General features: G+C 40.7%; 2 protein-coding genes across 7 annotated transcripts; one reads left to right on the plus strand and one right to left on the minus strand.

Annotated features, from left to right (window-relative positions):
• The first annotated feature begins 1,661 nt into the window (after window positions 1-1,661).
• Window positions 1,662-46,025, plus strand: arhgap10 (Rho GTPase activating protein 10). Of its 5 annotated transcripts, XM_029433525.1 has the most exons (24): window positions 1,663-2,036; window positions 2,129-2,284; window positions 14,261-14,356; window positions 14,658-14,719; window positions 16,065-16,136; window positions 16,374-16,475; window positions 17,802-17,912; window positions 18,097-18,201; window positions 18,684-18,813; window positions 19,524-19,630; window positions 19,768-19,862; window positions 20,523-20,604; window positions 20,795-20,834; window positions 20,947-21,015; window positions 21,685-21,759; window positions 24,782-24,866; window positions 26,603-26,661; window positions 28,312-28,417; window positions 30,487-30,646; window positions 33,044-33,185; window positions 35,636-35,795; window positions 40,498-40,599; window positions 42,109-42,200; window positions 44,525-46,025. In XM_029433525.1, the coding sequence occupies exons 2-24, from the start codon at window positions 2,131-2,133 to the stop codon at window positions 44,611-44,613; spliced, it is 2,295 nt and encodes a 764-aa protein (XP_029289385.1). In that variant the 5' UTR covers window positions 1,663-2,036; window positions 2,129-2,130; the 3' UTR covers window positions 44,614-46,025. The 5 variants fall into 5 exon arrangements, with proteins under 5 accessions (XP_029289403.1, XP_029289385.1, XP_029289376.1 ...); XM_029433543.1 differs by having other exon boundaries at window positions 1,662-2,284; window positions 16,065-16,130; XM_029433516.1 differs by having other exon boundaries at window positions 1,663-2,284.
• A 2,034-nt stretch (window positions 46,026-48,059) lies between these two features.
• nr3c2 (nuclear receptor subfamily 3, group C, member 2) lies at window positions 48,060-114,362 on the minus strand. 2 transcript variants are annotated; one of them, XM_029436734.1, is made up of 10 exons: window positions 113,919-114,362; window positions 111,068-112,425; window positions 110,599-110,968; window positions 77,874-78,001; window positions 70,375-70,491; window positions 67,145-67,489; window positions 65,339-65,483; window positions 60,979-61,109; window positions 53,917-54,074; window positions 48,060-53,291 (listed from the first exon to the last, which is right to left on the minus strand). In XM_029436734.1, exons 2-10 carry the CDS (start codon window positions 112,404-112,406, stop codon window positions 53,136-53,138), a joined length of 2,889 nt encoding a protein of 962 aa, XP_029292594.1. In that variant the 5' UTR covers window positions 112,407-112,425; window positions 113,919-114,362; the 3' UTR covers window positions 48,060-53,135. The 2 variants fall into 2 exon arrangements, with proteins under 2 accessions (XP_029292594.1, XP_029292566.1); XM_029436706.1 differs by having other exon boundaries at window positions 110,599-112,425.
• Between the last annotated feature and the right edge of the window lie 26,283 nt (window positions 114,363-140,645).

The following is a 140,645-nucleotide window of genomic DNA, read 5'->3' on the forward strand; positions in this document are numbered from 1 at the left end:
TTACAGACTGTACAGGTTACGACATCCTCTGTCCTTAGACCCTCGCATCACACAAGGAAAAACTTTCTAAAAGAAACCCCATAATTAAAGGGGGAAAATGGAAGAAACCTCAGGGAGAGCAACTGAGGAGGGATCCCTCTCCCAGGACGGACAGACGTGCAATAAATGTCGTGTGTACATTATAAACATAGTACAAATACAATATTTGACAGAGAATGATGTTGTGTTGAAAAAGAGAAAGTTTGGATGAATCCAGGAAAATGTCAATAAGGCTTCCTGGTGTCCAGCAGGACCAGGTCAGCAGGCGCAGCCACGATTCATGATCCTGACGTAAACATTATCAGTGGCAACCTGCCACATGAGAGACAGACACTCCGGGCTGATACCCCGGATGATGAGTTAGTAACATACATTTACATAAATGCATACAGATAGAGAGGGAGAGGAGGGGAGAGGGAGGGGAGGAGAGAGGAAGAGAAGGAAGAGAGCAGGGAGGTGTCCCCCGGCAGTCTAAGCCTATAGCAGCATAACTAGGGCCTGATCCAGGGCAAACCTGAGCCAGCCCTAACTATAAGCTTTATCAAAAAGGAAAGTCTTTAGCCTGCTCTTAAATGTGGAGAGTGTGTCTGCCTCCCGAACACAAACTGGAAGCTGGTTCCACCTGGAGAGGAGCTTGATAGCTGAAGGCTCTGGCTCCCATTGTACTCTTAGAGACTCTAGGAACCACAAGTAACCCTGCAGTCTGGGAGCGTAATGCTCTAGTTGGTTTATAAGGTACTATGAGATCTTTAAGATATGCTGGAGCCTGACCATTAATTCATTTCAATTTAATTAAATCCCCACCATGCCAGTTATCCCCAGTTTCTGCCTCTCATATATTATCAGAGTCAGTGTGTAATGACAATATACAAGGGACACACACTTGGGCTACATGCAATAAGCATTGACGTGAAAGTGTTTAGATAAATTGTCACTCCCTGTGTTTTAATGTTGAGTCCTGCTTCTCAATAAAGTCATTTAAATCTTGCTGAAGCAACTATATGTGTAACATACTGTAGACCTCAACAAACTTTAAAGCTACATTTAGCTTTAGCATAGCTTTCTAGAAGAGGTGAAAATTAACTATGCTCATTTACATTTACTCAATTACTGTACTTAAATGGAAATTTAAGGTACTTTTACTTATTTTTTTCAGCCAGGAATTGAGCGAAACAAGCAAGTAAACTAAGGAAACCCCTGCCCTAGAATATATTTTTGCGCAGTGCAGCCTAGCACTTTATTTTTAAACAGTAAACATAATACATATTTTTGAATACTATCAAAAAAATATTTTTAATGTCATTTTTTATTTTCTTTCTTTATGTTTCTTGTTTATGCACCCAAGCAAATTCCTTGTATGTGAAAACCTACCTGGCAATAAACTTAAACTTAAAATTAATTTATCTGCCTATGACCTACTTTTTTTACTTTGTTTACTGAAATACTATTTTGAATGTAAGACTTCAAATTGTAATGGAGTATTTTTGTCAGTCTGTCATTGTTACTTATACCTGAGTAAAAGATTCAAATACTTCTTCCACCACTGCATCTTTCGTGCTGCAAATAACCAAATCCGTGCTTTCTCCGGCAGCGAAGCAAAGGCGGAAGTAGACAAGACGAAACCATCTTGCAGAAGATACATAGTCTTTGTAGAAGTTTTGCTACACGCACACAGATGTCAGCAGAGTTTCTCAATCTGTCACTTTGCTAGGTGGAGTACGTTTGATGGAGGAAGGGAAAACTGGATACAGCTACCATGACTTACTGACAACTCCTGTGACCCGACTTCATCCGCTTAGCGTATTGTTTCCACCTTTTGACCGTCATACCTGTTAGCTGCTCTTTTCGTTACTTGACAACTGTGGAACAACACCCATGCGCGTGTGTCAGAAGTTACCATGCTAACCACCGTTAGCTGCTGCTGCTACTTCACGTAGCTATGTTTTCTCTGCTAGACTTGAAACCGTCTGCCAGCTGAAAGAGCGGCTAATTTAATTGTAAGGCTACTTTTTTTTTTAAACTTACAAAGTCAGCGTCATTTTTGACCAGTTTCTCCTTCTTTGAAAACGAAGCTATCAATCTGTCACAGAAATGGGACTACACCCGCTGGAGTTCAGTGAGTGCTATCTGGACAGCCCCAGCTTCAGGGAGAAAATAAAGTCCCACGAAGCAGAGCTGGACAAAACTAACAGGTTTATCAAAGAGCTGTACAAAGATGGGAAGAACCTCATCAATGCAACAAAGCGTGAGTTGTTTTTTTAAACACTTTTTAAACGTTGTACTGTAAGAAAAGTCCTGTGTTCAGTCTTGCACTTGCCTTGAGAGTTCTTGGGTCTTCATGTTTCCACTATTGTAACTTTAACAGCCTCTTCTTCAGTTTGCCAATGATTGTCTTTTCCATTTGTTCATGTTATGAGTGAGGGGAAACGGCCTGCAGAGTTGCAGAATAAATGAAGTGATGATGTGAGGGACAGTCATGATTACCAGATCAAGGCGTTGCCTTTCTTATGTTTAACTGCTGTCTTTTTATTTAGTTTTTTTTTGAGGACAGTTTTTAATCCTGAACCAAAAGGCCCTGAGTTCTTGTAATAACCCCCCATGCTCAGTTTGCTCTCAGCCACACAGTGTCTACTGGGTTAAAAAATGATTACATTGTTATCTCTTTGAACTCAAAGTCTGTGGGCGGGGCTTGTTTGTAAGGTAGCCCAGGTGACTTCAACACACAGTCATCAAAAAATGGACTGCTGACAGTATGTGTTGTTTTAGAGAATCTCCCAGTATAATGTTTCATAATAAATCTAAATGCTGTGAAGATCCCCCCCCCCCCCCCCAGTTGCTGAAAGATGCATTGCAGTACTTAATCTAACAATAATTAGTCTTTTAAAAGTATTTTTAAAACGACCAAAGAATTTTATTTGTGTGTGTGAATGTTATTTTTGACACCAATATCCTTCCTTACACATAATTATGTATACCGTATATCAATTGTGCAGTGTTGACAGATAGGATGTTCGAGCTACACTTGCTTTAGTGATTTGGACGGTCACACATGTTCTTTTTACTGTAAAACCTTCAGCCGGCTTACTCCATGTTTGTTTCAATGCTGCATGTTAGTCTCACAGTCTTTCGTTTTCACTTTAGGACAGCCCTACAATTCATTAAGATTCAGCAAGATGTTGTCAAACCTGAACAGCAATCTAAGAAATCATTATCTAACCCCCTCCACCCCCCCACCACCACCACCCACCACCACCACCACCTTGGAAGTTGGTGAATTTGTGCCAAAAATCCTTACTCTGCCTAAACAATTTAATATTGTCATTTATTATTGCGCATTTTGAGTTATCACCTAATAAGATTGTGTCCAAATGGAGGATTTTGAGCAATTAAAACTAATTTTAAGAGTTTAAGAGGTTTTACAATGTGATGGTGAGTTCAAAACTAGTCCTCAGCCTGAGGCATATTCATGCAGGCTGCAGCTTCTTCCTGGAGTTGTTTTGTTAGTAAGGTTGAGCTCTGAGGACGTTGTTGGTTGGTCAGTCCAGCAGGTGCTCCATGTTTTGGTGGAAAGTATACACTTGACACATAGTCAAAAGGTCATGAAGGGATTCTCCTGGTTAATGTTTTAGTGTGTGTGGTGGTAGTTAAATGAAGTAGCTGTGGTATGTAGGTGCCTCGTGTGTGTGCGCCAAGGAAGCTTCAGCACTGTTGACACGAGGCGTGATGGATCTGTGGATTCAAGCTGTCTGTTCATGTCACAAGAGAAGCCTCTGCTCTGTCACCTCTTCTATAGATTCAGTCTTGCTCTTATAGTAGATAACATGATAGGAACCCAGCATGGCCTAATGCTGCTGTAGCTCCTTCTGCTGCACACCGTCTTCTTGTACTGTTGTGCTAAGAGTTTATGTGCATATTTATGTGCATACTCGTGGTCTATTGTCTAGGGATGTCACGATACCAGAAAAGTAGTTGTCGATACCTATGCCAGTGAAATTCCATGATTCTTGAACTTCGATACTGTGGTAAAAACTAAAAGAAAACAATAAAACCTGTTTACTTCAACAAACACTCCTTTATTACTGTTTGCATACTGGTTTTTGATAGGAAGCTAAACACGTCATTCACTCTCTAATATCTATTTTGTATCGCTGGGAAAACTGTAAAACCTCTTTTTTAAAGTTTACCTTAAAAGAAGTTAACTTTTTTTATACAATCAGAACAATTTGATCTACATTTGCATTTATTGCAGTCCCTGTAACATCATAGTACTACTTTTTGTGTAAGCTGAACCACGTATGTTTGCATTTTAAACTATTAATTAAAATGTTCTACTGTGTTTTTGAGAATCGCTACAGTATACCAAAACATAATATTATGATAGTTTCTTACACCTCTATATTGCATACACTTTAGATCTATTAATTTGTGTACACATCTCAGGAGGGCAGTTATTTTTAAGCTAATTAATCACACCATGGGTTCAGCATTCAATAACACATCTTTGTGTCACTTTCTTCAGCCTCAGTTACCAGGCAAACGTCCTCAGAGCACCACGGTGAACTCTGGTATTCACTGTCGCTCACAGATGAGTTGATATTAATGCTCTGCTATGTTTGTGTAGACTGACACTCTGTATCATGTCTCAGGAGGACATGTCACGTCTTGTATTTCATGCCCTATATGACTAAAGGCTAAACTATTCGTCACTTTTTAAAAATGTTGATTTTAAGTGTGTGCAACATAGGGACGCATATCATGCCATGTATCAAGTGTGTTAACCCTCATTAGGTCCGCGTTGACTTCTTTCTTTTCTTACAAGGAATAAGGAACCCTGGTCACAGACTCCCACTGGGAGTAATGCAAAGTCAGTTGAAAGTTCAGGAAGGAACTGATGGTCATGTTCTTATGTAGCAACATTAATGCAGCGCTCTCTTCACTCTGTGGAGACCATTTTTGAAAATGTGGCTCGTCCCTTCCTCCCTCCTTTTTGTCAAATGACTGTTTTTGACATTCTTTGATAACTGTAATCATGAGGTGTTTACTCTCCTTAGCAAGGAGAGTAAACACCTAGTAGAGCGACTTAAACATTATCCAACTGCCACAGCACAATATTAATGCACATGCAATATTAATGCACATGGTTAGGCGTATAAAACAATACTCTACTATTAACAAATGGTGTGTCCTGACTTGATATTTAATTTTAGGGCGAGGCGGATTCATCCAAACTGAGTAGCTGTCAAGTGTATGCGTTTCAATGATGACACTCATGTTGCAGGTAGAGCGCAAACAATTAGTCAATCACTAGAAACTTAATCTGCATCAACTTATCATCAATAATTGCTTAATCGTTTAAGTAACATTTTAAGGAAGAATGCCCAAAATATGCTGGTTCTCGCCTCACAAATTTGAACATTTCCGGATTGACTTAGTCTTAAATGGAAGGAAACTTAATATGTTTGAAATGTTGTCGTTAGAACAAGAGGAAGTCGTCTTTGGCTCGGGAAACTTGTGACCAAACAATTGATAATGAAGATAATCGTTACTTAACTTAGCTAATTGTGTAACTTGTGTGGTCCCACATGTTGTGCTCCCAGTGTCCAGAAACAAATATTGCACCTTTCACTTTGATTAATGTACAGTGGAAGGGATTGAAGTTTGTTTTCATAATCAAATCCTTGCACCAGGTTCATACCTCACACATTAGAGGCTATTTCTGCAGACCGACTGTCACCCCTGTTGTCAGACTCTTGTCTAAGCCCAGTGGTATTATGTAGTTCGCAGTAGTTTTAGCTATAGCTCAAGTTAAGTTATAAAGTAACAGCGTTTCTCTGGGTGGAGCTCAGCTTCTGCATTGCTCTTAATACCGGAACATTACTCTCACAATCTCGTCTCTTGAGAATGTGACCCTTTGGTTCTCCTCTTCATAGAGATCATACAAAATAGCCCATCAGTTTCTTTCCTTCTAAATCGGCCTTGTTTGTGCTTTGCAGCTTTGAAGCTCAGACAGTTGTTTTTGATGAGTGAAGTTGATTTGGGGGAGGCTAAGCTGTTAAATCCTCTCCGTATATGATGGTCACACCATGAGATCTAACACTCGGCAGGCTTGTAAAAAATGGTTTATCTAGCATTCTGTAGGAAACCTTGACATATTTAGTCTTGATAACTACTTATAATTAACGGTGTGGATTAAACACATGTATTATAAAATGATCTAGTTTATGTTTGGCTTCAGAATGAATGAGTGAATCCCAATCTGGCCTCCTCAAAATCCCATTCTGAAGGAAGTATGGTGGTGCAGCAGGTATGTCTCGGCCTACAAATCATATTCAACAGACTTTGTGTGGTACTGATGAGAAAATCACACTATGATCATTTCAATGTTTTACAATGAACGTGAGAATAATGACGCAAATATGATAATTCCCGTTCAGCCCTGGTTTGGACTGTACAAAAGGGCAATTGTTGATCTCCATATCCCATTCCCCTCTCAGCCTTTCAGTGACAGGGAGGATGTTCCACTACGGAAAGTCCTTGGTTCTGAGAGGAAACCTCATAGCGGGGCCCTGAGCCAGAGAGCCTTGACATGGAAGTGCCCACTAGTGGAGCAACATGCAGATGTGCTTCTGTTTCAGAGGGTTTCCCCCACAGGAACTGTGTCCCGTCTGTACCCTCTCAACCACCGCTCACTGTTGATCTTAGCAAACACATTGATTTCTCGTTTGTAGAAGAACATATGAACATATCTACCCTTCTGAATGTCTTCAGTTTTATTGGTTTCATAGTGTTTCTTTTCTTGCATGTCCTGTTATTGCTGCAATCATCTGAAAAGTGAAGTTGGACAGAGTTGCAGTGGGGTCAATCATAGTCATTTCCACAGCTGGACTTCCTATGATGAATTAATCGTTTGGCTCATAAGGCAAAATCATTTATATATTTCCCCCCCGCCCTCACTTTCAGTTCCACATACCCAGCCATGTGAAGGTCTTATTCTCATTGGCAGACAGGTTTAAGAGTAGCCGGCCATGGTGTGCTTTGGCTCACTGCTGCTCTCAGTAATCACATTACTGATGCTGCCAAAGAGCCACATCACAATCTTTCATTAAAATCGCATTAGTCCAAGACGTGAAGTCATGTGGGAGGAACGCTTTTTCATCTCTCACTCCAGAGAGAACAAGACCTACTATGAAAATGAGGCTTGATAGCTCCACTATGCTTTTGGGGCTCTTTTTCTTTGGTGTAAGTAAAAGTGTTGAGAACTATTTGAAGCACCTTTTTGATAGCATGAAGTACTGTGACTTTTTTGGATATGTGCTAACAGAAGACCCAGATGCTGATATATCTTCCATTAGCCAATTGGTCATTATTGACAGGATACTGCTCGGCGCAGCCTCTCCCTACATACTTGTTTTGAGGATCAGGAAGTCATGAATGAAGTAATGCTTTATGGGCAGGGAGTTGGGGGGAGAGAGAGGTTGTGGGAGGGGATGGGTGGGCAGGCTCTGTCGAGGGCAAAGGTGGGAGGCGAGTGTGGAGCAGGGATTTGGACTGGAAAAGATGGGAGAGTGGAACAGGAAGGACTGTGGAAAGGCCGCTGTTGGAGAGCCTGGACCAGGCAAGCTTTGACCTAAGTGGCACATCTGATGAGACTGTAGAAATCATAACAAACATCAGTGCAACAGGCGCCAATGAATACACAGTGGACATCTTCAGCAGCTGAACTTTGACACATGCATACCTTTTCTGGTTTGTTTTGGGGAAACATTTTACAGCCAGAACTATTACATTTCCTGCTTTAAGGCATAGTGTTAGTAGAAAACAAGTTTGGATAATTAATGTTAATTATCTTAGGCACACTAACCTTTGTGATATTTTATACTGAAATGTGCTGCTAGTGATGTTTTGCAGCATGACTGTAATTAAGGAAACGTGGTGATAAGGTTTGAAGAGATGGATGAAATAAACATGAAGCCCCATGTCACAGAAGCCTGAGGTGTTAGCATAGAAAAGGATTGACTGTAAAAAGTTGAATACAGTTTGGATATTTTTACCAATTGTTAAATGTTAATTGTAAAATGTTAATAAAATGATCAGTCATAATCATGACCTTGTCCAACAAGATCCTTACCTGACTGTTGAATTTACATGATATTTTGAGCTAGAAGTTCATCACTGACCTTGGGAACACAGTACGCATTACATAATGATCTTAACTCTAAAGTGCACCAACTAGCTTTTAAAAAGGTAAAACTAAAAGTTAGGAAGTGGGTGTCTGAGTTAGTATTATTTGGTCACACTTGTGATTTTTGAATATTGTTGCTGTCTCGTTGTGACAGTGGCGACCTCTGCTTTGGTCTGTGGTGCTCCATAATAACCAGTGCCCTGTGATTCAGCACCCTCTTTGTTTTTCTTCCCACCTCCTCTGAACACAGGCACCAATGTTTGTCACAGAGCTAGGCTTTTTTTTCCATGTTTTTCCTATTACAATTGGGCCTGTAATATCATATATGTATGGTGAGGACTGTATGACTTGCACGCTGAAGCTAGTAGACCGGGGTCTCTGGCTTTGTGCAGAGAAACTAGCCAAGTTTGACAGTTCCCAGGTTTGCTCTCAAATGCCTTGCTTTAAAAGGCAAAAAGCAAGAGAAGCCTTTGCCTTGGACTTGTGTGCCCTAGTGTGTGTGTGTGTGGTATTTCTATCTTGTGATAGTTCTTTCCTCTACGGCAGCAGCTATCATTTCAATCTGTTATGCAGACCTCTCATCTGACACTTGTGTTTATTGCTCCACTGATTGTATCCAGTTGATCTCTGCTGTTTTAACTTCAATTGACACTGCACAGGAACACAAATGCTGTCGCTATTTCTTCCTCCTCTGAATGCGGCCTGCAGTCGATTTTTAACTGTGGAGCTTCATGTAACCGGATAACAGTCATTCCTCATGTTTTATGTAATGAAGTCCACACAGCTTGGCCTCATATATTCTCATATTAACTGTCCACCCTGCAGTGAGTGCAACATGCATGCAGCCTGTGTAATCAGATTGTGGATGGGTGTGATCTGTGCACCACGCTCACATATGGCTCCAATAAAGAGCTTGCAAATCTATCCCTTGACATCACTGTTCTTGGAGTACACACTAATTGCCCACAGTGACCTGAGCCCCAGCGCTGTCTTTGCTGAGATAAAGGATACTCTTAATATTCTAATAAAGTGCAACAGTAAAAATGTGCACGACCCCAATTCGCTTAAGATATATCTCTGGATCATAAATAAAGAGTTTAATTAAAATAAAACAAGTAGGAATTGGTATGCACATTATGAAAGAGATGGCAAAGCAATGAAAGATTCAACAACCCTATTAAATTCCTCAATTTGTTATGTTCTGCAGTGAGGCAGGAAACAATTGTAGGACTCTTATCACACCTTGAAGAATGCTTGAATGACATAAATGTTACTGTCATAATACCATCAGTTCTTCATTATCTTTTACCACAGTGATGCTGGATACTGCCCTGACTCTTCGCCACATATAGTGTGTGTCGTATATTTAGGTGTGTCAAGGTTCAGTGTAATGTTGTCAAAACATGTTTTTACTATGTGGAGCTCGACTTTCCACTCGACATTCGTGTGTGTTTTGGGATCACTTGAACACTTTGTTGACCAAATATTGACCAACAATGACTCCATAAGGGTCACTGATTACCCATCAATACTCAATTTAACAATAAAACTCATTAAAGAACTTCACATGCTACTGCTACTACCGCTTGTACTAACAACAACATATTATAACATGTACTTTTTAGTTAAAACATAAACGCATGCTGTAGCTGACGCTTCTTTCTTGGCTGGCAAGCAGGTGGAAAATATGTAAAAATAAACATTGCTAACAAAGCCATACAAGAGCAAAACCAAAAGCACTAGAAAAGACATGAGTGGTAGAGACGAAGTATGAGCATAAAATAATACAATATACAACCTCCTAAATTGCTTTTCTATAAAAGGTTTGAAACGGGGATTTAAAAGATGACGGACTCATCTTCCCCACCTGCCTCTGGCAGATCGCTTCAAAGCACAGACAGCCGCAGCCTTGAGAAACTTGGTCACTCTTAGTTTCAAGCCTAGATATAAAGATCATTAGAAGGGCCAACAAAGACTCTTTGAGTTTTAGCAATTACAGTAAATGTTATGTTTTGAAAATGATGTCACTAAGATGGGGTATAGTGATGACAAACAGCAAGATGCCTAAGATCATGCCTTGGGTTAAAACATAATTGAAAGGCAGAAGAAGAAATGTTAAAAATGGGGCTTTTGGAACTACCTGTAAAAGCAATAATGACGTTATTGTCAACCGAATACAGTTGTTATGTTCCATGTGAAACATTAGCCTAACTACACACCCAACAGACACTATTTACTTGTTTTTCTGGCCACCCACCAAATTGAAGTCAAATAGACACCCTTCTTTTAGCTCTGTTTTGAGCAACAACTTATTTAAGTCTCTTTAGTGCTTAAATTCTCAAATATGTTCACCAGTTTCCTGCTGCGATTGGAAACAATACCCATGAGTTAACATAAGTTAACCAAAACAATGTGCTGAAAGATGCTAAAATGTTCCATAGAGCTGAGGGGAGCTGGTGATAATTATCTGTGAGTTAGTCACTATAAGGGATTCCCACGTTATTTTATTTATTTCCATTGATTCAGTTTTTTTCACAGGGACATATTAATAAACATTACTGTAAATATGCCATAATAAGCCAGGACTCTGGTTTTCATCTGTAGTCCCTGGCCCTGGTGTGAAGTTGGCAGCCTGCATAAAAGCAAGAAATAAGTTCAAACAATAACCATGATGTAAGGCATATGAGTAAAAGTGAAAGACAGACTGACATAAGCAGAACACAAAAAATGGATCGTCTGTCAAAAGAAAGTATAGCACTAAACAGGAGAAGAAAAACATAAGTGAAACTCGAGTTCATGGCAAGATGGTGCTTCATTGGTGGCGAGTGGTGTGGTGAGTGTTAACCACTTTCTTTCCACTCAATGGCTGTATGTTACAATAGTCTTATTACATTGTGTTTGACAAGTGGACAATAAAAGCATGAGCAGTGTTGAAATATGATCATAGTGGTGCAGTCAGTGCTAGAGGCCTGAAGTCATGCATCTATGAATAAAGCCTAGCAGTTTATATCTAGTATAAGAGGCTAGATCCAATGAAACGTATGTCTTGTCTCTATCCTAGACTATAACAATATATAATTGTTTGTGCTCTCTGCAGTCAATCCATGTGCTGCAAATGAAAGCGTATTGCCTACACAAGAGTGACCAGAATCACCTTTTATGGACTTGTACTCCCGGGTCTGGATTTTAGCCATCTGTGTGGTTTAGATTCCATCTAGATTTTAAAGTCACTTCAAAGAAAATTGCTATGTTCAGCATAGCAAGTGTTTGCTTCCAAAATAATGACCTTACAGGCTTATATTTGCCATACCTTTTATTTTGAAAATAATACCCGTAACCCGTACTTAAATACTCCCACATAGCAGTTCATCAGGTTGTGTTTACACCAGATGGAAGTCACCTCTGTCACAGAAACATGTTGGCCAAAAAGTGAAAAGCTTGTAGTGTATTAGGTAATATGAGCTCCAAAATGATTTGGTGTGGTTGACGCAAGTTGATAATATAACTTTTTCTACTCTAAACTAATGCCTAATGAATTCTTGGAGCAACTCTCATCGTATTATAAGATGACAATAATAAGGCATCCCATAAAACCCCTCCCTCCTCTGACCTCACCAAAATACTGTTGTTAAAGAGGTGCCTGAGACAAAGAACTTCACTTATCAGTCTCTTAAATGTGCTTGTGCAGTCGCCTTTTTTTTGTTTACCATGTCTCTGTGGTATCTTAGGGAAGGACTAATGTAGACCCTCTCCAGTTTTGATTAATGATCTAAAGTTAGGTCTGTGCAGTGTCTTGCAGAAGTTCACGAGCCAAGAAATAAGCTATTAGCAGACGTAAACAAGTTATGAATCCTTTTGTTTTGCTTGCTGTCATAATAGTATATTTGCTACATTCATGTGGATAAAAAAAGCTGTATCTAATTTTTAATACTGAGCTTGCTTTATATGTGCTCACCCTCACCCACAAGTAAAGAAAGAACGTTTCCTTCAAGTGCTATATTAAGACATACTTAAAGAACAAACAGTTGTAAAGACTGTAATGCACAAGCTGTCCCATTGTCTGAATCCCTCAGTTTCCTGTCGTTCGATGATTTACACAAATTGACCAAAGGAATCAACCACAGGTGTTTGTTTGCCCGTTTTCCTTGTGTGCTTGGGATTGTAATGATTTGGGATTGAGTTGAAGAGCAACGGGCAGTGGATTTGAAACCGTTTGAAATAAATTATTGAGGCAGAAGCTATGCCCTTTGTGCCAGGCTCAGGCAGACATCGTCCAACAACACCTCTCACATGTTTGGGCTTTGTGCCCCGTTATAGATTTAATCCATAGCATGTGTACACACACTGCTCAGAGAACCTGGAGTGTGCAAGCAGCAGGATAGACATGGATAGATATTAACAAGACAGCTAAAATAAATTAATAAAATATTATTTTTGCTGGATTGTTCTATATTTTATTTGTTATTATATTTTAATTTTTTTACTATTATTATGACATTTTATTATTATTATCCATATACAACAAAAAATGCATTTGCAAAGGGATTTTGTTAATTAAGATTTGTAACGTCCGGGGCTTTTCCTTCAGAGAATATTGGATGACCTCTGCTGTCTTTAGAGACCTTTTGTTTGTGAACAGCAAAACAATGACTGAAAACCATCACTTTTCTTGGTCAGACATAATAATGATCAAATTTTAAAAATCACTATTTGGGAGAATGATGGTTATTTCTCATTATTATTATCATTAGCAATTTTTAGACTAAAAAACAAATTTAGAATAATTTCTGAAATGACTCTGTTATAAAATATAATCTCATAAGTAGCTCTACACTCCAGTCAGACGTCGACTGCTTTTGTAGCAGTTACAGATGCTCAGCAGAGTCAGAACTCTATTCAATAGAGTAGCTCAGTTACTTGTTACCAATAGAGTCCCAGCTATCTGCCAAATCTAATGACACTGCTCCTCCAGTATACTGCTCACAGCTCGAGTCTTAAAATACCCCTGCCGCATTCTGTCATGCTTCCCTAGGGGACTGCCATGGGTCAGAGATCCCACCTCGGGGATTCTCTTCACTGTTTGGAAATAGATTTGGTTTGCTGTGCACACTGGTTTGCAAGGACGGGGAACTTAAACAGCATTTATCTCTCAAAATCTGAAATTGTTTTTAATGCAGATCCAAGAGCATTTATACAGGGTTGGTTTCCAGGGTTTAGTGCACGTCTCAGAGAGTAGTCACCCATGTTAGGGCTTGCCAGAGGCTTGGCTAGCCTGAGGTTAGGCATGACATTTACATCTATATATCCTGTAGTTTTTGGTCTGTTGTTTTGATATCAGCCAAGTCTCATAACAGCACTTGCAACAGCATGATGAGCTTTTCAGGAGAGATATTGGTTGTTGCCTTTGTTTGGTTTTAGGGTATGTGGGCTGGGCAATACATTTTAATATGAGGTTTACTGATACTAAGTTTGCAATTGCTTTTTGTGTATGTCATCAGTGCTATAGATGTACATTTACACACTGTAAATGACATATTGCACAGGCAATACGAAGGAGTTTACAATATTTACTTTGCTTATATTGAACAACTCGAGGGTATACTTTCAACTTATTTCTGTGGCTATCCAGCATTTGGGTCATACATTGGTAGCATCGTACTATTTATTTTCTCTTTATTGGCGTTGGCTATGACTGGCACACAGAAGATTAAATATACTTAGCTCTTTCTTTTGGCATGTGCTAACCTGTGGCACCTGTCCTCCTGGTACATTAGAGTTTGATGTGCAACAGGATGTAGCAGACTGTAGACAAACAGGATGTTTGCAAAGTGCAAAAAAAAAAATGGCAAACTCTGAATGATGCATTACACCTACTTTTTATAAGGGCTTATGTTGCGGTACATTTTTCTTTTGTTTCCTCAGAACAGGACAATGAAACTTGTAGATCTGTAGTACATTCTGTATAATAATTTAAAGCATTGCGTCTCCTTTTAAATGCAATGCTTGTAATGGTTTTAATATTTGAATTTTTTCTTGCAGAGCTTGGGATGGCGCAGCGAAAGTTCGCACAGTGCCTGGGAGAGTTTCAGTTTGAGTACATCGGCGATGCAAAGACAGATGATGAGAAATGTATCGGTAAGTGTTCAGTAGGTGCCTCAACACAAGGAGGAAACTATCCACTGGTGTTGTTACCACCACACAGACTTGCACTGTAAATTTATATTAACAGTTCTTTCTCTACCTGCAAATTTAACACAGTTTTTGATGTGCACCTATGGTGGGAACAGCTGTTAACTATAATGTATTTTAAGGTGTGTGTGTGTGTGTGTGTGTGTGTGTGTGTGTGTGTGTGTGTGTGTGAGTGTGTGTGTGAGAGAGAGAGAGGCAGAATGATTGCATCTATTACTGTGTTTGATTTATTTATTTTTTTCTTCAGATGAATCTTTGCAAGAGTTCTCCTCATTCCTCAAGAACCTCGAAGACCAAAGAGAGCTGATGGTGAGAGCAACCAGTTCAAACTTGCTCGAAAGCCAGGGGAAATGTCTGTCTGTCTGTCTGTCTGTGGTATATTGCACATGAATTGTTTAACCGTGCCCACTTGCACTGTGTGCATTTCCAACCAGCCTACACCTGTTACTGCCCATATTTGGGACTTGCATCTATTAATGTCTGGCTCTGTCATCCGCCAGAGATCCAGACAGACACTCATAATATAATTTCCTCCAGCGTATAGTACAGCCACAGCATCCAGCAGGCACTGCAGGTCCCGTTCCCTAGTGGGTGTATGAGTATAATTGATAGTGTTCAAACAGTTCCTCCCCATGTGCCTGTCTAAGGGTCATTGTCACACAGCACTTGCCTGGGAGTGGCTGCAGAGAGGACAGGATCCACTTTATGACAGCCAAGCTTTAAATACCAAGACAGATTCCCGGAAGCTACTACCAGCGACAAGGTCCGCAACAATGCAGCCCATTACGACACACCACCATAAAACTAGCTTCTGCTACAGGCAGTTGGTAAAGTTGCTAATTTATAAACTACAGAACTCACTCAACCAGTATGCAGGAAGGATACCTGATTGTAATGGTAGCAGTGGGTTATAAACTGCGACCTTGAAGTGTTATAAGTGTCACTAGGTACTGTACTGTGATATAAAAGATGATGCTTGTCTTGTGATTTATTTGTGACCGCTGTAGATGTTGTGTAATAGATATTCTTGTAAAAGCTCCTCATTTTAAGATTCCTTTTAATTTAGGAAATAGTTTTATGCCCAGCGATTGTATAAAAAAAATACTTTCAAAATCTTCTTTGGGCAGATGTTTGAGACTTGCTATGAACAGTCCTTCTGTTGTAATGTCTGTCTGTAGTGTCTGAGGTTAGGGAGAGGGCCCATCATCAGTAGCTGACTGAGATGATTGTTTTAACGCCTGGCTCAGACCATAATGCTAAACACTCTGCTCAGCACTGCTCAGCACTGCTCAGCACAGTGGGATGACATCACAGTGCAAAGTAAGGAAAAGTAGGAGAGGCATACAGGCACAGACATGTCCTGCAGCCGGCATAGCAGAAATGGAATGAGGGAAAATACATGCCAACGATAGTATAGAATACTTATTCGTCATTAGGGGGTGTCACAATTCCACGTTTGGATTTGACTTTCAATTCTATACAATTTCCAATCTAAATTGTGACACCCCTAATATTTGGAAAAAAAATTGTTATGTAATTAAGTCATTAGAGTCAACACACACTAACAATATTGTTGTGTCATGTTGTATTAAACATCATTGGGGTTTTTCATTGCGTTGAGCGATAATGCAGGCTTTGTCCGTCTCTTGTCTAGATGAGAAACATCACAGAAACCTTAATGAAACCTCTGGAGAAGTTCAGGAAAGACCATCTTGGTACAGTAAGGGTAATGTATGATGGTTTCTCTTCCCAACATGTGTTGCATGTCTTTAGTTGATCTGTTTGTGTGCTCCGTGATTGTTTTAATGATTGTTAAAAAACAAATCCATAGTTTACAATTGGATGCTAACAGCATATGAGTTGTACCACAAACACAGTTCTGAATCCTTTTGTCCTCAAGAATAATCTAGTATTTTTTTGTTTTCCTTTTCTATGTTTCCTTTCCTTCCACTACCTTCTTAAGGCGGAAAGAAAGAAGTATGAGAAAGAAACGGAGAAGTACTACAGCTCTCTGGAAAAGCTTCTGAATATGTCAGCAAAAAAGAAAGAGCCACAGCTACAAGAGGTATTTATCCTTGCTTAAACTCTCCGACAGACATGTAACATGCAGAATAGAAATTCATTATGAAAGCAAAACGGATAGAAAACCAGATTTTGTTTAGTTTCAGAATCCCTGTTTTGGTTTTTGCCTTTAGTGACGAGGGGGGGGGAGAGCCTCGCTGCAAAGCCTGTTGGACCATGTGGGTTTCCAATGACGTGCCTTGCAGCAACACTTTTCCTGGCTTGTTTGGAAAGGAAATGTGTGCTCACTTGTGCTGTGCTCCCAAGGTCAAACCTGGTTGCTGTAGCTTAGGGAACAATTCATACCATGACATAAATGTTTTTTTAAATTGTGGAGAATTCAGCAACCTCGCACTAAACAATGTTTTTGCCTTCTGGTCTTTGCCAAGCCATGTAGCCATTTAAGGCGTACTCATATGTTGTATACACCAACCGGTGAGGGCACTTGAAGATGTTGACATTATGACTGCAGGCTGTTCTGGTTCTGTCCAGTTTTTAAGGCAACTCAATGACCAGTAGCACATATTATGTAAATCAATATGTGAACCTAATGCGTTATTGATGTACCGTATGATGTATGGACATGACCTCGATCGTTTTTGCTGAGCTCGATATTGACTGTTGTGTTTGTTTGTAAGTATGTCACCAACATTTTAGCAAACATGATACCGAAATGAAGTGAGCATTGCGCAGACATTACACATTTTTGGTAACGTTGTATTATATCGTTCCATTGTATTTATTTATTGTTTTGGTTTTGTGGTTTTATTTAATATATGTTTTATTAATTTAGGCAATCCAATTCTAATGTTTGAATATCTTTGATATTTAATAGTTCTTTGCTCTTTGAAAGGGTGTACTTGCATTATCATATCAGTGGCATAAAAAGGTCTTAAAATGACAACATTAGTTATCGTGAAATGGCCTTTGTGACCTTAGATTTTACTCATTTCAAAGTGAATTAAAAGTGTTAATTATCAGTAGTTGACATTTAGTTGGTAATGACATCAGCCAGCAATCTTGCTGTAGTACGAAGGTACATCACATATTAAAATTGCTTTATTTATTTAATATATTATATATATTGTGTGTTTGTGTGTGTGTGTGTATGTATAATAATAATAATAATAATAATAATAATAATAAATATTATTATTTTAAGGATTTCACTGAAAGATTTCCGAGCAATCACATTGACGATTGAACAAACAATATAATGCCAAAAACAAAACCTAAAATTCTACTGAGTCACAAAGATCATAATGTTTCTTCTTTGCTTCGATGCTACCGTCTCTATAATCATCACGGTGTGTGTTCTCCACCTCCACAGGCAGACGTCCAGGTGGAAACCATGAGGCAGCACTTTCAGGAGGAGTCACTGGACTATGTGTGCAAACTGCAGGAGATTCAAGAGAGAAAGAAGTTTGAGTGTGTGGAGCCGGTGAGTGACTCACCTCAGTGGTTTGTCAGCACTTGTTTTTCACTTTAATAAAAGCAAGGGGAAATCTAGGATATGTCACATGGGGTGAAGTTATGCGTTATTTTTTGATGAGTTTCTCTTTCACTTGCTGACTCTTTATATTAACATCTCTTATCTGTTTGTCCCTGTGTTGTGATCTCTTTAGATGCTGGCCTTCTTTCAGACTGTCTTCACCTTTTATCACCAGGGCTTTGAGCTCGCCAAGGACTTTGACCATTATAAAAGAGCACTTCAGATCAATATTCAGAATGTAAGGAATATTAATGTTTTATTACTATATCTGTCTATCTCAAGGTCAGAAAGGCCCGTGGAACAAAACCTTTTATAAGGGTTTATCAAGTTCCTATGGCTAACCTACAAAATAATTTCCTACTTACCACTAAGCTAAAAACAGAGCATCATGGGCCGTTAGAGTCGCTGTCTGTCAGATACAAGTCCAATATTTGACCACCAACTCCTGAGAAAAAATTCTGAACATGAATCATATCTATCATCGAAGTTTCACTGCAGTGCCATTAGAGCCTTATCTCACTTTCATTCTTAGTTTTAGGTTATTACCAACTACTCAACTGATTTCAGGAAGATAAAGGAGTTTCCAAGGGAAGCTCATAAGTTTGGATTCGCAGTGACCTCTCATTAGTAAGGTTGCCCTACGTAACCGCTGAGCATCAGGAAGTGACTTCCTGGAGCGTGTGTTTGCTTCCTCTCCCCCCCCCCCCCCCCCCCCTCCAGACAAGGAGTCGATTTGAGGGCGCGCGGTCAGAGGTGTACGAGCTGATGAAGAGGATTAGGGATGCACCTCAAGAATACAGACAGACCAGCCCTATCAGCTTTGAAGGCTACCTCTATGTACAGGAAAAACGTAAGACCTTTATATAGTTCAGTGTTTTAATGTGTCGTATTACACCCATTCATAGACACTGCTCGGAGGAAATGTAGTCAAGGCAAGAACACATGACAAACTGTCCTATATCAGGGATTGCGCCGTATTAAAACTGTAGTTTGTGTGTGACATTATCTAAAGTGTTGTGACAGGAAAGTTTGGACAGACTAGTAATTATCTTTTGTTCCTATTATGTAGAAAACATGGAGGTTCAAACTCACTGTCTAACCAGCAGTGATTCAGAGTGATACACCTGCAAAATGCTGCTGAAATACACACAAAGTGAACTATTATTATTTTTATTTTTAAGTGGCTCCACTGGCTGACACACATTGTCATTGCAGATGTCTTTCTAAATACTGCTGCAATAGGCAAAACTGATTGTTATGATCCAAATAGTGTTGAATGTGGAGCAGCAACTAATGATTATTTTCATTATCGGTAAGTTTCTTGACTAACTGTTTGGTCTATAAAATGTCAGAAAATAGCGTGTCAGTCAATCCCAGTTTTTCAAAGTCCAAGGTGATGTATTTAAATGTCTTGTTCTGTCCAAAACCCAAAAAACCATTCAGTTAAATATGATATAAAACCGATAAAAGCAGGAAATCTATATTTGAGAAGCTGAAAACGGTATATTCTGCCATTTATGCATGAAGATTTACGTCTGCGTTGCATCATTGTTTCTGCAGGACCACCTCCTTTTGGCTCAAGTTGGGTCAAGCGCTACAGCACATTTGTCAAAGAGCAGAAGATCCTGCACATGGTGACCTTCGACCACAGATCTGGTGGCAAGATCGTGAGTAGTCACAGAACACATAGAACAGTGCGTTATCGATAGCACACCGTTTTAACGATATCTCAACACTTGTGCAATCTTTCACTTTTCAGAACGACATGCTGTTTTTTTGTGAGCTTGTTTTCTTTTATTTTCAGGGTGAGACGGAGTCTGTCACTCTCAAATCCTGTCTCCGCAAAACGACAGACATGTTGGACAGAAGGTTCTGCTTAGAACTCGACATAACAGATCGGTACATCTTCACCTAACGCTGTTTCTCTAACGCACTGTAATGATATCGTGCTGGTCGTTGCAGGTCTCATTTTACGTCACTTTGTTCAACAATGTATGCTTATGTAAATATTCTCATGTGCTTCGTCCACAGAGCACATAGATTATCTGCTGTGATATTCCACACGAACACTTTTGAATATCTCGGCTCCACACACTTGCTGATTGTGCTTTAGCTTGCTGCTTTGTGTGTTTTCGATTGTAGAGGGCAGGACAGCAGGATTTGTGTTTGAGGACTGGCCTCACACACTTAGCTGGGAGTATTTGTCACACCCTGCTGCGCCGTCCTGTTATAGATGCCTAATGTGTCACTTAACTTAACTCTGCCCTGCCCTGCAGTATTAATAGAAGAGCAAGATTTAGTATGGAAATTCGAGTCCACACATCCACTCTGATTGGGATGAGTAACTTGATATCCACCTGGTCCCAAGTGATTGTAGGTCCCATCAACCAGCTGGGATGACTAATAGGGATCACATTTGTAGTTACTGCACATCCAAGGTGCAAGTGCCCTTGGCAGTGGGTGTTTGATGTTTTATATTGACACTGACATCCACTACTGCCTTTCTGCCCTGTACATCTAGACTTTGCCTAATGCTGATGTGGTATGGCTCTCTTTCAGACCAGGCACGGTGCTAACAGTACAGGCTCTGTCAGAGGATGACCACAAGTTTTGGATGGAGGCCATGGGTGGGAAGGAACCTGTGAGTCAGCTGCCTGCACTATGTCATCATCTACCACTCACGCTTGAGTCATGTAGCCCCACTGTATTCTGTAACTGCCATCGTTTTAGTTCAATATAACTGCACTCATATACTGCTTAACACAAGGCTTAAGTATACTTGATGAGCTTTAATAAAGCCATAAAGATGTTTATTTGTTTTTTTTTAACAGTTTGGACACTATCTTGGGAGGACTTGTAAAGAACGAGGAAGTAAGTAACCTAGCTCCACCAGACTTTGTAACTGTAAAAGAATGTCAATAAGATTGATGAGCGCATTGCTCCGCCACAATTAAAGATTGTTGTTCTTTTCTTCCACCTGCAGTTGATGCCCAGCTGGATGAAGTGGGTTTGACTTTGATGAAGAACTCAATCAGCGCCATAGAGACGAGAGGTGAGCTTCACATATGTAAATGCAGAAAAGCTCACTTGAGAGAAATACAAAGTGATTTATTTGGGGGGAAATGTATCATGAGAATGGTGGATAGTAACATGGGTGCAGTGTCTCTATATGTACACTAGGGGGCAGACTTGCTCCAATATTGAAACAAAAGCGTGACTGGCAGGTACTGCAAGCAGTGTCTACTGCAGATAATACTAATGCATTTCATTGCGTAGCACTAGAGTTCTTAATAATTTGTTTCAGTCTTAACATGCTTATCCGACCTTTTCAAGTATCAAAAAACAAAAAGGTTTTGATGTAGCCCCTCAACATTTCTTCATGAAAATGGTTGTCTTACTGAACTTGCTTAAATTGCAATGACATATTAATTTATTTGATCTATAGTTTCCAAAAACGCATACAGGGTGCATAGTTGTGTGTGTGTGTGTGTGTGTGTGTGTGTGTGTGTGTGTGTGTGTGTGTGTGTGTGTGTGTGTGTGTGTGTGTGTGTGTGTGTGTGTGTGTGTGTGTGTGTGTGTGTGTGTGTGTGTGTGTGTGTGTGTGTGTAATATTTTTAGGATTTCATTGTTTGTTTTTCTTTGCCTTTTCATGTGTTGTTTGCTTTTCTTTATTAAGATCAGTGCTATACAAATAAGTTTCATTATTTGTATTACCTATCAGGTATTAATGACCAAGGCCTGTACAGAGTTGTTGGGGTAAGCTCCAAGGTCCAGAAGCTCCTGTCCTTAATGATTGGTAAGTTAAAGCCAAGTCTTTTCTTTCTGCTTTGGAAATGTAGAGAGCTGAATGAAGTTAAATGTTTTAATTTATATGCTATTCTGCACTCTGTGATATTAGGTTGCCCCCAGTTAGTTGAATGTGCTGACGTCATGGACGTGTCTTTCGGGGCGATATTAAAAAGATAGTTCCTGACAATCAGCCCATGACTCAGCCGATCAGAACCATGTCTCTTTAAAGTGCAACAAGTGCCTGTATCTTTGTCTCACTTCATTTCAGTTGAATATCCCCCAGACAAGCCAGACAGGCTCCCTCCCATCCACATTCATGCACTTTTTTGGCTTTTGCTTCATTAACACAGCACTAAAAGCGCCTCTCGCGCTCGTGGCTGGTTTAGTCTCTATCAGTCGCCTTTCTCGGTTTCCTTTATGCCTCTCGCTTGTCTTGAAATCCTTTCACTCAACTCCTTTTCGATCGAGCTTGTCCTCTGTCCGTTCTATTGCTCCATGTCTGCTCTCTGGTTTCCTGTCGTCTCCAGCAGACACCAGCTCACTTTCAGCTCTGTGTTCAGAATGACAACAAACTCAGGCAGCCTGTCTCAGCTTCCTCTCCCAGACCTTCCAGCTGCACAACGTGCCGACTCATGCTGTGGAGTCCATTAACACTCTGCTGCGGCACTCTAAAGTTTTTATAAAACCTGAATATAGTGGGCTTGACATTCCACATATTATTGTAAGTGGAACATGGAGATATTACTTGCACTTTAAATGTTTGCAAATGTTGTTTCACTGTCTATGTAGACTAATCGGACGGCGTATCTTCATGAAGCTTATATTTTATCCCTGAAATGACAGAGTTGGTACTACTTTTACACAAACCAACACAGTCACAAACCTTCATCCAAACAACAATTCACAGTGAGTGGGTGAAGCGAGCTTTAAACCCTTAAGACTTTGGATCCTCCCACTCCTCCTTCTTTTTATCTCTCACCCACCGACATGGCCAGGGTCCAATCAGAGAGGACAGAGTGATAGAAAACGAGTCTCCCAGTCAGTCAAATTTGAGGAATGCTCTGAAATGTTTCGGAAGAACTACTCGACACGTTCCACAGTTTCATGGTTTAAGGCGGAAATGACTATTAATCGATTTTATTGCAGAGAGCTGACTGGAGGCTTAAAAGGCTCCCTTCTTTTGTTTAATAATTTAAGTTTAAAAACAAAATCTTGATGACTTTAAACATAGTTTTCCACTGTGACGCCCCTCGCACTGTGGCCGGTGGGCTCGTCTCCCTCTGTTCAGTTCAGACGGGATCTGCCTGGGACGTCTAAGCCGGTGGTTTCGCCCTTCGAGTCCAGACTCCCACTAGAGGTTGCGAGGCAAATCAGGTTATGCTCGAAAATAACTACTTTGTCCAACGTTTTGTCAATCAAATGCAGTCGTTCTGACAAGCCACACTTGGCGAGTTAAAGCTGTACATTTCCAGGAAGTCTCTTCTTGAAGACATTCAGAGTGTTGCACTTAGTTGTTCACATAAAAAGTTGCGGAAATAGCTGCATAAAAAAAGAGAGCTAGGGAAAGAACAACCCTGACTCCTTTCTCACCTTCTGTTCGACAACAGAATTGTGATTGTTAGACAATCACGACTTGATGTGGGTGTGAATTTCGCAAAGGTAATGCTTGGAAACAGCCCCCCCCCCCCCCCTCATCCGATGTTGGAAGCGTACAGGCAGCTTAATGGGTCACGAGATGATTAAAAAGATGGGAAAGAAAAACAAAACAATACATACAACATAACATACAGGAAGCCATCAGGGATCACACGCCTGTCGAAGCAGACACGTTTGCTTACTCTCTCTTTCTTTTACCCGTTGGCTTCCACTCTGTATCTTATGTTTACCATTCAACAAGTCTACAGCACACGTGTCGCACATCAATGCGTTACTCTGATTGATGACACCCATTATTTATTTTGGTTAAGGTCAATACATGATATTTGGTGACGTTTATATCGGACTTAATTTCACATTTTCTCATTGGACTCCTTTGTTTGTAAATCCGCCTCTCCTTAGTTTGGAAAATGTTCGACGGCCAGGACATTTTCTTCTAGTTTAACACACCTTTCCTGCAGAATGGATTTGTATGGCAAAATGCTTTTCTGCATCTAAGTGTATCACGGGAGCTGCAGTCCTACCGTTAGCTGCTACAGCCACCACACAGTGAGGTAATGTCCCAAAGGGCTTAATGTCGATAACGAAGGTAAAATAACAAAGAATTATATATTTGGACTTCCTAATCAATGCTTCTCCATCTGCTACTGTCAAACGTTTGTTTTGTTGTCTTCTTGACCTTAACCAAGTCCCCAAGCCTGTTTGTGCACAAGCAGACCACAGAGCCTGTGCACAACCCATCAATCTCAACACGTACACATTTGCAGACGCACGTTGGCTTCAAACACTTTTCAAAAACATTTGCTTTCAGAAGTTGGTATTGGGCAAGCCATTTTGTGGACAGAGCGTGTGGAGAAACGCACCGTCCTCCTGGCTGCAGAGCTTAGAATTATAGGTAACACTACTACCACCCACTAAGCCAAAGTCTGCGTGGTGACCTGAGCCCTGTAGGGTGCAAGTGTCTCACTCACTGACCCATTACACTTCCACATCCTCTGTAATTCTTTCGAGGTTACTTAAGGTGTGACTAAAGCCCCCTGAATGTTCAGCACAACACAGCCCTTGAGTCTCTGTGGAGCCAGTGAAGTAGGGAGGGATTAATTAAACTTGTAATGAGTATAGAAACAGCAGCCCCGTACAGAAGCTGTAACTTTCTTCCATATCCACTGAGGTTAGACTTGACCCCCCAAGGCTAGTAGCACTGCTTTTATCCTCATATGGCTAATTACAAGTTACATATTTATATTACATATTTTGACTTTCTAGGCTGCCCACAGAATCTCTGGCTGCTTAGTGTGAAAACAATAGTTGGCTGGAGCTTTGTGTTGTTACCCCCCAGTCAATTAATCTTTTTATGATTGTGAATCATTCAGATGAGACGAGCAACGAGGTGGATCTGTCTACCAGCGAGGACTGGGACGTTAAGACGGTAACGAGTGCACTGAAGCTCTATCTCAGGTAAGGATCACGCTCATAATCATACGCACATAATCAAATGTAAACCAGCTTGAATAATCAATTAGTCGATTGACAGAAAATTCATTAATTAATTCATTAATTTGTTATTTGTTAATATCAAATATTCACTGATGTCTGCTGATTTTGATGTGATTGCAAACTGAATATCTTCGGGGTTCGCACTGTTTGCTAAACAAAAACAAACAATCTCGGACTGCTTTGAATGAGAACTGACATTTTCAATAAAATGTTAATCGTCATTTAAAACAAAACTATTTGGTTGAACTTGTACCTTCTGAGTAATGTGACCCCTGAACACATTTTGAGATTGAAGTTAAATTGAGTCATTCTTTTTGTCCTTGTATTGATGCATTCAAACAGATGTTGTGACCACTGCAGAGACACTGGAAAGTTTAAAGCAAATCCACTTCTGACCTAAGTCAACCCCAGTGGTTAATGGAACGTTTTCTTTGTGTATCTCTCTTTTGATGAATATGATGGAGGCTCTGGACTTGAATATGAAACATTTAATCCATTGTCGTCTCTGTCTTTTTGTAAAATGAGTTAATTATGCAAAGAGCCTTTGCATAATTAACTCATTGAGAGGTCACGTTGCTTACTGAATGCCTGTTCGGCATTCACCAACTCCTTCTTGGTTGATGGATGTGGATGTGGGTGAAGTTCAAAGATTAAAAATGTAGTATGGTGTCAAGCTCAGGCAGTTTTCTTTTTAAATGCCAGTTTGTTTTTGTAAACATGTGCGGTTAGCAACAAATTGAGTTGGTTTTGCTTATTTAAATAAAAGCAAAGTTGTGTTTTCTGAGTGAGAATTTGCCAGAAGCTGATTTATAGTATTTAAACAATTAAGCTTTTAGGCCTATCATCAATCAGACAATTGTGTCCAATGACCTGTTTTGATTGATCTGCTGTTTAACTTGCACGATTAAATCATGTTCAGTTTGCTGAAAATTAACCGATTTTCAATGTCATATTGAGAAGCAAAATATTAATTATGATTAAACTATTGTCAGTTATTGGTAGCAATTTAATAGACTGTGCTAAAACTAAATAATCATCACATTTTAAGAGTAACAACATCAAGGCTGTTGATGGTCTTCTTTTCACTACTGTTCACTAAGTGCGATCATGAAATCGTAATAGCGTGTCTTCATTATATTTCAAGTGACTGTTGTAGTGAGCAGTATGTAAATGAGGTTAACGTTGTGTTGTGATTGGCTGGTTGTGAAGCTTTGAGGAGCAGTTTGCAGGCTGTGGGACTCAGTCACACTCAGTCTTCTTTTGTTTCAACTCCCAAGAGCGTCACTGTGTTTACCCGTGCAATACTCACTGCAACCTTTTTTTTAAACAATGTTTGAGCTAACATAGCATATCCATATTGTTATGTTATATTAAACCACAATGAGTGTTGTTCAGATATGGCCTGCTGGGATAAAGAAAGGGTCAATCTCCTTAGTTTCCTCTGAGGCTAAGTATCTTTGGCCACTGGCCAGCTGCAGTGTGAAAGTACCTTCAGATGAACTTGGTTATCTCAACGTGTGCACCATCTAATTCCATCCCCTGGCCCGGCCACATTAATCATTGCAGTGTGCAGACCCTATAAAATAGTGTGCCGGCTATTTTTGTCCCCCCTCGCTTACTTCAACTCTCACTTCTCTATCTAACCCCCCTCCCCCCCACCCACGCCCTTCTGTCTTTCTCTCTCTATCTCTATGAAGGAGCCTTCCTGAGCCATTGATGACCTATGGACTTTACAAAGAGTTTATTAGCCTTGCAAGTAAGTTTGACCACCTCTTATACCATCACTGACTGTATAAGAACAGTGTACATCAGGGCTCTGCAATACAATGTTCTTATACCATCACTGACTGTATAAGAACAGTGTACATCAGGGCTCTGCAATACAATGTTTGCTTCAGTGAGTTATTGAAAACATGCAGTCAAGTGAAAAACTGTTCAATTACTTTTTATGAACTTTTTGTAAGCTTTTTTTTTTTTTTTTTACCAATTCTTTAAGTGGGTAATTGTGGTCAATCCTCTTAAGTAAAGGATTCTTAGTCTGAAAGCTATTGGTCTGTGTGTGTTGAATGCTGATGAGGGTCTATCCACAGTTGTCCTCAGTGTTAGACTTTAAACACTCGACAGCGGTCCGTAAAAAGTGTAACGTTTAATGCTATACCTTTATGTCTTCTTACTTGGTTTCAGAAATCTGCACTACCAACATCTGAGGACACTCTTTTTTTAAATGAGAAATGTGAATATATTTGTTGTTGACTTCGAATGAATACAGATTATCCAATCTGGTTGACCAAAAAGCCTTTTAGCTGATTTTGGCCCAGACATAAAACTTTGACGTTTCAGACTGTTTTACAACACTGTGTTTCTGACATTTATTAGCAATTCAAGAATCCCATGTGAGCTTACTGCCCATCTTCATCTAATTTCCACCTGTTTTAACTTGCTACTAAAAATGTGTGGCCAAATAGGCCATTAAAGGTTATAGCTAAAAGGTTTAGAATGATAAATATGGTGTAATTTGCATGCCCTCGAATGGTCCAGTGAGTGACCTTGAACAGCAAAAAGACACTTTTTTTTCTCCCCGCCCACATAACATCATTTATGTGGGAAATGTTTTTAAAGCACGCCAAACTTGAATCTTATTACAACAAGTGCTATAATTGGATCAGGTTGACATTTTTATCAGGCGCTCGCAATGCCCTCATAACGAGGGGGAAAAAATGGATTAGCAATGAATATTTTTTTGATGGATGACAGCATCCATAAGCAGCTTTTTCCATGTTTTAAATCCTTGTCGTTCCCATAGTAATGATGTTTTGTGTGTGTGTGTGTGTGTGTGTGTTTGTGTGTGGGCGGTCAGATGCCCATGTGTGAGGAAATGTTTAAGAGATGATCTTGGGGGTTTTAACACAACCCTTTTATACCGTAGCGACAGTAACGTAAAGCTATCTCCTTCGCCAGCATAGTGGTCCCTGCTGCCAAATTCAGGGAGGCTTCAGACCATATATCACTTTCACACCTCTTCTTCACTTATTTAAACTGGAATGTATCATCTTCCTTTCCTAATACCGCAGGGTGATAGCCTCTGATCATTGTGTCCTTAAAGGTCTGCTAACTTTTGCTCAATTCTTTTAGTTTTCCAGAATGTGTCCACATAGTTTTTTGGACTCAGGAAGTAGTAGAGGGGTAATTTTCTTATTTTTATTCGCTGTGTCTGTACCTTAAACTCTGCTTTTTGAAATGCTCAAATCAACAATGTATGTTGTGTATCATCATCCCTTTTAAATCCGCTGTTTGCTAAGATTGTACAGTATTCGATCGCAGCTGTGTTGGCTCTTTGCCACCTGAGGAGCACAGTGAAATCCTTGTAGTTTAATGCCAGTGCATGGCTGCTTCTGCGTTTGAACAGAGGGCGGTAGTCCAGAGACTCGCATCCAAGCCGTCCACTGCCTGGTCCACAAACTACCGGAAAGGAATCGACAAGTCCTCGGGCTACTTATGAAGCATCTGGCCAAGTGAGTGTTCATACTTCCTTGGTCATAGTTCACCCAATCTCCGCCCCCTCTCTCTCTCAGTTCTCTCTTTCCGCTCTTCCTGTCTGTCTCCTCATTCTCACTCCACATGCTTTTTCTCTCTCTCTCCCTCACTCCCACTCTCTTCACTCCCCCTTCCCTGCTGTCACTCCATCTCCTCTCTGTCTGCTCAGTGACTGCTGGGTAAGAGAATTAATGCCGCTAGCATCTTAACATTCTTCCTTTTTTTCTTTTTTTGCCTTTTCTTAGGTCGTTTTAAATTATTAAAAGTTGTTGAGGGAGGATTGTGTTGCCTATCGTACCTGCTCGGCATGCCGTAGTGCAGCCCGCAGTGACGTGAAATGAAATGGACCTCTCAAATTAAGTCCTCTCTTGAGATTACTCTACACACCCCCCTGGATAGACCACTATTGTGCATCACTCCATTTGTGAGATTAGATATGAAGAAAGATTTAAGAAATAATGTTAGCTAACATTACAAGGTTTTACCTCGGCAAGCTTTTTATAAACTAAATATGAGCAAATTGAAGATAAGTAAATAATCCCTCTTCCCTGAGGCAGTGAAAGTCTGGTGGATCTTATTTCATAGAAACCCGCTGCAGAATCAGGCTCTGGTAAAAAGGCAGCGCTATTGAAATTGAATTTGGATTATCCAGCGTGAAATTCTCCAGACTGGAGAGACTCGAATATTTTTCTGAAGTTGGCGTGTGTGCATGTCCTGCAGGGGAAAGAAGCAAAGCCAGAATTTCACACTCCTATCTGAAATGGTTTCAGAGATGTTATAAATGTGAGTTGTCACCAATGTTTTTGTCTTCAAAGGCATCCTTTGAAGCTATTTAAACTGTCTCTGCTGCTCCACTGCATATCATCATATGTTGAGTGTGAAATCTCTTCACCTGTCCGTATAACTTCTTCTTCAAATTCAGGTTTTATTTGTCCTCCTAAGATAAAGTTTCATCTACTGAAGGTGTTCCAATTTGAAAACTGATCATTTAATAGAACTTATCATTCCTCCATGTCATATTTCATGACCGTGTTGTTGAAATAATCAGAATAGCCAGTGCCAGAATTATTCATATGTTGTTGGAATTGATACGGGACAGCCTTATGTTTGTGTGTAACTTCAGAAAGTCTTTTTGATTTAATGTTATATTCAGGGTAGGGACCGATGAACTTAATGTAGATTTTAAGAGCATTTGCTCGACTTTGCTTCAGCTTACATTTAGAAATGTCATAAGATGTGCTAAAATTACAAGAAAACTTAAGAAGTAATAAACACAATCAAAGATCAAGAGAAGGTTCAAAGTAATCCCTAATGATAGCAACATCTCACTGTATTCTTCTGAGCCATTTTGAACTTTTAAAATGCTTTCTCATTGTGAAATGATGCTTTTATAGGAAGAAACGATGCATTCTTTAGGGTCTCGCAGTGTTTCTTTTTAGCAGAACTGAGCCGCCTTGCCCAAAAGAATGACCCCCTATCTGTCAACATCATAAAAACTATTAAAATTGTATGAAATGAAACATTGACCTTTTTTAGGGGGGGAAAAGAGCAGAGGAGCAATTTCCCCACAGCACATGCCTTGTATGTAATGAGTGAGGCTGTCATCTAATAACTAAACTGAATATGAGATGAGCTGCTGCAAGACCTGCTGGCTGTTTGCACGGAAAGAACCTGTGCTGTATGTCGGGGGTTGTATTTGAGGAAGCAGCAAAAGCCATAGTTGATATTTGCCACTATGTTTATGCTATATACATATTTATATAAATGATACATTTTTCAATTCATTTCCTTTGTTCACCATTTAAATAGCAATACATTACATTCACTGGACTGTAGAGTTTTTCTTTGTTCGTATTTAATCTATCCCCTTTTCTGTCTAGTGTTCAGTGGTCCCTTGTTAAATCTTAACATCAAAAATGCGGCAGAAACTGAGGTTATTGTTTCTCTCTCAAGTACAGTTTTACTACCTAAAAAGAATCCCTTCCGTGAAGTCGAGGTTGTACGTTGGGAGTAAAATGTGTATGATGTGAGTTGTTCTCTCCCTCAGTGTGGCGGCTCACAGTAAACAGAATCTGATGACCGTGGCCAACCTGGGCGTGGTGTTTGGCCCCACATTAATGAGGCCACAGGAGGACACTGTCGCTGCCATCATGGATCTTAAGTTCCAAAACATTGTGGTGGAGATCCTCATCGAACAAAATGAAAAGGTAACACTCAAGACTGGGATCTGCCAGGCAACGCAGTGCAGTATCGACCGCTTCACAAAGTTATACAGTTGAAACTTAACACTCCCTGAAAACGGGGAAGTGTCTACACATAGAAGTGTAACTTCCACTGGAAGTTATTTGCACCATGCCTATAAGAATAGAGAGAAAGTCTTTTTATTGCCATATGTTCTATTTTCTCTAAAGCACCGTCTTTGAGTGGTCAAATCTTTACTGCAACTTTTTCTGCATAATTGTGTTTCCACTTGCCATCCAGAAGTATATTTAACTAAAAGCTCGACACTCCAGGCAACACGAGGTACAGAGATAACACAAAATCAAATCTGAATCCGGTGACACACACAATGTTTATCTACCTGGGTGGCGTGTAATTGCTTGAAGGATAATGCATGTAAAAGTGCAAGCAAGGCAAAAGATCTTACGTTTGAAAGTGCTGGTTTCTGTGCACTGAGTGCTTTCTTACTGTTGTTTAGAAGTTTTGTATTTTCTTTTTCTTACGTTTTGATTTGGCAGTTTCTCTTGGCAGAGAAGTGCACATACTGTACCTGATGCCAGCATTTCATTTGGGCAGAGTAAGAGTATCAATTAGGGTACATGTGTAGCTCGTCTTTTCTGTAGGTGTGTGTGTGTGTGTGCGCATAGAAATCCTACCTAATCCACCTTAAATTCAGCTTCTTTGAGTAAATCCTCTAGCAATGAAAGTGCATCATATTGGGTACATAGTGGTCTGTTTGGATATATGCGTATTGTATTTATTGCTTGCTCTTCAAAATAATGAGCAGCAATATAGTTTTCAGATAATGAGATGTGTACCACATTTAACTAAAAGCTTCGGGACATCATACCCTTCACCCAGTTATTAAGGTACCGAGGAGTTAGACAGCAGTTTAATATCCAGAATCTTGTATATGGCCAATAGGGGGAGCCCCAAGTGCTCATACCAGGATTACACATATTATATCAGTTTACTTTCAGTAGGTTGATTATTCTGTAGATTAACATATACATTTGATTATATTTGTAAGGTCCTTTGCCTGCCTAAATAGATTTATTTTGCTTATGAGTTGTTTCATAACCTGCAGTTCATGGGATCATTTCATCTCCCCAGAATGTCATTTATCGGTGTCAATCCTCAAAGCGGGATAATTGTCTGTGTCAAAAGAGTGAAAGGTTTGAGATTAGTTTCCTAATCTGTTTGGAGCAGCACTGCACTCTGGGTTGCATCAGATGAAACTATCAGATTTTAGAGTGGGGGGGTTTACAGCTTCATTAAATGTAAGATGATGTGTGTTGTGAAAAAAATAGCTCCACCCATCTGACAAATCTAAAATGGGCTGCGAGAGAATACAGAGGCCTAGTGAAAAACCTACAAGGTATAAAAAATGTGCTAAAACAGCACCAGCAACACAGTGTGTGCTGCTCGTCTCTGAGCCTGCCCAGAGGTATCCAACACCGTCCCGCTGATAAAGGATGTAATGTTAGAATGCAGCAAGAGCATTTTGGAAAGTACAACGTGTAAGAGCAGGGGGGAAGTTGAGCAGACAGACAGACAGGCATTAACTTCGCTCAAAGCTTAGTCCCACTCCAGACTGTTGATACCCCCAGATACCAACAGTAGACTCTGTTTTACATTCACCTCCATCTGCAGAGAGAGGAGAGAGGGAGGCAGCAGAAACTCTCAGCCATATCAGATTTCTCACTTTTTCTATCTGCCTTTTCTCCTACAAACTTTCTCTCTCATGCCCCCTCCTCCGTGTCTGCCTCTCCCGTTCACACTCTTTCTCGCTTTCTCTGCCACTTTCTCTCTCTCTCACCCCCCTCCCCCCCCTCCTCTCCTCGTCTGTGATCCTTTCTGAGGCTCTGCTGAGACTTCCTCTCCTCTGCAGCCCTATTCTCTTTTAACTCCACATCTGAAGTTTATATGTAAACACGGCCCGGTGTAAACAGGCTGCGCCAGTTGGCCGGCCCTCCTCGAGTCCAAACCCTGTTTATTTTACTCTCCACTCTTTCAGAGAGTGGGTCAATTTCTCTGAGGAGAAATGTCACCTTAACTTAGACCCAGAGTTCTGGATGGGATGTGATTGCGTTACATGTGGAGCAGCTCTTGTTTATTTTGGCACAAACAAAATCTTCTCGCATGCGGTTTTTTAGGGTCCAATCAATGACCTGCTCGGCTCTCCCTAGGAGCACATGCTGTGGCTGCAAATGGCCTTTTCCATTCATCTACCACTACATAAAGCCTGTGAGTTTCAAAACTCGTTCACTAAGTGAGGTCGGTCGAGGACATCCTGCTGCTGCCGCTGCTCAACACTCTGCATTGTATCTGCATTGTTCTTTTAGTCTTGGTAAAGACTTATTGTATTCATGTTGTGTATTCAGATATTTGCAGATGCTCCAGAGTCATGCCCTCTTTCACCTGCTGGCCCAGTATTCTCTGCTCCCACAAGGCAGTCCAAGAAGCTGAGTCGACAGAGTCGGCCCCTGGCTGTCTACAACCCACAAGCCCTAGACATTCAGAATGGTAAGAGACGTACACATGTGCACCTGTTCATTTTCACAACATTTATTGAAGGAACTGGGTTGGGCAAAAAGATTTCAAAGATTCAATTGAATGTGCTCTAGAAGTAACATTGATCCTCCCTTTCAGTGATCCAGAGATATGCAATGCACATATTCATTCACTTACAGAGCCCAACAGTTAGCAGAGGTACATTTCTATGACTATTTGTGTGTGCTAACTTATAATTCATACTCTTAAACGAATAACTTGAAACTCAAACTAGTAATATCTGTTCTTGAAATACTAGTGCGCACAAATAAACGGAACATGAAGAAATATCGAAGACAAGATTGTATGTTGTATATGTATATCTGCATTAATTGCCATTTTGTTTTTTCACCATTAATTCAACCTGACATTGTGCTGCTGTTTGCAGATTCTTGTTGAAAGGGGAGGTGTTTTGTTTGGCCCTAAGCAATCAGTTGCAAGTGACATATCCATCCCACATATGGAGCTTTTTTACTATCTTTATTCAAGAGCGTGTTTTTCTATTGCGAGAGCATGCCTCCTTGATTTTTACGTTCAGATTTTGTAATGCTTTTACCCCACAACCATGCCCTCACACTCACATAGTCCCTGCTTGTGCTTAGATTAGCTCTGCCTCTCCTCAAACTGCATGCTTGCACTCAGATATATTGTTGCTTGCACACATTTCCTGCGCTCCAGCTCCAGCCCTTCTCCTTCACACTCTGGCTGTTTCTGTGCGCGCGTGAAACGTCTGCTCTCGGCTTTCTCCTCTGCTCTTGGATTCTTTGTGCAATAGACCTGTTGAAATTCCCCAACCAATAGAATGCCAGGTGTAGTGTTGACCAATGAAATGATCCCTTTCTCGTTGTGGGTGCGTTTGCTTTACTTTTAGAGCGTCCCAGACGGGCGGTTATTCTTTAACCAGGTTCATTCATCCCCTTCCGCCTCCAAGGCTTTATTATTATTATTATTATTATTATTATTATTATTATTTATTTATTTATTTGACGACTTTTGGAATGTGCTGATCACATGACCTGATGACCCAAACAATCTAACGCCATTCATTTCTGATTCAGGGCCATTCAAATCCCTTCCCCGCCATACAAAGGGAATCTAAATCTGCTTACAAGATTGCCTCTCTTTACCTCCCTCGCGCCAGCTTTTAGCATGGGGCATTTTATTATCAGGGATGAAAGGCGTAATCCTTTTTTAACATTTGTGTCTTTTTTTAGTCCCACATAATGGTTTTAAAGTAAGTTGTCTCGGCATTCAGCGGGTGAAAGCAAATTTAAAAACAGTGAAGTGGGAGAGAGTGTTTTTGTATGTGATGAGAGTCTGATGTGATGTGTCTAATATATACTTGCAGACATGACAACGTACTATGTGTAGGGAAGTGCATTAATCAGCGTTTGTGTCCCTTACAACACGTACAGTGTAATGGAACAGTGCGTAAAAAAATCATATGTGGATAATTTTAGATCACATTGGCGAACTTGTTGGCATAGAGTTGCTTATTTAGACATGAAGCATGACAGAGCAACATTATCATTCATTTGGAGTCGTGTTTCTGTGTACCTGACTAATATAAGTTCAATATTCACTCTCTGTTAGCTCTACTTGTGGTCTCCACACTCCTGGTATGAGGGTGAACCAGAACAATGAGCTGAAAGTCACTAAAAAAGCTCCTTTTTTAAAGCTGAGCGGAGCTGCAGATTTGGATCTTCATGTTTTGTCTTTTACATTGTTAATAGATACATTGTAGTTTTTCAATTATTATGGAAAAGATGTGGCTTTTCCAGCAAGAGCAACAACGTCCCTTACAAAAGGACATCAAATTAAATGAATAGTTAATAAACAAATTGTAGAGTACATAAGAACAATGATGCAATTGTTGCACGCATGGTCCGTCTAAAATGCATAAATATTGTTATTATATAATAATTAGGCCATAAGCCCTGCACCACTTAAACCAAAAGCCCGGATTTAATTGAAATTGAATTTAAGTGCTTTGATATGTGTTTGCTGGGGGGGGGGGGGGATAAAAAACGGTCCAAACAAACTACTTTTTCAACATTAACAGCTGCTTCCGTTCCTCTCCCGTCTCCCAAAAGCAGTATCTTTACTTGACAGTAAAATTGAAATAAAAGGGCTTGGATCTCCCTAGTGTTTCTCAGGTTCTCGGCTTCGACTGAAGAAGTGTATTATCATGAACAAAACAACCTTGGTTGTAAGTCACGCCTGTTTTGACAGCAGTTTGATTCATACGATCCCCTGTTGATGCAGCATTGCCTTATATATTGATAAATTATTCAGCTGTTTTATCAGGCAAGGCATCATCAGTAAGATGGAATGGGCTGAATCTTTTACAGCAGATTGAAGTGAATGAAAAGATGTTAGTAATTACAACACTGTTTCTTTTTTCGTTCTGCCTTTTGTGTCAGCAGTAGGAGACGGGTCCAGCCTCGCCGCAGAAGAGACCTCAATGGGCAGCAATGAGTCTGTATCGTCCCAATCATCGTCCGCCTCAGCCTCAGAGATGTCTACAGAGAAGAGTGACCATGTCCCACTTAGCACCAACCTCAGCTCGGGCAGCAACTCCAGGTGAGTGGTCACGATGCTTAAAGGTGGAGTCTGCCCGTCCGTGCTCCTTCAGAGCGTTGGCATGTGCCAGATTAACCCTCCCTCTCCCGCTGCCTTTCTCTTCACACGTGGCCTTTCCACTGTCTGGAATATTGTTGTGTGGCTGGGTCCGAGACACTTTGTTTGTTTCAGGGCTGTGTATGAACACACAGAACAGACAGCTAGTGAACCGTGAGAAGATATTCACTGGATTGGACTGTATTGGATTAAAATCGCAGACTTCACCTTGAAGTCCCAAATCAATATGGGATTGTGCGCCACTGAAAATGTAGGTGTCGGTTGTGAAGCGAGCAGAGTCATAAATGAATCCGCATTGGGGGATGTGTACACTGTATCGATTTGCAAAAGGAATTTATTATTTTAAGCATCCACAGTTAAAGTTGCTCAGATGCGGTATTGATGCTTTATGTTTTATGAGTCCTTTCACTGGTTCATCAAATCAATTCTGCCGTATTCAACAGTCACGTCAAACATTTCAACAGTCAAACAATCACGAGTGTTTGGTTTGAGCATGTTGTAACTAGTTGACTCGCAAATAAGCATCTTAATTCTCATGTGACTCAATTAGAGTTGATCAAAAATGAGACAAATGAAACGATGCAATGCAGTTAACCTTTAGTGTAAGCCGCGATGTTTATGCTTTTAGTCAATTGTCTGTTTGTTCTTCTCTCTCTTTCTCTTTCTCTCGTACTAATACTAGATGGAAAATGCCTCACCAGTTTGGTGCCTTGTCTCTCTGGCTCTCCTTTTTGTCCTCACTTTCTCGAAGTCCTTGGTCCTTTTTGTTGTTTCCAGCCCATGACTTGCCTTGAATGCTGATGTGAGAGATGAATTATTGGGTTATGCTGCAGATGTTAGACTCGCTGCTGTGTCATGTCTACAGATTCACCTTGAAATAGACTTTTTCGTCATTCACTGTCCCACCCCCCTCTCCTGAAAAGAGCTGTAAAATAAAAACAAATCCACCTCACAACTTGACAGAGGACAATGTGATTCTTTCTCACTTTGACCTCTGTCGGTATGTGCCCACGTGTGTGTGTGTGTGTGTGTGTGTGTGTGTGTGTGTGTGTGGGCATGTGCGTATCAAGTGTTTTCTCTAAGTTGCAGGATTAGATAGACAAGGCTCTACAGTATTTTACTTATGTAACTAACTCCTTTTTTTTTTCTTCTCTCTCCTGCGGGTAATTTTTTTGCACTTTCCCACATATGTGGCATCATGTTGGAGGACGGAAGGAGCAACCAGGAGGAGGTCGTAAATCTCAGCTCTTATTTGTTTGGGAGACAGGTGGCCGTGCGTTGGCCGTGTAAATCGTATTGACATTGGGGAGATATTCATCTTGTTTACCCTTATAGCCGCAGCCCCTGTCCCTTTATGAAGACTTGCGCCATATGTCACAGGGTGTCGCCCTGGCTTTGTTCACTCATAAATCTTAGCGTGTGAGATGGTGGAGACCTGTTAGCACAGCACCTCTCTGGCCTGGAACCCAGGGATTCGGCTTCAGTCCGAGCCAAAAAGAGCAGTAGGGAAGGCAACTGCTAGATTACTTCTAGCCACTCTCAGAAATGTATTATCTGCACTCTGGTGTGCTCAAAAGTGCACCTGGAAAACCGCATATTTCAGTTTCCTGCAGGATGGCTGCAGCAAAATCTGCCTGGTCATACACAAATGCATCCTGACTCACTATATCATACAATGACTCTTTGTGGACTGTGGCATGATTTATCATCTCCGTCATTTTCAATGTCTTGCCTCATTTCTCCTCTTCTCTCTAAATTCAGTCACAGCTTTTCCCAGTGGTACTGTTGCCTCAAGTCCTGCCCAATGAGGTTACATTTCTTGGCCACTTTTCCTTCCTCTCTCCTGCACTACCTCCAGCCCTCCATGCCTCTCGCCGGCAGACAGCTGTGAATCATAAAATGGTGGATCAGAGCTTATTTCCTGCCCACCCAAACTGGCGGTGGCTGGGCGCGCTGCTTGGCTGTTGGTTTGATCCCACTTTCTACTAGAAACATTACTAAATCCCACCGCTGCCCTTCTTCCTTTAGTAGAAAGACAGTTGATAGCCCCGCTCATCCCAGTGCTAGTTCCCTGCCAGGATCAACAGGGCCTGGATGCTGCAGGGGGAAATTCCTGCAGTAATGAGAAGCAGCCGTCCACTCCTGTTGATGAATTTCTCCCTGCTACTAACCTGGCAGCGTGTGATAATGTGTGATAACCCTGATAGTTAAAATAATAAACTAAAAGCCCTCCAGTTGCACTTCCCCTATTGGAATTCGATGTTGTTTGATAAACGCCTATAAACATTTCTTACAACTTAATATTGTTTAAAAACGAATATTAACATCTCAAGAAGGATTTTCATGTGGGCCTCACATACAGTGTGTTTTTCACACAAGTCCCCATTTACTGTATTTAATCATGTTTACAGAAGAAGCTTAGCTAGGCCTGTGATGGGTGAAAACAAGGGATGAGCAATTCAAAGCTTGATGCTATTTCTGTTGAAGAGAAATGGCAAACGATTTCCCTCGGTTTGGCTTAGCTATAATTGTGAAAGCAATTTTGGGATGAATCCATTTACCTCTGGTACATTTAACAAGTTTCTAGGGCAGCCATGTGGCATTCGCTGATTTTTCCTGTTTATTTAACTGTTTATTCTATAATTATTTAGATATCTGTTTATTTTAAAGATCTTCACAGATCTGTATAATCCTCTTTCAACAAGAATAAGCAGTTGGATATGATAAGTTTACTTCACTGCGTGTGCGTGTATCCGAGTGAGTTCACCTGCAGGTGGGTGAAGTGTTGGTGCTCCTCTGCTCTCCCTTCTCTTGGCTGTGACCCAGGCAGACAGTGGTTGTGCCTGGGCCCAGGTTAATGAGTGGAGTTGCTGCACTGCAGCGCACTATCCCCCCATGCTGATGTGGAGCAGCTGAGCACCACAGTGGCCCCACACTGCTGCAGAGCTATAAATCACCCACAGTCAGGCCAGGCCCGAACGGAACAGCCACCGCTGGGGATGGACAAGTGCACTGAGAGGGAGGTAGGGGAAGAAATGGAGGGAGGAAGCGATGCAGAGGGGGGAATGAAAGCGTGAGCCCAGTGCCGTGTGCTCACCTATGTCCACATAAGATCCCCGACTATGTTCCCCCTTAAGGCCGTCTCGCTCTCTCTCTTCTACCAGTGCCAACGTAACCAGTATTCACAACATCCTCTCAACCTCCAGCCCCTCCCCAGCTGCTCTCTCTAATTGCCTTTATTAACGTCTCTATGGGAGCGGCAGCTAGGAGCAATTTGCTCATTATGTACTGTATTAGCACTGGCCCTGGGGCAGGCATGGAACACAGAGGGATGCCTGTCTTAGACTCCTGCTCTCCTCTGCTCCACTCTGCCTTTATCAGGACCCCTACCTCCATCCTGTAGGTCGACCACAGACTCGTTGGCCCTGACACCAGCCAGTGTAGAGCACAGCGGATACTGTAAAAGATAGAGCTTATGGTGAAAGTGTTAGTGTTATTGTTTGACTTTACACACACACACAAGTTTTATACATTCATGTAGGAACTGAATGTGCATGTATGGGTGAAAAATCAACATAAAGCCTCTAGAAAATGTATCTTTCATCCTTCAGGTTGGTTTCCTCCGCCAACGAGGTTAAATCGTTCAGCTGGGTTTGATAGTCGGTCCGTAGGATTATGGAAAAGCAGCTGGCCCGATTTGGACGGAAAAGCAAACCACTAGCCCGTATATGAATATTCCTCCAGAATCTACACGTTATGTTTAATTCATGTTTGCACCCGTCACTCTGAATCCACTCCCTATCAATGCAGTAAATCCAGATTATTTTTGGCTGAGAATTTGTTATTCATCTCGCCTGTTTACTTTAGACAGGTTGGGGTTGAGCCAGTTAATCTTACATCTCTGTTCCTAGTTGGCTTAAGTTATGGAGCACTAGACATTTCAAAAACTACGAGACAGAAGGTCAAATGCATTTCTTTTTATCAGTTTATATTTCAGACCTTCAGATAAACATATCAAAGTTTCTCTCGATGATTACCTTTCAGGTTAATATGGACTTCTGTTAAGAGCCAGTCCTCCTGAAGAGGCTTTTTGGCCGATGGAGTGGAATAGATTATTTGATTTATGGAAGCCTGTTGTCCTTGTTATGGGGATGAATGTACAACCGGCACACAATGAGAATTCAAAGTGCGACTCCCCCTGTGTGTAGCTGCTGTACAGTAGAATGAAATACGAGTGATATTTATTCTTTTGTATGATATATTACTTAAATGTTAAACTTCAATTGACCCAAATTTGCGATGATTTAATTCTGATTGTCTCCTCATCACATCTTTGACACACCCTATTGCATTTTTTGTTCTGGATTAGTGTAGACATGAATTCTCACCTTGTCTCCATAACAAGTTGCTCAGTTTAACACTTACAAAAGTTGCTACCAATACTAGACAACATAACAATGTATGACAACACAGCAACACAGCGTCGAGGTGAACATGTCACCTTCACTTTGTGTTTTTCTTCATTGTTCTATATAAAAGACATTGTGGCATTTGAGGGGGAAAATGCTACGCTACAGTCTCTTTTCAGTCAATACACAGCACCATAGGATCTGTGGTGACTAATGTGTGGTTTTCTTTCCTGCAGGGACCCCATAGCAGGAGCTTCGTGGCCCACTACCGCAGCCTCAGGAGAGAGCCAACCTGCTTCCGCCACTGCTGCCTCTGAAAAAGACAATCCAGAGGAGAGGTAAGACCGGGTTCCCTCTCTTTTAGGACTATTTGCCTCCTTTCTTTTTTCCTTTCTCCCAACTGTATATTATAATTGCAGTTGACTGGTTTTTCCCCCTGTCTTTATCGCTGTTTCATTTAGTCAATGTCACACTTACATATTGACTAAATGTCACACTCTGGGATTCTTTCACTCTCTTAAGTTTTCACTCACTTGCTCCATTACTCTCTCGCTCATCTCATCTCGCATGTTCACTCAACAGAATCACCAACTCCCTCACTCGTCTACTTGCAGTCTTGCACATCAATTCTCCCCCCCCCCCCCTGACTTTCTCATATATATTCACCAGCCCTTAATTTAGTTTACCTTTTGAGGAATCTTAATGTATGAAGTATTGGCTATAGCAGGGGAAGCAACCTTCTCTCCTTTCAGTCAAAGCCCAGATACACACAGAAGTATCTGAGCGAACAGGATGGGACTGTGTATACAGCCTGCCCATTACACTGATCTATTGCTCTGCTTCCTTGAGACTAAATGACGAATTCATTTACAGTACTTTTCAGATGTTACCGAGGAAATTGTAAACAGCTCGGTCATTCTTTAGGCAATCCATTAATGTTATTTTCATAGAAATACAAATCCTCATTTTTTCCGAATATGGTTCCACAAGAGTGCATTCTTCCACTTCTGAATTCAAGAACTCGGCTGAACATTGTTGTATTGACAACTTTGTGACCACAAACTTTTTTTTTTTTTTTTTTTTTTCAATTTGAATATCTTCTTTCTCCTCTCTCATCCTACATTGTTGCTGCTCTGCAGAAAGAATATGAAATATTTATCAGGGCATCGTGTGTTGAAGGCACAATTTCTACATGGTAATGTTGCTGGCATTCGAGATAACAGTTTGCTACGGTGGGCAAAACAACCTTTTTGTGGAAACCGTTTTTTTTAATGTTTTCCGCAGCGCAATTGCATAAAATCGCCTTTTTACTAACGTTTTCAGAGCGATGAATGTGGTTTCTTTGACGGCGCTCTTTTACATCAAACTGATTTAAAATGCAGCTTCTGAGCTCACAAATGTGAATTTAAAAGCTTGAAGCACCGGGGAGAGAAATTTCTATTCTACCTCTGTTTGTGTGCAAAGCTACTTTAGAATCCCCCCGCCACTTTTTAATTATCTCACCATAGATGGTTGTCTGCTGTGCGGACCTGATGTGTGCCTGCCTTTTCGGCTGTACAAAACCTGCCACAAACTGTGCTGCATCTCGTCGTGTATGTGCACGCACACGGGTGCGCGCGGGTCTGTTTTGACTCGCTCGCTAGTCTGTCTAGACTGGAGATAGGGCAAGACAAGAGTGTGTAGCGGCCCCGCTCCTCTCTTAGTAGTTTTGCTTATATTCCAGCCTGGCCCATTTCTGCTGTTTCAGGCTAGTGAGTGAATGAACAACCAGGCCCCGGGCCCAGATTGAACTGTGCGGTAATCCTCCCCAAAGCTCCGCCAGCTCACTGATTGCCTTCATTTTTCAGTGTCACCAGCAGGAAAGCCAAGGCAGTGTACCCATGTGAGGCTGAGCACGACTCTGAGCTCTCCTTCCAGGTCGGCGCAATATTCAACGCCGGTAAGTGTTATCGCCTACACCAGTCGCTCACTCAGAACCAGCCCTGGCATATTGGATTTGGAGGAAAACCGAACACCCAATCTGATCTTCAATCGAACAGAGAGATGAGACGAGGAGAAGGAGAACGGGGGGGGGGGGGGGGGACACAGATTTGCTCTTCAGTGTGTCTGGAAGAGGCTCGACTGAGCTTTAATCACTCTCAGAGGAAATGAGGATTTTGTAGTTCCTATTTTTTGCCTCTTTTTTTCTTGAAACAGTCAATATGGATATACGATAGTCTTTACTGGGAAACGTGTGGTGTCTTTGATAAGATCCCACAATGCATTGCAGTTTATTGTTTGCTTTTTTTCTTTCTGCTCGAAAGGTGCGATCACATCTTTTCTTTGACATTGTTAGCCTGCAGATATAAGTAAACCGTCTCCCACCAAAGATATAATGATCTAAAGTTATGATCTAGACATCAATCTCTGACAGCTGCCATTAATAAATGTGCATTAGATGACTGAAACATCACCTTAATCATATTTCTATCTACTGTACGTACAATATTTCCTGTTGCCGTTAATGTTTCATTGTTGGTTGGAAGAGTTCATGTCAGGATAAATCCCCACAATTAACTTATTATATAACTTATTATGTAACTAATAAATATGTACTTGTATTATCTGAATAATAATAAACACAAAATAATGAAGAATCAGTTTTTCAAAAGCTAAATTAGATTAACTTCTCGACGCCATTCTCTTATTCTGAAATGTAATTTGGAGCTTAGCTCTTTGGTTTAGTGAAAGTATTACTCAATCATGTGTGTTTCCCTTGGATCTCGACTCAAATCTTCAGTTACCTCGACACGGAGCTCAGGAGTTTAAGGGCAGTTGTGCTGACGTTTCAACCCTTAATCAGGCCTCAAATCAAGTGACTGAATAAATATAAATGTTACATTCTCCTTAACTCAACATCTGCAGTATCTTGAGGACCCTTGACATTTGACATATTCTCTATTTAGTTACCGGTATTTCTAAATGTATGTACACTTCTTCTTCTTTTTGTCTGAGATATGTGCATAACAAATGTGCAAAAGGTCAAGAGGTCTCAATGACTTGAGCAAGCAACTGTACATACAGTTTGTCTAAAGAAAAAAAAATCAACATATGTTAATGTTTTTTCACCTTTTAAAATCGAAAGGACAAATTTGCCTTGCTTGTTTTTTTTTTTCTTCCTTAAAGGCACAATCTGTAAGTTCTGCTGGTTTGGTTCAGTTGTGTTATAAAACTATGTATACGTGACGTACTCGGACATGTGCGCACTGAACAAACTTCCCTCAGTGTTGACGTGTACACAAGGGAAAAAACAAACCAGTATAGAAAAACAGCTAAGAGTTATAATGTTAAGGTTTCTAGTTGTGTGCTTATTAGAAAAAGTGCAATGAGTGTAGATAAAGTTTATCCTTCCATCTAAGCATCTGCTTTATTATGTATTGACTAATGAATGAAGAAAAAACACATTTGGCGATAAATATCCTAAAAATAGCAGTAAAAACAATCCCCTCGCAGTTTGTTATTGTACTGGGGGTCTTTGTTTCTCTGTTGTTTCTCATTTTAATGGGGACTCGCTGATGTAAAAACACCTTTAACAACAGTCTGAAAACATTCATAATGCAGAATGAGTTGTTTTCTTGTGGTGGCCTTTGTATTAGAAGACCTGTCAGTCAATTTGGGAGTAAACGCAGGTTCCAATACTGCTTTGAATTTTGGCGGCAGGTCAACTCTTTTGATTATTATTATTATTTTTTTTAAGTTCCTTGTTCATTTTGTGTACAATAGACACACAGGAGTCCTGTCAGTAAACACATTTCTTTGTGTCCTGAGGCCGGCTGAGACATGTTACAAGAAAAAAAAAAAAGAAGTATTGAATTAGTTTGTCTTGATTTGGTGTTTAGAAGTGCTCACTGACTGGCAAATGCACTCAACATTTTTTAAATTGACTCACTTTGGAGGCAAATCAAAACTCCTGGGAGGATTTTGAGAAGGCACGCCACAGAAATATTCTGCGCTCCGATGACAAATCGTCATACTAAAGGGCTCCCGTTTTGCTCGGGGTGAAATTTTTAGAAAGAAAATGGGATCCAGGAGACTCATAGACACACGAGTCGCAGCAGAGTTTAGTGTAAGCATATAATTACTGTATCCTCTTCAGACCTGTGCTCTGTCCTCTCTGACTCATGCTGTATACTCACAGGAGGCTCTGTGTCCTCTGCTCTGTCCCCCACCCTCACCCTCCCTGTGCTGTTGTCCCCCCTGGTGACGCTGTGTCCTCTCCCGCAGTGACCAAGTCAAGAGAGCCGGGCTGGCTGGAGGGCGAGCTGGAGGGAAAGAGAGGCCTCATCCCTGAAAACTACGTGGAGTTGCTGTAGCCCCCGAATGGAAATATTTATGGACAAGTTATCACCTTCACCGGGGAAAAATATGCAGACATGCATGTGCCTCACCATAGAGCCTTGTTTATCCAAATCCCTGAATTCTCTCAAGCAAGTGACGATATGTTATTACCGGTGGACCGTTCTTGATACACAAGTATATGCATTGTTGGCTGGCAGGTAGACCTTTTGTGATCCGTGTGTGCAAGAATGTTTCTTTGTTTGAATTTACTGTGGTCGAGTATCTGCATGGACTTTAGCATTGTAATTACAAAAATGGGTTTGCACTTACAACATTCAGCCTTATACAAAGATGCTGTAGCCTCTAACGATCCAGGTAACTTCGTAGCAGCACCAGAGAGGGAGCGTCTCTCCGTCAAAGGCCTCGCGCTCTCTCCCCCAGTTATACATGGTATCCATGAGCTCCCCAAGTCTAAGAATGAACTCAAGTCACTGTAATCTGTTTTTGTTAAGACGTTTGTTTTTCCGCTTTAGAAACTCTTTGACAACGATGCACAGTTTGTTTTCAGCTTTTAAAAGATTAGAGATGCTGTTCTTATTGTGCCTTAAGCCATCAGAACACCCGCTGTAAATGTATGTACGGGTCTGTATGAACATTATTGGAGTGTTCCTGCTTTCACTTTTAAAATGTTGCATTTATTTTCATGTCGTTTTTAAGAATATTTGGATATTCAAAATGAGGCACATTGCTATAGTAATTTTATTTTTATTTAATTGGCACATTGATTGCATGACTTTTGAATTTTAAATACACTCTACTGTTGTATTCTTGGTGCACTCCTTTACAGAAACAGTGAAGAGATGAGCCTCTCGTTAAACACTAGCGTCAGAGAGCAGAGGTGAATTGAAATAGCTAGTTAAACCAAGTGTTTTTTTATTTGTCAAATGATCCGTTTTGTTTGTTTTTAAAGCTTATTTTAACGCCGCTCAGTTTTTCCTTTTGAGCAGATAAATGAGACACTCCAACAAAGTAAAAAATAAATGTTTAGCATAATTTTATCTTCAACGTCAGTAGAATAAAGTAATACAAAATCAAAGTTTTATTATTAATTAGAGCACGAAATGCAGTATTTCAGAGTTTTACATCCGTTCAGTGTATATAGCCTAACTATTGAAAGAGTTATAACTGCCAAGTATGTTTCACAAGTCTCCGTTAGGTGATGGACAGGTTTTCATATGAATTTGGTCCCATTACAATTCATCCCTCAGCTGTTCAACAAGACACTTTAATTTTTCTGAGAGCTTTGGTTCAGCAGACTGTTTTCAATTGCAATAATTTAAAACATTGATTTATGACGTTTGTAAAGGGCCTTGACTTCTTTCATTTTTGTACCTTTGGGTATCCTGTTGATCAATGTTAAACAAATAAAGATTTTTTTTGTTCTGTACTGTATTATGTATTATTGCCGTGAAATAAGTGTGTTGAATGATCATTTAAAATTTAACAGGTGGAATTCTTATCAACACTTTTACTTACCAATCAAAAACAATTATATTTTATAATTAGAATTGGACAAATGTGAAATGACTCATCTATTGTGTCACCGAGAGGGCCCGCAGTTTCCCCACAGACTTAAGATTAAACAATGAGCCGTGTAGTGTAACGTTAACGTCCAAAATAACTTTAAAAAATAGATGGTCGTCTTAAATAGAGAAAAACACACTAATCCACCTCCCTGATTATTAACATCTCAGCATCCTGCATGTTGTTTCTTAGACTTCATCTGTGTAATTAATTAACACACCAAAAGGCCTCCAGACCCGCTGCTTTCAGTCTACCAGCACACTTAGACCTCCAGTAAGTGAGCTGCTGCACTCTTTAGCAGTTTAAACACACACACACACTTTGTCCCTTTTTGAATTGCAAAGGTTGGAGCTGTGGTTTCAGTGCGACATGTCCACCAGCACCCGGAAGCAACTGCAGACGGGATGATTACACAATGAAATAAGGCAGAGCTAATGAGATGGGCAAAAAATATTCCCCCCACCATCTACCCGCAGGGCCCTTCATCATCATCTTCTCTCTGTCAGAATACGGCTGAATCATAGAGACATGCACCCGGTCTGCCTCTCACTCTGCTTTGGACTGTCGGAGAGCGTGCCTTCCTTGCTCTATCTGTCTCTGCTTTACCTGTCTGTTTACCTTATCTGTGTCTCAGGAGGATTTAAAAACTCTCGCTCTCTCCTCCTCACCTTCCTTCTTTTTCCTTTTCCTCTTCTACTCCTCAGACAGTGCTCCACTTCTTTCTTTTTTCAATTAGCAACAGTGGTAAAGATGCCTTAATATCACTTGAGGTTGTGTTACCTGTGAGGCTTTATGCTCTATTAGTCTGGGATATGATGTAAACTTTGGTGTCACCGTGTCAATTTAGACTGGATATACTGTAGGTGTGTTTGAGTAAAAATCCATTGGATGTTTCATTTCTCATTTGCCAGAGTCCTGGCTGTGTTCCAGCTGTCCTCTGCCTCCCATGACGCAGTGTCCTTCAGCCTGAAAACATAGTCCAATGCCATGACTCAGCTTAGATCAGAGCCTACAGCAGTTTAACTTTAACGATGAGCAAATGACACAACTAAGTGCCACAAATGTGTCTGAATTTCCCAAACGTGCCCGTCTGGAAGTAACACTAACTTAATACATTCTTGTGTCTTCATCTGGTTCCCTCAAAGTGCACAGCCTCTGAAGTATAATCACAAAAAGACTTGATGTATTATTGGGGGGGGGGGGGGGGGGGTGAAAACTGAGTGGGAATTTGGAGAAAAGTGAATTTCAAACACAAACGAGAGTGTGGAGGAAAATAAAATAAAAAAATCCCCCTTTAGCTCAGAGAGTGGGCCACAGAAGCCGCCATGTGCACGGGCGCAGCCGTGAAATCAGCCTGATCCAATAGATTCTGTTTATCTGGCACGACTACAACTGAAAGCAATTGGAAATCTGGGGGAGATTTGGAGAAGGCTGTGGATTCGAAGAGAGAGAGAAAAAAATGAGCAAAAAAGTAATACTGTCTGCTCTACAGTCTGGCAAAGCAGGCGTGTTTTTAGATCTGCCTTTAACAAGGTTAATGGTGATTTTTCTCCACAGGCACCGTTTTACTGTAAAAGCCTCATCCTCGCATGCTTTAACTCTGTCATTTTTACTCTTTTCTCTTTCCATTTCTCTCTTTGTTCTCTTCATCTTCTCTCCCTGTGACTGCTGCTCCACATCATTTCTGTTTTTACATGCTAACTCTGGTTTTTTTTGGCTCATTATCCTCCCCAGCCACCAAATGCAGCTGTTTCGAATTCACCCAGATCAAACAGCCCATTTTCTTTTTAGGGCACATTTCCCTAGCTTTTGTCTCATGGTACAATTTCCATCACACAAACATACATGCATATATGCATTCATGCATACACAAACCGACAAATTACATCAGAAAACGTCAATTTTACAGTTTTATTAGAATCTTGCAATAGTTTTGCAAACACAAGTATGGCAATATCTGCATCAAGATATACAGTAGTAACTGGTTTTATTGGTTTATGGTGAAGGATGTCTACTGTATGTTTGCTGGATAGTTGCTGAGAAATATTGTACAAAGCATCTGAGTAAAAAGTCATTTTTGGAATTGGAAAAAAAAAGCATTTGTATATATATATGTATATATTAATAAGAAATGCACTGCCATGGCTGTTGAGATATGGCTTAGTCTCTCTACACCCGATTCATCACTGTGAGCAGAAAATGGCAATGACGTGACACAGTGACGCGATGGTGTACTGTGTAACAGCAGCGGAACACATTCTGAGTCATTCATGCCTAAAAGGAGTTCATGTAGGAGACAGCTTTGAAAATAACGTTGCTTCCTCATTTAGAGGAAACGTTTTTTTTTATTTTATAAATTGCAGTAGGTGGTGATTGATGACCAATAAATAAATAGTTAATCAATTTTGTTCCTTTAGAGGAATTGTTTTTAAAATCTTTTTGCAGAGGATAAGATTACAAGATCTTTCATGTAACTATGAAGCTACAGCCGGGAGACGCTTAGCCTAGCTTACTTAGCTTAGCTTAGCTTAGCTTAGTTTAGTCAAGTCAATTTTTATTTATATAGCACCAGATCATAAACAGCCAGTCTAGACAATACTCTTTAATTTACAGAGACCAAACATAACGTTCCTAAATGAGCAAGCCGTGTTAAAGTGGCAAGGAAGAACTCCCCTTTAACGGGAAGAAGCGGCCATCTTCCTCCATCGAAGTTTAGCATACAGACTGGAAACAGGGGAAAACTGCTCGCCTGGCTCCGTCCAAAGTTAACAAAATCCACTTACCAGCTCCTCTAAAGCTTGTTAATTAACTTGTTATCTAGTTTGTTTAATTCTCACAAAAACAGAAGTTAAAATGACAAGTTGTTGTTTTGCTGGGGGATTATGTGCTGCTAACAGTCTGGCACATAACTCACCATAAAACTACAACGATGCATGTTAATTATTGAGCTTCAGAGTGGATGGTTAACTCTATAGCTTCCCGTCTTTACGTCAAACCTAGCTAAGAATCTCCAGACTGTAGCTTCATATCTGTACAGATATGAGAGCGGTATCAGCTTTCTCATCCAACTCTCAGCAAGAAAACAAATAGGTCTATGTGTATTTCCCAAAATGTCGGACTATTCTTTATACAAATTAAATAGCCAAAAGTCAAAGCCCATGTTTCTGGAGTGCAGACGGTACCTACAGGGGCAAATGATTCGACATCTAATGTGTATAGATTTGATTTATTTTTTGACATTACTATTCTTTGGGACACATTTGTTGGCAGTTAGTGCAATATGTGTAGTTAATAACTTTTTAATTGGCGAAACCTCATCCCTAGTCTCTTCATCCAAAATGTAATTTAATTTTGTGTGTGCATTAAGTTTCTATTTTAAAACTGATAAGTCAAGAACTCTCCTTCACGTATCGCAGTTTCAATAGTTTGTGATTTCTTGATTTTATTGTGGTGCTCATCAACAATACCGCCACGGGTTAGGAAATCATTTCAACAGCAACAACTCAAGGATCCATCACTTGAAACATCTTGTTACAAAATAAGAAATACTTTTTGATTATTATTATTTTTTGTTTGAGTCACTTGAACAATGATGCAAAAAGTAAAAATAAAAAAAAGATGCAAAATGAAATAACTTTACTTTATAAGAAGATCATAAATGTACTCTCTCTAACATTCAGGTAGTAAGTTCCATAAGTCTCTCACAATGTATGATACATTCAGTTATCTATTTGGCCCGTTTCTGGCGCCAACCCTCACTGTAAATTCTTGTCTGTGGTCCAACACACAGAACATGGCGAGTGGGAAACACATTTTTCCAATATTCCAACAAGATGGTTAAAGTAGAAATGTTTTATACTATACTCAACATAAGGACTTGCTGTATTATTTACAATATATACTGTAAAATTGTAAATCAGGTGAGATAAAAAGGCACAAGTTTCCCTTTTTTAAATACAATGTAAACATCTCATCAAAAAGCATGCATTAACATTTCATTTTACAAAAAGGATATCATCTTTAGACAAAGTACTTAAATATCGTTTTCCAGCAAAATATAATTCTCTCAAAAATACTTTCCCATTCATCCTATGAACCTTTTGACAGTTTTTTTTTTTTTATTCTTTAAAAAGGACAAAAAAAGGGGCAAAAAATAAAGAAACAGTGAGAGATTAGCTTAAGGGTCCTTCACAACTTGAACACAATAATGCACAACAAAGACAGAGTGTAAAATGAGGCCTTTCTGATCAGAGACTGTACGGAAATGATTGCGCAGGAGAGGGGGATCGCATTTTACATCTTATTTTATAAATGAGCAATTAATATTGTCTTGTGACCAGATAATAAATCTAAACCATATCGTTATGGCAAACATAACAACATAGTGAAATACAGCCAGTCTCTATTTTTGAATAAAGAGCTGCTAAACATTTGGGGTTTATAAAAGCCACTGAATGAGTCATCCGATAAGACGAATCATCAAGAGACTTGAGCACCAAAAATAATTTCACCACAGAATTAATGAAAAACCTCTGGGATGAGAAGAAGTTGAAACACCCTCCTCCTGCTCTCCCAACAAATTTAGACTAGCCTCCCCTTGAGTTTAAATTAAAAATACGTAACACTCCCCCCTTTCTGAACCCCCCTAATAATCCCCGTACAGTCCCTAATGACAGTTGTGATCATGCCACCTCCATCTCTTTGCACACCAATCTTCACACAATTACTGCCACAGAAGAGAGCTCGTAGTGTAGCGCAGCGCCATCATTACGAGAGCCCAGGCCACAAATACATTACACCAGCACCCGGCTGTGCTAATGATGTCATGTTGTCTAACTTGAGGCTGGGTGACCATGCAGAAAGTATTTTCCTGCATCATCACAGTTGCTTATCAAAACAGACAATTCCTGCTAGCTGCACTAATGCCTCATTTCACATTGTATCTCCTTTGTGCAAATCTAAATGTGGAAATAGGATATGGCTAATCCTATAACATAAATGCATAATACCCACACTGAAAGAGCAGATCAACTATGCACATGCTTGCCAGAAAAAAGAAAAAAAAACAACTCACACACACACACACACAAACTTTAAACATTCTCGCTCCATACACAAATGTAAATACACACTCACAGGGCACAAAAAAAAACAAATAATCACACGCCCCCACTGTTTTTCTCCCCCAGCGGCTCTCTCTTTTCAGTAGCATCATAGTCGTGTTCTACAACCACCCAGAAACCAGTGGGGTGTCAGACAAGTTAATGGTCCAGATGACTGGGCCTGCCATACCTAAAATAGTAGTACTTGGCCCAAAGATAAAGAGTAAGGAAATAAACTGAATTAGTAAAGGTGATCATACCAACAGTTCGTCATCAAGCATTCATCAACATGTACTTCAAAAACATCTTCTGTACAACCATGTTTTTTTTGATACATTAGCCGTTTGCCGTAAGCACTGCAGAGTAATGCTCCATTTTGGAATATATCAATTTTACAGAGAGTATGTGTGTTTAAACTGCGTGTCCATATAGTGTATTGTATGGACTGTCTGCGCGTTACTGTACATGTTATGCTTTGCCTGGCTTTGTAGAAATGAAGCACCTTAATGTAAAATGACTGGCTTGTCAAAAACTAAACCTTTGCAACACACTTTTATAAAATGCTTTTTATTATTTCTGGGAAGAGTAGATAAGTGTTGGTTCACAAAGGGCTGGTTTTGCTTCATTGTGAGTAAAAACAGACATTTGGACAGCTGCTCTGGAGATAACACAAAACACAATTACTATGGATGCACCTCAGTCAAATCCATTACCAGCGGACTCTACTGAAATCGTTTCCGTAAATGCATGATTTTTTTCCATCCTGCTGCACTCCTGAACCATTTTTTTTTTTTCTCCACAAAAGGTAAAATCGTTCATCAATATTGTCTTAATTCTACACCACAACGCTTAAAATAGTGACTTCATGACATGGGAGCTTCACGTGCGATCTTTCTTTACACAAGAGAGACATTTTTTTTAAATTTCAAAACAGCTTTAGCTTTGGACTTTTGCATATTAGTTTTGATTGTTTTACTACATATTTTTAATTAAAAAACTTAGTATGTGAATGTTAATGATGGCTGTTATGACACCGATTGAGATTCAAACTTGGATTTGTTAGATTTAATGTAATTATTCAGCTTATGATGACGCTTGTATAGCCCTTGGATTATATTCAAATAGACCTTTCGCTTTACCATCTAGAATGACTGTCTCCTCATCACGTCCTTTGCCCTGTAGTCTTGCAGTATGCTGCTACACTGCAAAGCGAAATCTAAGTATTGGCATATCTTTTTTTATTTTGTAGTGCTATTATTCGTGAAAGACTGCATAAGCCACATTTAATATTTGCAAAAACTTTCTCTCTAGGTATGTAAGGGAATCTGATTTTAGTGCATGTGGAGTGCATCTGTGCGTTTGTGTGAAGGCATGTGGACAGCATGTGTATCAATTTCCCTCTACGTGTGTATGTGTGTGTGTGTGTGTGTGTGTGTGCGCAGTGAATGTATCTAGCGCAGCCTAAGAAATGTATGGCTTTATCTCCATAGAAAATACTGTTATCGTCTTTGGGGCAAGGGGACACGGGGGGGGGGGCGGGGGCGGGTGGGGGGCACGGGGGTGGGTGGGGGTGCTTCGGGATGCTTTGTCACTTTTGTGCCAAGTCCTTCTCGGCGCGTTGCGCTCAGCTCACCGAACTATTCACAGCTCTGACCCGCTCGTGGTGACTGCAGGGTTAAATCAGTTCTCCCCTCATAACTTCTGTCACCACGTCACTTAACTTTCCCATCCAAAGACGAGGACGCTGGCAAACTGGGCGACCGGGTGCGGGCCAACTGGTCTGGCCTTTTCTCGCACATTTTCTCTTCTTGAACTTCTTCCTCACTCTCTTCCAGTTCTTAATGCCGTTTCTGTCCCGACTGTTAAGCAAGTCACTTCTTGTGGAAGTAGATTGTGTGAGTGAGGCCCGACTCCACCTTTGGTATCTGGTCACTGATGATCTCCACCAACATTTCGGGGAACTCCACCTTCAGGGCCTGGGACTCACGAAAGGTGTAGAAACAGAAATCCAACAGGTTCCCCACCAGCTGGACAACACAGACACACAGTTTGATGAGTAACATACCCACACAATAACAACATAGCTTTGTCTCGCTTGTTTCACGCCTGACAAAAAAACATTAGATGTAAACTTTTTCTAAATATGTGATCATTCTTTAAAGAAGGGTCATCTGTTCAGCACTAACCCTATTTGGGTCACTGAAATCTGGCCATTTATCTCTGTGAACTCTCGCTTGCTGACACTCCCTTCTTGGGGCTTTGCCTACACTGCCGTTATGTCACATACCGGTTGACCCATGCATAACAAAAGACCAGTGATTTGGCAAATTGCTACACTGACCACTCTGTGCTCTGCTCCAATAAACTGCGAGCTGGCATCGATTCCCTTCTGTTCCATTCACCAATACAGCCTGGTCACCGCCTCTTCCAAAATAACCTTCCCCTCGGGGAGAGATTGGGATGCAATAATCCTTAAACCAAACCTTATCCTAATCCACTATGCTGCCATTTTACTCAAAGCATGTCCCAAAGTGCCACTGGACACCACAGTCGCTCTTGTGTGTGTGAAGGCATGGCATACTAAGAGGCTGCCAAGGCTGTCCTGTACTGTAGGCCATTGGCATGTGAGGCAGACGAGGCAAGGGTACTTACATCATGCATGGCGTCCAGTAGCTTGGTGAGCTGGAAGAAGCGCTGCCAGGTTTGGCCAGAGTTGTTGGTTGCTTTTCCCACTGATCGCCGGAGCTCCTTAATGTAATTAACCCTCATCTCCTCGAACGCCGCCTGGTTCTTCAGACCCTCTTTGGGAACTGGAAAACAAAACAAATCCTTTCTGTCATCGACTGGATTTAATGAGTAAACAACGACACAGGTTTAAATGTTATCACCCAATATTAGCAACAAAAAATGTATTTATTATTTATTTGTGTGATACTCAATCATAAATCACTACTACCAATTAAGCAAAGAGTCTTTTTGTGCTATATTAAAGGACCGTACCGGCAGCTTTGCATGTTTTGCATACTTCATTTTTCTGCAGAACATTTTGCAAACTTTTACTGATTAATCTGGAAGACTGTAATCCATCACAATGAACATTTAGTTGGCGGTGTGACCACTGTTAGATGATGTCAACCATCACAGATTTTGCCGTTTATACCAAGGTCGTTATAATATCTCTGGTTGTACAAAGCCATTATGGGCAACGCTGCAAATTAACGAGCAGAACTATTCATCTCAATAGTGGATTTTTATATGCATTTGCATCAATAGGATTGGGTACTTTGATTTGTCTGGTATGTAATTCATTTGATTAGCTAAAAAGGACATTCCCATCCCATATACATTAATTAAAAAAGAAATATACTGTGATAAGACATTTGATCTATATTGTTTTAAGATTAAATATGAATATAGTTGTGTGTTAATGCATTATTTTTGAAACCTCTGACTCTGTGTTGAAATCAATAAAACTCATTAGATGCAAAAAAAAACATTTCATTTATTATTTATGATGTCAGGATATGAAACATGGACAAATAATAGCAAGACATTCGTTTCAGCGGTTATGTTTTCTTTGATCTCAGATTTATCTTGAACAAAAGATCATGGGTTTAATTACACAAACGGGTTCATGACTAATACATGTAATAAAAACATCACTGTTCTGCAGCCAACAAGTGATAATCAGCTTTCAATGTTTCTCTGAACGTGAAAAAAAGGGAACTTTCTCAAGCAAGATTTTTACTGAAACGAGTAAAAATCAAAAAGTCGCCTGTCCCGGTCACAAAATGTGCGTTACACTTCTGAAGTCGGCAATGCACATTAAACACCATTTGCAGTTAATGGGCTAAGCCATGCAGGATGTTCTTAATGTAGAAATGTGTAACTGTGTAAAGGGTAATTACAGGTGCTCAGTGAATTACGCTCCGACTCCCACACAATAGCCTTTTTTTGGACATTTTTCCCATGTTGACAATCTGAGCCTATTTAGCGACTCATTACAACCACTTTCACCGCTACAAGAGGTGATTAGTTTTCATGTGCAGCTCCTGATTCATGCAAGACAACTGATATACTGGAGGGCAGGAAAAGAAAAGGTGCTTAAGTGTGTTTAAGACTTAATCATTTTGTCAACCAAACCTCATTCGTCGAGCAGTTTGTTCAAAAGAATGCAACCTTCATATACATCGTAATGATTTTGATGGTGGCGTCAATGCACTTAAAGTAAAAGGGAAGTGTAATGGGAGAGATTCAGACAGATGTGAAGAATGAGATACAGTAACTGCACCACGAGGATGCATCCAAGAGTCTTTCTTTCACTCTTTCTCCCCTCTGTGCAGGAGAACAAAGTCACAGAATATGGAAGTCTGCCAAAGCTCTTAAATGATATTCAGCTGCTAGCTACCAGATTAAGAAACACCTCGCCTCTCTTAAAGAGCACACCTCAAGTCAGTCCGAGAGAACGCCTTCAGTTGTCCTTCAGCCAAGACTAAGATATGACGATATACAGTATACCAATGTGCAGCCAATGTGACTTTCTCACCTGTCAGACATTTGTGTAATACTGTGCATTTAATACCTGTGGGTGTGTTATAGGATCGATTCAATGCATCAAGTTTCTGAAGCACTGCACCTTGTTTCTTTTTACTTGCATTTAAAGAAATGATATGGTTACAGGGCAAACTAAACTAAAAATAAATAAAGATAAGGATAAAATAAAGTAAAATAAAATAAATAAATAAAATATGATGAGATAAAATAATCAATAGAAACAGAGAAAATAAATGTAAAATAAATTATTCTAAACATCAATTTATAGGATATATTTAACAGATCAGGGTTACATGACTAATATCTAACATGCTATTTCTTCCATTCCATATATTTCATTTACAAATACCTGATTTGTAAGTATTTAAATGGCTGTGTCAGCTAAAAACAGACGTCAATTTCCGTGTACTTACCCATAAACAGTTTTTTAATTAACTTTCCAGAAACGTAGCTGTATCACAATATAACATTACATTTACCGTGACAGAATAGTTTATCCATATCGCCCACTCTTACTCCGGTTTTAATAAACGGAATTCAGCCATCATTCATTTTATTATTTACATCTGTGCTTTATACTGTGACAAGCCCGTTTGACGTCAGCAAAGGCACAAAGTGATCGTCAGATCCCTCTGCCTTCACAGCGTGGCTTAACATGTCGAGAAGACACGATGGTGTTAATGTCTCGTAAATGTTTTATAGTGTTTTTGAAACCTTACAAAAATATCTTTTACGGCATAATGTCAAATACTGAGCCCTTACTGGTTGAAATGACCTCCCTTCAAAAACTAAATCATGCTCTTTCCTCAGTACGTTTGAGTAGCAACACTAGCAAAAACCAGCAACTGATAGGACCTGTTTTGCAAAAATGAATAGCCACGAGCAAAAGTCTGCTTCTTGTCAGTTATTATTGCATCTTTTTGAAAACAGATCATTGCAGGTCAATACATCAGAGAGTGTGTTTGTCTGACTTCATCACGTCCTCTCTTTCTGTCTCTTTCTATGGAATTCTCTTCACAGTACTTACACTTTCGAGCATGACACACGTGAGGCCGAGGGAAAGGAAAAACAGATTCAACTCTTCGGCTGTGATTTCTGTGCTTTAGTTCACGATGAGACCTGATGAGAATCCGCTAAAACCCAGGGCCGCATTTGGACCTTTTGTTTTCCTCCCACTGACCCACATACGCCCTGATTGAAAACTGAACTGGCATTTAGGGGGCGTCACCATGACGGGCCCCAAAATAGGGCATTTATTCCACCGTATTTGGTGTCAAACGGATGTTCGCAGCAGGTATAGAGCCTTTTCGACTCGGTCATATTTAGTGCAGCGTTATTATGTGTACGAAAAACCCAGTAAAGCTCTTTTTTTTTCTACTGTACGTAACATAAAGAGCAAACATAACTCAGGCAGCTAGGAGATTCCATTAGCACGTCTGTCGTTCAAGGACATGCAGCTTCCTGCTCTGGGTTGCTGGAGCATACCAAAGTGACAGGGTGGCTCTCGGTTTAGATTTAATACCTGATACTATTCATTAAGGAATTCTACATCTCGCCACAAGCATGATGTGGGATGTTGTCTTACAGGATATTTATAAAATTAACATTTCCCAAGAATAGTAATGACTGGTTAGAATGCAACCGATCGCAACTATTTCAAATTATGATCAGGCCGCAATTTAACCGTGATATGTGTCACGCCTAGGTTAACACGCCGTGCGCTGGCCCTACCTGGAATGAGGCTGTTTTGGTCAGAGAACAAATGAGACGAGATAATCGAGCGTTGTTATCTACGTCTGTGTAGAGGTGAGGAGTGTAGCTGGCTTGATCGGGCCTCTGCTCCTGTACCAAATCCAAACAGGGTCATGAGACACCGCAGGCTCAATGAAACCTTAGCCAAGGTCAGAGAGGAACAACAGCCCTTCTCTCTTTTCTCTTTATCCCTCTCTCTCTCTCTCTCTCTCTCTCTCTCTCTCTCTCTCTCTCTCTCTCTCTCTCTCTCTCTCTCTCTCTCACTCTCACTCTCTCTCTCAATGTAACACAACATTTTTCAAACCAGCCCAAAGGCGCGCACACACACACACACACACTCAATGACTCCGTACAAGTTCTGACAACTCCTCTGTAAACATTGCTGCCGCTACTCCTTCCACGAGGCCCCAGCATTTCCTCTGAATGACTGTAACGAAGAGAGCTTCCTGCAGTGCCTCGGAGACGGACTTCTTAAACAAAAACATTTTATTCACAAGTGCTTTTGCCGAATTGTTTGTCGAAACTCCATACAGTACGGTCGCTCGCAGCTACAGGAATGTCCCTGCTGCACATTAGAAACAAAGCACTTGGGTGATTACTTTCTTCCCCTTCTATCATATTTTACTGTTATATATTTTTGACTAAATCCAAAAACCCGAGCAAACTGAAGCACCTGTTTCAGTTCTGTATCGCAGCTTCTTTTTCTCCGCACCCTCTCCTTCAAAATTCCAGCCCTGGGTTTTGAAGGAAGTAAAGAAAAATAGCAGGTCTTGGAGTATTGCCTGGTGCTTGACTGGCCTTTATTAAGTACAGCAGGGCTCTCTGGAAATCCTCCAGAGGACCAGCGAGGAGAGGAGAGGGAGGCCACAGCAACAGAAGGCCCAGCTCTGCCAACCCCCCTACCCCCTTTGTCTTCTTTTTCTTTCTCCCCATAGCTATGCACCTGTCTCTTTCTCACCAGCACAAGCTCTCACTGTCAACATTTGTCTGATTTTACTCTTTAAATCTCCCTTTTCCCTCTTGGGTTCTCGTCCTCTCTGTATTCTCTCTCTTCCTCATCTCTCCCAACATACAATAGCTGAAGTCCAGTTGGAGCTCCCCTGCTTCCAGATGACTCAACAACATTGAGTTTATGTCAGGGAAATGTGCAAACTGCCTCTTCCATATGTCACTGTACTATGAAGCCAAACCAACCGTGCACCATTGGTCCGGGATATATTGTACGTTCAACAATCTCCTGACAGATTCTTTTTTTTCTTTTCTATATATCTGCTACTTAAACTATTGTCATTATTAATGAAAAACAAACAAGCCTTTATTAGTTATAGTCAGGGTTTAAGAAACTGGAAGACTGCCTTCCAGCACAGTTGGACTGCTTCATAGTTTCATAGTTTGGCGTAGAAACGGCAAAGATTGTATTTGAAGTCTGATCTGGTTTTTTTGTAACTGTATCACAAAAATGGATCAGAATTAGTGCCAAGATAGAAGACCAAGTGGAAACTTTTACAAAAACAAGAAGGGCGTCAAACTTGATGGTAAAGGTCATTAGATAACCATAAAATTTGCCAAGATTTAAAAATTAATTTGATTAAGAGTGTGTCATCAATCATACATGATTAGTTCAATGCCAAAATACCTGCTATAATTGTCTGAGCAGTTGTGACCTTTTAATGTTAATAGATACAGAGGTATGAGCCTCTTATATGGTTGCACTCATTCCAACTCATTGTGGATAATAGTGCGAGTTAAATCAGCCAAAATATAAATATAAAACTGAAGAACTTGAGATGCTAGGATGCAGTTAAAGTTTACAACGCTTGTGTTTTCACCAGTCCAGAATTCACGCACCACTTTCCGAGGCCTCAGTACCTGAAAAATAAAAACTCTGCCAATGAATACTTCCACGTATTGGCACTGGTGCTGAAGTTCAAAGAGTTTGAAGTCTGGCCAGCATGCAGAATCTTCAAATAGCTCGCTACAACTTTCCCTCTCCCGCCCTTATCCTCTCTTTCTTTCTCTCTCTAAATTATTGACACAAAATGACACACACAGATAAGGCCCCCATGTATGAATGAATACAAGACTGCAGTAGGTCTTGCATGTCCCAGAGTAGAGTTCAAAGCTTTGTGGTGATCTTTTTGTGTGGGTGTGGGTGTGGACGCTGAAGTTATGACACAGCTGCCATCATGGAATATTTAACTGTTGCTGTTGCACTGACAGCAGCAGCTCACAGGGTGTTTGAGGTGGTGGAAAAAAAAAAGCAGTGCTTTCCGTTTCCAACTAAGCAACTTAGTCCAACACATCCTCTCTGTGAAGCTACAGGGCCTGTGGGCGCAACGTTTGGCAGAGAGTGGTAACACGGTGGGACCTTCTTTAGTGAGTGATAGACGTATTCTGTTTATCCACCAGCAATTACAAAATAAAATAATATGAAGACAGAGCAGCCTTTGCTCAGAGAACGGAAAAATGAAGACACTGCTCCCTTTTTAAATTTGCATTAACTGTATGCTGCTATGCTACAAACAGGTGCGTGCAACATCAGGTCTATTTCCACGCTTGTTATGCATGTTAACGGATTACCGAGAATCATAAGTCTAACAGACTTCAAAAAGGCACGATTGTTGGTGGCAGGAAGGCGGGTACAAATCCACCAAAACAGTATCACAGGTGTGCGGTGGATGTTACAGAACAAAAGACAACCTCAAGCCTTATCAATACATTTCCTATGTAAGAAGCAGTACTACACGCTACGTCTGTATGTAGTGTACAGGTTTGAGTCCCATTAAAATGATGAATATCACAGCAGACTATTAAAAATAAAGCCAATTTGGAAGTGCCAAAAACTGCAGTTCCTCAAATGGCCACTTGAGGTTGGCTCATAAAGCGAGTCAATCCCCATGGGGACTATATCCATGTTTTATACAGTCCATGTGGGAAACCTAGTTCTCAGGTGTTGGTACTCCTGTCATCGAGAAATGCATAATGTGAAGAAAGGAGCTTCCACCTCTCAACGTTGGGAAGCTAATTAAAACATTATGTCTGCATCGTCAGCTTTAACTGGGACAATATAGTTCAGTCATTGCCATGAAATGTTGCAGACGCAAGGTGGTCGAAAGTGGTACTGAACACTGTTGGCAGCGTCTAGTCTTGATGCCTTATAGCCAGGAAATTCAACTCATTGTTTGTTAGTCAGTTTGTGTTATGGATATCCTGACATTTCAATTAATTCTTGCTTGGAATTTATGTTGACTACATTTTTTTAAATAAATGATTATCCAAATTACTTTTCATTATACAGTTAGTAATGTGTGCTCGCAGGGAGAGAAGAAAAAAAAAAAAGCAGTGTGAGCAGGTGGATATGTAATGAATAAATAAGTGCTCTTGCAGAACCTGTAGCTCATTGCCTACCTGTGCTGAGAAGCAGAAGGACCTTCATGGAGAGGAACTCGTCGTAGGTTAGCTGCAGTCGTACAAACTCCTGGCTCACCTGCCTCATGCCCAGACACAGGTCGTACATGGCTGACTGCTGCATCCGGTCCCTGGAGAAAGAGAAGGAGGAGGGAGGAGGGAGGAGGGAGGAGGGAGGAGGGAAGGGAATGTGACAAGAAAAGGGATTTTAAGATTCACAAAAAAGTAGTATTTCGTTCAGAACTCCTGTGTCATCCTCAGTACTCACTCCTCCACATATCAATTTTTATGTCGCAATTTTACGTAACTTGCTCCTTCACTTACTAACTCCATTCCTACCGCACTAGTTGAGCCCGATGAAATAATATTTCCACACAGTGCAGAGGAGGATTCTGCTAGTCTGAGCTAAGAGCAGAATACCAAATCCCCCCCCAGATTGCAGAGTGCTGCGTACAGTATCGCAGCACAGATGCACCACTTTTCGAAGGCTGGGCCAGCCTACGAATGACCCCATATCTAACCCTAATCACCATAGAAACATACTTAAGGATGCGTAATGTCCAACATAATGATGACAGAAATGACACACACACACATGAACATATGTTAATTACACAGAGATGTATATGTTTACTCAACAAATGTGCATCGATGTGTGGACAAGAAACTGCACAAGCTTGTCGTGCATAACATTTTCTCATTCCCCTTCTCTCTTACACACACATTTTTATCAGCGACATAATCTCTGTTACGTCACAGAGTTCACAAAAACAGGAAAGAAACATTAGTAGGGGGATAAAGCATGAGCCAATCACAAATGTGCTCTGCAGATGCCACAGATTCAAGGGAATCTCTGGCTTTAGATGCCATTTCTCTTCGCTATAAATCACCATCACATTGAGACTATAGTAATTAAATTCGAGTGGTGTGGCTCGACTTGAAAGAGGTTGGGGTTTTACCCACAGTGCAGTGAAACCGCATCATTACATGGCAGTGAGGGTGGAGACTTCACTCTGATAACAACTAGACTAAACATTTTGTGGAGGCAGCCGATTGGAAACGAGTGCATAATATTCCCATTAAAGCACAAGACATATTTTAGAGTATTTACTGTACAGCTGTGTCTGTCGGCGTGACTAAATCACTGATAAACAGATACAAGGTCTGGGAGACGAGCAGACATATTTTCCTGCTGAGCAGCACTGTATAAGTGCAGCACAACATCGTATGATACAACTTTGAGCCGGAGTTTCTAAAGTCTCCACACGTTTCTCTCTCTCTGTCTCTCTCTCCCTCTCTCTCTCTCTCTGTCTCTCTCTCTCTCTCTCTCTCTGTCTCTCTCTCTCTGTCTCTGTCTCTCTCTCTGTCTCTCTCTCCCTCTCTCTCTCTCTCTGTCTCTCTCTCTCTCTCTCTGTCTCTCTCTCCTGTCTCTCTCTGTCTCTGTCTCTCTCTCTCTCTGTCTCTCTCTCCCTCTCTCTCTCTCTCTGTCTCTCTCTCTCTCTCTCTCTCTGTCTCTCTCTCTCTGTCTCTCTCTCTCTCTCTCTCTCTCTCTGTCTCTCTCTCTCTGTCTCTCTCTCTCTCTCTCTCTCTCTCTCTCTCTCTCTCTGTCTCTCTCTCTCTCTCTGTCTCTCTCTCTCTCGCTCTCTCTCTTTCTCCCTCTCTCTCTCTCTCCCTCTCTCTCTCTCTCTCTCTCTCTCTCTCTCTCTCTCTCTCTCTCCTCCCTCTCTCTCATACTCTCTTCCTGAAATCAATTTTGCTGAATCACCGCCCAAAATGAGCTGCTGGTTTTGGGGAGGGAAGAAAAAAGCTGGCAGAAATCTCTCCCTCTCACCTTCTCCCCGTCTCTCTTTCTCATCTCTCTATATCACTCTGTCAGTGTCTTGCTTCTCACTCTGTTTCTCTCTCAGTCTTGAACTCACACTCTCTGTTTCTATGGTACAAGATTCAGGAAGAAGCACGAGAACTGAGGAGAAAGTTCAGATTCACCTTTGGCTAGAAGAAGCAAATAGACATTGTTTGTTCAGAAGTCTAACAATGTCATATTAATTTAAAAATATGTGTTTTTCAGAGATACTTTAGAAATGCTCCTCTAGCCTTCAAGCCGGCAGGGGAACAGTGACACAATGTAAATCGTTTTGCACCAGTAACTGAAGTTAACAAGCCAAGGACAGGGTTTTGGTAGCAGTAATATTGACAAACGAACGCAGACTGAATAGCATCTGAACTGACTGACATGTACACTTGCAGGTACAATTTTAGCTGTTCAATGTGCTACAGCAAACTGACATTAAAAGTGTCCATCTGCTGACGGTTGCTGTCTGTGTCATCAGCCAATGATATAGCAGTTGCATACTGCTGTCTGTTACTGTAACTGTTTAAAATATAGATTCAAATAAAAGGATTTGTCACTGCCATTACTTTAGGAGCATTACTTATACATTTCTAATAAAATTTCTACCTTTACACATAGTACACACAGTAAATGTCGCCTGTCCTACATGAAACATTAATCATGAGTGAGTGCTCGGGACCTTTTTTTGGGGAAATAGCTTTGTTTATGTATTTGCACATCAAAGACCAAATGACACAGATTACGCAGGCTTGCTTTGTCTTCAGTGTAAAATGCACATCTGTCTTTGCAGTATTTACGCTCAATCAGTGACAGATTCCACTCTAATAGCTGAGTGAGCGGACGGTCCATTCAATAAATGCCTTAATGCACTCGGTCAATAAGCACTAAGTAGCTATGGAAACAAGTGTACACAGTCCAACCCCCTAAAGGCTGAGTGGACTCAGCGAACTTATGAACCAATGTTGTCCCAATTTTTTGACAGAACTAAACAACAGCTAGATTACTGGATGTTAACAACAAGCAAGCAGCACACCACAACCTGACAACAGGCCCAAAAAAAGGCAGTGACATCCCTGACAGAGGAGCAAGCTTGTGACCAACATCCAGGCCACCGCCATCTCCAGCCGGTCTACATCTCATCTCCTCAAGCTGAGCACCAGGCCTGCTACCTCAACGTACTGTACAGCAAAAGAAAGATATCTTTCATTTTGATTTATTTGTCTAAGCGTACATATTAAGTTATCTTAGACGCATGTGTAATTCCAATATGTTAGAACTCATTCCAAACTGAACTTGCCAAATGACACAAACCATTAAGTCTCTATCACAAAATTAGATTTTCTCCAAAAGCTGTTGTCATGTCACAGAAGGAAAACCCATAATTTGTCATAAACTGTGATCCACTTGGCACAAAATTGATTAGAGGATCAGATGAGCTCTGGTGTGGCAATCTAATGCGTTACCAACTGTATAAAGCTCACAGTGATACAACACAGGCTCACAGAGTCTGAAGCTGTGTTGCACAATGGCATTTGCGCTGCTGTTTAGTTATTTGTTTATTTGGGACAAACTGACCTACTGACATTGACTTAGACAAGCTATTAGTTAGAGCTTTTAAACATGCCCCTGACTGAACCGGCTCCTCTACAGCAGGCTGCCTACAGAGGCTGCTATTCACCTTTTTGATTAATTCTATTACATCCAATTCATCAGCGGCCATGCAGCACAGCTCCAACTACAAAAGGCCCACATACAATTCCTTTTCACTTGCTCTCCTGTTTGAACATAATAACACAGATCAAGGGGAACATTGACTGCACTTGCGCCGATATGATCCCCCGTGCCTTACGCAATTAAAGAACCATCAAAAAGCCCAAAAGTATTTCCTTGTGAAGTGTCAGTTAAAGATTATGACCTTGTTTTGAGTACACCACGACTTCCTAAAAACAACGGTTTTACCGCAGAAGCTCTTTTTGGCCCTTTGAGTATTTTTTTAGGTATGTTAATGGCACGCTTAAAATAGTGCAGCAGGAAAATACATTCTTTACTCTCCAAATTCCCCCCGTAAAATTGATGTTTATGCATAAATTTGCATCTGATGAGCAGCTGAAAATAGCAGAAGCTACTAAACACTAATAGACAAAGTCTGACTGTTCAACCAATTACTGTAGCTACTAATGATATTGTCTGAAAGACAAATGATTCTTTCTCACATCTGTAATAGATGTGTGTGTGTTGGGGATGAACTCATACATTAAATGTATCTTTTATTATATATATTCTATTAACAGAAATGCTAAATGTTGGTGCTTGATACTATAAAAATAGGTGAGGGTACTGGGGGGGGACCTCCTCTCTTTGTTACATTTTGAAAAAAAAAAGATAGTATAAATTATGTATGACAACATTTTGTTTTATATCTGGGCCGCTGCTAAACGTCGGAACCGTTACACTTTATTTACAGCGCGATGTGTGCGGCATACTGCAGATATGGACGCGTAGACCTACTCGTTAAAGATGAGGTCAGGGGCAAAGTAGAGCATCTGTCCATTGGTGTGTTTGTAGGAGCGCCAGCTGAGGCAAAAGGAGGACAGACACATCCATGAGTACTGGATCAGGGTGATTTGGTCCTCAATGGGCAGGCCTCGGAAACCTAACACACACAAAAACACAAAGCAGACACAGCTGATGAGAGGAAAGCACTATGTTTAAATGTGGCCAACAATACACACACATTGATGTTAAAGCATTTGGACTTAAGCACCAATTTAAGAGGCATTTAATCAGCTGTGTGTGTGTGTGTACCTGTGTGTCTGTTCATGCCTTTATCTACCGTGTGTGGCAGTATTTTGTTTAGGCATGACAACCAATGAGAAGTATTCACCCATTCTTGTTTTATACAAATCCCAAAAGGCCTCCAGTTATTGGCGTGTTGTCTATGGAAAACCAAAAATAGAGTCCAATAGGAAACCTGCCAAACGCTCAATCAAACTCTGGCAAGAAACTCCTTCTCATGCAAAACATAGGCCAACGGAGGACACACAAGTGACTTATCGAGGCTTAGAGACTATTTCAGTCGATATGCATGTCAGTCGAAAAATACAATAATTAGAAATAATATATTTGCTGAAAAGGTATGTCAAATGCCATTGACACTGAGTATTTAGTACACTGCAGATAGTTAAAATATCAGCTTAGTAGAGTTGGATGTCTGTCATTTCTCGTGAAACTTTAAAGATACCTAGACATCAGAAGAGTATGTGCTAACAATGTAGCTCCCATTGACAAACAAGTCTTGACTTCCCTGAGAATATATTCTCTGGTCCATGTTACCCTGTGTGTTAGTCCTGCCACATCCAAAATGTTAGCTGAATGCAGGCAGTGGCATATCTGAAAGTCGAAGGTACTCATTTTGACCCTTCTGTCTGGCTCTCCTTCTATTTATATGTCCGGATACGGCAAGCAGACACCGTGGAGGTATCAAATATTTGCAATACAGCAAATTAAACAGCCTCAAAGAGCTACCTGTGAGGCATCTTTCAATAAGTCTCCACTGACTGGCATTTTAGGGGAACTTGTTTATCCCTTTTCAAACATTTTTCTTCTTCTTCCAGTGCCGTGGTTTATAGGTACACATTAATGAGATAGACATTACATATTCTGTTCAACATAACATCTGACAACGATAATGTAAATGAGTTCTGCTTGGAAATCTTAATCTTGATTTGTTTTAATGGTAAATTGGATTCCTTTCCTAATCTTGTTGAAGCTTTACCGGATCATTTCCTGACCTAATATTTAAAATTAAAATTGTGTGCGCTGACAAAACTAGCAGTGTTGCATTCTCAAAATGTAGAGATCAAAAGTGAAGATGCAGGGATGTTATTCTCATTAAAACCCCACTCCACACTTACAGTATAGACTCGCCCTGATTTATTAGACTGATGTTTTTAACACTTTATTTGACACGTCCATAACGAAGCCTGACACATTTGTAATTATAGTTAGCAATAAAGTCATTATCAGTGTAATATTTTATCTAAAGATAGCTGAAATTGACGTGGTAAATACATTGTATTGCACTAAAACATATAAAACATATTGGCTTTACAAGCTATTTCAATGTAATGAAGTTCCCACTTCCCTTTTTACTGACTTTTAAAATCAAGTGGGGGAAATAAGTTGACTAGTAGTGCAACTTAAATTAATGCAACCATCTCCATAAAATAAAATATGATTTACAGACTCTTTATATCTTTAAAACTCTCTCAAACAACATTAAGGACTCAGCCCAACGCGCTAGTGGTCACTAACCTGGAAGTACTTTGGCCCACTTCACCATGCGTACCATCTGCTTTCCGGCCAGGCGGTTGAGACTGGACAGCAGGTGGTCAGTGGTGTCAGGCAGCGTGTTGTCGTAGCCAGAGTACACCTCTTCAGGCTCAATCAGCTCCAACACACTGCAGATAGAGGGCGGCAGAAAAGGTGTGACCACCCCAGTCCCGTGGGGCACCAGGGCATTGGCAGCGCTCGCGTTGAGCTCCTTCTCGGACGACAGGTAACCGCCTCCAACGCCACCTGTGGCAGTTTGGCCTTCCTTAGATCCCTGCAGGTCCTCGCTGACACCCTTCAGCTTGCCTAACTTCTTGGACTTTCGTGCTGTGTGGAACACAACAACCCTCATTAACACATTGCTGGTGGCGGCATTTCTTACAGTCAATATCTGAGGTTATAATTACAATGTGACAGATTCGGTACAGGTATAGTTGAAAAAACAAAAACAGATGTTTATAATATGTGGTATCTGGGTACAAATAATCATATGTGCTGTATGTGTTTACAGTGTCTACTGTTTAACGTGTGTGATTTTTTATTCACTCACTTCAATGTTAAAGGTTACATTTCCACAGGACAAGTTTCAAGGAAATTGAAAGTGTCATCAATTTCACCTCAAATGAAGTAAAACCAAAAGCATATAATAGTTTAATAATCATGTTTAAGTGCCTGTGTATTGTTTAGTCATACACAGATAGATGGAGAAGAAGAAGAAGAAGCAGAAGAAGAAGAAGAAGAAGAAGAAGAAGAAGAAGAAGAAGAAGAAGAAGAAGAAGCAGAAGAAGAAGAAGAAGAAGAAGAAGAAGCCTGTTAGAGCCTATCGTGACTTATATTCAACACTAACTAAATGTAACATTAATGTCCACAGATCCATCAGCCTAATATTTGTTGTGCTTCATTTATGTATGCTCAAGGACCTCTAGTGATTTGTGGTGAGTCACCACTTTTGAAAGCAATATTTGTATAAGTGTTTCATACGGTCATTGGCCCTTAGGGGCAGCAAGTGATCAACAAACTGCTTCAGTGGCAAAAGGCAAGCCTTACCTCGTCTGTTTCAGGCCACATTTTGGTCTTTGTCGTGGCTCAAAAACTGTGTGTTGTGATCTACTAAAGTTAGGCATCATACGAGATAAATAAATCCCCGTTTTTATTATGCTCGTGGCCATCTTGACTGTAAGGGAGATTCAACTCGTCTTTGGGAGGTTAGGGGAGAGGGAGCCACACCTGGTGGACATCTGCATCTCTACTTGTGTTTAATTTGAACCAAGTTGTTGGCGGTGCATTGTCAGAGGGTAACCTTATGGTGTCTGGACCCAAGGTATCACTTTCAGCTGTTTAACTAATGTCATGTCTCTTTTTATAATGTGATTTTCATTGTTTGTTTGTTTTTTTCGTCAGTCCCTCGTCGCCTCTGTGTTCACCCTGGTATAGACTATGTTTTAGGAGAGTACCGGTGTTATACATGAGCGATTGAGGGAAGCTGAAGTTCATGTTGACTTTGTTGTGCCCACTCTTTTGCTCTGCCCTGCTGCTGCTGCTGCTGCTGCTGCTGCTGCTGCATCATGTATACTGCTCGAAACACCACTTGCTCGTATAGCATTTCATAATTTAATTCCAGCATCTACCTGTGGGCTCTTATTCCCCTGTGAGTGACTCTCCAATCTTCTCTGTGCATTAACACGTGTATGGGTATGATCGAGGAGAGTGATGATGTCAAAGCAAAGTCAAATGGACTCTGTTAAAACATCAAGCAGAAAATGTATCATAAAGGGCTTTTCTGGAATTGATTTTCTCAATCGTTGCCCATTTGTGTATTTAATGGTGTACTATCGAGAGGTTTGGATTGGTTCCAGGATGTGTTAGCTGTAACATTCAAAAGCTCAGGCCTTGAACAAAATGTAAATAAGAGTATCCACTGATAGCGCTTGTTATATTGCATCATTTAACTGTGCATACCAACAGGTGTTTAAATGATTCTCCTGTTTAAAAGCTCATCAACGCCGTCACTTCATCAGAAAAAGTCTTAGGAGGGAAAATAAAGGATATAAAGGACTCCAGCCGTAGAGCTTGAGCTAGGTTGGGAGCCGCTGCTGTCGGGGACCTGTAAAGCTCTTTAGATTCTTTTCTGTGATATTGGGCAATACAATTAAACTTGATTTGACATGACAGCAAACAGTTGTGATGCATTTCCACATGACAGACTTTTCATAAACCAGTAGTCTAGTACAGTACAGCACTTAAGATAAGTCACAGAATCTGTCTTAAGTGCTGAAATGCCAAAGGATTAATATCTCATTGCATATCAAAATAGATCAAATCATTCAATGACACAAACATGCCACTTTGTTATAGTATCATATGCCACAGTAAGATAAAAGTAGCGGACATGATAACTAGGTGGTGATCATTAAGGAAAGGTTCATTTTGACAGCAGGGTAAGGAATGCAGTGCACAGCAGTATAGCTAGTCAGACATATCCAGCTTTTCATTTTCTTCACTTATTTTATATTCTGAGCACCTTTCCATATGCATTCATTAACTCCTCTCCCCACTGCTATATATAGACACTATTTCAATTTGGAAAGATTTGGATACATATAGAAATGATTCATTAAAAAGCATGAAGCAGACTCGGGCTCTGTAAAGCAGCAGCTGCATGTGCGCATTTTCACTTTGTCTATCTTCGTTTTCTCAACTAATTTGACATCGCTACCAAATGTTTCTATACTACATTCATGTTTCAATTTAGCTCACTTGGAAGCAAACATTTGTAATTTAAATAACTCTAATGGACTGAAAACCTATCAAGTATGCCTTAAGCCTTGTGTATGCCTCTGCGGCCCTAAATTGGAATAAGCCAGTGGCAATAAATGCATACATTTCATACCACATCCATATCAACCACAGTGTCGTCTTTCCTCATAATACAATACTGTAACTTGTCTGCAGACTTTGTCAGCTGGCATCCTATGGAGTACTGTAGATCTACACCTTCTGTAGATGCATTATGCATATTGAACTCAGATATACTATACGCACACACATACGCATACGCATCCTATGACTCAGCATCCTTGGACCTCTTGTGACTACACCCAGACCTACTTTTCCATATCTATCATTTCTTATAAGCAAAGCGAGGCTGACTCAAATGTCACATCTGAGACACGTGACGGAGCAAATCTGTAACGAGGGGGATGACTCCTCACCTCCTAGGTTCATCCCGGCCTGGAGACACTTCCGTACGCGACATGCCGGACAGTTTTTCCTCCGGATCTTGTCAATGATACAGTCATTTCTCCCGGCACACAGGTAGTTGTGCTGACCTACAGAAAGACAAGACACAGCGTCAGTACGATGGTGAACCATACATGCAGTTTGATATAGAACAGCAGCTGAGATATTTTTAAAGAGATGTGCAGCAAGGATATAAAAAAAAAAAAGTGAGAAAGAAGACTTATACAAGGGTAACTTATACAATACTGAATAACAGTTGAATAAATGTGATTACATGAACAGAAGTGAATGTCCAATTCTACTGTCGAGTCTCTTTCGTTGACTGTTTGTAATGTAGGTCAACACAGAAGCCCGTGAAACGTCTGGCAATATCAGAGATCTACATTTTCTGATTATCACTGTGAAAATGATTGAAATTGTGATTATTCCGCTCTCACATTCAACAACGCATGACTAATGGTGTATTTTACAGTATATGGCATGAGGGTATTAATATTCGCTGGAACCAGGACACTGGCTGCAGATTGACTATTCCTGACAGTGATGCTAACATGGCGAGAATCCCTCCTGCCTCCTGCCTAGCCCTTAGCTAAACCCAATGATCTCCCATTTCAGAGCGCTTCCTTCCACTCCACTAGTTCTTCACTGTACAGCTCCTCTCCTCCTCCACTCTTCTCCTTCTCTACGCCTGCGTCTCCATCCCTCCTTTTTCCCTTTTTCCACACGTCCGCCAGCCTCAGAGCACCATACGCCCACACACAGGCAGGCTCATGCTCGTGCACACATACAATCATTCACTCTCTCACTCCCATACACACACACACACACACACACACACACACACATGCACGCACGCGCACTCACACGCACACACACGCACACACACGCACACACACACACACAACCAAAGCTGCTCCACTTGGCAATTAAAAAAAGAAAAGAAAACTGCTGTATCTGCTTTCGCAAACAAATACACACACATGGAATTCACAACACAACCCAGATGGCGGGGTATTGTGTGGTGAAGTGACCCCAATGACCCCAGTACATGGCTTAGCTCTTTTTAGGGTTGCTGTTAAAATTGTGAGTACATCTCAGATGGTGTACTGTATATGGTTATGTGCATGCACATGTTCGCAGGTCAGTGTTTATCAATCTATATTTCCCTGCATGTCGCTTGTTTGAAACTCAATCTGGCATAGATTTAGTGTATTAGCATGAAAGCTTGTGCGCTGTTTACTTGCAGTTTGCCCAAACATGTACATTCTGTGCATTGCCTTTGTTGCATATACAGTACAGTATTTGTGTTTGTGTGTAGGACTGAGCAGAAGTTGTTTTCTGAGCTAGCAGGAGTAGTGCGCAGTGTGTCTGTCTGACTGCTGCCAAAAGCCAAGGAACCGAGCTGCAGGAGGAGAGGCAGCAGCTGTAGCCCCACCACTATTTCTGGCTAAATCACATGACCGTTACATAAGCCCATTTTTCTTGCTCTAAAAAACAGTAAACTGCGACACAGGAAACACAACGCAGCCATCCCCTTCCCTACCCCCCTCGCGCACGCACACACGCACATACATACACACACACACACACACTCTCGCTTGGATAGGCCAGACCAATTGGCAATTCAGAAAAACTCTGGAGCCTTCCTGTCAACTGTTTTGCTCATTCCCGTGAATCTTGTTAATAATTGTTAGAGTGAAATACACTTTATGAGACAGGCGAAGTCATAGTCCTGTGGTGTGTGTGTGTGTGTGTGTGCGCGCGCGCATAAATGTGTGTGTATCTAAAAAGGGAGAGAAGTTGTTTATTTATGCACTGTGTGCACATGCACTCACATGCCCTTGCACAGCAAGTTTACCTCTGAATATGTGCATTTGCTTATCCACCCGGCACGTGGCGGGCTACTGAAGGATTCTACTTTTTCTTACCTTGGCGTATTATAAAATTGAAAAATAAAAATTCCCTTATCATCTCCTATGAAAATGGTTCATTTATGAAGTAATTTTGACTCATATTATTGACTCATGTGCATCATACACAACAAGTTCCCATGATACTCCATAACAAATATTAAAGATTCTTCATACTGTATTAAATTTGACATTCTAAAAACACTTGTCTGCTGGTACAATGCACACTCTGTCAGCATTCTCCATTACATGGCAACCCTTATTTTAATGGAGTCCACTCACGTCTAATTTAAGCTAATGATCTCACAATCTGGCAACAACCCGCTGAGAGTAGTCTCTGTTGTCTGTCAGCTCCAGCGTACATCAGTTATGAGGACATTCTTGTGAAAGGGAAATACTTTTTCCTATGGGGATCCCACTTTAACAAGGGAAAGCTTCCCTGCAGTCCTCCTGCCACCGGCACAACTACAGTGCATCTGCTTTACAAACAAAAGACAGACAGACTTTCCTTGAATACAGCCTTTAACCTGACATTACTCAATAGCCACTGGACACAAATGGCCAGTCGCCGGATTGTGTAAATAGCCTCAGATACAGTTGCTGACCCCCATCAATAATACTACTGTGACTCTCTGAATGGCATTTAGTAGTGGCTGCAGTTTTCTCAGTTGCTGCAGACGCAAGATGAAATATAACTAAAGGATGTGCTCAAAACTATGTCACGCTCATATATTAATGCTATTTAATTATCCACTCGTAAAGCATTTGGTCAATTCTGTCAGCGTCATTCATCGGTATTTACGCAACCTAAATTACAGAGCCAATGAAAATACCAAACGACCCAAAAAAAAAAAACAGGCCTCTCAGAGATGTAATTGTTGTCACCACTCGGCCAGCAGTATGCAAATCACTGCCTTGCAATAGCACTGAGAGACTCCAGTTCTTTGGACAACACACAAACAGCTGTGTTGGATGGGGCTCTACACAATTAAGTTTCCCTGTTTGGATAAAAAAAAATGTAAAAAGGACAAAAAAAGGGAGTGCAGAAGTTAAAATTGGATGTAAATGGTGGCTGTTATGTTGTTTACTAATCTCTCTACTTCTATAATAATCTGCTATATCCTGTGCATTTCCTTCTCACAAAGATGTTCACCATGTGGTGTCTGTGTACATGATGCGTTGAGTCATCATTAAGGCCTCAACATGGTATGTCACATCCAGTTACAGCAGCGTTTGGGATAAAAGCAGTTTAAATCAGTACTCTCATCCACAATGCATTTGAACCTTTTTCCAACACTGCAAATTGTTTGTCATTCAGAAGACTTTCAGATATTGATTGGTACAAATTTAAAACAACTCTATGGCTTTACAAATAGAGGTTGAAAAGCACTTGACTTTGTTCCAAATCATATATATCAAACAAAGTGTTTTCAGACTATATGCCTACAACAGAAATATGCCCACTCCTCTGTACCTCCTTTCTCATCATAGCTGTGTTGAAAACATCATTTTCTATCTATTGAAACATTCATTTTATGCCTCTCTAAAAGATTAAACTCATATTTCGAAGGAAAACAACATTGAGTAATTCCACTTAATTCTGCTCATACAGTATGGACCACGCACCTACTTTATATGTATTTCTTATTTATAGAGCAAGAGCTTTTGACATGTGCATTTACAGCACAGTATGTAGTACATTAAGATGTTGAAAAAGCTAGTCCTGGCATTAAAAGGTACTGCCACAACACTCCATACTAATGTATCTTTAACAAAGCGCTGATGAAGCCCATCAGATTGGCACCGCTTATTTGGTTGAACACAAAAGATGTAACCCACTGACTGCACTGGATCCTTTTTGCATTGATGTCAAAGAACAAAGGTATCACCAGGGAGCAGGAAGAGATGGGGGTCAGATTATATCCACTGAGGAGCCATCAGGCCTGCAGGTCAGCCAAGGCCGAGGGAATTGAGGGCACAGAGGAAGTAGTGTCTGTGCATATATGAGTGAGTTATATCATCATACGTGCAGCACACCTGTTACTGAGGCTTCACATGTAGGCAACATTATGTGAATCCTGTATAGTGCCCAAATAATGAGTCAATTCATTGATTAATAATAAAAATAATCAACAGCAAGTTAAATTATTAGGTATTTAAGTGTCTCCGCCCTAATATATTGTATGCCTATGTGTCTATTTTAAAAAATGCACTGTGACACTAAATGTATCTAGGTTACATAAGAGAGACCCTTCCTCAGGCTGCATTCTCCAAACTACATGCCTATTAGCAATGTGGGTCACACACATACTTAGAGTTATCTTTGGCAGATTTGATTTCAACCTAAAGCTGTACACCTGAATTCCTATACTGTTCATGAAGAAGTGCATATCCATACATGTGTGCATGCCTGGTTAGTTGTGTGATTGTGTTTGTATGTATGTATGTTGTATGCAGTTTCTGCTCTGCTGTGAGGCATGTGTTGTGGAGCTGTGATCAGGGCAACGCTGCTAAATGGCTTCACTCCAGCCGCTGTTACATGAGCCTCTCACACACAACCTGAAGCATTCACTCCGGCACGGGTGGGAGGCCTTTTATTCCCCCCGGCCTGAGCTGAAAAAGATGAAATTGGACGTCAGAGCTGCCAGTCAAAGCAGAAACAGTGAGAGACTTGTCCTCAGATGACCTCTCCCATAGAGGCGGTACCAAGGAATCGGCTTTTAGATTGACACTAGTGCCATGGAAACCACGACCCAGTCACATTGCAGAACACAGTGAGGCCAAAACAAGGTTGACTAATGTCTCCGTAAATCTCTCAGTTTAATAAGAGAACAGCAAAACTGAGCTAAAAGCAGGGCCTAGTATTATTGCAAAGAGCAGACATGCCAAGCCACTGATGACATGTGAATAATAAGCTAGCGTTCAACTCTTCAAATGCGCTCCACATGGAGCCGTTTATTGAGTGCAGCTGTCTTGTATCAACAAACTAGTCTTTAGTGGAGTGGATGCAGGAGAGAGGGATGATAACACATATTTACAAACGGTTGTTTTGTGTCAGAAGGCATATTCCAGCAGCGCAGGATAAATGTTTATATCAAAAAGATCCATTCATTTCAATAGAGCCTATAAATTGGCTGCATGTGACAGTTGAGGCAACAGTAGTAATACAACCGCAAAACTTGTAGAAAAGTTATTACTCTTGTACGTTTGTTTACGATACAGGAGTATGTCAGTAACTGAAATGTGCGAGTCTAAGAGCTGCCATACCGTATAAGATAAACTGGATGACTCGTGGTGAATGAAGAGCAGGTGGATGAATGTTTCTTTTATGGAATAAGTGTTTATTCATGTGAAAGCTTGAAGAATGAATTGAGGGCAAAAGCTCCCAGTTAGTACTGTGCACATCATTTAGTATTTCTATATGTTTCCTGGGACCATGATTATAAACTTCATACTGCACAGTTGGCTGTGCCTTCTGGTAGATATGACAAAAATGAAGTGGAATGAATATTTATCCTCTTGGGAAGGACTATAAGAGCACAAATTTGGACTGTAAAAGGCCCATGTGGCCAATGGATATTCCAAACAGATGGTCTAAATGTAAACCTAGAATGTAGACTCCAAAGAATAACCGTGTCAAGCTCCGGTGATATAAAATAAAGCTACCTAACAATGGGCTTGTCTAACTTGGACGAAGAGTAAACCAGAAACTCTACTGTCAGAGGATTTCATCTGATTTGTTGATGACTCCACAATACTAACTAGCTCTGTAGTAAAAGGCTGTGAGCCTCTTAGTCGTCTAATGAGCTACATCAGATCGGAAAGTTTTCTCCCTCAAGGCAGGCGGTGCCAAAAGAAATTAAGCATGGGCTGGATTATTCCCCTTCTACAGATGCCCACTCTCTGCAGTCTTCTTTTATATCTCACATGCCAAGTCTACGTTTTTAACTTTGAGAGAAAAGAGGAGGAGAAGGAGTAGGAAATACTGGGAGAGGGGAGGAGTAAAACGTCTTCTCACGTCCTAACTTACACCTCTCCGGCGCTCACTGCTGACACATCGTTTTCCATCCCTCTCCCCGTTTCTTACTCCCTCTCTCGGCTCCTCCTCTCTTTATCTCTCTGTCTGCGTCTGACTTTTTCTTTGTCCTTCCTCCCCCCCTCCCTCGCTGTATCTGTTTCAATGTCCTCTATCTCTCTTCACTTTGCAAAATCCTTCTCTCCCTATTTTCATCCTTTGCCTCACTCCACCTTACCTCTCTCTTTCCACCTCAGCAGCAGCAGCTGTGGAGGGGTCAAGTAAGGTAACCGCTCGCTTTGCACATCAGAAGGGCGTACACGTCGCATGCAACCTTGATGACATCACATCACGGTACGGGTTGCCCTTTTTACACTTTCATAGTTTGCACAGTTGCAGTTGTTTGGCAGCGCAGAGTCAAGAGGAAACTCCAATCACAAACAGAGAGGTACTCATACACTAAAGAGCACTGCATTAGATTTAAAGGGCATCACATAATCAATGAGTCAATTTCAGTATAATTATACTGCATATGAGAAACAAATGAGGTTTCAGTAGTATAATCACATAGCATTTAGAGATCTGAGCTCTTCAGAGCCTCACCTGACGCACACTCTCACACAAAGTCAGATCTTTAGCATCTGCCGCCGGCTAGCTGATGGCCACGCTTGTAGCAAGAACAATCCCATGTCTGATTCAATAACCCCTGAAACATAATCTGGTTTCAGGTCTCTGTAATGAAGGTGTGTAAATATCATCAAATTAAGGCATGTTTTTTTTGGGAATGAGTGCAATTCCTCCAACGGTCAGAAAAACACCTAGAGGGCCTGATGGCTGACTGGCAGGCTTGTTTGCTTCTTTTTTTTTCCATCTGCACTGGCTCTGTGAGAGTGTGTTTTGCATTCAAACACTCATCTTAATGAGTGAGGCCTACGCCTCAGGCAACAGGCACAAAATGAAAAGCACATTATGGTTGCTACTGATTTTCCCTGAGCTAAATATAACATAAAGCGCTGCTACAGGAGAATAACCCACTGAATGTTATTTTTTAAATATATAAATGCGTGTACCAAATGTTTTTGGTCATTTCAATGATGTTTTAGAATAAATATATTTGTACAAGGTCTGCTGAGATTAAATAGTAGTTTGTTGCATAAAACAGTGTAGTGCAAAATTGCGTTTGTATTAAAATATCTTAAATCAATCTTTAAAGATTCTTAGAAATTGTGCATAGAATTGGACTTTAAATGTGTTTAAAAGTGGCATTAAAAAAGCCTTAAGCTTTAGGAACCCTGTATACAGTGCACATATCTTCAGTCTTTACTCATTTACGAGCGTGTTCATCATTCCGTTTATTGTGTGCGACTCTTTTCGCTAGTTGTTTTGGATTTTTCTGTGCCTACGGGGTTGTCGAATTAGCAAATGTGTTTTTTAAATTTGCTTCAGCATTCAGGTCTTGTCAAAGTGGTGAGCAGTACGTTGCTCTCTCACCCTAGAAAAGACCTAAGCGGTGATATCGTCTTTGAACAATGAGTTATTGCCATACCTTCCACAGCTCTTTTGAAGAAGACTTTGCAGCTTCCACACGTCACGACACCGTAGTGGCATCCTGATGCCTCGTCACCGCAAACCAGGCACACTTTGGCCGTCGAGGACGGTTGTCTCAGTGGCGAACTAAAAGGACACAAACACACACACACACACACAAGAGTTTTCAGACTAGACATGAATCAACAAATAATTTTTCAAAAGTCAACACCAAAGCCAGGGCAGACTGTCCCCTTCCTTACAGTGTTATTGCCTGATACACACTGTGAAACATTCTTGGGTTTTTACGAGCCACTGTACAGTAGCAACACAATGTGGCTAGCCGTAAAGTTGTCTGCCAACCAAGAGAGGAGGGCTTTGCACTCAACTGATTTATAGCTTCCCCGGGCTTACGACAATGACAGAATTATAGAGGAGATTATTTAAATTCAATAAGCAGAGAGACACAGAGCAGGATGTCAAATTTAAGTAGGATCCAAAACACTTGTCCACTTCTCTGGCATAAAAAGTGTGAGGCACTAGGAAAAGTATCGAGTGGTGGACAAAAATAATTCAAACCATGATAAAGAGCAAATGTTTGACTGTTTAATAGTTTGAACTGTGGAACCAGTTCAGAGTCAAAGATCAAAGGTGACATCTGACGTGTGCTGAACTGGAAGCACTGTTGCATGTCCTGTTGTCGTAATTTATTCTGAGCAACAACCAACGGGCAACATAATTGATGTCTGCTGCAGTTCTGCTGCCTGTTCAAAGGTATTGTTTACTTTGGCATCATTCACTGCTTTCACTACTGACTGGTTTCTGCAATTGCATGACTGTTGAAGCTCAGGATGTACAGTGTGCTCTTACTCATGCAGTGCTAACTGGGAAGGATTAGTCACAGTTAGTTACAGTTTACCTATTTCTGCAAGTGAGATCATGCAGGTCGTGGTAATAGGTGTCAAAGGTCAAACGTAATGGATGATGTCTGTCTACAGTTAATTAATAAAAGTATGCTCAAAAGCAGGTTTAAAGAAAAATGAGGGTTTGACAATACAATGTATAATGTTGCAGATATTTCCTGTCTCATATAGAGCTACTTCTGGTATGTTTGTCCTGTTGGTTAAACGTGGATGCATTGGTTGCAGGAGCTTTGTCAGTTACTGCAATAGGAACACATTTAGGTTGGTAAAACATTCATAATGTCATTTCTTGGGACATTAATAGTAAATCTATTTCTCAAAACAAGCTCTGCTAAATGGAGATGTAAAGGATAAGAAAGAGGGAACATGACAGGTTAAGTTTTGATTTTGAACAAGCTACCCAGTGCAGTCTGTTATGAAACATGACATGTTTCATCAGTTTGCAGAGCTCTATAGATGAGGCTGAATGATTATATTATATTAGGGTTTGCTACTTGTTAATGGAATGACACTGAATCCGTTGGCGCTCACATATAATAAAACATGTAACATACATTTACATTCTGAGCAGATTAAAAGCTTTGAGCATTTAAGGACGGGTCTACACATCGTGAAAACATAAGAAATGCGTTATCATTTCACACATTGACACACACACACACACACACACTCACACACACACACACACACACACACACACACACACACACACACACACACACAAAGAACACAACACGTAGATGGGTACAAAGAGAGAACACTTTGTATCAAAACATTAAAAGTGGCCTCAGCTTCCCCTTCTTTTCTGTTCTAATTACCTCTCTCCCATCTCAATCAATAACAGGCAAGGTGATTGTCTGGTTAACATTCTCCTTACATCCTCCATCAAACCAGCTGCCAAGCACTCTCTCTCTCTCCTCCGCTCTCTATCTCTCCACCTCACACACTCTCTCATGCACACACATTTCCTCCAGGGGACTAGCTGGAAAGGGGGTACAGCAACAGCACACTCAGATACAATCAGGACCACTGATCTAATTCCCTCTTGTCCATCTACACACACATTCAATTTGTTAGGACGCTTAGAGGAGTCTCTGGTGAGGTGTTTGTCTGACTAGATCTTTCTGGCACCGGGCCCCATGGTTTCAGCTAATGTGAGTGTGTGTGTGTGTATGTGTGCATGCACAAATCTATTCCATGTCAAGATGTGTTTTTCAGCATGTTAATCTTCTGAATATCCCCCCCCCCCCTCAACATATATTGGCCTTTTCACACCATTACAAAGCAGTGTTAACAAGAAAGCAATCGGTAAGAAAAACAGCCCCAGAAAGTTCACGGCTAAGAAAAACACGAGCAGCATATGAGTGGTCCCTCTAAAGTATCTGCCTCTAATATGCAGTCAGTGGTCCACCCTTTAATAGTGCTGCACATTAAAATCTTGTCGCTGCGTGCCAGCCAGCCTGCCTGCTGGTCCACCAACAAGGTGACTTCCCCTCCCTCAGAGAAGTATATAGGTCATTCACTCTCTCTGCTTATGAAACCAGAGCAGACAGGCCAGGCTGCAGTGACTGTGCACCAACGGCTGCCAGTAGCCCAAAACTAAACACAAGCAGCTAGACATTCCCAAATCAGGCTGTTTCAGCAGAGATGTTAGCCTGCAGTTTGTCCGGATACAGTGTGTGAAAGAATAATAATGTAATATGTTTTTATCACTGAGGGGAAAAAAGGGAATGACATATAACCAAAGTCTCCAGTCAGAATCAAAATTGGGACGTTGTGGTTAAGTGGTGTGCGTCTTTGACATGCCAAATAAATGTTCTTTCAGTTTTGCTTGTTATTTTCATAGACTAAAATATTCTGAGGTAGTCTGTTTCAATTAAGGTTTAAATGATGATGTACTACAACACAACAAACATTGCTGTTAAGGCCAGCAGTTGATTCCTGCATACAGGACCTTGTGTCACCCTTCATCTCAAACCCGATAGTGTAACTTAATACAGATTTTCATTTTATGGAATTGCAATGTACAATATAACACACAGAAAATGTTTCTACTTAATCCCTAAAGACATTTTAAATGTTTTGAGAACAAATCATCATTATATCTCTGAAATAATGTTCATAAAACTTCTTCAGTTCTTCTGTGAACTGGGACTTTTTTTTACTCGACCCCTGTCCCTTCTCTATTTCTGGGTACGATCTCAGACTAACTCAATGGGACTGACTGCACAGATCAAAGGTCTCATTCTTCGCTCCAGTTGTTGCTTTTTTCTCTTCCTACAGAAACCCCAGGGCAGCCGTTTCATTGTTTTCAGTGTCCTTTCATCTTTAAAGATAACACAAAAAGCTAGCAACTGATTTAGTTGCTGTTTATTTCCCATGAGGATACAAATGAGTGCGAGTACACAGTGCCTGCTTCTTCCCACCAACATGTACACGCAGAAATGTGTATCTCTCACTAATGCTTGCTGCCCTCTTCGCTGTTTCCCACACCAACATGCTTAGGAAAGATATTAGTGCAATGACAAAGGGGAAATAATTGTGAGAGCTTGAAACCTGTGGAAGCCCACTGTGCCCACTAAACTGTGTGAGGACCAAACCACAGGACAGATGTTTCGGCTCAAAATTGGCCTCTTGCTTTTCTACAAGTAATTTGGACGTCACACTGGGAGCATTCTCCAAATGGTTCAAATATCTCCACCCTCACTCAGCTGTGGAAGGAATGCTTAATCAGTGAGAGCTAAGACCAAAAAGGATGGTCAAAGATTTGTCAGAATCCGGAAATATTTGAGGTATTCTGAGGTTTGACTTTATAATCTGCCTCATCCGTAAACGGGTTAGGGTGGGTGACTACAACAATTAGTTGCTGTAGAAATGGAGCATGAAGTGGAAGAAAATGACAAATTAGAGATACAAGGGAAGTCAAGAGGGCTGTAGTTATGCTGAGGTTATCAAGATAACAGCATTATGGGTGAATAATGGGGCCGTGAGATGTCTGTATGATGGAGGACCCACGTGATAGGAATGAACCCAGTGAACCACATAAGTACATTAGCATGACAGAGTCAGAAAACAAGCAGCTGACCCACGGAGAGAGTTCAGTTGTATAGAAAAACAATGTTCTCCTCATGCACGTAACACTGTCTATCACAAACACATCTCTGTACTGTACTGTATTTACACCGCTGTAGAGCCAGCCGCCCACCGTAAAGATACATTTGTGTGTGTGTGCGTTCGAGCAGACACACTGACTCGTTCATTCTAGAGACTGTTATCACAGGGATAGTTCAGACAAGTACCACAGCCTCCCTGAACCTACCCCTCATAAAAGAGAAGCATCCTTGACTCTGCAAAAAAAAAAAAAAAACATAGCTTCCACGGTACAGTGCGTCTCTACAGTCTGGCCTACGTTGTTTATGTAATACACACCTTGGCATGCTGAAAACCTTAAGCTAGACCAGTTCAAAGAATATTTATGTAACACGCACAACTTGGCATGTTGGGAAGGTAAAGGTAGATTGGTTTAAACAAGCAAGAGGGAGATGGAGAGGGAGAGAAAGAGAGGACAAAATGGCTTACATAACCATGAGCAGACAGTATAAACATTAGGTTGACACCCACTCACCGCCTCTCAAAGGGAGAGAGGTCTTATGGGTAGTGTTAGAGAGCCACCAGGGATTTATTTTTCCTGGTGAAGGTGACCCTGGCATTGGGCAGAGTACCTGAGCATACAGAAATATGAGATTTCCTATTTGTAGGGCTTGTGTTACACTTGTGTTAAGGTTACAGTATAATGTACTCTGACTGCCTCTTATGGTTAAAGGGGAAAAAATTAAAATGTTATACAGTCATTTAACGTCTCGAAATGTTCTATTTAAACAAAATAGAATTAAGATTTAAATACAGTGTACGTCACCGCAGAATAGGCAAATTAGCTTTCTGGTGGAATCTGGTGTCCCGGCTGTGATTGCATTCCTTGTTTTAAATTCCAAGCTGTTGTGTTGTCTCCCCTCCAAGGCTTATGCCTACAAACTTTAAGTGACCTTACCCATAACAGCAAATCATGATTATCTGTCTCCTATAAATCCACTGTTTTGAACGTAAACAAAGAAATGAGACAATGCACGCACACACACACACACACACACACACACACACACACACACACACACACACACACACACACACACACACAGCGCTCTGTAGGGAGTTTATAAGGGCTCGGTCTACGGGCGCAAACAGTATCATTCTGATCTGCACACATTATCCAATTCAACATGTCTGAAGCTGTACCTGTCTTTGACTTTAAATTCCATAAACTGACTTCACAGATACTCTTCCCTGAGCTTTCACCTCTTCTTCAGTATGCAGCTGCAGCTGAACGGCCTCTGGGTCTTTCCGACACCGTGGATACCTTTAGGGCAGCGACTGTGTAACTCGGCTGCTTTTAACTAACCAGCGCTATTTTAACTATTTTACTTCACCTAAATCACTTACTTTCACACAGTGAATGAAATTAATCACCTGAGATATTTTGGCTAAGTCGTAAAGCATTGCAGGCAGGAATCTCAGGGAGATGTGGCAGGGTGTTATTATCTGGTGGGGAGGATTATAGTGACTGGAAACTCCCGTAATTCATGCCTGTCAACGGCAGCGAGGGACCTATCACATCCATGCAGTATAAAATTAGGACTAGGATGCTACTGTATGTCCAAAGCATCGTTAATAGTGTATGTGTAGCACAACATATTTAAACTCTGTGGGAACGCTAATGAATGCTGATAAGCATGTGTTTCATATGCACACAAAATGCAGCCATGTTCTGCTTTTTGCATATGCGTCAACAAGGAAAATAACACACCCACTCGTTCGTTTCTGACCATATGCAGTGGGTTTCAAACACAAAGCATGAACCAGGCCAAAGATCTCCAATAGTGCAAGGAACTCAATTTAGATGGATCTTGCATCCGAGCTTAGGAAATAATGTAAATCCCACACATTCACTTGGTTTCCTCAGTAACTTTCTCCATTTAGAGATGTTTTTCAGAGCTAAAAATTAACAAAACATCAAACACCTGTACAACATGTTGGGTAAATTCTAAAACAACAACACTGCAAATAATTGCACATGTAACAGGAACACATTACAATACAAACAAAACCCCCTGCTATTCATTTATGCAGCTCTGTAGCAGCATCAACAGATCACCTCGTCGTGTCCTGAAGCACTGTTTTGATCGACTGTGACAAAAGTGTCTTTACTGCCTGAAGGCAGGGAAGGTTATCATGTGCTCCTCGCACTGATCTGTTACTGATCCCCAACGTTTCTGTTTTTAGCAACAAGTTTCCAGGATTCTTTGCAAAAAAAAATAGAAATGCCCCCCAAAAAAACAGCTGGGAACATAATTCAGCTGACATGTTGAGAAATACATTGTTGGACATCAGGTTGGTGTCCAGTTCATGGGAAATGGAGAAATAATGCAAACAAGAAGCCAGTGATAAACACAACGTTCGACACATGAATAAACATGAAATACCATTTCAGATTTCCCTTCTGAACATAAACCTACATGATAACAGCAACAATAAGCACGGTCGTTGGCCTAAATCTAATTAAATACACAAAGCCTATTTTCACCACCTTTTGTGAAACGTGGCTCAAAATTGACTCGGATCTATCTTTCTGCCACGAACATAAACACAAATGGATCACTTCAAAGCTATGCTGCTAAAACTGGTTTTGTTATTGACCCAAATCCTTTGATTTCAGTGGCATGGGTGAACTCTGGACCTGGCCTCCCCTGGTGTTCATGTTTCAACTCTATTTACTGCTTACTTTGCTTTCTCCCACTGACTCCATTCAATACCTGGCTCCTTACAAACGTGTCTCTAACCAGGTTTGGGTTCTGTTGCCTGCACAGCAGGTGACCTCCAAACTCAGCTTAGAGGCCCTGGGACAAATGAGAAAAACAAATCCCTAGAGAGGGAGATTATCTTGAAGGGATCAGTCCTGACCTGAGCAACTTCCATGCCACATACTTCTTACCTCTGTTCTCCACTTTCTAGCGAGTTAGCAAACAGTCAACTCCTGTTTACCCTCACCTTATTAAGGGTTAAGCCAATAGGATACGTAATTGTATAGTAATAATTAAACACTGGCATTTCAAATCTAAAACACCTTTAAAGAAAAAAGAAGAAAAAAAAGCACATGAGTCCAGAGAAATTAGACGTGCCAAAAAATATTTTATTCAAAAGGCGACCTTTTCCTTTCCTGTGTGATTCAAAAAGACCTCACTCTGAATCTAGGTTAATGTACACTGGCGCTGACACATGTTGCCAGCAACCCTACGCATTAGCTGTCACATGCGATCATCCTCAACACCCACCAGTCATTTACAATTCTGCTGGGACAAACACGGAAGAGGAGCAGGCAGGGAGTCCAGCGTGTGCAACGAGGAAACACTGCGCACACAAAACCACAACACATTAACATACATACTGATACAGTTAGCGATGGCGCTGCCAAGTGAATCTGCCGGTAGTGTTTATTGTATGTATAGTTTATAGTCTACTGGTTCCCTAAAGTCAGAGTATGAAACCACAACCTCAAGAAGTGGGCCATGCATGAAAGTCAAAGTCAAGTCTCTGGTTGGCTTAGATCCAGGTGGTTAGCACCACAGCAGCACATACTGCATGTAAGCTCAAGAACTGCTGAGAACTGCTCTCCGGTCAGCCTCTCTGTAGTATTCGACAGGTTCAACAGCAGAACAGCAGCCGCACACCCAGCTAGAAGTCGTGCCTGCGCTCAGCCACTTAGTCCAAACTGCTGCTGACAGTCTCCTATCAGGAGCCAATCAGATGACCAACAAAAATGTGTGAAACATAAACATGAGAACTACAGAAATATGGATGTTTTTAGAAGCTTTCTGCTTTTGAAAATGTTATTGTTTAGATGGCGTATCTGCACATTAGTTCTAGAAGCAGGTAGAGAAAAAAGAAGATTGGTTTAAGAAACATTTCCATATTATTTTACAATTACATTTTTAGAAATTTGTTCAATTAAACAACACAATCCAGTGCTGCTGAGTGGGAGGTTAATATCCATCAACCTGGAGCAAATACAATGAACGGTCCATTATGACTACAGTTTGTCCAGCAGCATCAGACCTGCTCATTGTAAAGCTCCACATTATTTTCCTTAAAGGTCGACTTTAATTCTGACCTCAAGAGTACAAAAGGTCCCACACAAGCGGTGCAAAATGCAAAAGAAAAAGAAGGTTAGAGAGAAAAGACACACACACACACAGACACACACACACACACACACACACACACACACACACACACACACACACACACACGTGCCGGGCCAAACTAAATGTGTCTGTGCAATGACCTTTTTCAAATTCAGTGTGTTCACCTCCAAAGGATTACAGGCCCAGATGGTCACTGGATGAACAATGCATCACCTGCTGAGGGACATAGCGCAATTAAGTTATTGCAAAAGAAACTACTGCAAGAAGAAAAACCTCAATCTACACAGTGAATTACCAGGAACACATACAGCGTGTGCTGACTTCTCTAACTCATGGCTAATCTAACTCTAAATCTATACTACATCTTCAGTCGATGCACAATAGATATCAATGGGTTTCTGAAATGTCTTATTGGAAGCAGGACAATATTGTAGGTTTCCATTTGCAAGAGAAGGTAGTAGTGAGGTACAGATAGTGCGATTGAATGTTTTAAAGAAACCTAAATCTACATATAATCCGTAACCTTTTTGCACATTTAACCTGCACTCACAGCAACTCGGGTTTAATTTTTGCTGTTACGCAGTTAAAATGTTTTCAACCAAAACGGGTAAAGTGAAATCAAATACTGTATATCGTTTACTGTAGTGGGCCGCCGTCATCGGAACAGGTGCAACCCGACAGACCTGATCGACATTTTAGACAAAGTCACGCACACCTTGATATTTGACTAGATTGGCGCTAACAAAGAGGAAACACGACTACTGATTAATGTCAGTTAGTGCTGCTTTCTTGAAAAGGGGTGACTCTTTCTACAAATGCTCTCAAGTGCTGCAGCTTGGCTGGCAAGTCTGTGTCTCCCACATGTCCACCTCCTGCATCTCTACCTTAATGCCCAGGCTGTTGTCACCTCTCATCATCATCGTACGTATACACATCACATATTGTAGCCTGAAACATAGTTTCCTGTTCAAAACAAGAAGTTAAAAATAACATCAGTCACTGTAACCTTGACTTAGGTGAGAGATCTTCACAGGTATGGCTGACTATTGATGTATATTTAATAAGGTGAAAGTTTTGCAGTGATGCATGTAGCTGCCCTTTCAGAGCGACTGCCCATGTCACCTTTTTGGGGCGGCCAATTCCAGGGATGTCAGCAATGGTGAGGCAGACTGGAGTACAGAGAGTAGGGGGACAAAGGACGGAGTGACACAGGGCTAGAAATTAAGCGAGAATATTCCCAGATTCGGACTTATTTGCTGCTGATTCTGACGGTTCAAAAATATATATATATATAATAAATATTGATTATAAAAATAATATTTTCTGATACCAGATTAACTATGGCAAATGCATTTAAAATAAACAGTAGAAACTGATGTTATATTCAGTGAACGTAACGGATGGTATCAGATAAAGCTGTTGGTTTCATTCATTTTGACTGAGCATATTTAAAGGTTTCATTTTATACTTTTGTAAGGATTTGCTGCTTTTCTCTATTATATCATTTTAACCTGAATCTCTTTGGGTTTTTAATTGTTGCTCACACAAACTAAGGACATTTGAAGGCGACACCTTGAGCTCTGGGAACTTGTAATGCGTGTCTGTAACGACTTTTTGGTATTTTATTAATTAATCTTTAGAGTAATTGAATAATCATTGCTTACAGCCCTAGATCACATTACTGAAAGTTGATACATTTTCATTTTATATCGATGAAACTATTATCCAATGTATGCATTCGTAATGATACTTAGAGTTTGTCATTTCCTTGAAAACGATTTAAAAAAACAACATTGATGAATCACCTTGCTCTCTGGGGGCCTATACCTATTCTGCATCCAATGAAGCGCTTTATATATAGACACAAGCCTACCATTTGGATGCATCGGTTCTATCGCGGGGATTAGCTTCCCCCTCTTCTTCTCCAGCAGTACGGCTGGCTTTGAATCACAGCTCGTACATGTACGGCCTCCCTCACTCCAAAAACGACTTCTTCGTGGTTGTCTTCTTCCTCCATTTCATCCCTGGCTGTCCGACTCGTCTGTAAAATCCGCTGGCAATGGTGGTTGGTGAGAAGTCCTCGACAACAGAGAGCAGGCTGTCCACATGGCTGTTCTCCATGTTGAGCTAGTAGCTACTGTCAATCTGAAATTTGGCGGGGGGGGGACATTCAGCGCGGTCGGCTACTGTAAACGCCAATCAATATCGCCGACACATCCCTCCCTAGCTTATTGTTTTTACAGGAAACAGGTATTATTTCTATTTGGCCATAGCAGGAATTATGCCGTACGTTGCACACTTCACCACATTCACAGTATTTCAAAGCACCGTGGTATGCATCATGGAAATTAAATGTTATGTACTGCTCATCATCTGACTGAACTGTCCTTGCCGTCTTTCCTCAGGCCAGCAGTCACATACGCACAGATATAATCATCAACATACAGTTGCAGGCACTATACACACACATATATGTAGGCTACCGTTTCCCACCACGTTATAATTCCCTTCACGCTGCACTTTTAGTAAATCATAACATCAGGCTTTGCCACTAAGACGCCCTGTTCAAGTAAAACATTCGCCCAACCAAATACTCCTGGGGCTCAGAATATCTCCCACATTTTCCATCTGAGAGAAATACTGTCGATTCAGAGGTTTCTCTCCTTCCACACTTTACGCTGCTCTACAACTCGCTGTCTTGTGTACACACTACTTCTCATTGTTTGAGGTGTATGAAACTCTGAAGATTAGGGTAAATACATGACATCTTGAGCTTACAGCATAAATATTTAAGAATGGGAGACAGGTCTCGGGGTGGAGAAGGGAGGAGAAATATCTAATGCATGAACATTTTTCTTTTTCTAGAAATGGATTTCTTTCTTAAAGGAGACCACTTGAGGTCCAACCTGAGTGGATTTAAAAAATATATATTTTAATTACTTTTTTTGTGAGCAAGAGTTTAGTCTCAAGTGACATGCCGAGCTCTTACACAGGAGGCTATTGGGACTTACACAGTGAACAAAGGATTCCCTATTGAAACACGTGCTTTGTGCAGCAGAAAAGCAGCTTGTTGCTCTACATTTTTATCTATTCACTGTTCTGCTTCATGTTGCGAAACCCGTCAGCGCTAATGAGTAGCTTTATAAGAGGAAATGGAGCGTAATTGGTTTTTCTGTGCAATACAAAGACATTGTGGACTACATATACCTACTAAGACCTGACTGGCATACTACGTCCAGATTTCTGACACCATATACTGTGGAGCACATTGACAGCCTCTCAATGTGGCACTGACTTCTCTTTATGTACTCTGCCCCCAGGGTCTGTCTATCCACATAAGCTTTATATGAGAAAGCCTGTCATAACAGCCATGGTACAGTGTGAAGCATGCCCATTTCACTGCGATCCCTGGCCAAAGCATACAAACTCTGGTTACTGTAAATTCGGAAGAAGTGCCAGGCTGTTCTGAACAGATCTGTCACCACCAAATCCCCTTGTGAAACAGAGGTCATAATTTCCATTGAACGCCTACTGCGCCTACATGTACATGTCATGGTTTATCGCCTTGCATGTGTAAAGTATATTTAAAAAAAAAGGCTGATTTTTCTGTGTTTTATAACCTAAATGAATGAAGCGTTAGAAATGCAAAAAGGCCCAAACCTGAAGCCCTGCTACTGAGCCGTCTCTACCGCTCTAAACAAATCAGCTAACCCTGTTGGATGTACAAAAAACAAGGATTTGTATGCTGTATTTCTTCAAGCCTTGATCTTATTTGTGTACTCGTGTCTCCACAGGTTCTAATTTGGGATCCTCTTTGGTAAAAGCAAAATGCATCCTTGTTCAGAAAATATAGAGAATTGTGTTTTTTTTACACCAATATTTAAACGTTTCCTCAGACTCAAGTTAAACATAGCTGTTTAACCACTTTGACATAGTGTTTGATCTCCTTCTTCTACCTTCTTCGCTGATTTGATTCATCCTTCCTCTCGTGCCACCTTTTTTCGTCGAGGGCTAACTTTGGCATGATGCTGAAAGGTCCTTACTGCAGCTGCTGCTCTTACACCGTGTCTCTGTCAACACTTCTGCCTTCTCCGCCGTCTCGTCAGAGCTTCTCTCTTCCTTCACGTCTCCCCTCTTTTCCGAAACACACACGCACACGCACACGCACACTGTGTTCATTATCCCTGTAATCTCTGCCTCCTGCTGAGCAACTTCTTCTAATTTATGTGGATTAAAGCCATTTGTTGCAGAAGGCAAAATGTGCCGCCGTGGAGCCAAACATCAACATTAGCTTCATGCTGGAGACTTACATCTATTGTATAACAGAGGCGTTTAAAAAAATCAATACATGTTTAGTTGAACTGTCTTTTTAAAACTCATTGCACCCCAAAGCCCTTCTGTGCCTGGGTTGAACGTACAGAGGACTATTTTAAAGCTTGTTTTTGTTGTGATAGCATCAGTTGTTATTAACGAGGAGCAAATGCTGCGTAAATGAATCTGTCTGAGCTCCTCGCCCTTGGCCATCAATCAGAAATAATATGCTCACTCCTGATTTAATAGGGTTAGAATGGCTGCCATAGTGCAGTGCAATACTATGATGCAACATGTCATTCACAAAAAACTATTTGTTAACAGGGCCCACTGTTGTATTCCTTTGTCCTCTGTCCCCACCTGCATTTGAAACCCGACGCACAGGGAAGAGGAGTGAGAAAGCGGTGAAAGAGTTTAGCCATCCCTTGCAGCCACACTTTATGAAGTTGTTCCAACAGTCTGGCACCCTAGGGAGCTATTCTAGTCACACCAAATCTATCCAGAGAGACAACCGTGGACTAACAGTAAGCATAGGCTGTTTCAGGTCTGTCTGAGTAGCATTAGCATGTATTCCCTTGGTCTTCGGCCAGGGTAACAGGAGATTCAATTTCCCCATTTCTGGTCCACTGAAATCAATTGGCGCAGTTAGGGACAGCAGTGTGTGGACTAATTCTGTTGGAGAGGGAGGTTAATGTGAAGTGCACAAGGTCAGTGCATTTATAAAGATAACTTTGGCTTTGCCTGTGACTTTGTCTTCTGTTTTTTCCCCCCCTTCTCTGTCTTTTTTCGTTCTCTCACATGAACACACACACACACAGCCGCAGAGTCCCTTAGTGGTTTCTTTCTCCTTCACTTGTTCACTCTCCCCTTCTCTCCCTCTCTGTCTCCCTCTCCAACATACTGTAGGTTATCTCACACATTTCGCTCCAGCTCTCTCTCTTTCCCACTTGTACTCCTCTCTTTCTGCGTGCTAAGGAAGTGTCTCTTTACACATCACAGGGGCTTAGAGAGAGCCGTGCTGCAATAATAGGTAATAAAGGATTATTGAGCAATCGGCAAACAAACATAAGACACAAAGCAAAGGATCAATGTGGAACCCTTGCATCATTTGAGGTGTTTAAAAGCAATCAAAGTACTAGCTGTGAATAAAGCCGTCAAACAATTTGCTTTTTCGGTATTAGTGAGTTTAAGAAGAAATAGTGGAATGTCAATAATTGTTTATTCGACATCAAAGGAATCCATCTCCCACGCAGACGCTCCCCATCCCGCTCAGTCTGGTGAATTTGGATGAGGGTATGTCGTGAGGCTTAAACTGAGCCCAGCAGTGAACAACACAGTCTGTCTGTGGCCAGTGATATAGCTTTGAGTTTGTATTGTGTATCAATGTCCAGATGGACAGCTGTGCTGCACTTCCTGTTTACAGCCAGGTAGTGCTGTAAACAGACTAAATATAACAGCCACTCCATTGAGAGGCTGTAAAAACTGAGCTAGTGGAAACTGAAGGGGAAAAAATATTCCTGTAAAAGTATTATACTACTGTACGCTCATTCAATGATAGGGATTTAAAATATTATCAGTTATTGGTATAGAGTTGGAAAATGGCAGTCTTGGCTGATCTTCAGATCTTTTCATCATAGAAGACTAAAGGCCCGGTCACACCAGCATTTAAAATGGCAAAGTTTTGAGGTGAAACCAATTGATTTCAATGGAGTCGCTGCAATCAGTACCAATACATAATTGTAAGCTGAATGATCTGTTTGATGCCATTATGTTTACAATACAATGTAATAGATACATATGCTTGAAAAGTAACAAATGATTTATCAATTATTAAATTTGACTAATTGACCAATGGTTCAGCTCTACATTTTAGCATTTTGTATTTTGTATTTTACAAGGTGCTATTTAGCTCATGCACCAGACAGAGGAAGGCGATAATGGTAGGTTAAAGTGAGCATCTTTATTTATTCACAGAATAAAACCATTTCCAAACATTTCCTGATGCAGAAGCCTGCAAGCCCGACAAAACAAACTGTTTCCCCCCTGAGATCCTCTAAAACAACAACAAATCATGCAGTAAATAGCTTACTCAGTACATTGTGCATCCACACACTGTACGTCGTTCCACTATAAAATCAAAAATGACTTTTGAATGCAGAATATATGCGCAGTTATACCAAGAGCTGTTTCTAGGTCAAGTGAATAAACATTGTCAGTCTTGCATACATCCTTAAGCAGCAGACAATGGGGGGGGGGGGGGGGCGACTCCTCCAAAGTTTGCTAAGGGAACCTGTTTCACTAACCCTGAACTTCTGGTGTGGAACGTGAAAGTTGAGCTCATGCCCGCCTGTCAGGTTGCGGTGAGGAGGGTGTCGATAAAAATGTTACATTGGAATTGACATGCTGGCAGTCTTTCGAAGACAAGCCCTTCACTGTCATTCTGCTTTACTGTCTCACTGAGCACACAGTCACAGAGACCCTCTCACCGTTTTCTTTCTTCTGCTTCCTCACCGTCTCTCTCGGTCTCCCCCCCCCCCCTCTTTCTGTCTCCCTCCCCCTCACTCTCTTTCTCCCCCTCTCTCTAAAACCCTTATGACATCCTCCGGATTTAAGAGCTTAAATGTCACTCTCATGATATCTTTGCTATTCAGATTAAGCGCCTTAAATACGATGTAAAAGTATCAATGTAGGCCAATGAGTGGGCACCATACAATCCAATTAGCCGTAATGAAGGCAGTCTCAAGGAATCTCAAAAGCAATCATTTCTAATCATTTTCTGTGGCTTATTGACTATTACAACACTCTGCAGATAGACAGATCCAGATACCTTCATATATAGGTATTTCTTATTTTCTTTGCAGTATGTGACTTGAATAACTTCCAGAGCTTAAGACGTCTGATACTAGAAAGTAACGTAGTTTCAATTTATTATGTGAGGTCTTGAGAATCACCAGGACTTCACACTGAAAACAGCGCTGCATTAAGAGAATGCAAGAGGCTGCATTAGTGGGGGTGTTTTGCTTCAGGTTCTGGCTTATCAAATGCCAAAACTGCGCGACAGGTGATAATGTTATGCAAGGTACAATGTCATTTAACCAGGAACGCTCGTGCACAGATTTGATTGGCCAGTTCAGTTTCTGGATAAAGTTGCATTATACTGCAACGAAAGTAGAGCCAGGTGGTCTCGTTAAAATTAATGAGGGGGCCGTAATAAAAATGTGACTTTATTATTCTGTGTAAATGTTCTCTGGATGTCGTGTGAGGAAACAAAGTCAACTATAGTGCACATATAGTGCACATATAAAAACTGTGTGTGTGGGTTTTTTTTGTTTTTCCTACCAGGATACTAATATTTTTTGCTGCATAATGCCGCTTATGTTAACTCCACTGTAGGTTTACAAGTTCGGTAGCTATCAGGTATCAACCTTCGGGTCTTTCCCCCACAAAACAGTCGGGAAGAGGAAGAAATTAGTTCCCGCTCCGCCAAGTGTCTGAGAGGAGATGTGCTTCAGTTTACCTGAAAGGCTGCAGGGAAATGTCTCACAGTGACGAGGACGCGCCTCATCTGAAGCCATGTCTCTTTTCCTGACACAGTCTGTCCTCCCAAGAAGAGCGACAACATCAGTCTTTCAATAAGTCGTCCCTAAACGACATGTGTTTAGATTCAAGTGACAGTAGCAGCCCGAGTAATTATGACAGGAGCAAAGCAGGAAGTCAGGTGACTTTGTTATAGCGAGAAAGACTGCTGTCTGATGTCCTCTAACCTAAACTAAGAGGAGGTCTCTCCAGTCAGTGATACAATGGAAGGTAGACCCACCTGTTGTTTTCAATGCTAATTGAATCTCACATGTTACATAGTAAAGTAGACATGTACATTAGCTGATTTCTAGGTTCCAAATCTTGATTTTATGCTTTGTTTAGTGGCAATATGTCTAAAAATGTGTCTTTCTTTGTATTACACCTCCTCCAAAGAGCTTTTAAATTTGACGTGGTTTTCACTGATGATTTATTCATTCTCCCAAAGGTGAACTTGAACAGATTAATTTGGTTTTCAGTTAAATTGCATCTGTTCTGTAAAAGATTTCACTATTGATTCATGGAGGAAACTTTTACTTTACTTTTCTACACTGTACAGTAGCTTTCTGTATAGCAGTGTTTGCGATGCGTGTGTGTGTGTGTGTGTGTGTGTGTGTGTGTGTGTGTGCACTGTCTGCCAATGGAAGTCTCACATTTTTGGAGAATCAAATATTAGTAGGCCGCATTGATTTTGGAACAAACCTCTACGTTCTTGTGTGAGCTTAGTCCTCCTGCCAAGTTTGTCTGGACTGTCTACTCACTCTCCCTTTCCAAGCCGCTTCTCTGCGCTGTGTTCAATGTGCAGAGTAGCAACCGCTCAGTGTATCTGCTTTCTCTCTCTGATGATATTAGGAGAACTCAGACTTGATAAGGAATTATTTAAATACCTCAACAATTTTAACAACCGCCAACAAGTCTCTATGCAATCCTTGGCTTGTGCTTTTGTTTCGTCACGCTCTTGACACTCAACTTAAAAATGTCAAAGTAAAACTGAATCTTGGCCTGCGATGCTTCAGCTGGAAGAAGAAAAGACAGGCTCTCGCTAAAACATGTTTAAAATCCCAGTCTAATGCATTCAGTTAGTGGCTGTGTCTCCGAAGTCACTGGCTACCAGCCAATAGGAAAGATGACAGGAAGGAGGAGAGACTTTGTTTGCATTGCATTCCTCACTCCCTTCAGGCGTCCACCGTCTCCTTGCTGTGTAAAATAAACAGTATGCTGCACAAGGCTTAATGCTTTTTAATTGGTGATCCACACGCACCCCAAGAACAAACCAACAATTCAATCAGGCAATTTGAGTTGACCCAATCCTCATTAAAGCGGCTGCAATCGTTTGTACTCACAGACGGCACAAAGAAACGCCCTTGTTTCATCCTTTTAAACATAATGCTTTGATTATTATAGAGCGCGATTCATTTGCTGGATAAACTCATTTTTCTATAATTAAAAAGTCCAATGAGGTGTGGGTTGATGTGTGGGGATTAATTATGGTCATGTGGTACTTTTTATTGAGACTTCCCGCTCCCAAATCTGTCATCTGCAATGAACAATATAGAATGAATTGAATGGGGACTTAGACATGCCCGTTCCCTCTCTGCCCTTTTGTTCCTCTTTCTGCTTATCTCTGATCATCGTCTTTCTCTCTCTGTCGATCCCCCCCCCCCCTATGCAGCTCTTTATCTGTTGCGGCCTCTCTTGTCTCTATTTCTCTCGGTTTTTCTTTTCACTGTAAATCTCAGATTCTCAGAGGGACACTGACGTAAACCAAACGAGACACTCTCCTTGCAGTTATTTTGGTGATTCGGTTTTATATGGCTTCAGTGATAAATGTCAAATGAGGGCTTATTTAACATTATAGTGAGATTCATTTTTAGCTGACTCTGTAATGTGTGTGTGTGTGTGTGTGTGTGTGTGTGTGTGTGTGTGTGTGTATATCCTACTGTACACACAGGGATTAAGTAATGTCTTGAGTAATATATTTTTTATGAGGTTCTCTTATTTATTATTGTTAATTTAACTTAGAAGACCATTACTAATGAAAGACATGGCCTAAATCGCTTCATCAACCTAATTAAACGTTTTCCCTCTTCCCTTTTCTCATCCCGATGTTAATGTTGACAATGTGTATACACATTGCAGCTCACATTGAATTAAGAAATTCCCAAGCAGTATGTTTTTGGATCGTTTTAGGCCCATAAAGCACATAGACGTTTTACAGCCCTGGTGTGTGTTGAAGGTTTTCTTCCACACGGCAGAAACTCTCTAATCAAAATCACATTTTGTTAAAGAATTGGATTCCATGTAATTGAGGAATATTGTAAAAAATTAGTCCTGGACCACACACAACAATTACAGAAACGATTTCAAATATTACAATAACATCTTAAAGTGAGAAATATAAACCCTCCTTGTGCATTTCTGTTATCTTGAGAAAGGATTTCAGGATTGTTAACGGTGTGACCGGCTTGCAAAGAGGTGTTATACTGCAAATTAAAACTTCTAGCAAGCTCTACACCACCCTTTTATCACTATTGCAGACTGTTGTTACACTTTAAAGGAGTGCAGAAACATCTATGATGGAAATGATTTGGTATTCAAATGGATATATATGTGTAGCAAAAGAACAGGGACCTTTCTGATTCTCTGTCTTTATTCCTCGTTGTGCTGGAGTGCAGAGGTGTGTTGACACACATGAACATGTGAACACCCTCCCCTTGGCACACTCCTTTCTGTAGAAGAGTCTAATCTGATTTTAATACACTGCAGGGTTAACAGCTGCTGGAGGCAGAGTGAGCTCAACTCTGTGAGGACAGATCAGATCAATTACCCAATCCATCTATAGTCAGCGAGTAGACGCCACCCTGTTCTGCCCGTGGATTAGATGAATATATTATCTTTTAATAAGAGTCACCACGACCTTTCATCAATGCCGTCTTCCCTCTGACCAGTGAGGTGTGAAGAAAAAAGGAGTTGACAGGTTTCAATGTCCTTCAGTGTCTGTCCTGTATCATTACCCATCTCTCAAAATAGATCGAAGCAATCTAAAAAAAGAAATCCGTTGTCATGCATTCACTGTGCATGGCGGAGCTTCCAGCCCTCCGTCCAACAGAACTGTAAGTTGTGGGTTTGGCTCTGGTATATGTGAAGACACTACTACATCAGGGTCCAACCACACGTACATTTTCATGGTTTGTCCTGATTTAATCATTAGACTTAACATTCCTAAACGCGTGTAATAAGAGGTGTGTGGTTGTCAAAAGATTATTTACATTTATGGCATTAGGTTGGACCCCTAATTCAAAGGTCATAATCACTGTTTACACATTCATCAAACATGATAAATATATACTCAAAATAATACTTAATAAAGCTTCATTTCCCACAAAATCTTTGTAACATTCGTTCACTTTTAAGATTTATTTGTCCATCACGTTTTGGCAAAACAAACCGTACAGATCCTCGACAAAACGGAGCCCAAAATGAGAAGCCACACTGAAATGTCAACATGTCCAATAAACAGCTGTGGTTGTTTACAAGTGTGCATGAATGTGTGTCTGTTTGTGTGTTTATGTATGTGTGTGTGTGTGTGTGTGTGTGTGTGTGTGTGTGTGTGTGTGTGTGTGTGTGTGTGTGCGCGCACTCCAAAGGGAGCCCGCTGAGGGGGAATAACTAAATCATGCAGCCCACAGATGTTTGTTAAATACCACAATGGGACAGAAAATATGGGCCCAAAACTGTCAGATTGTTGTGTGGATGTGGTATTCTGTCTGACCAATGGCGAACATGCATGAGACAAATGTCGATCTAAATCTTTAAATCCATGTCAGCCTGCCTGTAGCACTATCGAATGTAAACTAGACAACAGGAGGACCATAAGCCCTACACAAACACCACAATGAAACACTTGGCATGCTCGCTCTCATGAAAGTCGTGGAGAACATTTTATTGAGACGACGATTAAATCAGAGATAAGGGGTAACAATCTGAAATAAATACATTTGAATTAGTTTTTTGCTAAAGTTTTATTCAACTCGAGAAGCTTTGTGTGTGTGAAGAACTGAGAGAAATCCTGTCAATCCTTATGAAAACTAGTGAGTTTCTACCAGTGAATGTATAATTATTCCAATGTACTGCATGAGGGTGCATCATGAATAGAGTGGATATACAGCAGCTTGTACAGTGCCTGAGCCTCCAGGCTAGCTCTGCTGAGGCCAGTGCCTCTCCCATCGCGTCAACACATGTGACGTGCCCTCATTTACAACACCATTAATCTCAGAGAGGGGGGGTTGGAGAAAGGGGGGGGGGAGGGGGGGATATGATGCAGTAGACTGAACATTTGACTCAGCACTTTGTCTTGCCATTCATCTCGGGTACAGTGTAAATGGTGTGTGTCATCGTCTAACTGGATGTGCAGGTGAAGAAATGTGGAGCCAAAGTTATAGGGTGTTGTAGTTCATACCCAACATCGAACCACCAATGGAGCGGGGCACACACACACACACACACACACTATTTTATTTCTAAGAGGTTTTTACAACAAAATGGCAGCTGTAACAAAAAATATTTATAATGTAATAATTGTACTTCTATAAGCCTCAAGCGAGCCTATTTTAGTTTTGCTGAACAACGCCCGTCGTGGCCACATGTGAAACACAGCATAATGGAATTCCCCACATTTCTTAAGACAGTTTAATGAATCACCATCAGGTGACCGGAAAAATGAATGAAAGGGCACATTTAAAAGAAACACCAGGACACGCCCACGTGTATTTATTGCAAACATTCTAAACACAAGGTCAACTTACTCAACCTGCTTCAGCTAAATGTATACATTTGTGTCCACATGGTTCTAAAAATGGTCGAAATGTGACTATAAAGTTAATTAATAAACTGATGTGAGCTACTCTTAGATATTGTTCTTTTATAGACATGCTGAGTACAAATAGAGCACTGGCATTGATACCAGTATCAGTGAAATCCTCACAACACCCATTCCTACTCACAGGTGTCTTGAAGAATGTGTTATTTCTTCACTCAGTTGCCAAGAAGACTCTTTTTAAGAGATACAGTGAAATATGCAGTTAGCTACTGTACTTTCCTTCTCTGTCTCTCTGTAGCAAACACATACATACTGTACATGTGCACCCAGACGCACACAGAGTACCTCTCTCTCTCTCTCTCTCTCTCTCTCTCTCCACAGATCCTGTTTGGTGTCTGGCACCTCTCCAGTGGTAATCACTAAGGAGAAGTCACCCCTTGAAACACTTGTGAGTGTTTGGCCCTTAATTCATATTGCATGAAATGAGCATGCAGCTTTGTTCACAGAGGAATGAAATGCCATGCCTTCAGTAGAGCTTGCCCAATACAGCCCACAGATGGGTGCTCTAATAACTAATGCCAGGTCCAAGAGAATAAAACGACAACAAAATGGGACCTGAACCTGACCTGACTGAGATTGAGACACCGAGTGATCTACTGACGTGTGCTATTTCATATATGGGGCAGTAACAGCACAGCCATCCCGCTTCACCTGCTGATAATACTCGCCAAATTACATCTTTTATTCTCGACACTAGTATTCATTTCGAGCTGTGTTTCTGGCCACATTACAAAATGTACTCCTCTCCACCAGCTCCTGAGAAAACTATGTGCCTCTTTAGCTGCTAAATGCTCCACTTCCTTCACCAGCTTGTCGCTAACTTTGTCTCTCTGCTGTTTGGTGCTGAGCAAGTAGCGTGCAGTGTGTTTAGATTAAACGCTCTGTAGAGCTGAGGGGGAGCTGCAGAGTCTGGTCTGAGTTCAACCCTTGTATGTGACCCTTTTCACACATGCTCTATTGTTCATTTAAAAATGAATTAATATTGATTAGTGCAGCTTTTAAGTTGTATTTCTTAGGTAAACCTATTGCTTGTGCTAAATAAACTAAATGTTTTTCCCATCTAAACGTATCTGTATACGGTAGCGTTAGGTCATATGTATAAGTAGGTCATCAATCCTCAATTATCTTTTCTTTATTCTTCTAAGGCTTTATCACCGCGGCCCCATCAAACTCAAACACATTCCACTGGGACAATCAACCCATCCACTCAATCTGTCAAACAGCACAACACAAAAGCAGCTGGGGCAGTGTCGGCACCACACCTGAAAGAAGAAGGCTTCCTCCTGGTGATCCTGAAATATCACAAGGCGCATGTGTCACTGGCACTGGAGCGAGTGGGTGTAATCATACTGGAATGAAGGAAGAACTTAAGGCATGTCAGCCACATTCACAACAAGCAGGATAACATCCTCCTCCACCAGCAACCCAAAAGGAACCCAGTACAGAAGGCTGCGTCTCCTCTCAGGCTGCAAAACAAGGAACTTTGGAAACCACATTTTACTTTTGCAAAAGAAAAGGAAGCAAACTTTTACCGGACAAAGACAGATCATGTTTTGTTCTCCTCTTAGCAGATGATTAATGTCTGGGAAAGGCCAATGACAATCCTGCAGAACATCAACAGGCCCAACAGAAAATTTAATTCTGGAGATTTCCACAACTCGATGGTTTGCACCGTGGTTAAAGAATCATATTCATGTCCACGTTTCCTGGTGCAAGGCCCCAAATCCATAACCCACTGATCAGAAAATGGGATTGTGGAAGACCACGAATTTCTCACACTGCTGGCATCAGCAACCGAGAGCTGCGACAACACCAACCAGATGTTTGCCCTCCAGAGTCAGGGGTATGGTAGCACGGGGCCGATCTTACATGGCTGAGAGGCTCTAATAATGACAATGGTGCCCTTGACGAGGCGGCGTAACCTCCAGTGGTACCTTTTCATCATTGTTGGCAAGCGTCCGTCAAAGTTAACCACGCAGTTGTTAATCTACATATATAATAAAGCAGGAATCTAGGTCAGCGAGAGCTACTGTTTCCACAGTGGCCTTGAGGAAGCATGTTTAATGTTAATGCAATGTGCTACTCGAATGCAACAACAATGTGTGTCCGTTCCAAAATGTAAGGCTATTAACGATAAAGTAGCAAATCATCTCCAAGATACTGTAAGTAATCCTAATAGATCAAACAATACGAAGATTTGTATATATTTGAGAACAAAAATGCTAATATCTGATGTTTAAAATACACATTTCTCATTGTAAGTTTATTATGTAAGTTCAGGTGAGGCTTCAGCGGTCCGAATTTAAAGTCCTTTTAAAACGAAAGTCCCCATGAACTGTATTTCCATGCTGAGGGATACACCCTAATAGTTGTAAATAAGTCTGTTTCAGAATTCATTTTCCCAGGTAACAAGGACGGTGGATTTTGTCCCTCACAGTGTATTATCACTAGCATATAATTGATTCAGGGCCAGAATGGACAGGATTACAGCGACTTCTATTTATCTCTTTCAACGTGTGTATGGCATGGGAGTAGTGTATAAAGACTATCCTTTATGTAACTTGTCTATTGGAAATACATTTACCAAGTAAAAGAAATACCCTAGAATTGAAGTAGTTTTGACACATATGTAACTACCCTGCATGACTGATGATTATAATGATGTAGAATATAATTAACAACATGTGTTAAGGCCAACTGAGGCACGACATTAGAAGAATGCACCTGATAAACCTGAATCATGACCTACATTATATTTTCTAATTCTCCCTTTATTACTTTAATGATACAAAACCACAACTATGTCTCGGTGAGCGTGTGTGTTGTTACAAAGCTATCAATACAATCAAGGTGTGTATATGCACAAACAGTTTTACTGCCCTGCTGTACGTCCAACATGACACTGTAATGCTGCCTCGGCTTCTTTTTACCTTCAGCATTCGAGGAAGATTGTGAATAAAAGAGAAAGCTTCTGCTTAGCAGTCAAACCCCCCCCCCCCCAAAAAAAAAGCCAAGGACTGTCTCCCTTTCAGAGCAGAGTGAAACAGGCAGCTGCAACCAAGTCAGAGGAAGGCAGGCGAAACGAAAAGCCGACATTGAACAGGGGAATGTTTGCTTGTGCCAGGTACAGTGCAGTCAACTCTACAGGGAGAAGGCCAGATCGCAGTATTTCCCAGAGCTGTGGACAGTACTGAGTTGGACCGTGTCCTCCTGCGAAAACTTTCCAAACAAGTCATTTGTTCTCACTATGAAACAAATACTGCTCACCATTCATTAGAATGAAAAGATGGCTGCCAAGTCGCATCTCTCTACATATGCTAATAGCATGTTTCTGTGACATGTTCTTCTGTACGTAAAGGGATTCAAATTCAACAAATGGAAAGAAAAACATTTCGTATGTACTTCTAGTAATACCTTGCTAGATAACGTGAGTTTATGTTAGCCTTTAGTTTACCTTTTGTGAGGTCAAATGTTTTTCATTTCACAAAATAAGCCGAACGTCAAAGATGTTCAATTCAACGCTAGCTTTCGGTACTTGACAGTTTCCGATACTTTATTTCAATTTCAAAAATCAACCCTATCTCTTATCACTATTACTCTGAGTAATCCACAAAAGTATTAACAGTATTCATAGGGACTAGAAAGTATATAATCTGCTTATCCAGAGTAATGGAGAATCTATTCTACAAACAACATTTCATTCACCTCAATGCATTGTTGTCTCAAAACCTAGAAAAGTGAAATGATCTGCATGACGAGACACATAGAGGAGTGTGTGTGTGTGTGTGTGTGTGTGTGTGTGTGTGTGTGTGTGTGTGTGTGTGTGTGTGTGTGTGTGTGTGTCATTTGAGGAAACTGACCCTCTAACAACCCTTCAATTATGACTTTTCTTCTCTCTTTTACTGAAAACAGAAATCATATTACACTTCCTGCCAAACACGTTTACCTTTTATGCAGCGTCAGGCAAGCAAATGATCTCTCCAAACAGGTTAAGTATGATATCGTATATTTTTCTTTTCACTGTTACTTGACGCTTGGAATCCTCCTTTTACCTGCTGGGTCAGTGAGCCGCATACATGATGTGTGCAACTGGAGGAGACGGACACTGAATAAAAGGCATTCTGTGGGATGGGTCTTTCATAGATAAATAAATAAATGCTTGACAAACAACACGGACCATTTAGTTTCCCCCCCCCCCCCCCCCCCACAGAAGAGCAGTGGGAGGCTCCCAGTAAATGTGTGTTTTCTAGGTCACCACCACGATGGTGGTTTTTAATTAATTATAAATGTTCAAGACTAAAACATGTGTGTGAACATTACTAGGTGTTTCTGTGATTTTAACATATTTTGGCAGATATACAGTATGGTTTTAATAATGTATTGTTCCCCAAAAGGGAGCTGGTAAAGGCTTTGAGTGTACAGTACACATGTTCGTATGCACTTTGTTCAATGCGTTAGCATCTGTGAGACATTTAGTAGAAGTGTGGTTGTTCACATGCTATTAAATCAAGAGTAGATCCAATTTAGATAAAGCTATCTTATCATTTATTTGAGTTAATAATTAAAACAATAACTTATCACAGAATTAACATCCTGGCGGCAGAGCAAAAAGATGAACTCAAATAAAATTGTTTTAAATTTTAAAATAATGTTTATAAAAGGTCACTGCATTAAATGCCTCCAAACCATTTGTGGAACCTAAAAAGAGGTTGACTTTTCACTGTTTTCCATTCACTTCACAGATTCTTACGGTTTACTCTGCCTTTCGGGGGATTTGTGTTTAGTAATTAAGTTATCAACAAAGTTATTAATGTTTTAAGTCACAGTCGGCAGAACTACTTTTTCTGAATCATGGTTTCTGCTGATGTAAAAGTGTTTGTGGCTGCGTGTTGTGTGTGTTTGCGAGAGAATAAAAGTGTTACGTAAAAGGACCTGGAATAACCCGACTCCAACACACACACACACACACACACACACACACACACTACTCTATTTGAGCCAACTATGCATGACCTACTTTGGGAACCTTTCAAGCTGAACAATTAACATTTTTTGAAGCATCTTCCTTTCTGCCATCCTTTCCATGGAGGAACTGACAAAGCAAACATGGCGATTTAAACGTAAGCACTTTGGCATGAATACTTAGACAAACTCTAATTAAACATGAATGATAAAGGTATGCCTTGTTTGCTCAGTCAAGTATATCAGGATACAAGAGGAAGACAATAATACGCTTGGAGAGTGAGTCTAGATGAGTTCTCTCTGCTTCCTCTCCATCAAAAATGAAATATAGATCTCATTGCTTTTTATGGCTCTGAATGAATAATGTCCAACCAATGGATTAGACATCTGCACGCATTTAGCTCAACAAACAATTATTTTTTATTTATGACAATACTTATAGGCTCTTATGACCAGTTACTCTTTGTAATTTGTGATTGAATATGTATATTTCCCTGTAGTCACTCTACATTACTGATACCATCACACAGCTATATCGTCGCAGACGACGGTGCATTTCATTCAGCTTCTCCTACACACACAAAACCAATCTACAAAGCTCATGACTCAGGAGATCTTTAACACTACTTGCACGCTATAGGTAAACAAAGTACTGCCATTCAGCTACATTATTTCACACAACAACACGCTATAAAAAAATCAAAGCATTCATCACAAAACGGAAGCATGCACTATGCTTTGTTTCAGCTCTGGTATTTGGTTTCCGCCTCCTTTATGCAGTTTGTTAATGACCTCAACAATAGAAAGGAATGTCAGCGGTAGGTAATAGAGAGTAGATCTCCAACTACAAAATATGGCCCTCTGTCACCAGACTCTGTTTCAGGAAGAAGTTCAAATGAGGACAAGACAAGCATTCAAATCCCAGCAGCCCTGGCCAGCAGTAACCACACTTTTTATTGGGGTGTCAAGTCCGGCCTAGAATGTGTGCTGTTGTTGCTGTTGTTGGCGGCGGCGGCCGTGTTGAGTGTGTGTGTGTGTGTGTGTGTGTGTGCGCGTGTGTGCATGGCGCTGCGTGGGAGAGGCAGAGTGGAGACTTTTAACATGGTTTCTTTTCTGTGCAAAGAAATCTTCCGATCATTGTGCCACTTCTTTTAAAAAAAGATTACATCCACTGTACTCCTACACTCTAATAGAACAAGGTAGGGAAAAAACATTTCCATTCACAAAGCTGGCTTTCATTGTGTCCTCGTGGCTTTACCTGTTAAGGTAACATTGTTGGATATTCAGATCAGATCTGTAACTTCTTCACATTTTGTATTCAAGCCTCCTTTTCTTCTTTTTTTTTGTTAAGACATAAGAAAAGAAAATCTGACAACCATGACGACAAAATCAGCCAAAACTTTAAGCTACTGTATTTATATGAAAAGTATTGATTCAATATGACTATTTAGCGAGCATCTGACAGAGAAAGCAAGAGTATTGTGGTATTTAACGGAGCTGCTGGCAAAACCCAAACTGCTCTAAAGGCCAAATTGCTGATAGTGACCTTTACATTCCTCTTAAAACAGAATAAATAGATTTGGACAGTGGACTTTAAAACAAAACCACAACATATTATCACCTTATTAAGTGCTTGTGATGAACTGGTGAGCAAAAATTGCTTATTTACACATCCAGCAGACACGACTCTGTTTTGGTCTACACCAACACCGAGGTCTATAATGCCTAACGACGAGCTTTAACCTTCACCAGGTGTTCATTTATAAGGATAAATTATTATATTTTACAAACAGCAGACAGTAGAATTTCTTGAATACATCTTCTCCACTCTGCTCTACACAGCCTCCAATCCACCCACACCAATGACTGATTGGCTGCCCAGAAGATAGAAAAGAACTGGATCCTTGTGGGCTCTATGTATTATTATAATTTATTTCCATTCAGTTTCAGTTTTATTCATTTAGATAGTAGCCGTCCATCAATTTTTTTTTTTGCCATGCATAGATATTCATGCCAATTCACAAAAGAGGGGAAATATTAAACCAATTCTAATAAATTTGTTCAACTATTTGTGTATTTTTCAGAAAGAGAAAAGGTTTAACAGTATGGAGGTTCAGGTGCTTCAAGGTTGTCCTTGGGCACAACCAATTCTATTATACTTAATAATATATAATCAGTATACGAGTGGTTTTCTTTAAACTGATTCGAAGGTGGACGTACAAACGTAAAAAAAACATGAAAAATATTACCCTTTGATAATTTGATTATTGTTCTAATGTGTATGGGAGTACTTCATTCTTAAGTGTCACGTAATTGTACTTTTACGTTGTTTTTGAGGGCTGTATGTATATTATAGATATTTTCTTTAAAAATAACTGTTTGCTGAGATCAACTATTCCCAGCATCCTTCAGGGGGCTATCAAGTAGCTTACAAGGTTTCAATCAAACTGAAAAACATGACCTATTCACCCAATGTCCTCTCCAACCACAGTCTGGATTATTCATAAAATGCCTTTTGAGACACATTGATATATGAAGAATTAAAGAAATACACTTATGTCTTCTTTTGATATGAAGTTACTCTTCTGCAGTGAGAATCTGAGGAATGTGTACTATATACTGAGCACATGATGACTTTAATTCTCAGTTCTGGTTGAACTCAATTGAATCATTTTATATGGATAGTTCCTGCTGTCCACTATACGGGCTGCTAGTCACGTACATTCAGGAACAAAAGAAATGGAGTTATTATGTTTGTGAAACATTCTTTTGCAGAACCATCACCTTATTAACCCTTATGCATCTTGCTTAAGAGTGCATCAAATGACTCCATGACTGTCAGGTCTGCACTTGAGACATCATCAAAGGTTTCTACACACTCGAAAGAGTACGCTAAAGAAGATTATTGTGTGTGTGTTTTTCTAAAGACACCTGGCATTCATTAAATGTCATTGAAGCAAGGAAGTTACTAAAGGAAAAAAAAAAAAAGAGTGACATCAACCTGTTACTTCAAGTTTCTGCTGATTCATATAAAGTAGTTAATAAAAGTTAGGGCAGTACAAGTGACAATGCACATAATTAATACACTTCCATGCACTATAAGACAAGTTCTTTGCCAGACAGCTAACCACAGCCATTCCCCAACACCTTCACCTGTGACATCCTTTTCACAACCCAAACAAGCAGCTGCCTGCTTTATAGTCAGAAACCCATAATGCACTGGGAGCCCCTGTGCATGCCTGGTGTTGAGATTTAATTGGATATTAGTATCCAGCAGTGTCTGAATTAATCAAATCATTTCCATCCATTAATTTAGTGGAGGAACATACAATTAAAGCCTTATTAGTGTGCTCTCAGGAGTATGCCTTTTCATCCCTCTGCAGAACATTGAGGGTTGGCCAGAGTCCAGTGCAAAGCATTTTTCCCCGCTTGAATCCGGTGCTTCCTCATGATAGACACTCTGTTGATATATAGTAACTGGCTGCAAGCTTAAAGCAAGGGAAATACCAGCCTATATGGAAGTGCTACTACTCCCATGGCTATAGAAAAAGGCAAAAAAATAATAATGAGAGCTTATCGAAATGAAAAGATACGTTGTTGGCTTCTATTTTCTAGTCTTTACAATTTGGCAGATTATGAAATTATTAGGTCAAGGGGCTGACAAATTTTAGAGTAATTCTATTTGGTGAAACATTACTGTGAAAACTAGAACAGAAATGCCCTAAATAGGGTGAAAAGAGATTTGGAGATTTAGGCAGCGAGCAAACATAATCCAGCACACAAATGTAGGTCATTTTACGATAATTTCAATATTTCTATATTTCATACAAATCAGACTTCTTTCATAGTGGACTTCAAACTATACTGCACAGAGTTTTAAAATATTCTCCAAGAGAATAAAAACAGGAAATCAACTTTTTATAATGAAATAATTTCCGCATCCAAACCTTTAATCACGTAAAAAGAAACACCGTTCTAGCCACCTAGTTTGTCTAAGCATTACGTTTAAATTATACATCACATAAATACAACAATTATGGTTAGGGCAACTCTTTATTTCCCTTCCTCCTCCTCCTCCTCCTCCTCCTCCTCCTCCTCTCTTGTGAATCTGAGTTGAAACGTTTTTGCACAAAGTAATCCAGACTGCTCAGATGAGCAGCCATTTTTAATTAAAACCATTTACAGAGGAAACCAAAGTGAGAAAAAAAAAGAGCCAAGGGATTTTACACTCTGTCGTCCAAGGCTTCAGCGGATCAAAGAGTTTTAGTTGTGCTTTTTAATGGTTACGTAACATTTTTTTCTCATGAAATATTGGGCCCGGGTACCATGTAGTCGGTCCAAAGCTCAACAGTACTACAGATTTCCTGCGGTGCATTTTCAGATTTCAGGTAAGATGCAATAAACCAATGTTTATGTCTAACTATAGCTGTCAATCAATACACTACTACTGGTGTAACAGGACACTAAATGTAGGCGAAAACCTCTGAGGAATGTTAGATTCTACCTAAGACATTTCTGGTGTGTGTGTGTTTTAATTGTATGTTTGTATGTATATGTGTGTTTGTGGCTGTCTGCTTCCTTGCCTGCCTGGCTGGCAGCCATGTGGCCCATCTCTTACTGTCATCCTGTCTGACATTAGGGCTAAGCAGGATCTCATTAGGACCAAGGTGGCAGTGATCCCGTCAACATCGCTTTGGCTCCTGCCATATGGGTCGCCTCCAAGGTAACGGGCTGTATCAGTCTCCTCGGTGCTGCGAGCCTCGTTATAGCACACACACACACACACACACACACACACACACACACACGGAGTATCTCTACTCTCTAGACGCGTATTGTACATATAAAACTGAATAAACATGTCAAACAGAGAAGACATAAATAACAACAATGATAAGATAAATCAGATCTACAGTATGTGTGAGATGCAGTGTGAATAAATACAAACACACAACATGCTAGTATACATGTTTGGCATAGAACATACAAAAATACAACAAGGACAATCAATCTAATTCATTTGTTTATGAGCTATGAATGAAAACATCATCTGGTCATCTGTTAATCTTATTAGATATATAATTCAGCGTGCCCAAATCAGGCAAAATATTAGAAAAATTTGAGTAAAAATAGTAAAAGATGACAGTGAAAAGATTTTTCTAATATTTTGACAGATGATTTATTTATCGATTATGATAGATGCATACACTCTTAACATAAATTTTTATAATAATAATAATTTAAAAAATTAAATGTATGCACTTTTCATTTGAATAAACAAAAGTCAAAGTGTTAAACAACTATCATCATCAACAGGGTTTTGCATTGCATTTGCAAACTACAGTAAATCAGTTGATGACCTATGTGAATAGTCAGTGATGTAACCCAGATAAACTGGCTTTCTCCCAGTCCCCTCCCTCCAAACTACTCCCCGCAATCGGAATGACAACAGCTGAAGAAAATGAAAATAAGACAACTGAAAAGAGCAGAGAGATCAGTAAGATCTGTGAAAGTTGGTTTCGACAAATTCAATCAGGAAAGCTTTTGATCAAATAAATCTCCAATTTGAGATGCTGTGCAACATCACTGGCCAAAGTCAGTCTGGAATTTTTATGATCCAGTCACAGTGGAACATAGCGGAGCAACGTACATCAACATCCCAGCAGCAGCTCAAATACTGTACTCTTACAGCAAGTGTCTGATTCTTATCAAAGCCTGTGCAACTTAGCAGAAAGTCATTTATGACTTTGTTTAGTGCTTCTTTGCACAAGCTTATAAAAATGTTTGAATTTTTAACACCCAGTGCATAAATGCACGAGAGCGATGTATTTTATAAGAACACTGATGGACAGTTGATGTTGTTAAAATACACAAAAATCATATCACACCCAGATCACAAACATTTTGTCTGATGTACTGCAAATACACACCAGCACCTCTCACCATTAGGTAATTATCCATACTTCTGTGTTTTCAACAATGTTACCATGTGTTTCATGGTCTAGATAATGGCTGTGATATTCACTGTTATTAATCGTGTTGATGATAATTTACTTCCTTTTGGCTTCACATGCAACTAGGACACCAGAATCCACTGGAAGCACAACAACTGTGTCAAAGTTGCACTTTGCCAGATTGGCGGCTATTATAGATCTTTTCCCTTTGGCCTGTTTGTTTTTGTTTCAGCCCCCACCCTCACAAAAGCAACTGTTTATTTCATCAGTTTGGCAACAAAAGCATGTGATCAATCATTCATAATTTATGATGCTGCCAATGGCTGAAGTCCTATAAAAACAGATATTTGCATTACACAAGGTCTTAGCTGGACCTCCCGATAACAGGCCAGTAAATGTAGTTGTTGTACACACACACAGGCCCCTGATAAGAGGTAAACTTTGTCTCTGTGTTACAGTAGAACACACGGCAGTGCGAGCAGGAATGATGTTGTGATCACATGCTACTATAACAATGACCTGAACCCCGTCCTTTATTTCCTGTTCCCCCCCCCCCCCCTGACAGCATCCCGCTGCCTTTCCCAAGCCCTGCTGTTATTATTTTTGCACTGTTCAAAGCAAACACCCTGAGTCCCTTGTGCAATATGAGTCTGACTGTAAGAAACTGGCCTTTCATGTATCTGACCCTCTAGAGAGACCGTCTATTATACAGGTATACTGACTGAAATACAAACCTTATTTCGGAAGAATTTAAAAACTGTTTCTCATTTTTTAATATTTATCACAACTTAGAAAACATCCCAGTTTTAAAGCTAGAGATCTGACTGAGATACACTGAAAGGCATCGACTCAGACTACAAAGAGACGTCTGCGTTTTCCTTACCTCGACATGCTGTCCGTGATGCAGTTCTGACCCAGGTATCCCTCACCTCTGGCTGACAGTGACCCTTGTGACATGCCCGGCCGAGATTTCCACGACTCCATTAACGCCGTTACGGGCGAAATTAGATTCAACAAAGGGTTGGACTGGTCCCTCACATCGTGCCGCGTGAAAGACATTGTTCCTTGAGCTCCAATCTGGTAATGGAATGAATGTCCACCGGAATTAACTCCAACAATGGCCGATGTGGGCATGCTGTTATTCTCCTGGTAATAGCTGCCATCAGTAGTCTCCTGCTTAACCCCTTTAGACAGGACATTGTTGGAGAACACATCGGGCTCATAGTTCCCATTCATAGAGGAGACAGGGGGTCCTAAGATACCAGAAAGACTGTATTCATCAATGTTATTCCTCAGGGACAAATAGGTGGTCTCAGATGCAGGATAGAGACTAAGAGGTGGCGCTTGCTCACCATAGGGCTGTTGGTTCATACATCCCTCATTTTTGTTTGGCTCACTCTTAATCTGTGTGATAAAAGGTGTGCTACTCGCATTACATTTGGAGCTGCCTAAGCACATGCTCCTGAAGTCAGTTCCAGGCTCATTCTTAATGTACTTGACCATGCCCATCTGATCTAAGCCGACATTGAAAACCTCCCCGTCTACCATCTCTACTTTGGGGAATTCAAAGTTCTTGAAGTCCGGGTCTCTGGTCAGACCTGTTGCTTCTGGGCTGTTTGTGTCATTCTGCACTAAACCCAGTCCGCCAGCAGGACTGGACACAGGAAACCCACCAGAGGAGGGGTTATGTGGGCTGCCGACAGCCATGGCGCCCCCTGTGGCCGGACTAGAGATGGAGGGCCTTGCTGAGTTGCAGTTGTTGGCAGTGCTGGAGCAGTTGCCACCTGTGGGGCTCGAGACAGACGACCTGATGTTACAGGTAGTGCTGCAGGACGGAGGCGATCTCACACTACTCATACTCTGGGGGCTGGACATGGGGGACCTCATGACGTTGAGCGGGCTGGTGAGAGGTGGCGAGCCCACTGTGCTAGATTCCACGGGGCTACATGTGGCTGAATTCCTGCGCTTGATGTTGGCCAGAGTTGCAGCAAGAGACGTCTGGCTGACAGGACTACTGACGGACGAGCACACCGGTCCAAAACACGTAGGAGGACTGGTGGTTGACGATACCATATTGTTGCTGCCCCCGGGGCTAGAGATGGAGCTGGAGTTCTGGGGGCTGCAGGACAGAGACGAGGCCAGCATAGAGGCTGAGCTAACTGGGGTCCCATTGGCGCATTCTCTGGGAGTGGTGCTTGGCTGCTGGAAACCAAATGGCTTTAACTTGGGGCTCTTTGTGGAACCACACTGGGTCTCCTCTAGAGCCCGTCCACACACTGGAAACATCTTCCCAGGGCTGGTACTGCCCCCATGCTGGCTAAAGGCAAAGTCTGCCTCCCTGGCAGCATTCATATACAGGCCCATAGACTCAGCCACAGTCTTGGAAAGCTCTTTGGAGTCCATTTCCTGCTTATGACCATGGAGAGAGTTGTTGAAGTGTGGGAGAACAAATGGCTGGTTCTGGCTGATCCGAAGCATTTGCTGTTCCTGCTTCTTGGTATTGTTGTCTTTGCAGTCGGTGGCCGGGCTTCCACCAGGGCAGCTGACATTGACTGTGTCCATCAGGATATCACTGCTAGTCAGACTTGAATCCTCTGTGCTGCAGCAGTGCTCCATGGTGCTGGGGACCTGCGACCATCTGTTCTCTGTGTCACTTCCATCAAAGAAACTTTGGTATCTTTTGGTCTCCATTGCTGGCTCATTGATTCACCTGGTAAATGAAGAAAAGAAAAGAAATCCATGAGAAAAGTTCACAATGCTCTTATTTCAAGATGCACACAATGCATTGGTTTATTAATAATAGCTGTGTAGCAGGTGTATTAAGGGCATTTACATGTCTCATGTGAGAATAAATTATATATTTAGTAATATGCTAATGAATCTAGAGTGTAAATATAGTTTTTTTTTGCAGTAGGTTCTGCTTCAGTGGATACAAAAAAAAGGTAGGGCAAAGGAAGATGTGTGAAGATGTACAATTTATATATACAAATAACACATAATAGATTTACCTTATGGTGATATTATAATTACTTAAATTACATAAATTATGCAGTGTAAACAATATGTTAAATCTGAATAAGTCCAACGCAAGTATGTACAGTATTTCCTCACTCACAAATAAAGCTCTTATCGCTGCACTAAAGGGGTGTACAGTCTGCTAACTTGAAGTAAACGGCATTGCATGGGTTAATGCATCTACGTGACGTCGTCTGGGCTTTTTTGTTTGAATTCCCACCTCTGCTGCGCGTCTATTGGACAGCTCAGCCAGAAATCCGCCAGCGTTATCAGGCCCATTCATGGATTGGTCGGAACACTGTCACTCAATAGTTATTGCTTTTGCAGCCACAACATAGCTGCGACATAACTTAAAATGTTGCTTTAGCGGCTGGAGCAGCTCCGTAATGTGCAAAAGCGTAAAAAATACTTGCAATAACAAGACATTTGTCATTAAAGGTTGCATTGCAAAGGCATTGCTTTAAGTGATGTTTGAAAATGTATATTTCGTTGCTACGGTTCACTCTTTGAAGGGCTCACAGCTGTGGAGCAGCCAAGACGTCGGAGTTAAAGTTATTCAGGTTGCCTGCAAAATATCCCATGCACATTACGCGCAGCTCCATAAATATAAAAAAGAAAAGAAATGTCAGGGTGGTTATTCCTCCCTCTTGCTCCTGCCGTGATTGCCCTGCCTCTGTAGGACATGCAACTCTCTGCATATCTCTCCATTTTGCGTATGCGCAGAAAAAAATACTAAAAGGCGATCTTTGCTATATTGTTGCTGTTGAAGTTATTATTAAAGTCGTCTCATTTACGGCTTTTTTTGAATGACAAGAGGGACTACGTGCAGAAGGAAGACATTATTTATTTAAGTCTTATTTTTGGAAAGACTTTGAAAGAATTAGATATTCCCCAGCACCTCTTGACAGGTGCTTACATAAATATAAAATATGTTAATTAAATGAATGTGGCTATTTTAGTTTGTACATAAAGTGCATGAACTTCTTGGTGACTTTTATTAGGGACCACAAACAGGGATAACGGCCAGGGTGTAAAGTTATTAGAATTCTCTCCCACAGCAAATGAACCGGGGATGTAAATATTCAGTTTTTTCCGATTAAACAGTTAAGAGTTTGCTTTCAATACCATCTCATACCCAGCGTTAAATGAAAAATGTACTGTCAAACACTGAGCTCCGTCCTTCCTTACCTTAATTACGACATTCAGAGTTGTCAGGTGGCCGTGTTGCTGGGCAGCGATAATCCAGAGGACAAAAACAGACACGAAAAAGGAAAGTCAATAAATATCAACAATTGTGTTGTGTCTACTCTTTCCAATACATAGTTTTCAGTTTGACAGCTAGACACACTGGAGAAGTCTACTGCGTATTATCACTAGTAATCCTCAACAGCGAGCCGCTGCTCCTGACAAGACGAACAGCAGCGACGGGTCGGACGACAGCGGCACAAGATCTCACATTATTGCCGCAAATCTGCACATTACCGATTCTGGGTCCAAGATAAAAAGAGTAATAAAAACAATCGAAGGAGTCGGTCGGACTTGAAGTCAGCGACGTCATTCACATGCACATGGACCCTCCTACTGCAACGAGTGCAACAGAAACTCCGAGGAGGGGGAGGCGGGGAGGCAGAGGGGAGAGAGGAGAGGGGCGGGGCTCAGCGCAGGTAGACAGAGCCGCCTGGAAATAGGGCACCGTGCTCCGTGTTGTTTGGAAATAAACTCGAGAAGCAGTCTTTTTTATTTTTATTTAATACAAATATTGCCTGCAAGTTTGTTCCATTTCTCTGTCGGTGTTAAATAATGTGTCCTTTTCCCTCACCGTACTTTATGCAGTTTCTTTCTTTTGCTCATCTTTTTCCAGCGCTACCTCTGAAAAGGTTTGCCATATGGAGCTCGTGCACAATCATGCACATGAACGCGCACTGACCATTTAGATAAGAGCAGATAAGAGCAGGAGTCTTCCCAGCCTCACTTTTACAGTTCACATGGATCTTATAAAAAAAAACCTTGTACATATTGAGTAAGGAGTCATTTTACTGTAGACGAGAAATCAAGTCAGGATGTTGCCCTGTAACACTGTGACGGCTGCCACCACTAGGTGGAGCAATATTTCTATTGCTTTTGGAAAAAGTCTATTGAGTGGTCAAGATGTTACTCCATGTCAAAATATGATGCAACTCTTTGTTTCACGCCTCCAATGAAACGGATGTCGCGCTTCAAACCAATTTGACATTTTGTTCGAATGGATTATTTTTCCTTTTGGTCAGCCAAACTTAAAACTGTAGTTGTCTTTGCTCATGAACAATCAACCACTATCATAAACTAATTGACATGTAAATAAATATGGAAAAGTAACAACAACATACAAATTATATGGTCAACATATAAATACATATATTGTCTAGTGGTAGGTCATTCAAATATTCAAGCATGCACTAAGTGCAATATTGTTAAAAAGTCATTCTAATGGACGAATAACCACCGTTAGACACACACACACAGTCAAATTGGCATACTGTAACTTAGGTTAGAGATCACTGATGATGTCCTTTTGGTGCACTCATGAGAAAGTACAATGTGCCTGTGTTGATCTGTGACGGCACTATCAACACCACGATCATTTGGATTAAGCTGCTATTTACATTTTACTGCCAATATGTCATGACATTGATTTGAGTGTAGACTTTGGTTTTACTCCAGCAACATAATCAGTTTAATCTCTGGAGTTGTCAGTCAGTGGAGTCACTTTCTGTAGAGTTTCACGTGGCTGCGTAAAAGTGTACATGTAGGATTTGGGCTTTGAGATACAGTAGTTTGAATGGTTCTCTTTATTGCTTGTCTGGGTTCTCCAAGCCAGCCTGTAGCCATTACCCAAGCGAGGCAGCAGCAGTTAGATTAGTCAAAGCCATCCAAGCAACACTGCCCACCTCCCTGATCTGCCTGTTAATCACCCATGAATGGGGACCTGCTTTCAGAAAAAAAAAAAAAGCAGCAGAATTGAGATATAACCAATGTTTCCCACCCCCATTCATGCAGCTCCCATTTGTCCATTGCACATAATGGGTGCCAGTCAAACACATCATGAGCAAATCTAATTTAGCTCTGCATCACAGATTTTTTCACAGTGACAGAGTCATAAGAATTTGCAGAGTGACAGCAGAGCACGGTTGATATGAAATCAGTAATAATTGCCTCCCTCATTTGTAAAAATTCAAGGCAGCTCCATTGAGTCCCACTGAACATTCAAGCACCGCCATTTTTGTCAAATGATAATCACACTAGGCCGAAAAATTGTACATACATGGGAGCTAAAAATAGCTGTATTTTTCAAAGGGGGGGTCCTTTTGGATGAGCGATTGCTATGATTAAGAGCATGCTTCCACTCCAGTTTAGAGATATAGCAGACAACTCCAGTAGCTGCGAAGGCCAAAGGCCTCATGGGGACAGGTGAATTGGAGCATGTTAACTCTGAAACAACACACTCGTCAACTCAGCAGAAGACCCTGTCCCCATCGTGTGTGGTAATTACAGACGTAGTTTTAATCAGAGAAGGAGTCCATCACCATCATCCTCCCTCGGCTGCTTGTTGTTCCAGTTAAGCAGTTATTCATGAGGATTATTCACATCTAAAGTGATCATGTAGTCTCAGAAGTGAGCCACTTGGTCGCCCTTCCCTCTTCTTTTTCACAACTTTGATTGGTTAAAATGTTTTAGCATTGACTTTACATCCAACAAGTCATTCTTGCAACATATTATTATTAGTGTAGCCATTTTTTGTCTTGAATTCCTCTCTCGTGAAAATGTGCTGCAAAAACATTAAAGGGGGCATATTATTCATATTAATAATATGAATAATATCGTTTTTTCAGTGCTTCTACACATACGGGTGTCTCAAGTGCCTACAAACCCACAAACTGACATAAGACATAATGTGTTTTAAAGAATTATACATGTTTTAGAAGAAACCCAAAATACAACCTGAAGATTAGCATAATATGTCTCTTCTAAACCTACAAAATCTGTTTTTTGTCTGTGAAAAGCTCCAAATATAACGTGTATCACCTTTTAAGGTGATATTGGGAACTTGTTAGCAAAGCTTACACATCCAGCCGATGCAGAGCAACATTAGCAATCGTGACGAGCCACCTGATGAATGCAAGTCAAGCGTTTACTCATTCTTTAAGCATTGTTTAACTCTCTGCCAACTCCTGAGAGAAATGTATTTCTGCCTAGCTGCTAACCATGTTCACCAGCTAGTGGTCGCTGAGAACGACTGGGTCTTGAAACACCAAAGCAGAGTGAAGCAAAACGGTAACGTTGCATGCTGTAAAAGCAAAAACAATGAGCTGAAAGACACCAAAACGCCCCGGAGAGAATTTGACATGGAAATATTATTATGATTGATTGTTATTGTAAAAAATATTGATTAAAGCAGCTTCATCACTGAAAGCTTGTTGGTGAATATTCTTGTTTTACTGTAAGTGGTTTTGCCCCTAATCTGTGTTGGTCAATCTCTAACATGGAAGATTGCTGGAGTGAGATCAAGAGACACACATCATCACCCCCCACCCCCACCCCCACCCCCCACCAGCCAATACTTTCTCTTGTTGATCACTCATGCTGCATGTGGTACATTTCATGCCTATATCTGGTAACTTTGAGCCCATCTGTGCAAGCATTGCTGGCCTCTTTTCATTTAATGCGTCCATTTGCCAGTAAACAATTTTTCAGTGAAGTATTTTTTGACGAGAAACCTTATTTAAATGCTGATGTATCTGGTGCATTGGAGGATAATACTCGTGTATATGAAGGTCAGACATGGAAGGATATGCTATTGAATTTTAACCAGGGTTGCTATGGGAACTAGCATGTTTTCTGAACTCGCTATAGCAAGTGTTAAAAAAAAAAAAGCATACGTAAGTGATTATTTTGAATGAACCCTGTTACATTTATAATTAATTGACAAAGATTGTATGCAGCAAATGCAAAAAGGAGCAACACCTCTTTTGCTTTCCTGATATAATCTTCAGATATGATCAATATTATAACCCGTGATTAAATATTCACACAAGCAACACATTGGATTTCACCAGTTCATCCGATATCTAATATAATAGATATAGTATTACTGGTATAAAAGCAGTCAAATATATGCAAAGTTGAAGCTTACGCTGAATTAATTCACCTAGAAGTAATTACCGACAGAATCCTGTAGAATCATTGTGACAGTGTGAAGTTTTACACTTTACAACATTTAAAATAAAGGTATATTTAATGGATTCCAGATCAACTGTATCATCATAGATAGATAGATTACGTTATGTTGTAGATATTCATGCATATTGTCTGCAGAAAAAAATTGCAAGTGTGATCAAAAAAGAACAGCATGTTATGCAAAGTCTTCATGCGTCTCTCGTGAGACTCCGACATCATAAATAAGGCTACCTTCCAGTCCCACTTTTGACACAGATTGCTGTTCACCTTAAGTTGCCCTACTACCCAGATGGCACGTATCGTTTAAATGCAAAATGATATGCATTCAGCTTGCCCCCCCTGCAGAAAGTCTCTCGTACTATACTACACCTTGGGTTTGTTCATCCTACTTAAGAAATGACGACTGAAAACACATTGATGATTAAATAACATGTTTATCCTCTGTGTAGTCAGCAATGCATATTCAGTGGGAACACTGCGTATAGGCTTCAGCCTGGCTTCAGATCAGATTATTAACATGCAGAGAATTATCACTAAATAATGTGTTGTTCAACAAAACTGTGTCAAGTACATTATGAATTGATATTCCTGGTGTCTACTTGCACATTGTTCCCCAACCTGCAGCACCTAAAGGTAGATTGGATTATTGTACATGCGTACAAATATGTCGTGTTGTCGAAATATGACTGCATTTGATTTTGTAGCACAAGAAATGTGGATAATAAAACCGTTTTATGAATGTGTTGCAGGTTATTCATTTAAATTTAAATGTATGCAAGAACTTTTGTCAATCCACCCTGCTCAGACGGTGTCGTTATTGGCAGTCTGTGTATGTTTTAAATCAAAGCCACAGTAGCCACAGAGGTGTGTTAGACTTCACTGGGTTTGAGTTTGGTTGGCTCAGCTACATGCATTAAAACTGTAAAATCATTTTAGATAACAGATTTTTTCGTCTCACTAAGGAATTGATTTGAATGCGTGCAACTTGTTAGAGCGACAGACATATTTTTGTCAGTGGCACCTTCTTTGAAATATTGTGTGTTTTCTTCACGGCCATTATTTAACAGCTTTAGTTTAGTTTTAATTTTCAGGTAGCAATTGTTATTCAAAAACAATTGATCAGCTTATAAAATATGATGTATTCTTATAGATAAAACCTCTCAACAACAATAAAGTAGTCAAAATTAGCTTCATCATGCAAAGCGTCAGCAGAAATTAACCAATTTTTAGATCTTTTAAGGTACTCCACTACACGTAAAACTCATACATTCAAAATGTTACTCAAGAGAAAGGACAAGTATTAGCATTCTACATTTACTCTCCTTTTAGCTCTGCTTTGGTCTCGTCCATCTTTAAAGCGACAGTAACATCTGGCTCTAAACTGCTAAATACTCCACTGCACTCACTAGCTATTTGTTAACTTTGTCAGTGTGCAGTTTGGTGCTACGCAGATAGTAGCTGCTGCTGTTTCTAGCAGCTGGTAACAATGTTACTGAGAGCGGTAAAAGGGAACCAAAACAGTAAAGTATTGGGCTGAAAAACCCCAAAGTTCAGTCGAAGTTGAACACTTCATAGAGGTGAGAGGAACTGCAGAGCCGAGTGATTATTCTCTGTGGGTTTGTAACTACAACCAACCACTTAGACACACACATAGTCATTTGATTTATTATTTATATGAAACTATTATTTACAGTTCGCACTCCTCCCACTACGATACTCAGACATTACAGTTGCGGTCCTCTTTATGGAAGTATCCTTCAATTCTCCTGCCTTTGAGATGGCAGTAGGGAGGTGAAGCCCTAAGAAAAACACAACGTCTAAAGAGTAGCCAGAGAAACAGCCAAACTCAATGTGTCACTCTGCCTGGGATGTAATGTGGCGATACAGTAGAAAAGAGAGGCAGACACCAGGAGGGGAGAGGATTAGAAAAGCCACCTTTACGCTGATGCACTGTCTGTTTGTGTGTCATTTATAAAGGTTACCTTCTGCTCCTCTGTCTGTCACACACGGTTCACACATCCACGTCTACGTGCACGCAATTTCACCAGGAGATAAAGTGGAATTGTTTTGAACAAATACAGACAGTGAAGCAATGTGAATACAGTTTGAAACTTTGATCTAGTCTTAAGTCTCTGGGCTCTGCATATGGAAACAACTGTGGTGTACAACAGTGGGTCTCTAGTGACTGTCAGCGTCATGTGTGTACAGTGTTTGCACATTTTAGACATTTTTGAAAACACACTTTGGCCTAATTTTTTTTCTTCTGCTAATCTTTCCATGTGACCTTTGGTCAGACAGACTGTGTTTACAATATGTACATGGTTATCTAGATCTTTCAAAAGCCTTTTCTTTTGTCTGTCTCTACTTCCTTTACTTTTATTAGTTTTTTTTCCTTTCCTGGGATGCAGATACAATATATTTAGTGTACAGTAAATACCTCACAGCTAATACAAAGAATGATAGTATTCACTATCAATAAAAAAAACACTAATCACTAATAATTGTAATTACCGTGACTCCCACATACTCTTAGCAGGTCAGAAGCAGTATAATGACATAATACAAAAGAAAAGAGGAGGCGTCCTGGTTAACTTCCCCGGTCTGAATCTGTTTGGGGATTTTTGCTGCATGTTGTGCCTCCACTCTACCCTCATTTCCTGTTGTCTTGCTGCTGTCTGCTTTCAAAATAAAGGCAAAATGCCTGAAAAATGACATTCAGTAAGTAAAGAAGGAAATGTTCAAATAGAAAAAGAAAAAGAAACCCTACTCGTTATTCTCAGATCTTTCTCAACCTTCTGGGTCTCCCTCTCCAGCTGCACTCAGTGACCCACCTCAGCCTGGGAGTAGTTGAGGGGATTGGCTTTGGAGAACAGCTGAAGCCAAGGTGCAGAAGTTGAAATGGCCTGAAAGGATATACATAGTGAGAGAGATATATATATATATATATATATATATATATATATATATATATATATATATATATATATATATATAGAGAGAGAGAGAGAGAGAGAGAGAGAGAGAGAGAGAGAGAGAGAGAGAGAGAGAGAGAGAGTAAAGCCCAAAAAAAAGCTTGACAGTACACTTTGCAGGGAAAGCATAAGACACTTCTGTACCAATTAAAAAATACAAGAACCCTGTACACTATTCATAGTTCTGTTATTTCTGGAAAAAAAAACATGTCTCAAATGGGAAACAAGTTTTCTTTGTGTTTTCCAAATGAACAATTCTGATACATTACACTTTGAAGCTGGTGGAAGATCAAAGCTAATCTCAGCTTTGTGCCGGGGAAAAACACGGCTTTATGGGGGGGGGGGGGGGGGGTAAACAATATCTGAACCTGATTTTAACAAAAAAGTGAGATGTCAAATCCATTTGCTTGCATCTAGTCCCGAACTGCTTGGCTTGTGATCATTTGCAACCGACGCAGTAAAAACCTCTAGAAATGAGCAACCAGCTCTTGTCGAGGTTTGTGCACTGATGAGCTGCATGTCACATTAATTATGCCAGATACGGGTGTGCTGTGTTTCTGGAGGCTCAGTTCATCTATTTGTAATAATAAAGTAACGGCGAGTTTTTCTGCTAACTGTAAAGCAACTGTTTATGTTATGCATGACTGGATATACTGTAAGCGCTTTCCAGTACAATGCTATGATTTATAAATAGCACTGGAGCCTTCTGCGAGCTACTGTGGACCCACAGCTGTTTAGAATGTGTATATACATCCGCACACCCTCGTTACACTGGCTAGCAAACAGCTGATCAACGTCAGAGCAATAAACAACCTTATTTTAATAGTTAGAAAATTATTTTATTTTATTTCTGTTGTTATTATTTTTTATCATTGCACTTACTTTCCTCCATGTATCTCTACTGTGTGGCACCTGGCGTTGGTATTAAGGTTCCTGGTTATTATTAAGACATCAGTGTCAGCGTCTAATCAGTATTTGTGTGCATTTGGTTTATTAATTACATCGGCTGGTAAAAACTCAGAGCACTTGGCGAAAAATATCAAAAGCTGACGCCTGTGTCATGATTAATTTCACAGTGAACAGTCTCCGCGATGTCAGTGGTAATTAGGCATCACCAATTGCATAACACACCATGTGTCAGGGTGGGTGGCATGTGTGTGCATGTGTGTGTGTAAGTGTGTGTGAGAGAGAAAGCGAGAGAGAGAGGGAGGGAGGGAGGAGTAAAGGGACAAAGAGATAGAAAAAGAAATAACTTCTTCCGTAGCTCCAGAAGAATATTTCTGTCTTTTAGTACAGTGCTAAAGTGCTGTTATTATAGTACAATATAAAAAGTGTTATGTATTAATGTATATGTATACATTATAATAGCTATATATTTGTCTGTGTATGTAGGCTTTCTGCTGGATATCATTCTTATTAAACATTTAGTAGAGTAGCTGTGATGGTGACAGTCAATAATAAAAAAACATAAACATCAATGGAAGCCCATGGCGGTCCAAATGTTTTCTCCAGGTGTTAGAAACAAACGCAGCACATTTACTTTTATCTGCACAGCATGATTACTGGCCTACATAGTATTCTATTTTATTTAGTCAAATGTTTTAATATGCATGTTCTTCATTTTGTCTGGATGCATGAAGCATTATTGTCTTCGAGCTATATTAAATCTTAATTTTGCCAGGCTACACACATGTAATTTTCAGCAGTGACCTGCAGTGTACCTGGCATGCTGCACGTCTGCAAAAACTTCCGTACAAACTTTTCTCAGAATGAACTACAAAGGGGTTTATTAATCCTGTGAGTGAGGCTTTTTTTTTTTCCTATTCCTCTTTTTTTTCTCAAAAATAAACAATGGCCCTTAACACTCAAATTAACACAGATTGGGATTTGATGTGCTGTGCAGCCAGATGGCTTGCTCACTCACTCTCTGGCGGGCTGGCAGTGCAGCTGAGGACGAAGGCACTTCCAGAGCGGATTTGAAAGAATCTAGGCCAGAGAGAGTCGGGCTGCTCTCGGAGACTAGCCGCCAGTGCTGTCATGTTTTAGTGCACATTTTCTATTTGAGGAAGAAGCCGCTACATAGAGAGATGTGCAGTGTGTGTATGTGTGTGTGTGTCTGTGTGTGTGTGTGTGTGTGTGTGTGTGTGTGTGTGTGTGTGTGTGTGTGTGTGTTTGTGCAGTGACTGGAAGAGGAGGAATGCCTTGATAGAAATGAAGGGAAAGAGGATTCATCTTAGAGCTGTGTAAACAAGCGTGTGGAAAAAATAAATTATATTCTGTGTTTTCTTCTACCTACAGTCTACATTTTCTACACACATCATTGTAGATTTGGCACAGCGATGCTTTGGAGAAGTCAAAAATATACAAATAACTGAGGCTGATATAGATAATGTAAATAGTTCTGCTAATTGTTACACCAAATGAAATGGAACATAATCGACAGTAATCCAGATATGTAGACTAAAATCCACACTCGTATATGCAGAGTGCGAGACGGTTTGCTGTATGTACAGTATACATCAATGTACAGCAACTCCAGCACCGGTGTGGGGCTCAGCACTTTTATAAACACTGTAGCACAGACATTCAAATGCAACTTTTAGAGCTAGTCATTATTCAAAAGCCTAGCCTCCATCTGGAAAGTGGCAAACTTGGCTGTTTTCCTGGTGTTGCTGTGGAGGAAAACTGGGTCTGTGTGAAATTGCAGGACTCATGATACTTTGCTAAGGTGTAAATTTGTCTGGCTTTGATGATCATTTCTTCACAGCCTCGCTGTGCCATCGGGGAAGGGTTAAAGTTGTCACAAGACTTAGAAACTTTTCAGGTTGTGAACACAAGTCTCCCACAAGTGATTGCAAAGAGTGAAGACAGAGAAAAGGGTAATAGCAGGAGAAGTAATAGCATACTTGCCCTGCAAACTGCAGACTGCAGACTGCACTGAGCAAATGTAATAATTTGGACTGTTTGACCATTACGCATTTCCAGATATGAGATACAATGATTTCACTAAAAGCAGTCATGAGTGGATTTCATTTTCCGGAACATCTTTCCTGGAGATTTGACAGCAGACAGTCAAATAGTTTTTGTTGGACAGAAATAGCTGGTTCAGTGTGCTGTGAACTGAGCCTGCAACTAACAATCATTCTCATTATCAGTAATAGGGTTAGGCTTATAATTATTTGTTTCAGAACAAAATGCAGATCCCTATTTCCAAGAGCGTACAGTGATGTTTTCAAACTACTTGTTTTGTCTGACCAACATCCCTTTACACTTTACACTGATTTAAAGCAGAGAAGAGCTTCACATTCTCACATCTGAGACGATGTAACCAGCAAATATTTGGCATTCATTCCTAAAAAGGGATCAAAATAGTTGCTGAAAAAAGGATGAAATTAGAACAAGTATACATAGAAAAGACACACAAAACAAGTATTGAGCACAATGAATTACAGTTACACTACATGGGAACTGACTCCCATTTGATTATGAAAGAAGAAGAATAAAAAACTGTATTTAAGGCCTTTTTTAAGGTACAAATCTTAATCGTGAAGTACAAGAAAGTCCGGTCCTTCATGGGGTCCCTTTGTCTTCCACAGAGAATATTTTGACGACATGTCAAAATGGCTCCACAACTAAAGAACAGGGCACACCAAGCACAACAGCAGATTCACATTAATTACAAACTGGCAAAGTTGTTGATATAACTCTGCACTCAAAGCCAGGAGTCTGTGTGAATGGCCTGAAGTGCCAGACAACACCTTCTGTTTCGATCGATGGCCATCAGCATGCACACCCTCTTATACAAGCGAGGCTGTTCTGCTATATATACACACACACCAGCCTCGACAGCCTGAGAGGAATCTCCTCTTACAATTTTACTTTTCTTTCTTTAAAAATGTTCTATTCTTTAGCAACCTAATTATCTATGTGTGTGTGTGTGTGTGTGTGTGTGTGTGTGTGTGTGTGTGTGTGTGTGTGTGTGTGTGTGTGTGTGTGTGTGTGTGTGGAGGGCTGCAGATGTGCTTCCAGCATCTCAGAGGAATTTTGCTTATTTTTAAGATTCAGACAAACAGAAGTAACAGAAGCAAGCTCTTATGTGTGTGTTTGTTTTTAAAGCGAACAAAACTGTGATGTGGAGGATAAATTAGGAACATATGTGTGTTCTGACAGTGTGAATATCAAACACGTTTGAATTGCGTTATCTGTAATGAGTAAACACATTTCCCCCCAAACACAGAACAACACTATATTTAGCAAAAATTGTAGCCGATTGTTTTGGTGTTTCATGTGAAATATAGACTAGGCTATAAAACTGTTCATTAGCTGGCCACAGTGCACAAGTGTCTCTGCTTTCACTGTAGCCAGTAGGTGATTTGAGGGAGGATGATGCTTTTGTTACCACAAATGCATGCCCCTTGTTAACCTGCAACCCCCTCTTTCCATCCCGTAGTAGCAGAGAAAGTGCAGGGGCAGAAGGGTTGTTTAGTTGAATATGTTAGTGTATTCTGCCTGATGTATTGATCCTTTATCTGACTGAGGTTTTTGGAGAGTTCAAATCATTCATGGCTCAGAGATATCAGTGGCCTAACTGTGCTGTGTATTGATAAATACACGGTGCTGTCCATTTGTAATTGCAACTTTTACTCTGATTCCCGACCCAGTTCTGTCAGTCTCATCTTGGATCTATATTTATATATATATATATATATTATTTTTATTATTTTTATATATACTTATAATATTATATTATCTAGCTAGGTGATGGACAGTTCAAAATGAACAAATTGCCTGCTGACTGTAGCTTTAAAAACAAATTCCCGCACACTAAAAGTCTGTAAATATTATAAATAATATTGAATGTTGACCAAAAAATCCCAACTTAGAATCCACTTACGTGATTTTTTTTCAGTGCTTTCATCGATTTCACAAGACCTTCGTAATTGGAGCTGACTATCTGCGTGACACAAAATGCAGGGGACTATTTCTTGGCCGGGAGTCGTGACTTCTGAAAGTCTTTTGGTCACCATGAAGTTGCCAGGGATCAATCGTATGGATTTGATTCCCTCTTTTTTCAGTATTTGTGCTAAGCTAAGCTAACCGGCTGATGGCTCTTGTTTTATATTTACTGTACAGACATACGAGTGTTATCGATCTTCTCAACTATTGTCTATTGTATTGTTGTGATTTTATCTCACCATAGAAAGTACTAGCTCCTCTTTCTGTTCACTTGATTGAATTGCTTCTTTATTACCATATGACACTGCAACTCATCTCCCTCTCTTTAAAAAATAGTCTTCCTTTCATCCAAATCCACTGTTCATATTGACACAGCAACATGCTTCACTAATATCATGTTGTCTAAGGATTAGAAAACCCTGGCATCTCTACTTTTATTAAGTATTTTCTTAAAGCCCAAGAACAATCTGCTTGGTTTGTTTGATCAGACAGTGGTTAAAGTGTGTGCCATAAAGAACAAAAGCAAGAAGGTGCCTTTTGAAAAAACATCAACACTTTCCTTCTCTGCACTGGCAGAGTTTGCAGACGGGGAAAGAATGAAAGTTTTTCTTTTATGTTGATTGTTTGGTGGGTGAAATCCACAGAGGACTGGGTATGGGTGTCGATGCTGATATTGAACATCTGTTGTGTGCAGTGAACAGGTCTTTCACACATTAAGGAATACTTGAGCGGAAAAGTTTAAAAAGTACACCAGACTTTCTCCTTTGGTAGAAGCTGTAGCTCAGTTATCATGCTGTGGTTTAAAGAAGGAGGGAACTATTAACAAACTAATTATAATACACAGGGCCGGGCCTAAAGTCGTCCCAGCAGGGAACACTTGTTGTGATACGTGGAGCGAGTTAAAGTCACCACTCTACCTGAAGTACTAGTCTTTGTCTGATTCAAAAGCATGCATTGTAATTGTAATTGGCTTGTTAAAGGGTCAGTTTATCAAGTATATTTCTAAGTCGGTGAGCCAAATAGCCTATGACATAGGTCTTCAACAGGGGGTCCGCGACCCGAGGTACTGCAATTACAATTTTTTTGTTTTGCTTTGCCATTCACATTCCCTCCTCCGCTGTACTTCGCGAAGGGCGGCGACACACACCTACAATCAGAGACAGAGTGGAGGAAAGGAGAGGGGTGAACTAAAAGAAATTTCCGCCACGCACCCTCCCCTCTTCAAGCCTCTTCTATACAATATATACAGTAGGGGGTCCCTGCACCACGCAACACCCGTTTGGGAGTCCTTGGCCTGAAAAACATTGAAGACCCCTGGCCTATGACAATAATGGGCCCCGTGCTGTGTGCGGTACGAAACAGAATAGGCCTATGTGAGTCACTCAATCAGCTATACAATAACATGGCAAAGCCTCTCTAGCCAAGCAGGTAGTAATGAATGTATTTGTCTGGGTTGTAAGATATCTGTCTGTAATTGTTTTTCTTGTATCTTAACGTAATTGAGTTAGAAGCAATTTTGTAGCGATACATCCCAAAAAATGTCGCTTAAGTAGGAAACTGTGTCCCAATTATTCTCCATAGACCTTAACATCAACACATTTCATTGCAACTTCTTTCTAGTTCCTTGAAACTAACGAAGCTGTTGACTTTTTACGATGCAGTTTTTCAAAGCCACGAGCACCAAAAACAACACATCATTAAACTTGTTATGGTGTACGAGGCAGAAACCTCAGAGGTGGATGCTTTTGTATGACACATACTGCAGCACTTGTATGTCCACGGTCAAGAATCACTCAAAGATAACTGCAGTACTAACTGTACACACCCAAATGTATGGAGATGCTTAGTGAGCTATTACTATTTTTGCTTCATGATGTGCCGAGATTTTGAAGGTGCAGTAAAATCATAGATTAGCATTTTTATATCTAATTTCTTTTTCATCTTCTTCTTCTTTTCCCATGTGCATCCTCAGTCCAATTCTGACCTACAGGAGCATATTGCTACGTGAATTATCTCTTTGATTGCCTGTGTAGGAGGGACATTTACAGTAGCGAGGAACCTGGGAACTGGATTTACTGTTCCATATGCCCTCCAATGACATTACTTGAAGTGATGATGATGACAGTCATAAATAGGTCCTGATAGCCCACAACAGATAAAAAACCTACATGGGATGTGTCTTGCACCAAGGCTTTCTTGATAATCAATTTCATCACTTTCAATTAGACCATTTCAATGTGACTACATCACCTGTTTGCAGCTCCATGTTGAAGGTTGGGAGGAATATTCATGGGAATATCTCCCTCTCTACTACAGTATGTTGTTTTCGGCCTGTCACTCTCCATCTCCTGTTGAGGCATCATTCCTCATCTACACTGTCATCGCAGCACATGTTCCATTTACCACGCATTAATCTCACTCAGCTTCACATCATTCTCTCTTGTCTTGTCCTTTGGGATACAATGACAGAAAAACATGCTCTGTTTGCCAAAATGCGCTGTGGCTGCGGTGCTAAATTCAAATAATGGAAACTTATAGCAGCAATCAAAAATGTTGTATCCCTTACAAATGGTATCAGTGTTCCAAAATTCAGAGTGTTACAGTATACCCTGAGTTCGATATTGCAGTGTCCAAGCAAGGCCTTTATAAACTTGTCTCAATGCTCCTGCGCTAACCTTTTGATAAGCCCTCGAGACAGTGTAAATTAAAGGCATTAAATCATGATTTGGTCGTGTGTGAGGGTGCTCATGGAGACATCCCCTTCACAGTCTAGTGGTCAGGGTGAAGGTGTGCGGTGGTCAGTGCAGACAGGTCATCCCACAGCGGTGACGAATGGCTTTCATCAAGGGGCCCATGGGCTCACTGGGGAAATGTACATGGAGACCGCTGCCAAAGGAGCTGATATTTATCTACCGGCAGCCCCGCTAGCCAGGACGCAGAAAGAGAGAAGGAAAGATGGAGCGCTAAGCGAGGAAAGGCACAGAGTGGTCACTTCTGTATAAAAAGCTATCGCTGCATGCACTGTAAAAATTTGTCGTTTCTGGCAAATGCAATGTGGAAAAGGAGATCTAATCATAAGTGCAATTTCAGCTCAGAAACATGTATTCGCCCAAAGTGTCTCCAAGCAGCCCCTCGCTGCTCTAATTCAATAGCAAATGGAGACATCCTGAGATTGAAATGAAGCCAATTAGCAGAGGCACAGCTGATTTTAAAGCACTGATTAAGGGAGATGTGCCGTGCTCATTCTAGGATCTATTCCCTTACTGCAGACCTGCCTCAGCTTGGGCTACCATTAATATCCCATGAGGCACTGGGGCACGCTCCTGGCCAGCAGCCAGATTCCCAGTTATCTGTTTAAACAATTTTGCAGGCTATTTCAAGAGGAGGGAACTCGCTGGCCATGCCTCTCGGCGCTGTTATGGCAACAGCCCAGTTCATCTTAAACATAACATAGGGAGATGACCCAGTATCCAAAGCCCTGCACTGTCGACATTTAGTATTAAATATTTCGTGTTTAATGCCAGTTTATGATATTGTATTTGTCGCCCTGAACCATCAAGGTTGTAATGACATGGTACCCAAATAAATACATTACCTATAGCTAATATATGAAAGCTTTTTATAATATCATATTTGTCTCCAAATACGCTAATGCAAGTGTTTTGTTGCCAGTCTGATATAGAAGAATTATATGGTCATTAGGAGAGAAACTTGCATGAGTGACTCTGAAAATAATTGCTTATCTCTGTATCCGCTCCTAAATATAGGATCCCTTAATCCTTCATAGCTGTGTAATTGTTGCAGGATTGTAAATGCAGGGAGTCCAATATAGAAATGCATATGAATAATGTGATGTTAATGAATGGCACCTAGGTTAATAAGACTTTTCAGACTGCACAGCCCACAGAAGTGTAAAACTTAAAGAAGACTGAGACGTTATCAGTTCATCTAAATGACTTTTGTAATTATAGAAAAGTTTGTTTTGTTGCGTCATAAAATGGTTTTCTATGGACTTTTATGATGAATAGAGAATAATATTGGCTATAGTTATCATTAGCCAAATCTTATGTCCAATATAGGTTTTGATTTAAATAATATAATACAACTATTGGATGGATTGCTGTGACATTTGGTACAGATATTAACTACAGCCTCATGGAGCAGCTAGTGTGACTGTAGACTCAACGTCTTGCTGCTTGAACAAAGGTCTAGAAAAATGTGTTTGAACATACTGTATATAGAAGTAGTTGGTAAAATGACCAAACTCCAAATTGGGCTCTGCACAAGTGAAATGAATGGACTGAACTCTATAATAATGGCATATCAATGTCTCCCTGGCTGTGAACCTTTACATGTAATCACTCTGACATTACAGTGTGTCATTTCATAATCGACCCTTGCTGCTTTGAAGTTCTTGTAATTGATGTGCCTGCAATTTATGTGCCAACTCTTTGACCACTTCACAACTCCATGTTGCTTTAAATCAATTACGCCAGGCCTCTTTTAAAGCTGACCTATAATGTAAATTGAATTTCATCTTCACGTGACACACGGGTGTAGTTGACTATATGATGAGGATTTAATGTCACTTATGTCCTTTTACATTTGTTTCATGACAAACCCTGAAATTAAGATGCACAGTAAATAAATAAGATGTAATTGATGACAAACAAAAAGCTCTCTATATGGAATTCAAGCAACCACAACAGACCACAGGAGGGTGGGCGTTATCAGCGGTATGAATGAGAGCAGTGCAGAGCAGCAGCCATTAGTTATCCACGCACAGGACTCACTGCACTAACATGCACGTGAGGCCGACCCGCCTATGTAGACAAGCACAGAGGAGCTTGTATTACAACACACATAGAAGAAGTGTGACTTCATTCTCTGCTCAGGTAGCCATTACTCCACCATATCTTCACAAAACAAACAGTTGTCTGCTGCTATATTAATGCTCTGAATACTGTAGAACCGTTAGGCAGTGTAACCTATGTCATGATGTAAATTAACTGAAGAGGCAGAGAGGTCTTCTGCTGAATCCTGAGGCACTGCGTACAGCTGCATATGTTTCTGTAAACAGTGTTAAAAGTTGCACCTTACAAAAGCTACTAAGCTTACTAATTAGCTCCCAGCACTCCTGTGAGCAAACAAGCTGTAGAACTTCTTTGTAATCAGCAGGTGAATATTTGAAGGCATCACTGTTTTGTTGGGTTTTTTTAAAAAGTAAGACTATTGTGAACTTTAATATAAAATACCTCATTATTACATGACATTAAAGGAGCAATGAGTCCATACAATCTACATTTACAGTTATCAGTTATATAGAAACATCGAACAAACAGCAGGCTGTGCAACATTTTACCAAACTGCTGAAACTTTGAGAGCCGGTCAAATGAACACTACTGTCTTATAATATAATATAATATAATATAACATATACGTATGTGTGCCGTTGGCCTATAGTTTAGTTAGCTATCTGTGTGTTTGTTCCACTAACCAGGGGCTTTACGGTTCGTGTACGTTTTGATAGTTTGTTTGTTGGATTGGATCCGCACCTTTGTCCTCCTCGCGGCCAGTACACCCCCCCGGGGAGGTGAGTGTGCTGTGGCGCCAGGAGAGCACCTGGGGATGGCTGGTGGAGCACTAGGTCTAACCTGTGTAACCGCAGAAAGAAGGAAGTTTACTGATCCGTCGGGGGAGTTTTAGTTTTACTCCAAATGTTGTCAATAAGAAAAGCTAGAGTTTTTATTGCTTGTAGTGTATTGACGCATTTTGTCACGGTGACAAATACAGCTTATTTCAGTAATAGTCAAACAAATAGTACTTTGCCCTTTGCTTCAGCTTTACTAATTAAGGCAAAGAAAATAGTTATACAACAAAACAACAATATTACTTCAGTCTAGAATCGGCTTCACAGAATCCTCATTAGTATGTCTCTGTAATTGGGGGAGGATTGACAAGGGAGTGCGTATTCTGCAAGATAGTTATTGTACTACTAACATTAACACGATCACGTAAACAGTCTTTTTTAAGAAAACACGCATTGCGATGCTGCTTTGCCCTTAAGATAATTAACATTAATGCAAATGTAATGCGATGATGAATACTGTATCAATGTCATTTTAAACAAAAATGAGAATGCAATGATGTTAGCAGTGCCAGAAATCTGAGCCCAGCTACCCAGACAGTGCCTGCAAAGGAGTTTGAATTCACTCTCTATCACTAAAACGGAGTTCCAGCAGCCCACACATGCAGAGAAATACATTAGAGAGAGACACACACACACACACACACACACACACACACACACACACACACACACACACACACACACACACACACACACGCATACACTCAGTAGAGAGAACAAGTAGCAGCCTTGATAGAGGGACACACAGAAAGACAGATATGGGTATTATGTGAAAGGAAGCACAAGTGGTGCATATCTAAATTTGAAACTAAAAGTACAACAAAGATTAGATTCAGTGCTTTAGAGGAAGTTGTATTTGTTCCTTATGAGATGTAAGACTTTGTCTAAAGGTTAAAGTTTGACTTCATGACTACGGGTGGTGTGTTGGTCAATAAGATGTCCTCACAAGTATACTAGTACAGGTTTTTCGTGTGCGTTTGTGTATGTGTGCATACTGTGCATACTGTGCATACTGTGCATACTGTGCTTTATGCGCTGGCTGGTGTGTGTACTGCATGCGTCCATGCTGGTGGGCGGTAAATTCCACATTTGAAGCCAGCGAGTCTGTGTGCTCATTAACATGATCACTTGACAGGACATGCAAATTTTATCTTCAAAGGGAGGTTAAGATCCTCTGAATCTCCATGAAGTCGCGTTTTTCTCCACTAATTCATCAGCGCCAAAATGGTGAGGTCACATGTTCAGTCTGCCTGCTAAAAGATTGGCCTGAGATGAAAAAGTATTTTGAAACACCAAGAACTTAGAGGATTTGTAATTATATTTCAAACATATATTTTATTACATGTTCCTATTATTCAGTCCAAGCTTTCCTTTATCCCTTTGCTTCATTTCTTCCTTCCTTCCATAGAAACATGTTCCCCAATTAAGGGAAATATAAGTGTGACATACATTCTGCTTGTGTGTTAAGTAGTGCGTTTAGCAGTAAGCTGAATTCAGGGATATCAGTGGGATCAGTAACAGCTCCTCTCTGGAGGAAATTACACCTTTTTCAACTTTCCCTAAACCCCTCCCCCGGACAGCGAGTGTCCAATCATAGTAGCATAACAGCAGGTCTGACAAGCTGTGAACAATGGGGCTCCAGTAAGATTTTTAATCAAATCTTTAGATTTCTTTCCTACTGGTACTAAAAGCAACTAGGTTTATCAAGCATGTAGCCACCAAGTGCATATCAGCTGGGAACATGAAGAGATCTTTAAACTCATGTTGCGGACGTTGGCTTGATCAGTTTGCTCCTTACAGCTGATAACATTTAGGAGCTGAAGTTGAAACTTTACCCGGAAGAATTGACGGATCTGCACGTTTCTGTAAATTGCAAAGGGAACGTGTGAGAACGGAAAGCATGACAAGCGTAGCAACTGTAACTAAGGGGGGGGGGGGGCGGTGCTTAGCCAACAATTCTACAGGTTTAAGTGTTTGTTTGACAAATACATACAAAAGCCTAACAGTTACATTATTGGGACTGTCCTCAGCTGATGCACTGGTTGTGTGTTGTAAATGTATCTACAGTATGTTCATATGTTGCTACTAGCAGGGGGGGGGGGGGCGGTGCTTAGCCAACAGTCAATTCTACAGGTTTAAGTCTTTGTTGTTAAGTCTTTGTTTGACAAATACATACAAAAGCCTAACAGTTACATTATTGGGACTGTCCTCAGCTGATACACTGGTTGTGTGTTGTAAATGTATCTACAGTATGTTCATATGTTGCTACAAGCAGGGGGGGGGCGGTGCTTAGCCAACAGTCAATTCTACAGGTTTAAGTCTTTGTTGTTAAGTCTTTGTTTGACAAATACATACAAAAGCCTAACAGTTACATTATTGGGACTGTCCTCAGCTGATGCACTGGTTGTGTGTTGTAAATGTATCAACAGTATGTTCATATGTTGCTACAAGCAGACCCTTTTAGTTATATAATAATATAATTGTAAAGCGTTGATGAATATTGTGGTTCACCTCCTTCCTCCTAGCAGTCAATGGTAAATCCACAGGCAGCTCTTCCTTCTACAGCAAGCAAATGATTCTGTTTAGTTGCTTTAACATATATTAAAACTGCACATGTAAAAAAACAATGAGGTAATACCATTACTCAAACAGTGTAGAGCAGCATATAGATCAAAAGTCTGTGTTGTACGTGTCACGTATCTCTGATCACCCCCTCCTTTCATTATTGACTCTCGCATGTTGCCCCTCGCTGTCTGAGGGAGACCTTGAATCGACTCTCCAAAAGGAGGAGGCCATCTCCATCGTTACAGTACAGAAAAGAAGACATGCCATGCACCAAACTCACAGCCCTCAGACTTTTAAAGCATATATGTCAGCTGTTGAGTTTGACCCAGATCCAAGGCTCTCCGGTAATGAAACAGGGGGATGAGGGGTGAGTCAGCCACTGGCCTTTGTTAATTGCATGTCTCACATCGTACTGGCTGGGACAGTTAATTGGAAAAGATCAAGGGGATTTGCAGTGTTAATGAGCTTCAAGTGAACCCAAGTCATACTTTGGATACCACAGGAACCTTTTCAATCTCCCACATTCACCGAGCCGTCTGTTAGAGCTAAACTTTTCATTTCTGGAGAGAGGTGGTTGTGCGGCTGACTTCTGCCTCATCTCCTGTGTGTTTTTGGTAGCTTTGGCTCAGAGGGGAATAGATGGTCGATTATAAGCACAGCATCGTTTGAGCAGAAGTAAATCAGCCGTTCATCTCTATCTTGATGTCACTGTGTGTTCAACATGCCTTGTGGTGTATTGCAAGGTGATATATGCCTTTGAATTCAGCGTATTCTCACTGACAAATGGTGGAAAAGAGGTAAAAAAAAAAAAGAAAAACTAACGTGCTTCAGCACAACATGCATGTATTTTCTTGGAAACCCTAATATAAGTTGTCTTTTCCCAGCAAATAACAGTTTAGGTTGTTTTTCTTTACATCTATTTTTACGTGACATCACCTGACACTCAATGTGAGTCTTGTAATAAAAAGATATTTGCCAGAAATCGCAATTATTGTTCACACTGAGACACATTACAAATTCAAAGAGTTAATTATCATTCAGCACAAAAAATACCAGGGGTGGAAAGTAATTTGTTCTTCCTATCAGAGGTAAACGCACACACAGTACAACTACAGTTTCTCTCAGTCTAATATCCAATCTGTATCTCAGAGCATGGCTGTAAATTTACAGCAAAGGAATGCTATTGCTCTACTGCCCTGAGGGAGTTACGCTGGTAATATGCAGTTGCCCCTATAAATCACACAGCACTCTGACTATACAATCAATCCACAGCTCAGTGTTGACTCAATCTGTCACCTCTACGCTGCGGACCACAGCACATCAAGACATTCAAACACAGTGACAGTAAAAGTTTAAATATTAACAACTATTTTCAAATTCAAAACAATGATTCTGCACTGATTTTATGTCAAAGTTAAAAGGAAATCCATCTCTAAGCACGTCTGCTTTCAGTTATTTGTTTAAAAGGGTTGGGTGATATCTAGCTCTTGCTCCTACGTGTTTCGAATGCACTTATTCTAAGTTGCTTTAGATAAAAGTATCTGCAAACTGAATATAATGTAATGTAAACTTTGTCACATGTCATACCCCTCTAGGCTAAATACAGTAAATTTAGAATTTGGGGCGAAGAATAACAGTTGACGTCCAGGTCACTGGAGCCATAAACTTAGGAAGACGTAGGAATCTACGAGTTATTGGAAGTAGGATCCAGTGTTTTTGGAGCATGACCAATACTCAAAATCAATGTCACAGCTTCTGCTGCATCAATTTTAACCAGTTTAATAAAGTCTCCCAACTTTATGAAAGAGCGAGTGCTTTAAGAAAGTCAGTTAATTCAACAATGTTGTGTTCTCACTATTCAACGCAGCCCAATATCCAAAGATTGTAGTTCTGAGTTTGACTCTTTTTGCCTGTACTTCACCATGACCTTTGTTTTGACCATGACCTACGATTACTAAAATACATTTCATGTAAAAAATATAGATAGTTTATGCATGCATTGACTACAACAGTGTTCAGATTTGAGTTAAACAAGCTAATGAGATTCATCCTGCAGTCCATACAGCTGTGTGACAGTGAAGTATGGCTATCTTTCATGCAAACATTGATAAATAGGACAAACATTTAGTTTAAAGTGACGCTATACTAATCTATCCTCACTGAGGAAAACCTAAATCTTGTGAGCTCAGCGTTCGTGATGAGTTGAATTAGTCCTTGGTGTGAATGCTCCAAGCAAGTTTCACTTACACTCCAAAAATATGAGCTATAAAACTCTGTCAGCATCTTAACAAAAATGCCCATAAGTCTGTCAAACATAAATAGTTATTCTGCAACAATGTTGACATTAGACACCAAGACAATAACTCTCTAGCATAACCACAATAACGTGTCTGTGTTTGATTGACAGCAGCTGGCAGGGTGCCAAGATGCCAGTGTTACACAACGAGAAACAAAGTACACAAACCTGTTCTGTAACCTATATGTCATGGGCAGACAGCATGTTAGTGGTACAGAAGATAAGGGGGAGGTCACAGGGGCTAGGTCTCCACTCTGCCTGCGATATAATGCTGACGTTACTGCTTCACGCAAGATTTCATTGGCTGTATCGAGATATGGTCTCCATCGTCGTATCCCGTCAAATGCAAATCTAAGGGCACTTGGTAAAAGCAAGTGCCATGTGTCATTTTAAGCTGTAAGGAAAGTCCCCGGATTCTCACTTGTGACCTTGTTTTACATGGATGCAGTTTTGCTTTCACTAAATCACGCTTTCACTATTCCACCAGACTTGACTCGATAACAAGATATCAGCCAAAGAAACCTTTTCCACTTTCCAAAACTAAAGTGACTTTGATCTAGAAGCCAACTTTTCCTGAAGAACTCAATACACAGTATTTCCATTAGTTTAACAACCAGCTATCTCAATGTGGACTTTCTTAAAGACAATGTGTGTCTGTTTGCCTGCCTACGATAGAGCGGGGAGGGGAGGTGAACATCAGATGGAAGGACACAGAAACTATTGATACTAAGCCTTTCAAAATTTGGTTTTATTCTACCCACAGTAATATGACCCTTGGAAATTCAGCTGTCAGTGAGGAAACACTCTCGACAGAGATTGCCAAGACAGTACTGTACTCCGCGTGGTGCTGCTGCCCTGGGGATGGTTGTAGCACTAATGGATTGCAGCACACAGGCTTGGACTCAGTCATATTGTACAGCCACTCTGATTTGAAATATTCAAGCCAGAGCTCTTGCCTGTCTATTAATATTTACTTCAACAAACACTACACAGAGTCTGCTCATAGTTCTCTGGGGATGCATGTGACTTTTACTGTTGTCGGCTCATTTAGACTCAAGATGGCCGCCAAAACAAAAGTTACAGTATATGTACAGTAGTCCATATCGCATAATGAGGTACAGTAGATACCAAAGAGTTTTCATTATGGTCTTTGAGTAGTTGCGTCTAATGTAATGTCAATAATAACGGAGAATGAGAGGTTGAACTTGAAAGATTAAAGGGATATTCCACCTTAATGTGCATTTAATAAACAGCATGTTGTTGCATTAAGCATAGACATTTGGGAAGACAGAATGGATTAGATCCTCGATTCTTTGGATTCTGACTTTTAGAGAGTTGTGAATATTGCCTTATAAAACATAACAATTCAGTTTTGAGCTTTAGTAACTCAACTACTGTGAAAGTTGAGGCTCTGGGTTACCTAGCAGCATTTTTTGGACTGCCTTTCTCACTCCCATTATGCTGACATGGGTGACAGATGCCAGCTCTGCTGCCAAAGGCTGCATCACTTCTTGCCCCCCCCCCCCCCCCCCCACAACTGCCAGCCAGCCATTACTGCTGCTGAAAATGCAGCATACATGAATCACGCCGCAGCTGTCACAGCTCCCTGGCCCCGACCTAATTAAACAATTAGGGCATTTGGTTAACAATCAGTCACCGTCAAAGGACAAATGTGGGCTAAACGGAGTCAGTCATATGGCAGTGCAGGGAGCGAAAAGAAATGGGTTCAGATGATATGAGTCCAGGAAAAAGGAAACGTGACGATGTGACAGTGATGCTTCTGCAGAGAATAAAGCTAATGGCTGAGATAACAGGATGGTCACGTCTAAAGTAAATATTAAACTATATGCACCACGTTCCAACCACTAGCAAATTGAAAAATGAATTAGGTAACAAGGGACGGTGGAGATTTGTACATCTGTCTGTAGGTTCTGCTGTATTGCCATTTTTAAACCTAATTTTCAAGTTTCAGGAAATAAACCCTTTTTTAACAAGAAAGCACTCAGAGGGCAGGTCTCTCCACCAATGCCAATCTTCCAAGTTAGCTCATACTTTGAGAGTCAACATTGTATCTTACAACTGAGCAAAATAGCTAAACTAAAGAAGCCAAAATGTGGACTGATGGTGGTGTTAGAGGAAAGGTCACAAGGTCACCAAAAACATCCAGTTTCTTCCTGATGGGAACACAAATCTCTGCGGCAAAAGGTGTGTTTACCACCGAGGGGTCAGGAGATACTTATTTGACAAGATGAAATGATGGCCTGGTGGGCAAGGCCACCAAAATCAATATGTTTCTTTTGTTGGGAGCCTGAATGTACATGGCAAATTTTGATATCACATAGATCACATAGCCTCAGCTCCCTGGCAGAAGTGATGAATAAATCCAATAATGCAGACATGCCATTTGACATGAAAAAAAAGCAGTTTACAATTATATGGTGTGACTTCAGTTCAAGACAGTGACGAGGGTTTTTACCAGACGGTTGTACTGACTACAAAGACAAACTCAGTGACCCGTGTTTCCCTGTGTGTAGGTCACTAGAGGTAGAGAGTGGGAGAGAATAAGAATGACGATGGAGGCAGAATGGCACACAGTGATAGTGTGGGAGGGAAAGAGAGTGAGAGAGTGGGGGAGACACACTCAGAGATACAGACAGAGAGAGAGATCTTTTACTGCAAACAGGCCGGGGGGATTTAATCATAGTAAAACACTGAACTCTTATTGGGGGTATCAAAACATTTTATGACAGCAGCTGTGCCAAACTGTAGCACCACAGCAGTGTCCCAGTCCAAGATAAATCAGCAGTAGTCCTCCAGATCACCTTATGTGCCTCGCTTAAACCCCAACTACTGTACAACTGGCAGGAAATAGGACCTCATGTGGAAATACTTAAAGGTCCAATGATTTGTGGCGTCCAGTGGTGAGGTTACAGATAGCAACCAACTGTATACTGGATTACCTACCAACCCACAAACTGTGAAATAACACAACCCAGTCAATATTGTTGGGGCTGCCTTGGTCAGAAAACATGGGATTCAACGAGCCAAACGCAAAATACGTATAATAAGTATAAGTATAAACCTGGAGATTAACATAATATGTCCCCTTTAAATGGTCACACACATTTCCTCAGGAAGTCACGTCAAATTACAAATGTACAATCTGTTAAGCATAGACACCCTGTGTCCTTAGACTCCACACGTACTGTATATGTAGATCCAGGAGGACGTCGAGCAAATTTCTAGGTGCTGCCAAACACTTAGGACCTGAGCCACACAACCTCCTCTCCACCATTATGTGCTGGAAGAAGGACAGACTACACGTACACACAAGAGGCAAAACTCAAGGACATTTTCCACACAGAAGGAGAGACGAGGAAAACATGCATAACAAGTGAGTGAGAGACAAGGAGCGAGGCTGAATCTCCTGGAGGACGAAGATCCTCATCCAAAACGTCTGAAATGAGTCACCGAGAGAGAGAAAGAGGTCCTCGGGGCAACAACAAAAAACGTCAACAGCAACAAGGCTTTCCAGAAACAATGTTGTGGTTGTTGTAAATAATCCACAGATCTCTCTGTGAATAATATTCATTGTCATTTCTACCAAAGAAATGCCGTAATACTGTGAGCCCAGCAAATGCAAAATATCTTGGCTGCATGACACTGGGGGGAAAGTGAGAAAACTTTGTCGTTTGGGTGAACTGACCCTAAGTTGAGGTCTTGTGTCGTTCGTGCAGTGTTGAATTCGGTGGCATTGCTTTAAAACTCTGCGATTATGGCAAACCACATTTGAAATGGATACATGAATATTTCTAACACTAACCCGAAGCTTCCAAACATGCAAGGTTCCAGGGCCAAATTCAGATGGACAGATATGAAATGAGCAACAGATGGCTAGAATTGATGAGGAGTGAAAAAAAAAAACTATTGCGAAGAGCCGAAGAGGCGTTCGGCCCGATTTCAGTCCTCTTGTCTCCATCGTAATAAATCAATCATTTCACGAGTCAGAGGAGAGCACTACTTAAAGACAAGAGCAATTATCTGCTCATCCCAGAAAGATTTACCGCTGATTATATTTTCTTTTACACACACATACACTTACTGTACATACTTACACTTACTTACACACACATACGCATGTACATTTCAGATTAAGAACGTCTATTGACTGAATGAACGAGCAACCTCCTAGCTGCATGAAGCGTTTTGGCATCTTTCCGCACTTTGTTTTGTTTTTAAGGCCTTCAAATCTACTGTCCTCT

This window comes from Cottoperca gobio, chromosome 1 (genome assembly GCF_900634415.1).
Source record: "Cottoperca gobio chromosome 1, fCotGob3.1, whole genome shotgun sequence".
In the NCBI taxonomy this organism is placed as follows: Eukaryota; Metazoa; Chordata; class Actinopteri; order Perciformes; family Bovichtidae; genus Cottoperca; species Cottoperca gobio.

Bases quoted from the DNA above. Each gene is read 5' to 3' on its own strand.
- arhgap10 (XM_029433516.1), top strand. From the start codon at position 2,131: ATGGGACTACACCCGCTGGAGTTCAGTGAGTGCTATCTGGACAGCCCC. The intron at 21,016-21,684 runs GTGAGCTTCACA...ATTACCTATCAG, and splicing joins CAGCGCCATAGAGACGAGAG to GTATTAATGACCAAGGCCTG. The intron at 33,186-35,635 runs GTAAGAGACGTA...CTTTTGTGTCAG, and splicing joins AGCCCTAGACATTCAGAATG to CAGTAGGAGACGGGTCCAGC.
- nr3c2 (XM_029436706.1), bottom strand. From the start codon at position 112,406: ATGGAGACCAAAAGATACCAAAGTTTCTTTGATGGAAGTGACACAGAG. The intron at 65,484-67,144 runs GTTAGTGACCAC...TGTGTGTGTTAG, and splicing joins GTGGGCCAAAGTACTTCCAG to GTTTCCGAGGCCTGCCCATT. The intron at 53,292-53,916 runs GTAAGTACCCTT...TGTGTTGTCCAG, and splicing joins TACTGGACGCCATGCATGAT to CTGGTGGGGAACCTGTTGGA.